Consider the following 144,179-nt stretch of genomic DNA (forward strand, 5'->3'; position numbering starts at 1 on the left):
GGAAAACAGAGGAAGGAGAGACAATTTGAGAATCATTGGTCTATCTAAAAAACCAGAAATAAACAGAAATCTTTACATCATAATATAAGAAATCATTCAAGAAACCTGCCCTGATGTTCTTGAAAAAGGGGACAAAATTGACATGGAAAGAGTTGATAGAACACCCTCTACACTAAATCCCCAAAGGACAACTCCCAGGAATGAAATTGCCAAATTCCAGAGCTTTCAAGCTAAGGAGAAAATTCTACAAGAAGCCAAAAAGAGACAATTCGGATACCAAGGATCACCAATCAGGATCACACAAGACCTGGCAGCTTCCACACCAAAGAACCACAAAGCCTGGAACAAGATATTCAGAAAGGCAAGATAATTGGGTCTTCAACCAAGAATCACCTATCCATCAAAACTGACTATATACTTCCAGGGGAATGTATGTATATTCAACAAAACAGAAGATTTCCAAGTATTTGTAAAGAAAAGACCAGATCTAAGTGGAAAGTTTGATGTCCAAACACAAAGATCAAGAGAAACATGAAAAGGTAAATATGAAAGAGAGGGAAAAGGAGAAAAAAAATTTTTTATTTAAACTCTCTTCTTTAAGGGCTACAATTAGCTCAAATTATATATATTAACATATGAGGAAATGTTATTTGTAACTCTCAAAAATTGTATTCATTATTATAGTAATTAGAAGAATCACTCATAGGAAAAGATTGGGGCATTAAGGGCTATAAGATGAAATCCAAAAAAAAAAAAAAAAAAGAAAAAGGGTTGGGAGGGGAATCAAATAGGGTACCAAGAGATAGTTGAAGAAACAAAATAAATAGGATAATCTTTATCACACAAAGATACACATGGATGGGAAGAATACCCTTATAAGAAGGAGAAGAAGAGAGTGCTAATAGGTAATACCTAAATCTTACTCTCAGTTAAATCAACTCTGAGAGGGAAGAGCATCTAGATCCATTGGGATCTTGAATTCTATCTTATCTTACAGGGTAAGGGAGAAGGGGAAACTAAGGGGGAGAGGGAGTAAGGAGTACAAAAAGGGAGGGAAGGAGAGGGGGGAGGGAACTTAACAGACCCTAAACAAAACAAGAAAGGAACAAAAAGGGAGGGACCAGAATGGGAAGCATATCAATGGAGGGGATTAGGGGGATTGATTCAAAGTAAACCATTGGTCTAAAAAGATATAGCAAAAGAAGAAAGGGCAGAACTAGGAGAGGATATCAAAATGCTAGGGAATTCACAAGTGACAATCATAACTTTGAAAGTGATTGGGATAAACTCACCCATAGTTTTGTAAATGAATAAGAGAATGGATTAGAATTCAAAATCCTACCATATGCTGTTTACAAGAAACACACCTGAAGCGGGTAGATACTCACAAAGTCAGAATTAAAGATTGGAGCAAGTCCTATTGGGCCTCAACTGATAGAAAGAAGGCAAGACTTAACATCATGATATCTGACAAAGCCAACATAAAAATAGACCTGATTAAAAGGGATAGGGAAGGTAAATGCATCCTGATAAAAGGGAGTATAGACAATGAGGAAATATCACTAATCAACATGTATGCACCAAATGGTGTAGGCACCAAAATTTCTAATGGATAAACTAGTAGAATTGAAGGAGGAAATAGATAGTAAAACTATACTAGTGGGAGACCTGAACCTACCTCTATCAAATTTAGATACATCAAATAAAAAAATAAATTAGAAAGAGGTAAAAGAGGTGAATGAAATCTTAGAAAAATTAGAGTTAATATTTATATGGAGAAAAATAAATAGGGACAAAAAAGGAATATACCTTCTTTTCAGCAGCAAATGGTACATTCACAAAGATTGACCATATACTATATGGTCATAAAATCATGGCATAAAAATGCAGAAAAGCAGAAATAATAAATGCAACCTTTTCAGATCATAAGGTAATAAAAATAATGATCAGTAAGGGTACTTGGAGAGCCAAAATCAAAAATTAATTGGAAATTAAATAATATGATTCTCCAAAAATCAGTTAGAGAACAAATCAAAGAAACAAATAATAATTTCATTGAAGAAAATAACAATGATGAGACATCCTTTCAAACATTATGGGATGCAGCCAAAACAGTACTCAGGGGAAAATTTATATCCTTGAGTTCATATATTAACAAATTTGGAAGGGCAGAAGTCATTGAATTGGACATGCAAATCAAAAAACTTGAAAGCAAACAAATTAAAAAACCCCAGAAGAAAACCAAATCAGAGATTCTAAAAATTAAGGGAGAAATTAATTAAATCAAAAGTGATAGAGCTATTGAACTAATAAATAAGAATAGAAGCTGGTATTTTGAAAAAACAAACTAAATAGAAAAAGTACTGGTCAATCTAATTAAAAAAAGGAAAGAAGAAAACCAAATTAACAGTATCATAGAAGAAAAGGGAGAACTCACCTCCAATGAAGAGGAAATTGGCAATTATTAAAAACTTTTTTGCCCCAATATATGGCAATAAATATGCAAATCTAGGTGATATGGATGAATATTTACAAAGATATAAATTGCCTAGATTAACAGAAGAAGAAATAGAATTCTTAAATAATCCCATATCAGAAAAAGATATTGAACAGACCATCAAAGAACTCCCTAAGAAAAAATCCCCAGGGCCTGATGGACTCACAAGTGAATTCTATCAAACATTCAAAAAACAGCTAATCCTAATACTATAAAAACTATTTGACATAATAAGCAAAGAGGGAGTTCTACCAAATTCCTTTTATGACAAAAATATGGTACTGATTTCAAAGCCAGGTAGGTCAAAAATGGAGAAAGAAAACTACAAACCAATCTGCTTAATGAATGTAGATGCAAAAATCTTAAATAGAATACTAGCAAAAAGACTCCAGCAAATTATCACGAGGGTTATTCACTATGATCAGGTGGGATTTATTCCAGGAATAAAAGGATGGTTCAATATTAGGAAAACCATCCACATAATTCACCATATCAACAAGCAAAACAACAAAAATCACATGAGTATCTCAATAGACACTGAATAAGCCTTTGAAAAAATACAACACTTATTTCTATTGACACTAGAAAGTATAGGAATAGAAGGATCTTTCCTAAAAATAATAAAACAGCATCTATCTAAAAACATCAGCCAACATCAACTGCAATGGGGATAAACTAGATATATTCCCAATAAGATCAGGAGTGAAACAAGGAGGTCCATTATCACCTCTATTATTTAACATTGTACATGATACACTAGCAATAGAAATTAGAGAAGAAAAAGAAATTGAAGGTATTAAAATTGGCAATGAAGAGACCAAGCTATCACTCTTTGCAGATGACATGATGGTCTAGTTAAAGAACCCCAGGGAATCAACCAAAAAGATAATCTAAACAATCAACAACTTTAGCAAAGTTGCAGGATACAAAATAAACCCACATAAGTCATCAGCATTTCTATGTATCTCCAACACATCTCAGCATCAGGAATTAGAAAGAGAAATTACATTCAAAATCACCTTAGACAATATAAAATACTTAGGAATCTATCTGCTGAGACAAATACAGGAACTATATGAACACAAATACAAAACACTCTCCACACAACTAAAACTAGATCTGAGCAATTGGAAAAACATTAACTGCTCATGGGTAGGATGAGCTAACATAATAAAAATGACCATCTTACCCAAACTTTTCTATTTATTTAGTGCCATACCCATTGAACTTCCAAAAAACAAAGTTCATTTGGAAGAACATAAGACCAAGGATATCCATGGAAATAATGAAAAAAAAATACAAGGGAAGGTGGCCCTGCGGTCCCAGATCTCAAACTATATTATAAAGCAGTTGTGATCAAAACAATTTGCTACTGGTTAAGAGACAGAAAGGAGGATCAATGGAATAGACTTGGGGTAAGTGACCTTAGCAAAACAGTCTATGACAAGCCCAAAGTCCCAGTTTTGGGGGCAAAAATCCACTATTCAAAAAAAATGCTAGAAAAATTGGAGGACAGTGTGGGAGAGATTAGGTTTGGATCAACACCTCACACCCTACACCAAGAATGGGTGTACTCAGAATGGGTGAATTACTTGAACATAAAGAAGGAAACTATAAGTAAATTAGGTGAACGCAGAATAGTATGCATGTCAGACCTGTGGGAAGGGAAAGGCTTTAAAACCAAACAAGATATATAAAGATTCACAAAATGAAAAATAAACAATTTTGATTACATCAAATTAAAAAGGTTTTGTAAAAACAAAACCAATGAAACCAAAATGAGAAGGGAAGCAACAAATTGGGAAACAATTTTCATAAGAAAAACCTCTGACAAAAGTCTAATTACTGAAATCTATAAAGAGCTAAATCAATTGTACAAAAAATCAAGCCATTCTCCAATTGATAAATGGGCAAGGGACATGAACAGGTAGTTTTCAGCCAAAGAAATCAAAACTATTAATAAGCACATGAAAAAGTGCTCTAAATCTCTTATAATCAGAGAGATACAAATCAAAATGACTCTGGGGTATCACCTCACACCTAGCAGATTGGCTAACATAACAGCAAAGGAAAGTGATGAATGCTGGAGGGGATGTGGCAAAGTGGGGACACTAATTCATTGCTGGTGGAGTTGTGAATTGATCCAACCATTCTGGAGGGCAATTTGGAACTGTGCCCAAAGGGCACTAAAAGACTGTCTGCCCTTTGATCCAGCCATAGCACTGCTGGGTTTGTACCTCAAAGAGATAATAAGGAAAAAGACTTGTACAAGAATATTCATAGCTGCGCTCTTTGTGGTGGCCAAAAATTGGAAAATGAGGGGATGCCTTTCAATTGGGGAATGGCTGAACAAATTGTGGTATCTGTTGGTGATGGAATACTATTGTGCTCAGAGGAATAATAAAGTGGAGGAATTCCATGGAGACTGGAACAACTGCTAGGAATGGATGCAGAGTGAGAGGAGCAGAAACAGGAGAACAATGTACACAGAGACTGTACACTGTGGTACAATCGAATGTAATGGACTTCTCCATTAGTGGTAATGCAGCGATCCTGAACAACCCGGAAGGATATACACCATCCACATTCAGAGGAAAACCTGTGGGAATAAAAACACCAAAGAAAAACAACTGCTTAATAACATGGGTTGAAGGGGATATGATTGGGGATGTAGACTCTAAATGATCAATCACTCTAGTGCAAATACCAACAACATTGAAATGGGTTTTGATCAAGGACACATGCAATACTCAGTGGAATTGGGCATTGTCTATGAGAGGTGTGGGGGGAGGGGAGGGAGGATTAGAAAATGATTTTTGTAACCAAGGAATAATGTTTGAAATTGACCAAATAAAAAAAATAATGCCAAAAATAAGATCCCTTTCTCTTCAAAACAAACAAACAAACAAACAAATAAATAGAAAGAACAATTGAAATGGAAAAATTATAATGGTCAAACTTGGTCCCCCAAAAGAGATATAAAAGCTAACATTTATATTATGCTTAGTGTGTGCCTGGCACTATACTAAAAGCTTTTCAGTTTTTATCTTGTTTGACCCTAACAGATAAGTGCTATTATTATCCACATTTTACAGATGAGGAAATTAAAGCATAAAAGTTACGTAGCTAATGAGCAGATCTTCCTGATTTCAGTGCTATCTATCACTCCTTTGTAGAAATTTGTGTGTGAAATAATGCACATAATGTCATATTTCTTGTTATATATTGGTTAGTTTTGCAGAACTTTTTTTCTTTAGTCTATTTAAAATTTTTATTAGAAAAATGGATGGTTCTTTGGGGTGGGAGAAAACTAGAAAGTGATACAGTAGAAAATCATTTTAATTACCAGAAAAAGAATGAATTGGCGGTGTTTAGCCTGAGGAAGAGAAGATTTAGGAGGAAAAAGAAAGCTGAATGGTGGTATTTGGAAGTGACTTGTCACTGTGTGACAAGATCACACAGATAGCAAGTCAAGTAAGGCAAGAAATATTTATGGAGTGCTTACTGTGTTTTAGGTACTGTGCTAAGCTCTAGGAATATAAGTGTAAACTGGAAAAAGATAATCCCTCTCCTAAAAGAGATTATATTCTAATGGAGGGATTCAATGCATTAAAAAAAAGTTAGAAGTGGCAGTGGAGGTGGGGGAAGAGATGAAGGTACCCTGCACAGGATCATGATAGAGGAAATCCCAGAATCAGAAGTTTAGCCTGTATTGGAACCAAGGCATGGTTGGAAGGAACCAACCAGCCAATGGGAGAGAACACAAAAGATGGAGGTATTTCCAGTGTAATAAGTAGTGCAAGAATGGAGTGAGCTTCTAGCATAAAGAGATGGAAAGTTCTATAGATATGAGTGAGGAATACAGCCTGGAGAAGAATAATTAACTGGCAAAGGAAGAATTGGGACTTAAGTCTCCTAATTCCAAAGGCAGTCTATTTCTCTATGATCTAAGCCAGTGTTTCTCAAATGATGCTGCAAGGAATCCTGAATCACACCAAGTTATGTCACTGTTAACAGGAATTAAAAATAATAAAAGGATTTTAATGCAAAGGTTATTCCAAAGTTTGTTATAAACTTAGTATAAATGTTAGAAAGATTCTACCATTGTGGAAAAGTTGGAGAACCATTTATTTAAAGTAAGTGAGGGCTGAATAATTATTAAATACTTAGTCCCATTTGTCTCTTGTTTTTTCCCAATAAATTATCTATATAACATCATTTATTGGTAGAACCATTGCCCCTTGCAAACTATAGGTACAAGTTTAGAGAGGAAATGGCAAAAATACCTCCAGTTCTGGATGCCACATTCTATGAAAGACATTGCTAATCTGGAGAGTGTTCTGAGTAAGGTATCCAGTATGATGAGGGGCCAATGAGACCATGCCATATGAGAGTCCTTTGAAGAAACTGGGAATATTCAACTTGGAGAACAGGCTTGGAGAAGGACATGATAGGCATCTAAAGAGTATCATGTCAAAGTGGGATTAGTCTTGGTCTTCCTGACCTCAAAAGGTACAACTAGAAGCAGAGAATGGGACTTTAAAAGACCAATGTGTACTTGATAAAGGAGAAACTTCTTACCAATCAGAGCTACCTAACATGTAAATGGGCTGCTCTGGGAGAGAGGGGTTCCTCCTAGCTAGAGATACTTAAGAAGAGGCTGAGAAACCATTATTTAGGAATGACATGAAGAAAATTCTTGGTCAATTACCAAAGTGTTTCTTAGGTTCCTTCCAATTCTTATATTTTTCCTAAGGAGTGAATCTAAAACTATCAGATTTTTTTTCTCAGATAATGAAGCAGAAAATGAAATGACACATATAAAAACATAAGAGTTTCCTCATTGTGGTAACTGGGAAGTCAAGAGTGACTTCTCTCAGTATGGCTGCCTTCAACCCACCCAACTTGATCAGGATGAAGGATATAAAGCTATTTCATAGATATTAACCCTCTAGCTTATTTGGCTGTGCTGTACTTTTCTTAAGAGAAATGATAAATGTATAAATGGAAAGTGTGGCTTAGGGAATATTTCTGGGCAGATTGGGTGAGTATAGAGTATGCTGCCAAGAAAGATGACTGTTCTGTGGGTAAAAAGTGGGCTTCATTCACTAAACAAACTTTTGGCTAGTGATATCAATCTCATAGCATTATAAGACTGAGAAATAGTCTTAAGTGGGAAGGGGAAAAGGATGGAGAAACAGTTATAGGAACTTATTTTAATATTATATAAATGCTAAGTATCTAGCACACGGGATTTTTTATCTGTTTTCAGGAACAGAAGAGTTTATTCAGTTTCTGTAACTGAAGAATCTAAAGCTTGTCTTTGTTCATTGTCTCATTCTAGCAACACCAGCCAGTCACAAAACATCTCTCTGTCCGCTTCCTTTTCAGGGGAGTCAGCTGGCAGAAAACTGCCCACAGAGCAAGTAAACTGTCTTATTAGTCTCAAAGGAGTCAGATGATCTGACATCTTGGGCATGGTTTTCAAGAACATATTTATTAGGTTTTTTTTTTCTTTCTAAAGCTTTGTTTCAAGGCAGAGAGGAAAGTCCAACTTCAGTTCCATTGAGTTGTAAGGCAATGCAGTTTTTATCTCACTTGAGTATATTTAATTTTTATGAAATAATCAAAAGAAGAAGTAAAGCAAACAGATGAAGACTGTATTTCTAGAAAGGGAAAGGATACATCACCAGGGGATGAAAAGTATTACACATTCACAACTACTCCATTGGAACATCTTTCAGCATTCCACATATTCTAGTCTTTCCTTTGTCTATTCCTTTTTTTTCTGACTCTTGAGACATCCATACATCCAGGTTTGTCTTCTGAGCCTCCAGTGGCATATTTTTCAACCTAATTCCTCACTGCCTTCTCTTCCAAGTTCCTTTTCTGATTAGGGTAAAGTAGTATGTGAAATTGTTGAATCTCTTCATCCACCTCTGCCCAATGGTGTCTAAGGCAGTTTCCTCATTTGTAAAGTGAGGGGAAGGTTAGTACTAAATGACCCTCAAGGTCCCCCCAGCTTTGAATTTGTTATCCTATAATATATGTACCTCTTGGTAATGGGTTTGCAATCTTTCCCCCACCAATACTGCCCTCCTTACAACATGTAGGTCTCCCAGATCCTCAGTCTTCTCAAAGCCTATGACCTTGGTCTCTAGTGCACCCCATCTATATACAGGAGTTGTTATATTCCAGATACCCCTACTCTTCCAATGATTTGCTGCAGGGATCAGAATTCCTAGTTTCAGTTCCCATACCATGCCTCCTTTCTCTGTTGTGCTTTGCTCTGGGCTCAGTCCCCCAACTGGGTAGATTTGACAGCTGCTACTTCTATGATAACATCTCTCCTCCTTATATCCCCTTACAAGAGCCATCTTCCACTAAAAAAAAAAGAGCAACTCTAGTGGAGCCTTGGAGCTGACCATTGCTCCTACCTACTTTTCTCCATTACTCTATATCTCCCTCTCTCTGGAGCTCCTAAGAATTCGTTCTTTCCCAAGGGAATAAACCAGTCAAAAGAAGAATTAAGGTTCACCCTTACAAGACTGTAGGCCATGACAGAAGGCTCTTGACAAGTAGTGTTGCAGTACAGGTTACTGTTCAACCTGCTCCTAACCTCCAGGTGGACATCAATAGGACAACTTCTGGCATTTGGACAACCAATAACTTCCTCAAGCATCTTCAAGTCCTTGAGATTAATAATACAAAATGGTAGAAAGACCAAAATGGTAGAAAGGAGATATATTCTTCAAATGCCTTTATTATTAATTTTTCATTGAAAATATTGGAATTTCTTCAGAACTCATGAGGAAAAATTTGAGTAAATCATACTATTCAATGCTACATAGTTTAGTGAATAGAGCAATGAACCTGAAATCATTGAACCATGAAGACTTAACTCTAAGCCCTCTAGCCTCAGATACTAACTAGCTGTATGACCTGGGCAAGTCACTTAACCTTTCCCTCTGATTCTTCATCCATTAAAAAGGGGAATCAATACCTACTTCACAGGGTTGTTGTGAGGGTAAAAGGATACAAAAATTATAAAGAGCTTTGTAAACCTTAAAGAACCATATGAAATCTTGCTATTATTAGTCATAGACTCTTGAGCAAGTCACTTATTCTCTAGACCTCAGTTTCCTCATATGTAAAATGGGGGAAATAATGACATCTACTTCACAGATGGTTATGAAGATCAGATAACAGATGTAAAGCACTCGATGATGTTAATAGTTGTGATGTTCAAATTATGTTCCTAGAAGAACAATGACACAATAAGATGGTTTTCTGAAAGTTGGAAAATAGTAGGTGCCAGATCCAATGATCATTACAATCACCTGGTTAGGAGATTTCACACCTGTTTTAAAAACTGATCTTTAAGGAATGAACTATGATAACATTGTACTTGCCTATTTCTCTGTTTCCTTGGCTACCCCCATTGGAGGCTAGGATGGGATCACAAATCTAATCTAAAGACCACAGATTATAGCTTGATCAAGCTTTCTTGTTATGTCCACTGCTTTTATTTCTCACTCAAGTTCTTACAAATATGGCTCATTTAGATGGGGTTTCTCAGCCTTCCTCTGGTTTTCTGTGTTTTCCTTGGCTCTCATATTTCTCTTTATCTTTACATTTCTAGTACAGAGAAGAAAGATAACTAACCACAGACTGTAAAATCCTTAAGGACAAAGACCATGTCCTGTCAACCAGCAGCTGTATATGGCACAAAGAATTTGGTGTCAGGAGACTTGGGTTCTAATCTTGGCTTTGGCAATTAATTGCTGTGTGATCTTGAGAAAGTCGCCTCAATTTTCTCATTCTTAACATGGGGGATTAGAAAGTTCTTTTAATGACCTCAACCTTCTCCCCAAAACAAAGACCCATCTTTTGAACACCAATATCTTTCCAGTGAGCTTGTATAGCTGTGAGTTCTGGAACCCTGAAGAATGGAAATTGAAGACCACCCAGATGGCAAGAGAGAGGGGAATGTCAGGCTTTAGCAGGTCAAAAGACATTCTGGAAAAGGAATTACATAAGAAAAATTGGGGCAAAAGTTATCATAAAAATGTATGACTGGAAAGTATATGTTCTAGTAGGAAGTAAGTTTTGTGTTGGTTGAAACAGCTTTATAACTGTCTTGTGTGTGTTTTTTGAATGATGAAAAGAAATGAAGATGAAAAGAAAAGAGAAAGGGGTTGGTAGAAATATGAGGGTCATGATTCAGATTGTTAAGGCAAATAATAGGGTAGGGAAAGACAATGCCCACTCTGTTCTGTGTTAATAATAATAATTATAGTTAACTCTTATTCTCTTTAAATTCTTCAAAGTGCTTTCAATATGTCAATTCATATAATAAACATCTTTGTAAGGTAGGTGCTATTATTATTATAATTTTACAGATCAGGAAATTGAGGCTGAGGACTCAAGTGACTTGACAGGGTTAAAAAAAAGTGTCTGAGTTTGGACTTGAACTCAGTTCTTCCTGACTCCACATCCTGGATACTATCTACTACACCACCTCACTATTCCTGTAGTAATAAAGTTGCATACTAAAAATGAAAAAAAATTAAGAATATATTGTATAATGAATTTTCAACCTCAGTTCCAAGGAATGGACAATGAAGTTATCAAAGTATTAGCAACATTTTAAAATCAATGATTACAAAGAATATGTAGCTTTTAAAAATCCATACATTTCATGAAGTAAATTGGCCTTTGCTTACCCAGATAAGCATTTTCGATTCAATAAAAATTTGGGAGAAATGTTGCAATTTTTTTTTCATGTCTCAACAAATATTCCAGTCCAACAGACATTTATTAAATGCTTACTGTATACAAAGCATTGTGCTAACTGCACAAAGGGAAAATAGTGGCACCTGCCTTCAAGAAGCTTATAGTCTATTGAGATGATGAAACAGGAACATGGCTAAGATTACAATCATAATTTGAGTAGGGAGGACTTCTGGGTAAACATGGCTACAATCTAGACACAATTCCATACTATAAGAAGGAGGAAAAGCTTGCACAAAAACGTGAACTGAGCTGCCCTCCCCACCTACAACTCCCCCACCAAACCAGAGTAGGGTATCAGAGCACTCACTGAGACAGCGATTGAGTGAGGAACGTCTCTGTCTGGGGGGGCACACCAGGGTCGTTGGGATCTAAAGACTGCTAGGAAACGACCTCTCAGGACAGTTTCCCGGAAGAACCCTGCAAACTGGAGAGCGCACAGATGGCAGGTCCCCTGCAAACTGGGAACAGTGAGGAGTCTCAAGAGTCTGTAAAAACTGCCTAAGGCCAAAGCATTGCCCCTCGCTGTGGGGGGGCGGGGCAAGCCAGGATCCCTGGAAACTGACAGGGAATACCAGAGTTCTACCCTTCAGAGCGGTTTTACAGGAGATTCCTGCGCCGGGGTGAGAAGAGATCACAGAACATGGGGGAGGGCAGGCTGAACACAGGGGCAGGCACACTGAGCACAGGGGCAGGCTCACTAAGAAACCTGAGAGGCTGGAAAGAACTAGGCTGAGGCAACCTAAATTCACAGAAAACCCACCCATATCACCCAGACCTCAGACCAAAAAGGAAAGGGGAATAAAACCACCAAAGGAATGGCTCACACGGCCCAAAATCAAGCCTCCAACGAGAAAGGGAAAAAAGTGACTATTGAAAACTTTTATGGTGGGAGTACCCAAGGAAAAGAAGAGAAAGAGTATGGAATCTAAACAAAATCAAAACATGCCTCCCAAAATGGAAATTATCCACAAGCTCTGGAAGAACTCAAATTGGAGCTTATTCAAAAGATGGAAACCTTCTGGAAAGAAAAATGGGAGAAAGAGATCAGCAGTCTGATAGACAAGACTTCACAATTGGAGAAAGAGCTGGAAATCTCTAACAAAAGGGTAGAACAAGCTGAAAAACAAAACCAGTCCCTAAAGACCAGAATTAAGCAACTGAAAGACAGTGAGCTTGCAAAACATCAAGAATTAATAAAGCAAAGCCAAAAAATCAATGAATTAGAAGAAAACATAAAATATCTCACTGACAAGGTCACAGACCAGGAAAACAGAGGAAGAAGAGACAACGTGAGAATTATTGGTCTGCCCAAAAAACCAGATATAAACAAAAATATCGATGCTATACTACAGGAGATTATAGAAGAAAATTGCCCACAATTAATTAAAATAGAAATAGAAAGGGTTCATAGAATATCATCTATACTAAATCCCCAAAAGACAACACCCTGGAATGTAATTACCAAATTCAAGAGCTTCCAAGCAAAGGAGAAAATCCTACAAGAAGCCAAGAAGAGGAGCTTCAGATATAGAGGGGCTCCCATAAAGATCACACATGACTTAGCGGCTAACACACTAAGAGATCACAAAGCATGGAACACGATATTTAGAAAGGCAAGGGAGCTGGGTCTCCAACCAAGAATCAACTACCCATCAAAACTGACTATATACTTCCAGGGGAAAGTATGGGCATTCAACAAAATAGAAGATTTCCAAGCATTTGCTAAGAAAAGACCAGAACTTAGTGGAAAATTTGATATCCAATCACAGAAAGCAAGAGAAACATGAAAAGGTAAATATGAAAGAAAGGGAAAAGGAGAAAAATCTTATCTTTTTTCTTTAAGTCAAACTCTCTTCTATAAGGACTACATTTACATCAAATTATATATATTAATATGTGGGGAAAATGTATTGTGTAACTCTCAAAAATTGTATGCATCCTAAGAGTAGTTAGAAGAATCATGCATAGGGAAAGATTGGGGAATCAAGAAGATTTGGTGAATGGGGGGGGGCAAAGAAAGAAAAAGGAAGGGGGGAACTGTCAATGATACTAAGATTTACTTCAAGAAATAGGGGGAGGGGACTAAATAGAATAATATTTCCCATACAAAGATACCCATGGGAAGGGGAGTGGAAGAACTCTCATATGAGAAGGAGAGGAAGAGAGCATGAAGTGGTATTACCTAAACCTTACTCTCAGTGAAATCAACTCTGAGAGGGAAGAACATCTAGATCCATTGGGATCCTGAATTCTATCTTATCCAACAGGGTAAGAGAGAAAGGAAAATTAAGGAGGGGAAGGGGGGACGGAGAATAAAAAGGGAGTGAAGGAGAGGGGGAGGGGAAGGGAGCAGAAAAAGGGAGGGGCTAGAAAGGGAAGCATATCAAGGGAGGGGACTATGGGGACTGACCTAAAGTAAATCACTGGTTCAAAATGTTATAGCTAAAGAAGAAAGGTCAGAACTAGGGGAAGTTATCAAAATGCCAGGGAATCCACAAGTGACAATCATAACTTTGAACATGAATGGGATGAACTCCCGTGAATGGGATAAAATGTAGACAAATAGAAGATTGGATTAGAACCCACAACCCTACCATATGTTGTCTTCAAGGAACACATATGAGGCGGGTTGATACTCACAAGGTTAGAATTAAAGGATGGAGTAAGACCTTTTGGGCATCAACTGATAGAAAGAAGGCAGGAGTTGCAATCATGATATCTGACAAAGCCAAAGCAAAAATAGACCTGATCAAAAGGGATAGGGAAGGTAATTATATTCTGTTAAAAGGGACTTTAGACAATGAGGAAATATCACTAATCAACATGTATGCACCAAATAGTATAGCATCCAAATTTCTAATGGAGAAACTAGGAGAATTGAAGGAGGAAATAGACAGGAAAAAAAAATGAGTGGGAGACTTGAACCAACCACTATCAAATTTAGATAAATCAAACCAAAAATTAAATAAGAAAGAGGTTAAAGAGGTGAATGAAATCTTAGAAAAATTAGAGTTAATAGACATATGGAGAAAAATAAATAGGGACAAAAAGGAATATACCTTCTTCTCAGCAACACATGGCACATTCACAAAAATAGATAATACACTAGGTCACAGAAACATGGCATTCAAATGCAGAAAAGCAGAAATAATAAATGCAATCTTTTCAGATCATAAGGCAATAAAAATATTGATCAGTAAGGGTACATGGAGAGCCAAATCAAAAATTAATTGGCAATTAAATAATATGATACTCCAAAATCGGTTAGTTAGAGGAGAAATCATGGAAACAATTAAAAATTTCATTGAGGAAAATGACAATGGTGAGACATCCTTTCAAACCTTATGGGATGAAGCCAAAGCAGCACTTAGGGGAAAATTCATATCCTTGAGTGCATATATTAACAATTTAGGGAGGGCAGAGATCAATGAATTGAAAATGCAAATCAAAAACCTTGAGAGTGAACAAATTAAAAACCCCCAGAAGAAAACCAAACTAGAGATCCTAAAAATTAAGGGAGAAATTAATAAAATTGAAAGTGTCAGAACTATTAAACTAATAATAAAGACTAGAAGCTGGTACTTTGAAATAAAAACAGACAAAATAGACAAAGTACTGGTCAATCTAATTGAAAAAAGGAAAGAAGAAAGGCAAATTAAGAGCATCAAGGATGAAAAGGAGAACCTCACCTCCAATGAAGTGAAAATTAACGCAATCATTAAAAGCTACTTTGCCCACTTATATGGCCATAAATATACCAATCTAGGCGATATGGATGAATATATACAAAAATACAAATTGCCTAGATTAACAGTAGAAGAAATAGATTTCTTAAATAATCCCATATCAGAAAAATAAATCCACCAAGCCATCAAAGAACTTCCTAAGGAAAAATCCCCAGGACCTGATGGATTCACAAGTGAATTCTATCAAACATTCAAAGAACAACTAATTCCAATACTATACAAACTATTTGACATAATGAGCAAAGAGGGAGTTCTACCAAATTCCTTTTATGACACAAACATGGTACTGATTCCAAAGCCAGGCAGGTAAAAAACAGAGAAAGAAAATTATAGACCAATCTCCCTAATGAATATAGATGCAAAAATCTTAGAATACTAGCAAAAAGATTCCAGCAAGTGATCAGAAGAGTCATTCACCATGATCAAGTAGGATTTATACCAGGGATGCAGGGCTGGTTCAATATTAGGAAAACCATCCACATAATTGACCACATCAACAAGCAAACCAACAAGAAACATGATTATTTCAATAGACACAGAAAAAGCCTTTGATAAAATACAACACCTATTCCTATTAAAAACACTAGAAAGTATAGGAATAGGAGGGTCATTCCTAAAAATAATAAACAGTATATATCTAAAACCATCAACTAATATCATCTGCAATGGGGATAAACTAGATGCATTCCCAATAAGATCAAGAGTGAAACAAGGACGCCCATTATCACCTCTACTATTTGACATTGTACTAGAAACACTAGCAGTAGCAATTAGAGAAGAAAAAGAAATTGAAGGCATTAAAATAGGCGGGGGGGGCAAGTTATCACTCTTTGCAGATGACATGATGGTTTACTTAAAAAATCCTAGTGATTCAACCAAAAATATAATCGAAATAATCAACAACTTTATCAAAGTTGCAGGATACAAAATAAACCCACAAAAGTCATCAGCATTTCTATACATCTCCAACATAGTTCAGCAGCAAAAACTAGAAAGAGAAATCCCATTCAAAATCACTTTTGACAAAATAAAATACTTAGGAATCTATCTGCCGAGACAAACACAGGATCTATATGAACACAACTACAAAACACTCTCCACACAACTAAAACTAGTCTTGATCAATTGGAAAAACATTAACTCCTCATGGGTAGGACGAGCCAATATAATAAAAATGACCATCCTACCCAAACTTATTATCTATTTAGTGCCATACCCATTGAACTTGCAAAAAAATTTTTTACTGATTTAGAAAAAAACATAACAAAGTTCATTTGGAAGAACAAAGGATGAAGGATATCCAGGGAAATAATGAAAAAAAAATACAAAGGAAGGTGGCCTTGCAGTCCCAGATCTCAGACTATATTATAAAGCAGCAGTCATCAAAACAATTTGGTACTGGATAAGAGACAGAAAGGAGGATCAGGGGAATAGACTCAGGGTAAGTGACCTCAGCAAGACAGTATATGACAAACCCAAAGATCCCAGCTTTTGGGACAAAAATCCACTATTTCATAAAAACTGCTGGGAAAATTGGAGGACAGTGTGGGAGAGATTAGGTTTAAATCAACACCTCACACCCTACACCAAGATAAATTCAAAATGGGTGAATGACTTGAACATAAAGAATGAAACTATAAGAAAATTAGGTGAACACAGAATAGTATACATGTCAGACCTTTGGGAAGGGAGAGGCTTTAAAACCAAGCAAGACTTAGAAAGAGTCACAAAATGCAAAATAAATAATTTGGAATACATCAAATTAAAAAGTTTTTGCACAAACAAAACCAATGTAACCAAAATCAGAAGGAAAGTAACAAATTGGGTAACAATCCTCATAAAAACCTTAGACAAAGTTTAATTACTCAAATTTACAAAGAGCTAAATCAATTGTACAAAAAAATCAAGCCATTCTCCAATTGACAAATGGGCAAGGGACATGAATAGGCAGTTTTAAGATAAAGAAATCAAAACTATTAATAGGCACATGAGAAAGTGTTCTCAATCTCTTATTAGAGAGATGCAAATCAAAACAACTCTGAGGTATCACCTCACACCTAGCAGATTGGCTAACATGACTGCAAAGGAAAGTAATGAATGCTGGAGGTGATGTGGCAAAGTAGGGACACTAATCCACTGCTGGTGGGGTTGTGAACTGATCCAACCATTCTGGAGGGCAATTTGGAACTATGCCCAAAGGGCAATAAAAGACTGTCTGCCCTTTGATCCAGCCATAGCACTGCTGGGTTTGTACCCCAAAGAGATAATAAGGAAAAAGACTTGTACAGGAATATTCATAGCTGCGCTCTTTGTGGTGGCCAAAAATTGGAAAATGAGGGGATGCCCTTCAGTTGGGGAATGGCTGAACAAATTGTGGTATCTGTTGGTGATGGAATACTATTGTGCTCAGAGGAATAATAAAGTGGAGGAATTTCATGGAGACTGGAACAACCTCCAGGAAGTGATGCAGAGCAAAAGGAGCAGAACCAGGAAAACATTGTACACAGAGACTGGCACACTGTGGTACAATCGAATGTAATGGAATTCTCCACTAGTGTCAATGCAATGTCCCTGAACAATCTGCAGGGATCTTGGAGAAAAATCACTCTCCACAAGCAGAGGACAAACTGTGGAAGTAAAAACACTGAGGAAAACCAGCTGCTAGACTACAGGGGTTGAGGAGATTTGACTGAGGAGATTAAATGAACACTCTGGTGCAAATGCCAAAAACATGGAAATGGGTTTGAATCAAGAACACTTTTGATACCCAGTGGAATTGCGCGTCAGCTATGGGATTGGTGGGGGGTTGGGGGAGAGAAAATGATCTTTGTCTCCAATGAATAATGCTCAGAAATGACGAAATAAAATGTTAAAAAAATAAATAAAAGTAAATAAATAAAAAGAGGTCTTCTGACTCCAATACCATAATAATAATAATAATAATAATAATAATAATAATAATAATAATCTGAGAAGGGAGACTGTACCAGTGACTTGAGGATTCTACAAGGTTTTACATAGATCAGAGGGAGCACCTAGAGATTCTTAGGGGCAGAGTTAGAGAGGGAGTCCATTCTGTACATGGGAATCAGCTTGCTCAAAGATGAAGGGGCTGGAAATTAAATTCAAGCAACTTATTAAATGTCAACTATGGAGGAGACACTATATCAGACAGCAGATCCAGCTCAAGAATGAGGTGTTAAGATACAGAAATGAATAATCTTCAGCAAGGACTCAAGTCTAGGCTTATTGCCTTTTTTTGGTTATAATAAGGATCTTAGTCAAGGTAGGAAGATTAATCTGGGAAGATGCACAGAACCTCAGTCCTGGAACTCCCCTCTATTGACTATAGATACAGTCTTTTATTTCATACCTTTCTTTTAAAATAGGCTGTTTAACAGAGATGCTTCTTTTCTGGCTGTACAATTGGGGGATAAGGGAGAGAAAGGACTTCCTGGAAATATTGCTCCATCTAGACCACCTTGGTACTGTCCATCACCGTTTATTTTCATTACTTCTTTGAACTATGTAAATTTCCATTTCTAATGTAATTTTTCCAAGTCTGTGCTAAGCCCATTCTTATATCATTGAAGAGTGAAGCTTCTGCTTCCAAACCTCACATAATCTATCCTCCTAATTGTATATGGATGTCCCTCTTTCCATCTGGTAATACCATTTATTTCTTTTTTTCTGGGAGTTCTCTAAGCAGTAGACCTGAGGATGGGTTGCTAGTGGTAACAGTGTGCTTCTGGACTGTGCCAGGGTCATAGAGACAATGTGTGTACTCTTTAGGACTATACAAATGATTTCATGTTTTGATATTAAAACTGACTATACTATATTTTCAAAGCCATGGTTTTATGGAGGTTGTTTCATAGCTAGGAAGCACTTTTTTCGTGGTCTCAAAAAAAGAAAAAAGCAAAATTCCTATGGGGAAGAAACCTGGTGAGAAATAAAAAGCAGAATAAACAATGTTTTCCTTGAAATGGCCATGGAATAAATTTTCTCATCCTTCAATATGGCCAAGACACCACATGGATCAGCTCCTAAGAGATAATATATTAAATGTTCCATACATAAGCTGTTTTCCTTGAGTGTAGACACTGGCCATATGCTATAACTTGTGCTGGCTTGACAGTTGTTGGCATACTTTTCCAAACATTTTTGAATTTTTCCAGATTATGGTAATTACTGGAATTAGTTATCATACAGAGAGGAAAAACTGATTCACATATGTTATTTGCTTTTTTCTTTAGCTAATGTCTGATGGTTTTTGTTTCTATGGAAAGTGGCTTGCTCATACCAGTGGTTTCCCTGGTTTTCTACCAGATATTTACCCCCTTTTTGAATTCTTGCAGAGGTTCTGTGCATAGATGTGAATCATGGAATACCCTGATCTCAGCAGAATCCAAACTGTAGATGACCCAACGGAAATGGGAAATACAATGGATGAATGTACAAAAAGTGGTGAAAAAGATATCATTGAAGACAGGTTTAGAAACAGATATAGACAAGTGGTAAGAGTGATGGAGGGCGGATGGACTTCTTCTATGGAGGACTTGTGGAAAGGGAGGGATGAGTAGCATCCCACAGGATAAGAAAGTATGGATAAGTTTTGATAAGTATCAATTGTAAAAGTTGAAGGGAAAGAGAGACAGACAGACAGAGAGAGAGACAGAAAGCCAGAGACAGAGAGACAGAGAGAGAGAGACAGAGACAAACAGAGAGAGAGGGGGAGAGAGAAAGAGAGAGAGACAGAGACAGACAGAGAGGGAGAGAGAGAGAGAAAGAGAGAGAGAGAGAATATATAGCTGTTGAGAGAATAAACTGAAATAATATATTATGTGATATTTGATATAACTAATATATATTATTTGAGAAAATAGACCAAGATAATATATGTATCACATATAACATTGGATATAGTTATTATGACAAAATATTAATATGTTACATTCATTATATTACTTTATTTATGTAATAATGTTATTCTCATATATGTAATTACATATTATGTATAATAGACATTTTTGGAGAATCTTATTAGACATATGTATACACATATATACATATACCTAAGAATGTATGTATATATATATAATTTTAATTCATACCCTCAACAAGTATGTACCAGTGAGATGGTTACGGACATATCTATGTATCTATCCACTTTCAAATTTTGCAAATCACTTTATATATATTATCTCAGTTGATCCTCTCAACCACCCAATGAGGTGGGTTCTGCTGGTATACTAACACTATTTAACAAATCAGGAAACTGAGACTCAGGGGAGTTAAATTGTAACATAACTAGCAAGTAGATGTATTTGTGTGTAGATATAGCTATACATATAATATATATTTATGTATAAATACATGCAAACACAGACACATGAATGACTTTGGGGATACCACATATGCATTTCTATGCATACACACATATTAACTATGATCATCATAGATTTAAAGCTGGAAACAGGGTGTGCTGATGAATGTTTACAGCTGCCAATCCAGGGCAGAGAAATGTGTAGACGATGTATAAAGTTTAATCTTTTTTAGGAACACTTTCTTTCTTCATCACTTTCTTCAGAATAGATAATCAATAAAACAATAACTCAGGCCATGATTTGTGGTGTTTACTGATTTCCACAGTGTAAATGCTCATGGTGAAACGTGAGAAATCAGCTCTTGAGCGCCGATAGAAGCTGGCAGGCTCCAACAGACACTGGCTGCTCAGCTAGTCCAAACCTCTCATTGTGTAGCTCATAGAATTGGACATCTAGAATTGGAAGGGACGGCAGAGGTCTCATAGCCCGACCTCCTTTATTTTAAAGATGAAGAAACTTTTTGTTTGTAAGTCTGTTACATTACCTGTTACATTACACAGAGAGTAAATGTCAGGGCTCCCATTTGAAGATTGCTTTTCTGATAATCTCCATTATAATGAGGATGATATTTGCCAAGGAAAACATCTCCTTCCACAAGTAACCAAACCCTCGTGAACATAGATAGTCTTATTTATGATAATAGACATCTCAGCAGAAAAAAGAAAATGAGTAAATAAAACACCCATACCAAGCCTACCTGGACAGATGCTTTTCCAATAAAATAAAATCATAAGGGGCAGCTGGGTGGCTCAGTGGATGGAGAGTCAAGCCTAGAGATGGGAGGTCCTGGTTCAAATATGGCCTGACACTTCCTGGTTGTGTGACCCTGGGCAAGTCACTTAACCCCCATTGCCTAGCCCTTATTTCTCTTCTCCCTTAGAACCAATACACAGTATTGATTATAAAACTGAAGATAAGTGTTTTTTAAAAATGTTTTAGATCTTTGGAAGTTCTGTCATACACAACTGTCAAGAATGTAATTTTTTTTGCATTTAGTATTTAAAATTTTTTAAAAATTGGATGATGCAGTCTTTAAGTTTGTCCTTTAGTATGTTAATATGCATAACAGAAGTCCATATTAAGGCATTTTAAGATTCCTTGTTAGATGAATACTCAGAGATTGCTTTGTTCAATTCTTCTGAGTATCAGTATCAAGCCAGGCAAAAAACAGGGAGGTGGATGCTTGCTAAACTTCATTCCTTGGGTATTTGGTGTATATCAGTGCTACCATCACGCTGCATTTGCTATTCTTTTCTTTAGCTGTGCTATATTATTGGTCTCTACACTCCTTTCAAATCATAGGTGTCAGATAATGTCTTTTACATCATTTCTCAAAAATGCACTACCTCCTGTTGACATGCATCGAGCTTGTTTCTGTGTGCATGAGCATGCACACACACACACACACACCAGTTTGGACAGGGCATTGAAGATGGGCAATGAGCCGAATTCCAAAACCAAACAGGAAGAAAGTAAATTGGATTCCATGTGGAAATTTGGGATCCCACACGATTCCTGACCTTGTCTTTGAACAGAAGAGTTTTTCTAGTCATTCATTAGATGGTTGTGAATCAGGGAACATTATGAACTAAGAAGAATTAGACTAGCAGGTCACTGCAATAAATAAATAAATATTCAATGAATGAATAAATAAATAAATAAATGAATGAATGAATAAATAAATAAATGAATGAATGAATGAATGAATGAATAAATAAATAAATAAATGAATGAATGAATAAATAAATAAATAAAACTACCCTTGTTTTGGGGTTCCAACTTACAACCCCCCTCCAACTGCCTGGAATGGATTCTGGCTTTTTCCTGGGATGCCATATAGTAATAGTGAGGGGAACTTAAAAGATGAAGGGATCAGTTCTTCTGTCTTCTCCTGAGTTAAGCAGTTACTAATGGAGTCAAGCAATTCAGACTAGAGGGTAAGACTACTCCCCATAGCTTTCCTTCTAAACTCTATGGATGGAAATTCCCCTTCTATTAAATAACTCTGAATCGATTCTGTTATAACTCAAAGTATCTAATTTATTTTGAAAGGAAGGGAAAGGGTAGAGGAAAGGAGGAAGGTCCCTACTATTTCTTTCCTAACTACAATTCTTGAAGGCTTGACCAAGGAAAATCTCTTTAAGGAATATGGCTCTCTGAGTTCCCCTAAGGGAAAAATATAGTCTTTATTCCAAGGGTTGTCTTTAACTGGGCAAGAAACTTCATTCAATTCAGTTCAGGCAAAAGGGTTTGAGAGGAGTATTTCTCCTATCCAGCTCTCTCAGAGTCCTAGATAAGGAGGCAGAAATTTCTCTCTGGGTCCAACTGTTTTGAACTTGGAACTCTCCAATCCCCCGCAGGCCCTCTGAATGTTCCATTTGCCCCTCCAGAAGCATCTTCTTCAAATTTCAAATTTCTTTTGCTTTTGGCCATCCCCTTATTCACATCACTACACATCAGGCAAAGGATTTATTGATAATAGAAAATAAAAATAATTTATTAAACACCAATAATGTTCCAGGCAATGTGCTAAGCTTTGGGGATAGGAAGAGAAGCTCATAGTCTCCTAAGGAAGACAACAATCAAACCAAGAAACATAAATAAAATATGTGCAGAATAAATCGAAGACAACTACAAAGGGAAGGTACTAGCATTAAGGAGAATCAGGAAAGAATTCGAGGAAGATCTCTCTATATGGGTAACATGGGAGATGGTGAAATTCAATAAAATCCTTGATGTTTTATCGACCAAAATTGGACTGAATGAGATAGCATGGATGGTATATGTATTGTTGGAGGGAATAGTCATATTAATGAGGTCATTGAATATAGCAAAATGCTGAAGTAAATAAAAGCTTAACAGAAAATATATTGTAGAGGAAAAAGAAAATTAAGTGAGACTAACATTCTGGATGATTCTAAAATTTACAAAATGGCATTATAAACTAAGTTAAAAAAAAGAAACAATTATTAAATATGTGGGACAAAAGCTTTAACAGCTTCCTTCTACAATCTCAGTTTAAAAGGGATAAAAAGTGATACAAAGTTGAATCAAACCTATAAAAAAAAGTTGGTTCCATTAAAGTTTGGAGGAGTTTTTGGAGCAGTTAAATCAGCATGGTAGCGAATCTGGTATATAGTGTTTCTAAGCCTTCATATGGGTCATACAGATGGAAGAGACCCCATCGGTCAGCCAGGATGATATTATTCATGTGGTGGACACTAGGGAGCTGCTTTCAGGAAACCTGTAAGGAGTAGAGCTTATGTGGACATTCTCCAACTGGCCTCCAACATTATTAGGAAAATCTTTTTTCCATTGATTGTAAAGCCAAAAGTGATGAGCCCAAGTCAGCACCAGCTATGGCTTTGGGCTAAAATTCTTCTGAGGGTGTGAGGTGACCCCTTGCTTAACCACTTTCTGTGAGAGAACTTGCTGTCCTTCATATTTGCAGAGGACTGAAATGACATTAGTGGTGATATCTTTGCTCTTATGTATAAATTGAATTTAAGTGGGGACAGAGCTGTACTACACCTTCAGGTTCACTCTCTCTAACAAACTTCAGTGGCAAAACAAGTCAGAACAGCTGGTGATGGACCTGGATGCAGCAAATAATCTGGGCTTCTTTGATGTCTAACCATGCTCTAAGCATGCCCTAGTACCATTGGAACAAATCCTTCTCATCCTTCCCCTCTGCTAGGGCAGACACCCATCTGACTCACCAGTGGGTTTGAGGGCTGCCAGTTACTCTCAGCTTGGTGAAGCCTGCCTGCACAAATAATTAATTTACTGGGGTATGGCCACTGTGCATGCTGCAGTTTCTTGGGACTACGGGTGAGAGCTGGATAGCAGGGTGGTTCCCAAAAATGGATAAGCAGCCCTGAAAAGGGTTCAAGTCTTCCCAATAGAGGTGCAAATCTTCCCTGAACACCCCTTAAGGCACACACACCTGTGGCAAAACTATACCTTAGGGGGAATTGCTGCAGGTCCTTCCCCTCCCAAGGTCATGGAGAAAAGCCACCCCACCCAGTTTTGGGCATTTTTGTTCTTTCTTCTTTGTGTTAGGTACAGGGAATGGAGTCTCCAATCTGGGCTAGGAATTTAAGGCATGGGGATCCAGGAGTCTAAGCTATGTTTCATAGCTAAACCATGAGTCTAATCCTCACTCCCCAATATACCAAGGTGATAATAGTTATTGAGGAAAAGTTTGTACTTTTTTTTGGTTATATTTTTATTTATTTTCCTTTAATGAGCATATAATTTATTTGAAGTGTTTATTTGACATATATATCTTTTTCATATAATTTTTCCAGTTACACATAAAAACTTTCAACATAATTTTTTTTTAAATCTTGAGTTCCAAACTCTTTCCCTCTCCTCCCTGCTCATTGAGAAAGCAAGCAATTTAATATAGGTTATATATGTAGTCATGCAAAACTTAGGGATCTCATCATATTTCCATGTTAGTCATGCTGTGAAAGAAAACAGACCAAAAAAAAACAAGAAAAATAAAGTTTAAAAAAGTAGGCTTCAGTCTGTATTCAGACCCCATCAGTTCCTTCTCTGGGGGTGGATAACATTTTTATCATGAGTCCTTCAGAATTGTCTTAGATCATTGTATTGCAGAGAATAGATAAGTTGATTCACAGTTGATTATCATATAATATTGTTATAACTGCACATATTGTTCTGGTTCTGTTCACTTTGTTTTACTTTTGTTTTATGAACTAACATATAAGTCTTTCTATATTTTTCTGAAATCATTCTGTTCAGCCATATTTTTCAAGTAAATATACCTTTGGAAAAGCTATTTAATTATAAATTTTTCAATGGAATTGGGTTGTGTAAAAATTAAAGTTTATACACAATAATTTTAAAATATTATATTTTAAGATTTATTAATGATCCTTAGAAATAAAGTAATAAAAAGGCAACAAAATAAAACCATGTGCCCATGGCTAATCAACCTTTTTAAAAGTCTGGCATACCACCACAGTTGCCAACAGGAAGCAAAGACAGCAAAACCAGGAACCCCATTGAATTTATCCCTCTGTCTACAGGAAGTACATAATGACAGGAAGTCAATGGGCTCCTGGGAAATGCAGTTTTTAGGGAAACAGATTTGCAATTACACAATTGCTATTCACTGAATTCCCAAAAATGCAAGAAGCATGGCTTATGGGGGCCAAGATGATGGCAGAGAAACCCAAACTCTTTCTGTGTATTTTGGAGTCCTGAAGGATGATGACCATAGGCTTGGCATGGGCAGAGGGAGACCCTAGTCAACTATGTTATCTAGAAAAATCTTAGCAAAGAATAAATTATGTTATCTTATCAGGTTTCAAAACGTGGAGGATCTAGAATTTCATTACCACAAGTATTCCTATTGCTGATATAAACTGCAACTCCCTAAAAATGCATCAGATGACCTTTGAAAGTTGGTGAGGAGCCACTAAACGCTTCACCAGGTTGTATGACCGACTCTGGGCCCATTACCAGACCCAAAATGTGAGACTTTCCATCTCGATGAGATCTATAGATTGAGGCCACTCTGTCCCAGAACCTCTTCCCCTGGTGGGGCCTCCCAGGACCCAAAATCATCTCTGTGCCATAGTGAGCCATTGGAATAGGATCTCAGAGGAGCCTTGGCTTGAGGCAGTAGAAGATGAAGCCCAGTGTAAGAAATGCTGGTTGAAGTTTCTGCTGAATAGCTATAGCTCGGAATTAGTTGTAAATCACAGTATGAACAACGCTTATATCCTTTCCTAAAATAAAGGCAGGAAAATAATGAGTACCTGACAGCTCGCCAAAGCCAGGGCTGTTGGCACAGGCCATGACAGGCCTAGGCTTGGGAGGGATTCCATAGGCAAGGAAAGGGAAAACCAGACAGGGTGAGGTGACTACCCATCAGGAACAGAGCAGCTATGAACCTGAGGCTTGCAGGTCAATAAATCCTCATTAATCACTGACAAGAGTAGTAGCTCTGCTGACGCATGACTTTTTTTTTTCTTTGGGGATGAAGAGTGGAGGCAAGGCCTGGGCTTATGATTTTTTTTCCCTGTAGAAAAACTCCCCACACAGATGCATACCAACAACTTGCTACCTGTAGTCAGAGAGTTGCCTGAGATGTTATATTTTAGAAGCAGAACTTGGGCTCAGGTTCCATTCTCTGCGGTCTCTCTTTCCTATTATTGATTATATAGTAGGGTGAATACACATAGCCTAGTTAGTTTTCATAAAGCTATGGTTTCCCTCAAATGGATGGATCAGGTCTCTTCTAGAAGGGGACTCATTATACAATGTAAACCAGATATAAAGGAAGGAAGAGGAATGAGCATTTATTAAATGCCTGCTATATGCTAGTCATTGTATTGAGTACTTTGCTAATAATATTTCATTGGATCTTCATAACAACCCTGGGAGGTAGTGTTATTATAATCCTCATTTTACAGTTGAGGAAACTGAGGCAGGTAAGTGACTTTCCCAAAGGGGTACAGTTCATAAGTGTCAGACCATTTAAACTCTGGTCTTCTGCCTTCAGATCTAAAGATCCTTCCATTGCACAATCTAGCTGCCTCATAGGACTGCTATTTATTTCCTTCACCATGAAAAAAATGCTTAAAACATTTTCATAAATGTATTGACATTGACAGATACTGTGTAATGGGCTTTGAAGCTCATAAAGCTGACATTTGAGTCTCCATGATAAGCCTGAGGGATATATTTGACTCAACTCTTTGGTGTGAGGGCACCTTAGTCCTTCCTCCCTGCAGCCAGCCAGTGAGTGTGATGGTGGCTGGTGGCAAGGAGGAAAAGGTTCTGCATAAATAAAGAAGAAAGCCCACATCAATGGAAGGATGTCTTCCTTTGGGTCTCCAATAGGCATCTCCTAACTGTGGGACTTACTCTGGGTATGAGGAAAGGGTGTCTTCCACCAGAACTGCATGGTGAGGGCTCCTACATGGCAGCTAGAAGAGGTGCTTGGTTGGGCTTTGACTCAAGTCTTTGATCCTCTGGCTGCCTGTTCTACCTTGTGTTTCCTTCTCTGCATGTAAGTCATTGAAGAGTAGTCCTGAGATGGACATGTCCAGTCTTAGAAGGAACCGGATGAGTCCAAAAGGTCAGATTCATTGGTGCCTGATGCACTGTGGGAGCTGTCCTCAACATTCACTTTGGCGCTTCTTGAAGGAGGCAATTGCCCACAGATGGCTAAGTCCAAGTCCTGACTTGTTTCTCCGTCCAATAGACATGGACCAAGAGTGAAATTGTTGGACAGAAAAGAACAGAAGTGATATGTAAAATGCTTTACTTACTCACCAATCCTGCAAATGGCATCAGGTACCAATGTTTTTTAAAATGCCAACCTCCACAAAGAATATATGAGTCATCATTTTACTTCTTCTGCTTAATGTGCCCTTGAGGTCTTGTGTGTTATCTCTGCCCCTCAATCTGTTGCTTGAATTTTCTCAAACTGACCCCTTCGATCTTGGATAAGTAGCTCTGCTGATAGATACTGATGGAGAAGAGAGAGAAGTCCATCCCCTCCCTCATTCCTTCTAAGAAGCTAGCTTCTTCCTCAATAGCTAGCTGCTCCCAAAATTGGCTAGAATGCTTGAAATCACTGTCCAATTGTTCTCAGGGCTTCTCTAAAGCCCCATTGGGCACGATAAACTTGTGTTCCTTCAATGACCAGGATAACTTTAATTCCCACAGAAAAAGGTCTTCACTCTATAAAGGGTTCACAAGGTGTTAATATCTTATGGCCACATTATCACCTCAGTATCTGGTATTCCATTCTATGACTATAAAAACTGTGTTGCGGGATAGAGAATGAGATCCAAATCTCCCACCCTTGCACTTAAAGCATGAATTCCTCAGAGACTGACACACGTACTGTCCCTGGAAACAATACTCTGAAGAGGAAATACTTGTAGAACATCTAGAAAGACATTTTATTTTCACCTGTCTTAGCACTTCATTCTGTTCTGCAATTCCCCCAAGGTCTCCATCTTTAATCAAGCAATAAACAATGATCAAGTGCCATCACCCAAGGGCCAGCCAGAAGCCTCTGCTTGGCCATATCTTTTATCAAGGGGGCTACAGGATAAGGCACATGTGTCACTAGAAGCTATCCTGGGCACATGGGATACTGGAAGGGGACTAACTCAAGATATGCTCCTCAGAAGCAATGGGTCCTATTACAAATACTTTACTCACCTTTATGTATATGTTGGTTGAATTAAAAGTGGCCTTCTGGCTGACTTTCACAGAGGACACTATCTCCCATCCCAGCATTTTTTTCATGTACTGAAATATTATCTCCCCCAATGGCATATAAACTCCTCAAGGGCAGAGACTATTCCTTTTTGCTCTCTAAATCCCTAGTGTCTGGCACATAGCAGGAAATTCATAAATACTTGTTGATTAAAAAAATAATGGTAATAATAAAACAATTACACTTAATGATAGCTAACATTTATATAGTGCTTACCATGTGCTATGCATTGCACTAAGCATTTTACAATTATCTCATTTCTTCACATCAATCCTGAGAGATAAGTAACTGTTTCAATATGGAGGAAAGAAGAAGTCTAGAGGAAACTATCTCACATAATCAGATCACAAAAGTAGACAGATATCTATAAAAACAAGGAGTTAGCAGGAGGGGAGAATCTCCATTTTACAGATGAGGAAACTGAGGCAGAGTGGTTAAATGACTTACCCAAGGTCACACAGCTAGTATCTGAGCTTGGATTTCAATTCAGGACTTTCTGACTTCACACCCATTGCTCTATTCACTGTTCTATCTAGTTTCCCCTTTGGTAAAATGCTTTGGCCTTAGTCCCTCCTTTTTATGTTTTCTATAGATCTTTGGAATTAATGAAGGTGGGAACTTGGAAGAGGGGACAAAGGCAAATTTCACTCCTTTCCCTCATTGCTCTCTTTCTGGAATAGTAGATATCTGGCATGAACATATTGCCAAAGATTCCTTTTTATTCTACTTTTTAAGCCAGATCTGGAAGTAGCCTTAATTTGGATCAAGCTCCTTATTTCCATTATAAAACATGATTGCTTACACTCCAAATCCCAATGACTTATTTTCTATAGCCTTTACCTTTCAAATTTTGTTAGTTTAATTTACACAACTAAATATCCTATGACTTTTAACTTTTGAAATCGATTTATACTTTGACCACATCATATTCTTGGTTACTGAAAGAAGCATAATTTAAGTACTCTGGAAAGTACTAGATTCCATTTTCCAAATTTACTGAAATGGAAATGCAATCTCATCTTCAGTGAATCAAATTGCATCTCACCCATTTTCCATTATTCTTTGGGATTCTTTGTTCATGTCTTCCCACAAATTCATGACATGGGTGTCTATCTACCCAATGTGCTCAGGACAGTACCTGGCACATAGTAGGAGCTTAATAAATGTTTATTGACTAGTGAATACAGATAAGCAGGGAAATAGTTGGGCCCAACGATGACAGTCCAAAAATATTAGGAGTTTTGTAGCATTGAAGGCTGTTACCTTCTCCTGTTGTCATCCTGAGGAAGTCAGTGATGAGTGAGTGACTGCCTACATGTTATGTCTCATCAGCATCTATTAGGTTTTTCTAATCAAATGTGTCTCTGACATTCTTTCAGGTTGTTTATTTGTTATGGGTTGGAACTTGCTTGCCATTATATTAGAAACTTCAGTCAGATTACCTTTCAGGTGTAACACTTTGCCACTTGGAAACATTTCTCCAACAGGCTTACACTAATTCCTCCACCATTATGACAGTACTGTGGGTAGGGGTGGATTTCAAGGCAGAGAATAGGAAGCCAGAATTATTAGAGCCGAGGCAGATCTGGAAGTTGATGCTAAAGATTCCAAGCTTTTTTTTAACACATTTATGAATATAGCAACTTGCTATGCTACTGATCATGTCACACCTGAAAGGTAATCTGACTATAGTTGGTCTCATATAGTGATTTCAATGTAGAAGGGAACTCAAAAATTAGAAAGAGTCCAAGTCATGGACAAAAGGTCAAGATAGTGGCCAAGTAGCAGATTAGAACCCAGGCAAGCAGTTTATTCAAACAGTAAACAGGTACCAGCAACAAGTAGGATTTGAATCTGAGGAAAGAGGAAACTTGCTTCTTGCTGGGACAAGAGCTAAATCTGAGTTTACAAGGAGAACTTACTTTAGGAAGATGATAAAAAGATTGGCCCTCCTTTAACAGGGAAGGTAAGCCACAAGATGGGGCAGATCCTGAGACCTACTTCCAAACTGATTAAGTCCTACAGTGCTTTGCAACATGCTTTTCCTCTGCATTAAAGAGAGGTTTTATTGCATGTTCTTCTCTCACAAATTATGACTCCTTCTACATTCACAAAATATCTATGGAACCCCTTCTAAGTGAATCTGGGGATATGATTATCTGTCCAGGAACTCTCTTGGTAGGAGCCTAGAACACAACTAACAAATGCATCCAGGAAAAAATGGGATTGATCACATTAAAATGAAGTTTTTTGCACAAACAAAACCAATGTAGCCAAGATTAGAAGGGAAGCAACAACCTGGGAAAATTTTTTATAGCATACTACTCTGACAAAGGCCTCATTTCTCAAATATATGGAGAACTGAGTCAAATTTATAAGAAAACAAAGTATGCCCAAATTGAAAAATAGTCAAAGGATAAGAAAATGCAGTTTTCAGATGAAGATATTAAATCTATCTTTTCATATGAAAAAAAATGCTTCAGGGACAGTTAGATCACTCAGTGGATAGAGAGCTGGCTGGAGTGAGAAAATGTGATATGGAATCCTATTACAGACATTCACTAGCTATATGATTTAAGGCAAAACCATTTAACCTCTGCCTCAGTTTCCTCATCAGTAAAATGAGGATAATAGCCCCTACCTCCCACATTGTTGGCTCAAATGGCATATCATATGTAAAAGCTCACATTTATATTGCACTTAAGGTTTATTAGCCCTGTTCCTCACAACACACCTGTGAGATTAGCAGTATTATCACTATTTTATAGATAAGGAAACAGCCAGTCAGTAAGACAACCAACATTTATTAAGCCTAACTACCTATTATGTGCCAGGATCTGAACTAGGTGCTGGGTATACAAAGAAAGGCAAAAGAGTCTATGACACCTTATCTTAAGGAACCCACAGTCTAAAGGAAAGAGACCAGGAGAAGTTGCCCTCAAGCCAGCAAGCATTAGAGCTTGAAGAATGGGTGCATAAAGCTAGTAAATACTGTAGCCAAGTATTTCTGTGGACATTAAAAACAGATTATCATATGTCTCACATCTGCTTTTTTATGCTTTTACTTTTTTTTTTGCCTTTTTATGCCTTTATTTGTTCTCCTATCAAACAATGTCTTGTAAAGAAGGCACAAGCTCCTCTTCAGTCCTTCGGGGCACTATAACTTAAGTCTGTGTGAGGTAACGGAATCATGGAACAAAGAATGCTTTATGTAAAATTTGGAACATTTTTGTGGAGAAAAAAATCAGTGTGTATATGCACATGTAATTAATAATATTCATAAACTTTGTGTGAAAGTAGGAGAAAAGTCCAAACAGACTGCAAATAAAGATTTCCCAGAAGTGTACATTCAGATGGGACCTCATAGGCCATTCCAAACAAAAATTTTGTGTGTGTGTGTGTGTGCGTGTGTACGTGCGCGCATGTGAGAAAAAGCTCATTTCTCTTCAGGATGGGTCTTGTTAGGAAATTTTTCCAGACATCCAACTTAAATTTCCTCCTTCTGGAATTTCTGTCTTCCCTCAGGGACAAAGCAGAACAAAGCTGTTATAATCCCTCGTCTGGGGGACAGTTAGCTCTTTTTGACAACCCAGATCCATTCTTTTAAATCGCACTCACATCTTCCTTCCTTCCTGGATTTTAAGATACACAATTTTCCTGCTAATTTTGTAACTTACAAAATCTTCTATTTGCTCTGCGTAGTTTTTTGTCTCTTGTTCATCATGTTGTTAGATATGATTTAAGTATCTTGTCCTTTAAGGCATAAAAGGGATTTTAGAGACCACTCAGTGCTGCATGTAAGAATCTCCTCTCTGAAACAAAAGGTCATCAGCCTTGCGCAAGATATTCAGTGAGATGGGAACCCATCCATCCATTACTTCCTGAAGCCAATTCATTTTTAAATATAGTTTTAAGGAAGTGTTAACTTACATAAAGCTCATATTTGCCTCTTTTCTCCTTGTACATGGTTCTACCCTCTAGGGTCAAACAGAATGTCTAGTTTGCACTAAGCCTTCTTTTGCTTCCCTGGATCCTTCCAGAACAATCTTATAAACTCTTCTTTTGGTTGCCTTTTTCTGAAAACTCTCCATTTTCATCAGTGTCGGTCTAAAAATGTGACACTCAAAATGCACACAGTATAATAGATGGGAAGAGATTAAAGTGAGAAATTGAACTCCCCTAATCCTGGATGCTGTCTCTCTTAAAGCAGCTTATGATACTTAAAAATTTTTTTAAATATTTTCCCACATTTATATGATTCATTTTCTTTCTCCCCCTCCTCCCAGAGCTGATAAGCAATTCACCTATTCCCATATTATTCATTTTTGTAATACTCTTTTAAAACCAAAACCCCAACTCATGTACCCATACAAACAAGTGATAAATCATATGCTTTCTTTCCCCCTTGCATTTCTATTCCTGAAGTTCTTTCTCTTAATGTGGAAAGCATTCTTTCTCATAAGTCCCTCAGGGTTGCCCTGGATCATTGCATTGCCATCAGTAGCAAAGTTGATTATATATGATCATCCTACAGTGTTTCACTTTCTGTGTACAACATTCTCCTGGTTCTGCTCATTTCACTCTGCATCAGTTCAAGGAGGTCTTTCCAGTTCATATAGAAATCCTCCATTTCATCATTCCTTACAGGACAATAATATTACATTACAAACCACAATTTGTTCAGCCATTCCCCAATCAAGGCATACCCCCTCATGGCCACCACAAAGAGCACGGCTATTAATATTTTTGTACAACCTCTTTTTATTATCTCTTTGGGGTACAAACCTAGCAGTGCTTTATCTGGATCAATGGGCAGGCAGTTTTTTTAAAGCCCTTTGTTCATAATTCCAAATTGCCTTCCAGAATGGTTGGATCAATTCACAATTCCAACAGCAATATATTAGTGTCCCAATTTTGCCACATCCACTCCAACATTTATTATTTGCCTTTACTGTCATATTGGTCAATCTGCTAGGTGTGAAGTGGTATTTCAGAGTTGTTCTAATTTGCATTTCTCTAATCAGGAGGGTTTTAGTACAATTTTTATGTGATTATTGATAGTTTTGATTTTGTCTGAAAACTGTCTATTCATGTCCCTTGACCATTTGTCAATTGTGGAATGGCTTAATTTCTTATACATTTGACTTAGTTCCTTATAAATTTGAGAAATTAGACCTTTGTCTGAGATTTTTGTTATAATTTTCCCCCACTTTATTGCTTCCATTCTAATTTTGATTGCATTGGTTTTGTTTGTACAAAAACTTTTTAATGTAATTAAAATTATTCATTTTACATTTTGTAATGTAATTATTCTCTCTCTCCTACTTGATCTTAAATGTTTTCCTTTCCTATAGATCTGACAGGTATACTATTCTATGTTCACCTAATTTACTTATAATTTCCCTCTTTTTATTTAAGTCGTTTATCCATTTTGAATTTATCTTGATACAGAGTGTGAGATGTTGATCTAAAGCTAATTTTTCCCATACTGTTTTCAAATTTTCCCAACAGTTTTTGTCAAGTATTGGGTTCTTGTCCTAAAAGCTGGGATCTTTGGATTTATAACATTAGGTTGCTGAGGTCATTTACCCAAGTCTATTCCATTGATCCACCCTCCTATCTCTTAACCAGTACCATATTGTTTTGATATTTTATTTTTTAAAAAACATTTTTCCATGGTTATATGATTTATGATCTCTCTCTTCTTTCTTTCCTCCCCACTCCCAGAGCTGACAAGCAAATCCACAGGATTATACATGTATTATCCCTTAAAACTTATTTATATATTATTCATTTTTTGTAATAGAACAAATCTTTTAAATTTGAAACCTCAAATCATATACCCATATAAACACATGACAAATCATATGTTTTTCTTCTGCATTTCTTTTCCAACCATTATTTCTCTAGATATGGATAGCATTCCTTCTCATAAGTGTGATGGGATATGAAATACATATTCATTTTCCTTACATCCCTTCATAACAGGTCTATATTTCAGAGTGATCACAGTTACCATTCTGTGGCTAAGGTTGCTTTGATTGGGTCCCTCATTTATATCCTTTTAAGATGTGTTCCCCAAGAGATGCCCCTGTCCTCCTCTCCTTGTTGGATTTGGATTTCTGTTGTCTTTAAAGTGTGTTATAAATATTGGTTTGGAAGGATTGTTAGAGATCGAGCTTTTGGTGCTTCTAAGCCACCATTTTGGCTCTGCCCTCCCTCCTCTGAGGAAAGAAGGAAGGCAAGAAGGAAGAAAGGAAGAGGAAGGAAGGAAGCCATATTATTCATTTTTACCAGGGAACCGAAACCCCAAATCATATATCTATATAAATAAGTGATAAGTCATAAATCATAAGTTTTTCTTTTGTGTTTCTACTCCCATAGTTCTTTCTCTCAATGTGGATAGTATTCTTTTTCATAAGTCCTTCAGGAATGTCCTGTATTATTTCATTGCTACTAGAAGTAAAGTCCATTACATTGGATAGTTCCACAGTGTTTCACTTTCTGTGTACAATTGTTCTCTTGGCTTTGCTCATTTCACTCTGCATCTTGGACGTCTTTCCAGTTCATACAGGACTCCTCCATCATTCCTTATGCAACAGTAGTATTCCATCGCCATTAGATACCACAATTTGTTCAGTCATTCCCCAGTTGAAGGACCCCTCATTTTCTATTTTTTTTTTTGCAAACAGAAAGAGCACAGCTTTGAATAATTTTGTACAAACATTTTTCCTTATTATCTCTTTGGATTACAAACCCAGCAATGGTATGGCTGGATCAAAAGGCATGCATTCTTTTAAAGCCCTTTGTGCATAATTCAAAATTGCCTTCCAGAATGGTTGGACTAATTTTCAACTCCACCAACAATGCATTAGTGTCCCTTATGATACTTCTCTGAACATATCTCATTGCTGAATACTCATGGTGAGCTATGCTGTCAAATCAGCTAGAGTCCCAGATCTTTTTCAGATTTGTGTATCTATATTGAGAAGTACCTGATGAACAAAAAGAGTACTGGACTTGGGAACATGACTTTTCCTTGCACTACAATTCTACTTCTATATGCAGTGTGATTCTGGGTAAGTCATTTAACATTTGGCCTAGAAATTTCATGCCTGTCAAATGGTGATAATACTGACAGTATTTATAAGATTGTTAGGAGGATCAGCTAAGATAATTTAAGTAACATCTTTTGCAAGTCTTATAGAACCATGTAAATTTGTTAACGTTTCTTGTGTCTTTGAATTTTTGAACCCAAATGTAACACTATATGCTCTCTTAAAATTCATCCTCTAAAAGTTCAAGCCTTTTATATACTAATCTAATTATAACTATAGCTAACAGATTTTTTTTTTCTTCCTATAACCCTTGGTATCATCTAATATAGTTGATTGTCCCTCTATATGTATATTTGATAAGGAGACATTCTCCACCTTTATCCAAATTAAAGATATTAAAACCAATCCTTGCACTTAGTTTTGATTAATTTAATCTAATTAATAAGCAACTACAATTGTACCATATTCTACCATAATGATTTACCTAAAAACTACTTAAAAAACTTTTAAGAAGCAGGAGGCCCTTTAAAGAAAAAATAGCCTCTTTCATAAGAGTGGCAAGACTGGTTTCCTTCCCTCAGTGTGGGAATAGGTCATCAGAACACATAAAATTATCTCTAAGTATAATCTAACACATTAAAGGCATCTCTATCAGTGTAGGGGCAAAGGCCTGGATACTTCTTGAAGACATTTGTAAGGATAATAATATTTGTAAAGTTTTGTTGTTGTTGTCCCCATGTAGACAAATTCTTCTTGGCAAAGATACTGGAGGGTTTGAGGAACAGAAGTAAACAGGATTAAATGACTTGCTCAGGGTCACACTGCTACTAACTGTCCAAGGGCTTTGCAAACCTTAAATTAGTGCTAGCTATATAACTTTGATAGTGATGATCTCTTAAGCATATCATTTGTTTCCTTATTGTAAAATGAGGATGGGTGGGGCTGACCTAGTCAGCTTCTAAACCTAAGATGCCAATTTACTCATGAAGGCTGCTTACCAAAGGTATTTGTCATCTTAGATTGAGGCATTAAAAAAAAAAAGCCTTCTTCACTCTCTCTCTCTCTCCTAATTAGTGCTATCCATAATTTCTCTATGCCCTGTAACTTTTAAATCCAACACTGTCTCTTCCCAGGTCATCCTTGCACTTCGCCAGTGGTTTGTCATTAGCTAAGCCTATTGAGGATTGTGTGAAAATTTATCACACCAATACATAACTCCAAGCTAAATAGGTTTATTGAGGGGGGGGGCAATCTCACAATAAAGCCAGGCTCTGGTCAAGATCAGGACCAAAGACCCCAAGCCTTAGGAGATAGCCTTTTTTTATGGAGAGAAATCTTATGACAGTGACAAAGTGATACAATAAAAAATTAAAATAGAATAGATGTACAAATCTTTCACATAGACATGTCCTAATCAATAACACAAGTGCTGAATGAGCTGTAGAGTACAAAAATAATCACTATGGGTGATAGCTAATGTTTGATATTATGGTTGACCTTTTCAAGGCCTCTGCAATAAGGGTTTGGGGTCTAATTGTTTTTCTGCTGACAATTATTATAAAATATTGGGAGTCAGCAGTTGAATGACTGATATTTGAACCCAAGAGCAGCTTTCCACTTCCCTTCTATCTTGAGCTTACTCCCAAAGCAGGCCTCCACCATCTTCCTGACTGTCCTGAGCTCACACCCAGCAGGGTGTGGTTGGCTTAGCAGAAACTTTTGGGTTACAGCTTAGGGTCAAAGTGTTTGTCCATAAGATTTAATATCGCCCTAAGCTATATATTTTCTTAGCAAACTATATCATTTGACTATTTAACTCAAAAACTAATGACTATGTTATAAAAATAATCATAAAGGCTAATACCATAATAATCATGAAAATGGGGTAGGGGTTTTACACTCACAGGACAGGGACCATTTTTGCTTTTCTACCATATTGTACCTCCAGCTCTTGGTGCCCTGCTGGCACAGAAAACTAGTCAGTGCAATTTCATTAATCATGGTCACTCAGAAGCTTGCAGTACTGGGTCAGGCTAGTTTTTCTGGAATATGAGCTAATTTTTCCTATCAATAATCATAAAGGATAGTTCTAAGAGAAATTGGCTAGCACACATAAAGGGTAAAGCAAAAGTCTTACTGAACTAAAAGACTTTGGGGACATCCTGAAATACTTATGGAAGTACTTTAGTTTCTAGTAGCATTGTCAAAGTATGGACAATTGGGCATGTGCATATTTTTCACAGGTGCCTACCTAATCAATATTACAATCAATGTGCACTTAGTATGTGCTACTGGTGTTAATGTACCTTTTTTTTTCAAAAAAAATTTTTTTTCTACTTCTCCTACTTCCCCTTCTCATCATTTCAAGGAGAGGGCAAAGGCTAAAAAAGAAACCAGAGAACCCATAGTTAAAAGGGGATTTGTAAAAATTAGTTCTTGACTTGCTTTCACCTAAATTATTTTCACAATTCTTGTAAGAAGGCAAAATGATATCTCCATTTTTACAAGGAAGGAAAACTAGAGTGTCAAGAGGCTAATGAACTTAACACAAAGTTGTAATCTTAGGTAGAGGACCAATTCCAACAAGGCCTTCCAATTAACTTATAATAATAATATGCTATTTTTTCACTAATTTTAATATTCTTTCCCTAACATACTCTCAATACAATTTTTAAAAAAAGAGCAGACATCACCACTAAAAAACTGTTTAAATGCTACATAGCCTCATGTAAATAGGGTTGGTTTTCCTGTAAAATTCTTCCAGAGTTTGGACTTCCAGCAAATTATAAAGCTGCACTTGCAGCTAAAAATTAAACCGATTTGTAATTTTATAGTACCTTCCTCAATTGCGGGTCCCTTTGAGAAATAATTTCCCAAAAGACCCAACGTAAGATCAATGGATCTCCATCTACTTCTTGGAATTAGAATCAGGAAAACTTCAAATCCCACCTTAAGACACTTGCTAGTTGTATGTCCCTGAGCAAATCACTTAACTACTCTTCTGTGCTGAGCTCCATTTTGTCTTTGGCTAATGAGAGGCACTGATCTTGAAGATTAATGATATAGAAATTTATTACAGATATATCTATATTTACATCTATGTCTGGCTGCTAGGTGGCAGAATGGATAGAATTAAGCTTGGAATCAGGAAGATTCATGTTCCCAAGTTCAAATCTGACCTCAGGCACTTACCAGCTGAGTGACTCTGGGCAAGTCACTTGACTGTATTTGTCTGTTTTCTTATCTGTAAAGTGAAAAGAAAATAGCAAACCACTTCAATATATATGCCAAGAAAATCCTAAATGGGTCACAGACTTGGGTATAACTGAAATAATTTAACAACAATATATCTATATATTTAACATAGAGCCTATATTACAATTACTGCCTTTATTAAAAGTCATATAATTCCTGAAGAAACGTATTTTCTCTATCACCACTGGTACTTATTTCCTTTTTGATGATATGCATTTTGCAAGAAACTAATTGCCTCAAAAGTCCATTATGAGAAAAATTCAAAATTATCTAGAGATGAATACCTACAACACAGGAAAAAGCAGGTACCACTTGTGCGGCAGAAAATGCATTACCTCTGGAGCCAGAGGGCCTGGTACCTGGTCAAATCTTGTCTCTTGAGATAATATACTTCATAAAAAGTTTAGCACAATGTCAGGCACTGAGTAAGCACAAATAAATACGTGTCCCCTTTCCTATGCTTTTAACCTAGGATAAATCACTTATTTTCTAAGGATATGAGTTTTCTCATCTCATAAATGAATGGAATTTGGATTCCATTACCCCTTATTGACTTCTGGTCCTATTCAAATCCCTTAAGTGCCATTTATATCCATGATCTTCCTGTTCTATTAGGTCACCTCTCTGAGTTTCAGTTTATCTTAAAGTAAGAGTTAGGATAAGATCCAGGGAGGAGTTTTTACATTTTTAATCCTTTGAAGTCTGGAATCAACAACAGGAGTCAGTTAAACCAGAAACTGGCACACCCAAAAAGAAGCCACATAGGCGCGACTTTAATACCTAGCCTTTGGGCAGGGTTCCAGCAAACCCCAAGTTAAAAACAGTAAGGAGTTAGGTTTTTATTGGGATGAGCTTAGGGAACTCAAGCCTTTCTTATCGAGGGCTTTACAGGTCAGACTCTTTGGAGAAGCAGTAGGAAACTCAAGCTCATCTGCCCCTAATCACATGATGGTTTCATTTTTTCCCAATCTTTTGTCTAGCCTTCCTGCCCCTAAGAAGCAATAGCAGCGCCCTCCTAGGTTGATACTTCGTTTCTGTCTTCACGCTGAGTTTGCTTAGTTACCAGGGCGGGCTTGTCCCCTAGAAATACTCTACCACCAAGAAGATTATACTTGACCGACAATAGGCTTTTCCCAGGCCCACCCCATTCCAAGGACACCAATAGCACGTGGGCGCCGGGAACCCGCCCTCTCCTGGAGCGAACCAATGAGCTCAGGCAGCTGCAGGTAGAACGGAAGAGGAGGGGCTCAGAAGGTGCCAAAGAAGCCGCTTGCGTTCGTCCTACTTTGTCCGGTAACTGCGACTTTTCCGCTAGCAAACCCAAGGAACACGCTTTTTTTCCGTCAGGCAACCCATCAACCCTTCCCAGCCCCATTTCTCGCTCGTTTCCTCCTTGCCCGCTGAGATAGCAACGGTACAGTAAACAGCACCCCACACCGGGCGGAGGAGCGGCTTCCTCTGCCGCCGCTCGAATCCGCCGTTTCCTTTATACCCGCGCCACTCGACGTTCTGACGCTGGCGCGGTGACATCAGAGGCGCCATCGTAGTCGGGTACCGTGATGGAAGCTCGCGAGTCACTTGCTTCTGTTTCTCCTTTTTTTTCCGCCTTCTGCGGTCGGGGAGAAAAATGCTCCAACGCTTTCATGAGGTCGCAGCCCTACCTTCGTGTTATTTCCTTTTTTCTCCGTCCGCGTTGACCTCTAGGGTAGTCCCAAGCAGGCCCTTAGAGTCCAGAGGCGGTCTCATGCAGGGGCCTCCGGGGCAGCGCTCGCCTCTCCTCGGTGGCGCCGGGGCCGCCGCCATCTCTTCCCAGAGCTTCCTGGCCTACGAAGCCTTCCTCAAAATTGACTCGTGGACTAGGGTAGGGGCTCGGCGGGAACTGTCCGTGAGAGGCCACCGGGGCCAACTGCCCCAACTACCCCGAGGGAAACTGAGGCCCCCAGGGAGCGTCCCCGAAAGCAAGGCAGGCCCAGCCTGAGGGCAAATCCAGTCTCTGAGGTAGCTTTTGTTACTTTGAGCACATCAGCTTCTGCCTCAGTTTATTCATCTGTAAAGTGAGCATAATAACAGTACAAGCCTCCCCAAATCGTGACTTGTAAATGAAATAATAATTGTAAATTGCCTTGCACAGTGCTTAGCACATTGTAGGCGCTATGATAACTTATTGTTCTTGAACCTACTCTCCCAAGGTCAGTTTGGTATTCCTGGTTGCTACAAGTCTACCCATCCAGGGGAGGGGGCTATCTTAACATTACCATTGTATCCCAGGATGACAGAACTTTCAAGTGAGGAATCCACACTAATGCACATTTCCATCTTCTCTGTGTCTTAGGGTTACATAGAAGACTTGCTCATCATAGTCACACAACTAGATGGGAATTTGGGTTCTTTCTCAGTCCAAGCCTTCCATCCCTTATGCTTCATTAGGTTCAGTCATAAAGATGACCAGAGTAGGATCTATTCTTTGGTATGAATAAGGGAACCAATAATAAACATGCACCAAAGAGCTTTGAACTTTTTTTTAAAATTTGCTAGATAATGATTCTTTTTCTCTAGCTTGTATTTGAAGTAAAAAAGACATTTTTCTAGGTTATTCCTTCAGTCCACAAAATATATAAAGACTTACTATGGGTGTGTATGCAACACTTTCCAGATACTTTGCTTTGCTTTAGATTTTTGATCCTTAAAGCACTACTGTGCTGGGAATTGTGTTAAAAAAACACTTGAAATTCAAAGGAAGGAGCACAGAGGATTCTCTCTGGGAGCTTACATCCTAAGAAAACATTCAAGTAATTATGAACATAAGGCATACCTAGATGGTACAATCTTGGGTGCACTTAGCACTTCTAGGGATAGGAAGAAAGGTAAAAGACTCAATTAGGAGAATTCTTAGTCAGGTTTATCGGAGAGTAGACTTATGCAAAGGCATATGAGTTGAACTAGATGATATTTAAGATTTTCCTACCTGAGCTTGAGGTTTAGTATGACTATTTGGTTTCATTGGTATAGGAAATTCTTGCAGAGGAAAGTTCCTCTACTAATACAGATGGGCTGACAAGTACTTACCAAATTATCCCCAAGTAGGGACAAGGGAAATGAGAGAAAATAAGAGAACAAAGTGGGATTGGAAGGGCCAAGAAAGCTGATGACTTTCAAAGCAAGGTTTATTGATTATGGATTCTTTTTTTATAGAGAGTCTGAGAGCTTAGGTAAGCTTTCACATACACAATGAAAATGTAATGATTTACAGGGTGGTACAATTGATCTGGTTTGCCTTACCAAATCTAGACAGAGTTTTCTATAGGCTGATAAATCAATATATCAATACATAACCATCTAACCCAGATTTCCAGAGAATGCATACATCAGTGGTTCTTAGTCCGAACATCCAGTTTTAGCAATGAAGGAGGAGAGGGAGAAGTTGAAGCCTCAGGTGAGGAATAAATGACTATTAGTACAGCAGAGTCTTTGCTACTGGGGGATTTTTTCCAGAGCTTTCCAGAGCTTTGCTCTATGGAAGCTCCTGCTGTTCTCACACTGTCCCCACAATGGGCAGCTGTTCTTCAACTTTTATTCTTTCAGAGTTGCTGAGGACACTTGTAAGTCAGATGACTTGTCCAGAGTTACACATTCATTATCTATCAGAGAATGACTTGAACCCATGTGTTTTTGAAACCCTGGTCAGCTCCCCTATGTCATGCTAGTAATATTTTTTAACCTGTTATAGATTAGTATTTATCATTTATAATGAGCAATAAAATAATAGATTTAATTTTGATGTTTTAATTTTTATACTCTGGAGAGCCAATGTGGTGTAATAAGACTATTAATATTTTAATCAAATAATCCTGGTTTGGGGCCCCTGATTTTTTGCCTTCATGCTCTATGTCTATAGTATGACCCATCTAACCTCTGAACATATTTCCTTATCTGTAGGATAAAGATAATGGTACACTATTTAACATCTTCAATTATTTTGAGGATTGTAGGGTCATAGATTTAAAGATGGGACAGATCTTAAGAGTTCCTCTAGCCTACCCAACTCATGAACACATAAAGAAATCTAGACCTAGACAAGTTAAATGATTTGCCAGAAGATAAGCTAGGATTCAATCTTATGTCTCCCAGATTTCAGTATGTAGACACTTCTTAACTAAAATGCCACATGAAAGAAAGATACTGTTATCAGTCAATCCCATGCAAAATGTATGTCACCAATTCTGGAAGTACAATACTTAAATCTATTGTCCGTGCCCTCCCTTAACCACATTAATTAGAATTCTAAGAAACTTATTTTCTTGGTATTGTTGCTCATAGCCTATAAGAAGCCTATGGTTAGGAAGAATGTTCAAGAGAGGGGGGCCTGATTGCTCCAGGTTTATTGATAGTAACAAGAAGTAACAGCTTAGTAGATAAGCATTAGGAAAGCTTTACAAAAGTGTGGTCTGGGGCCACCTAGTATATAGGCCATCAGTCTACATTAAACCTTATGAGTCTCAATCCTCATACCTAACTCAGCCATATTTTCCTGGCCGGTGATATCTAAGCTGGAAACTAAAACAAGCAGTTTTATTGCTTATTATAGTGTTTTTTCTACTGTACCACATTTGACTGAGTTATCAAGGAGAGATTCAATTAGGGGAGGGAAAGCTATCGTATATTTTAAAAATTTCTATCCAGGAGTATGAAATAGAGCTTTAGTTTTGATATCACCTTTTACTTCTGACATTCTCTGGTTTCCTCATCTAGACTTTTTATGAGTGGTGCAAAAAACAATAGTGAAGTTCCTTCCAAATTTTCTGCAGGAGGAAAGTATTGGAATGCCAGTACCTCTCTTTCAACCTGAGAAGAGTGATCCATCTTGTTTCAAAAATCAAGGACAGACATTTCATCCTGACTTTTTTCAGGTAAGTTTGTGAATTGTTTTTTTTTTGAGAGGAAGAAGAATAATTAAAAGTTTTATCAAGTTTAACCAGAATTTTGAAAATTTTAAAGTTACAAGGGTTGTCGAGGCTTAATCTTTAGCTGGGCATCCTGTTGTGAAACTGGACTATTATCTTCCAAATTGTTGATTTATCAATTCAGACAATGAATACTCACTATAGATCCAACAATGCAATCAATCATCAGAAATTTATTAAATGTCTACTGTGGGGGGCAGCTGGGTAGCTCAGTGGATTGAGAGCCAGGCCTAGAGATGGGAGGTCCTAGGTTCAAATCCGGCCTCAGCCACTTCCTAGCTGTGTGACCCTGGGCAAGTCACTTGACCCCCATTGCCTACCCTTACCACTCTTCTGCCTTGGAGCCAATACACAGTATTGACTCCAAGATGGAAGGTAAGGGTTTAAAAATAAATAAATAAATAAAAATAAAAAAATGTCTACTGTGTTCCAAGTACTTTGTACTGTGAATAGAAGGGCATAAACAAAATAATCTCTGCCCTTCAGGAACTTAGAGGTGGAGAAATAAATATATTTAAATGGTTTAGTTTCTGTAATAATTATACAGTATTTTGGGTATACCTTTCTCTGTTCATACTTGGAATCACTGGTATCAAATATAGTGTTCCACATTCTTAACAAGGTATCAGATGCATCAGTCTCTCATTGAGTCTGTATTTGCTTCATTATAGGAGAGAGGATGAAATTCTAGACCAAAAACAAATTGTCAATTAGGGTTTTTGCTTTCATTTTTATTTATAACTTTTGTTTTTACATCATCATTTCAAATATATTTCCCTAATCCATCACCCTCCCTGAACCATTTCTTAGAACAAAGACTAAAAGAGAAAAAAGAGGGAAAAAGCAGTTTAACAAAACTAACCAGTACATTAACAATGTCCAACCTTATTCAACACTCATATGAAGAAGGGAGGGAAATACATTCTTATAAATCCTATTTGGGGCCAAACTTGGTCATAATTACAGAGTTCAATTTTGATTTTGATGTTTTAATTTACATTGTTGTAATCATAATGTATATTGTTTTCCTGCTTATGTCCTTCTGCATCACTCCATGTAAAATTTGCTGTGTCTCTGTATTCTACAGTATAATAGTATTCTGATGTTTTTACCTCATTTTGGAAAGTATATTTTTTAAAATTTCACTGATGCAGCTTTTAGCTGTATTTCAACCTACTTAAAGTTATTGAATGTTGGGCAGCAATAACAGAATGCCTTAGTCACAAATCTGGGAGAGAAAGTACAGATATCCCAGTTTATAGATAAGCAAATTGAGACATAGAAAAGATAAATGGCTTATACAAACTTTCACAGCTAGTAAGTGTATTTGCCTCTCAATTCTCTTCTCTTTATACTTTTCCACATTCCCATAAGGGGTTGTTTAGGATGATAATTGCTTTGATCTAATTAGGTTAGTGATGGAAGTCAAAAGTTCATCCAGAAATGCGGAGGAAAGGCTAAAATTTAAAAAAATAAACTGTTTCCAAGTTTTCAGCGTGCCTGGAAAAGGAACTCCCAGCACCAGATCCAGATTCTTTTATTGGATTTATGGATAAGCCAGAAAAACATGAAAATCTTTCTGAAGAATTGTCATCACATCATTCAAGTAAAACACAAGAAAATCATCAGCCATGGAGTTCAAGTGAAAATGAAGTGAACTGGTACGCTAATTAATACGGAATTAATTTTAAATGTCTGTAATTTAGATAAGTTGTTATATAAATTATACTACATATAAAGATAATTTATATAACTTGGGTTTGAATAAAATTTTTTACAATTATTTCCTTCTACATTTCCAGCAAAATATCTTAATTGTATTCTAGCAGTCATTCATTCATATCATCAGACTACATGTGTTTCATTTTTTTAAGAATTGGATTAATCTTTGAGGAAACAACAATAAAAACCTTACATAAAATATTTACATAGCAAAGGCTTTTGGCCTTTGTAAATATAAGCATGAATACTTTGGATAAATGGAATTTTACAATTCATAAAGAATAATTAATGATTCCTTCTACTAAGGTCTTTTTTCACATGACTTATTTTGGCAGGGAGATGACTCTTGAAAGGCTAGTACAAATTCTGGCTACTTCTTCCATGTTAAAATATCATCATGTGTGGAATGTAATCTCAGGACCAGCCTAATTAAGTTGAGAGACTTGTAGAGAACAGGATGAATTTTTTACATAGCAATTCAGAGGAACCTCTGAGGTTGATAGTATACATTATTTGAAGGAAAAACTATAACAATGAAATGACATATCATGAAGGTTTGCAGTTATGTGGGATTCACTTGGATTTTTAGAAGGATGAATGTACATATTAATTAGGATATTGGGCAAAAAATATTAAAATTGTAAGGTTTGGTCGACAGCTTCTTAAGTCTGTGTTGAAAGGAATTGCTGAAGTGGAGATGATGAAATCCAGCCCAAGACTTCCCTCTCCAGGACAAGTAGTTGTCCAGCCCACTTGCTTGTCAAGGCAACTTGTTCCACTCTTTCAGAGCTCTAATTATTAGGTAGTGTTTATTTATATCAAAAAGTTTTAAATCTGCTTCCTATTGTATGACACAGATTCATGTGACTTTCCCAGAGAAAGCATTTGGTTTGTTTCAATAATGTTAAATTCACAAAGAACATTTGGTCATTTATCTAAAAAAAGAATCCAAGAACCAGTATGGGAGGAGGTGATTGATAACGGGACAAACAAGCCCGAGAAAAATACAGAGACTCAAGGATGAATGGCACAGCTCAGTTTTTTTAGTTTGGGGGTATGTAACTCTTGTTGGGGGGGGGGGATGAAATTCTTTTGTATATTGAAACTTAGATCACATGCTCAAGATTGTACCTCGTAACTCCCCTTCCCAACAAAGGGGACTGGACAGAAATGGTGGGGTGGGGCAGGAATCTTGTGTCAGGATTACTATAAAAAATCTGCCAGGCTTTGGCATTTGCCATTTAGGGCATTTGCCATTTATTGTGGATTGTCATTAGGGCAGTCAACCACCTTTCTGAAAGGAGAATGAAAAACTGCCGCTTTATCAGGCTGCCTCTCTCTGATTCTAGTTTGTTTAAAGTGGAAAATTTTTGAACTGTTTTCATTTCATCCCACACACTATATTGTCTTTCACCAGTTGCTCTAGGTTCTGCCATACAAGCCTAATACTCCCAAATGACAGATATTAATGGATTGATTATTAGGTTTTACTTTGATTAGTAGACATAAGTTTGTTGTAGCCAAATAGGAAAGATTTTTAGATAGCATTCAATTAGTTGGTATGATTGAGCAGCTAACAGGCCCGGACTTAGGAAGAATCTTCTTCATGAATTCAAATCTCACCTAAGACACTAGCTGTATGACCTCATAAGTCTCATAACCCTGCCTTAGTTTCCTCATCTGTCAAATGAGCTGGAGAAAGAAAACGGCAAACTCCTCAGGTATCTTTGCCAAGAAAACTCCAGATAGGATCATTAAAATCTTGAACATGATTTGTTCTTGAAATGATTAAAAATACCTCCTAAATTGATGTGTTGGACAGAAATCTACCAGTCTTCTGAAGATGAGCTCTAGATAACCAGGCTGGTCCTCAGATAATGGATATAGCCATTATTTATCTCAGAGTCCATACCCATACTTTTTATAGCTTCTTTGTACCTTCTCTGATAGCCCATTCTCACTAGGAGGCAGTAATCCATATGGGCCTGTAATTCTGCTCTTCTTCAAAATAGCAACAGTTTGAGGATAGATGATTTATTTACTTGACCTGTTCCTGGTAGAGGTCAAGACTCTATGATGTAGCAATAAGTAAAAATATATTGCTTCAAGACTTTCAGAACATTTTCTCTTTTTCAGTTTGGGGGTGGGGGAGATTTTCATTCTTATCTTCCTTTTCCATATGAACAAATGGGTTTTGAGGAGATAAGAGATTTGTCCCTGGTTACACGAGCAATAAGTGATCAAGACAAGTGTTTGAATCCAGTCCTGTTCTGAGACCTGAGTTCTTGGGAATATGCATGCTGCCTCTACTGAGTGCAGTGCCCAAAAATTTCACACTGTGGATAACCAAGTGATGAGCCTTTCAGGCTCATTCAGGTTGCTTCTTGGATGACAGACACACCCAGCTTATATGCAGAGTTCTTCTATTTGGGAAATGTGTTTCACTGACATAATCTTTGAAAATCCAGGGTCTCTCCATGTCCCAATGAAGTGTTAATGCAAGGCTTTATTTCTGTCCATTGAAGGTATAATGAGAAAAGCAAATTTAACTTCAAATCTTTTTTTTTTTTTTTTTGGTGTGTGTGTGGGGGTATAGGCTGAAACAAGATGCCCTTAATGAAGAGACTGAACTTGAGAAAAAACTTGAGGAAGCTGAGCTTGCTGCTAATTCTGTAGTATCACTAATACCATTATTTAAAGACTCCCTTGCTGGATTTAATGAAAATGTGAGTAATTTGAATTGTATTTCTAAAAGTTCAAATTCTTATGAATATTAACTATTTAAATAGGATGAAAAGCTAATTTGGTAATAATTTTGGAATGCATAAAGACTTCCTTTGGTCATTTAAGCTAGCTACTGAAAAGCAAAAAAAAAAGTAATTATTTCCCATGTTACATGTGGGTACAGTCTGGGTTCATACATCCTCTTGATTTATACTAGCTATTAAAGTTCCTCATTGATAGAAATGCAAGAGAACTAAGGACATAGATCTTATGTTTTATCTTACCCTTTTGGGTCTAGCTCAACTAACATTTGACATGTAACACTTAAAATTTTAAATTTCTTCTAGGGAAAACTTGATTTTCCAGAGGGATGACATTTATTCATACTTGGAATGATTTTCATCCTTAGAATTATATATCCTCAAATTTTTAATATTTCCTAATGCTTGAGTGGGGGCAAGGGGTGTTAAGATTATAGTCTATTATCTCTCTTTATTTTTTAACTTTAGCATTGCAACTCTTATATTCAATTATTAGGTTAAGTTTTTCCTCATGGTTTTTGCTCTTTGATGACTTATACAGGGAAAAAAGGCTTTTCTGATAGAATTTGAACAAAGAGGAAGAAACCCAACATAAATAGGCTCAGGTAGTAGTAGTAATAGTAGTAGTGGTAATGTATTTGAGTAAAAACTATAGTTAATTACACAATTTAAAATTCTATTTTGGTTTTATATTTTTTCAGCTAATAACCTTGTCACATATAAACATGATGATTCCTAAACAGAAGCCTATATTGACAAATTGTCCAGAATATTTTTAAAATGCAAAATGAATTTTAGACCACTTATTTAGAAAGACTCAGTATAAACAATTAAGATAACTCCAAACATAGATGGCTAGTCTGAAGGTAAGGAATAATATAGGAGATTTTATTTTTGGTTTGTGTTTAAAGAGTAATATAAATTTTCATCATACTCATGACTGGGGGATTTCAAACTAGAGACCAGAGATTTTTATAGTTCACTTATATGGGACATGTGATTATTAGCATGGTAGCAAATATTTGAATTAGAGAGCATTTATTATTAAACTTTTAATATCAAATCAAAGTGTATGAAAATGTAATGGGCTCTAAGGGAATTATATTTAATAGAAATGTTGTCATTGTCATTTTCAAATGAAAAGAGAATAAAGAACTAGTTTTATAACAATCTCATAACTAGTAGTCAGTGGCCATACACTGAAATTATTCATTTTTAAAGTTTGGGATGATGATCACTTCCTAGGAATCTGTGAGTAAAAGAACATTAGAGAATATTAAAGACAAAAATAAAAACGTCCAGTCCTTTGCTAGTAAAACCATCCCAGTGATAGTTCCTTAGAATTTTACATATTATCTGAGTTTCTATGAAACATACTATAGTTCTAAAATTAGGGATAGTGACTGGATGTGTGATTTCATTTGTGTAGGTAATTCTCAGAGGAGAAAACTTCCTCTAACAATTGTTTGTCTGGTACTTCTCTGCAACCTAGAGTTTCCTGTGACATAACTAGGATAAATGTCTTGACCAGGTTCATTAACCATTCTGTGCCAGAGGTAGAATTTCAACCTCAGTCTTCTATGGATTTATACATAAATGCATGTATATATCTTTGTACAGTACATTTGTGTATTTATATTATGCTTGTGCATATACATTTATGCATGCATGATTATACATAGGTGTATGTGTTTTGTATATGTATATATCTACATATACTTGTCAGTTAATATATTTACCATTCACATATATCTCATTCACTTATCAGATATATGATCATGTCAGTTATATGCTAGATACTTTAAAATATTAATATGTAAATATGTCACATTTTGGATATAGCAGGATGGTTTGGAAACAAGATATAACTATTTAGAAAATTTAGGCAAAAATAGATTTATTGATGAATAAACATTTAAAAACAACCAAATTGTCTTAATAGATTTTATGATAATTCATTGAATTAATTGTTTAACTTTTCACTAATGCTTGTGTGTATTCTTCTTTATCTTTACATATATTTGCCTTGAATTTGTAGATGAGCAGTTCAGTTGAGATATTAATGGCCAAGTTAGCTGATAATGAATCTGAAAATAATGTAAGTTCTTTTAATAGTAAGTTCCCCATTATTTTGCTGCATTGTTTATCATTAAATTTTGTAAATTTATATAGTACTACCTCATTTGTGATATTTCTGATTTTATAATTTTAATTGCTTTAGGCTCTTAAAAAGAAAGTCCTAGAAAAGGAGGACTATATCCAGGAACTTTCTTCTTTTATTCAGAAAGAAAAAGTAAGTGCATTTTGGTATAAAACTCAAGTTATTTACAGATTTTTCTGTAAGCCGATTAAAAAAAATTCTCCCCCACATAACATTGCTCTGAACATAAATACTCAAATAGTCTTAGAAAGAAATAAAGGCACATCTATTCAACTCTGGTTATTTGAAAATTTTAAGAGATTATTTATGCTATCTAGTTGCCATTGCCCCTAATTTTAGGGGGGAAATACTTCAGGTACTATGTAAAAACAAAATTTTATGGTTTTCATATAAAGTATTATAAATTATGAATATAAATTTTCCTCCCACAAAATTGAAAGCTTAATTGAGCAATGAAATAATTTTGTAGTTTTCCAACTGCATGCCAGCCCAGGATTATATTCCAGATTTTGTACAGATAAGGTAAGTATTTGAAGTCAGACACTAAATTGTTTTTTTATTTTTTTTTTTAAATATATTTTATTTGATCATTTCCAAGCATTATTCGTTAAAGACATAGATCATTTTCTTTTCCTCCCCCCCACCCCCCATAGCCGACGCGTAAGTCCACTGGGCATTAGATGTTTTCTTGATTTGAACCCATTGCTTTGTTGATAGTATTTGCATTAGAGTGTTCATTTAAAGTCTATCCTCTGTCATGTCCCCTCAACCTCTGTATTCAGGCAGTTGCTTTTTCTCGGTGTTTCCACTCCCATAGTTTATCCTTTGCTTATGAATGGTGTTTTTTTTCTCCTGGATCCCTGAAAGTTGTTCAGGGACATTACACCGCCCCTAATGGAGAAGTCCATTACGTTCGATTATACCACAGTGTATTAGTCTCTGTGTACAATGTTCTCCTGGTTCTGCTCCTCTCGCTCTGCATCACTTCCTGGAGGTTGTTCCAGTCTCCATGGAACTTCTCCACTTTATTATTCTTTTGAGCACAATAGTATTCCATCACCAACATATACCACAGTTTGTTCAGCCATTCCCCAATTGATGGGCATCCCCTCGTTTTCCAGTTTTGGGCCACCACAAAGAGCGCAGCTATGAATATTTTTGTACAAGTCTTTTTGTCCATTATCTCTTTGGGGTACAGACCCAGCAGTGCTATGGCTGGGTCAAAGGGTAGATATTCTTTTGTCGCCCTTTGGGCATAGTTCCAAATTGCCCTCCAGAATGGTTGGATCAGTTCACAACTCCACCAGCAATGAATTAATGTCCCTACTTTGCCACATCCCCTCCAGCATTCATTACTTTCCTTTGCTGTTATGTTAGCCAATCTGCTAGGTGTGAGGTGATACCTCAGAGTTGTTTTGATTTGCATCTCTCTGATTATAAGAGATGTAGAACACTTCTTCATGTGCTTGTTAATAGTTTTGATTTCTTTATCTGAGAACTGCCTATCCATTTCCCTTGCCCATTTATCAATTGGAGAATGGCTTGATTTTTTGTACAATTGATTTAGCTCATTATAAATATGAGTAATTAAACCTTTGTCAGAGGTTTCTATGAAGATTTTTTCCCAATTTGTTGTTTCCCTTCTGATTTTAGTTATATTGGTTTTGTTTGTACACAGGAACTATATGAACACAACTACAAAACACTCGCCACACAACTAAAACTAGACTTGAACAATTGGAAAAACATTAACTGCTCATGGATAGGACGAGCCAATATAATAAAAATGACCATCCTACCCAAACTTATTTATCTATTTAGTGCCATACCCATTGAACTACCAAAATACTTCTTCACTGATTTAGAAAAAACCATAACAAAGTTCATTTGGAAGAACAAAGATCAAGGATATCCAGGGAAATAATGAAAAAAAACACATATGATGGGGGCCTTGCAGTCCCAGACCTCAAACTATATTACAAAGCAGCAGTCATCAAAACAATTTGGTACTGGCTAAGAAACAGAAAGGAAGATCAGTGGAATAGACTGGGGAAAAACGACCTCAGCAAGACAGTATACGATAAACCCAAAGATCCCAGCTTTTGGGACAAAAATCCACTATTCGATAAAAACTGCTGGGAAAATTGGAAGACAGTGTGGGAGAGACTAGGAATAGATCAACACCTCACACCCTACACCAAGATAAATTCAAAATGGGTGAGTGACTTAAACATAAAGAAGGAAACCATAAGTAAATTGGGTAAACACAGAATAGTATACATGTCAGACCTTTGGGAGGGGAAAGGCTTTAAAACCAAGCAAGATATAGAAAGAATCACAAAATGTAAAATAAATAATTTTGACTACATCAAACTAAAAAGCTTTTGTACAAACAGACACTAAATTGTTATAAGCATCATATAGGGAACATTTAGTTACTGTGAATAAAAAATTATATAGTCTGACATGATGTTTTTACTACATTTAAAAAAATTATAGTTGAATAAAGATTATAGAGAAAAATATGCTTCATGTTTTCCATTCTTTCTTAGGCAAATACCTTAAAGACAACTCAGCTTTCACATTCAGTGAAATCAGTGCAATCTCATTTGCAACTACAGATTCAAAAAAAAGAAGCTGAGAATGACCAGTTGAAATCACATATAAAGGTAAACATGTACTTATTTTTTAACTATTGATGTGGTCAATTAAATAAAAGACATTTCTTCATATTGGCACTTTTTACAAGAATTGAAATTGAGAAATTTGATTAAACAAGTAATGAGTAGTTTCAGTAAGCAACACACTAAAATTTCTAACTAAATTTTCAGTTGGAGATGGTCTATCTTATAGTGCTTTCCATTCAGCATGCATTTATTAAGTCTAGTACTTTCCAAGGACTGGGATATATATTGGTAGCTGTAGCACCATCTTCTTGTGAAGAAACTTAGTCAGTCTGGTGGAGGGGAAGTCTGAAACTCACTCTCCTTTGTGTCAAATTTCAATGTTACATAGAAACTCAATCAAAATTCTATGAGAAATTTGGTGAAGGAGAGTTTACAATAAGGCATCAGGGTAACTAATATTTAGGGAATTTGATTTTGGTGGAAGAGTGGGACTTCAACCAAAAAAAAATTGGAAGTAAAGAAACTGACTTATTTTTTTAATTGAAACATTTCATTTAATTAATTATTTTAGAATATTTTTCATGGTTACATGATTTATGTTATTTTCCTTCCCCCCTATCCCCATAGCTGACATGCAATTCCACTGGATATTATATGTGTCATTGATCAAGACTGATTTCCATATTATTGATAATTGCACTAAGGTGATCGTTTCCAGTCTACATTCCTCACCATATCCCATCAACTCATGTGATCAAGCATTTGTTTTTCTTCTGTGTTTCTACTCCCACAGTTCTTCCTCTGAATGTGGATAGTGTTCTTAATAAGTTCCTCAGAATTGTCCTGGGACATTGCATTGCTGCTAGTAGAGAAGTCCATTACAATGGATTGTACCACAGTGTATCAGTCTCTATGTATAATGTTCTCCTGATTCTGCTCCTTTCACTCTGCCTCAATTTCTGGAGGTCATTCCAGGTCACATGGAATTCCTCCAGTTCATTATTTCTTTGAGCACAATAGTATTCCATTACCAACATATACCACAATTTGTTCAGCCATTCCTCAATTGAAGGGCATCACCTCATTTTACAATTTTTTGCCACCACGAAAGGTATAGCTATAAATATTCTTGTACAAGTCTTTTTCCTTATTATCTCTTTGAGGTACAAACCCAGCAGTGCTATGACTTGGTCAAAGGGCAGGAAAGAAAGCGCCCTTTGGGCATAGTTCCAAATTGCCATCCAGAATGGTTGGATCAATCCACAACTCCACCAACAATGTATTAATGTCCTAACTTTGCCACATCCCCACCAATATTAATTATTTTCCTTTGCTACATATTATCCATTCTGCTAGGTGTGAGGTGTTACCTCAGAGTTGTTTTGATTAGGCAGTTGGCTTTTAGCCATAGTGATGAGGGACCAAAGAAACAGAAGAAAGCTGGATTGTAACAAAATGAGCAGTAATTCAGTTTGACTGAAATTTAGAGTATGTGGAACAAGGAAGTATGTGGTCATAATAATTTTTGGCATTTGTAAAGTACTTTACATATGAATCAAGGAACTGATCTAGAATCCTTGATTTCCTGAACCTCACCATCTCACTCCACCTAATGAATTTGAAATTATAGGATGTTAGAGGCAGATGAGCAACAAATAGTTGTAAGGGCATGGCACTTTCACATCTTGGTTAGTCATTGGCATATATTGAAACGGATCCTGGTTTAGAATAGGGTGGTGTAACAGTTAAAATTTTGGGAAACTGAGGCAGAATAGAAATTAGTTTCTCTCTGCAAGGAGTACTATATTTTTAGAGGTTTATTTAAGATTAAGAACTTAAGAATATACAAGTAAGAAAAGCACATGTCTAGGCCAGAGAGAGAGAGAGAGAGAGAGGCCTAGACAACCTCACCTACATCATGAAAGACCCATCTGCTTGCAAGTGGAAACAGGAAAGAAAAAAGAGACCCAGAAGCCTTTCCAGTCAGGTTAAATACTCCATCTTGATCTCGGCCCAGGTGAGAATTCAGTGATATTACAAAGCATTCTGGGGATTGAAGTCCTGGATTCAAGTCTCCATTTTTACAATCCCCCATTTGATCCTCTGGGAAGAAGGACTTCCCCAAAGGATCATAAAAACATAATCAATTTAAAGATTACAATAATTTGAGGATGAGAGAAAAAAAAAGAACAAAACCAATAATTGCTGGACGTGTTGACAAAAAGTCAGTTGGGGGCAGTCCCCTTTGGCATGAAAGTATACATACAAATAAATGTTCAGTCAACCACATTTTTGTGCAGCTTGTGGTCTGGAGGCTTCTTCATGGTGTCTTCTCCAACAGTTCAGTTTCGGGATTCAGAAAGGTATCATCTTTCTTTACCTAAAAATTCTTCTAAAAAGGAATTTAAACTTTGCAATTTAAAATAATGATATTTTTACATTCCCCCTTTAAGAAGGTAATTGAAAAATACAGGATCACTTAGGGATGCATGGCTGAGGTATGAGGTATATGAATCAATTGGCAAGAGAAATTAAAAAGATATCAGAAAAATCCAAAAGAAAATAAAATACTGGATGAAAATATAGAGTATCAAAGTCTCATGTGTAAAAATTCTTAGTAAAAGAAAAATAAATCTATAACAGGTCCTTGAATCAGGGCCCAATTAAAATGATCTAAGCAATGATGCATTTACCAAGTCAGTAGCCAGGACTACAGAAAGATACCACACTATGAAAGACAGAAAAAGGGACCAGATTATTGGAGCCAAGGTTTGGGGAAACTCATCTGTGAGTATTTTCAGAGTGTGTATGACACAAGGAAAGCCTATGTCTAACAAAGTTAAACACAGTAACCTCGAGTCTTCACACTAGGTTCAAAACCTTTGCAGTGGCCCAGAAGTGCACCAATCCATCCTGGATTGGGTTTTCTTTGGCCCTGTGCAATGGCTCTTTTGTGTATATCTTGTCCTGGAAATCAGACAGAATCATTAAGCAAAGTCCCATAACTTATTAAATAATTAGTGGCATCATTTTTATAGTCTCTAGCTTTTTGTGCATGCATTGACATTATAGCAATTTTAAACTTATATTACTGAAAAGTCAAAAAGTTAAAGAAAATCTAAATGCTGGTGACGTGCTTCAAATATAAAAAGGAGAGAAAAAAATAACCCCCCCCCCCGAAATCGTATATTGCACATGCAAGAAAAATATAATAATAAAAGAGTTTTTAAAAATTCAAAAATATAGCTTATAATCATTGACACACTGGGTCAGCTAAGAAAATACAGAATACAAGTCTTTCTCATCAAAAATGAGATCCACTTCCTCTTCATATCTGGGCATGATCCACTATAAGTATGAGCAAATGAATTGAGCAAGGTAACATTTTTCATTTTTAAAGAACAGTAGTTCAAATATGTAGTTATCAATATCCCCAAAATTCTCAATAGCCCAATTAATTATAATAGCAAACAAACACACAATAATTTTTATAGGAGTTGCTGTATGGCATTTAAAAGCCTATGAATTGATGGATATTTGTCACAATTTTTACAAACATAGCAGTCTTTCAACCTTGGTAATAAACATATTTTTAAACAAAGTAAAACTCATTTTGGGTTTAGAACCATAATCAAGAAATCTAGATATCATTCTGGTGGAAGTAAAGTAGTGAGCTGAAGAGTATAAATGAGGGGTGCTCCTTTTTTGGAGGCTTTTTAGGGGTACAAATGCCCTGAGATTAACTGCCCCATCTTCCACTCACATATTTAGAAATGCAGGAAGGTTTCGGGTTTTAAAATGTATTTCACTTCAGCTACTAGAATGGGCCTTACCTCGTGTTAGGGGCAGGCAAAATGACCAGAGACTGTTAAAAATTTTTTCTAAAAATCATGTTTTAAAAAAAAAAAAAACAACTTAAAATCAGTTGAGATATTTAGCCCATTAAAATTTCCAAAGGTTGTTATAGTAATTCTAACTAGTTCTGATGAAGTCCATCTATCCTCTATGTGACAATTTACAAAGGCAAAAATAGAAAAGCTGTTTTTTCATATATGGGCTTAATTACAATGATATTTATTCAATATGGTTATAGGGGAAAAGCAACAGAATATAACAGTTAAACTCAGTACATTAAAATGATTCAGTATAACAGAATAATATTGAATGCAGTAATATATGAATTTAAAATCACAGTTAAACCTTAAACAAAGCAAACAGTAAAATGCAATAGAATACAGAGATTTGTATAAACCATTGGAGTCTGAAATGCCTTAATATATATAACCTCCAGTCTTTTTAAAGTTTCTTAGGTTTTTTTTTTAAAATTATCCATTTAGATGTCTATTGTCTGAAGGCAAAGTGGTAAGGGGTAGGCAATGGGGGTTAAGGGACCCATCCAGGGCCACGCAGCCAGATTTCAACCCAGGACCTCCCATCTCTAGGCCTGGATCTCAGTCCACTGAGACACCCAACTGCCTCCCCAAATTTAGCTAAAGGGTTACAGGAAGCTGAATTTTCTTCAGGTGAAGTCAATAAAAGGATCAATGTAATTAAAAGATATCCTTGTATAATAGCCATGTTTTTAAGCTGTTTGTAAGTCTCTTCTCTCCTTTTTTCTCTCTCCCCTCCTCCGATACCTCTTCCTGCCCCAATCCATGTGGCTAATCTTAGCCTAAAGGAAAATTACCCCCATCTTTACCAGCTGGTAGAAATGAGTCCTGAGCGATCTGCTCCAAGGATCTGGTTTGAACAGGGACCGGGTGAGCAAGAGAGAGCACCGGGATGGGCAGGGCTGGGACAGGAACACAGGCAAGCAGGGCTGGGAGCCAGAGCGGGCAGCCGGGGAGAGGTTGGCAGGTGAGCTGCAATCTGGGTCAAACAGCAAACTGGTCTGGAGCAGATGGCTGCATGCAGGCAGGGAGAAGGGGCCGAGCCAGGTGGGGTGAGCTATCTAATGGCTGGAACAAGCAGCAGCTTTGTGAGGGTAAAAAAACCTTGACCAGAGAAACATGGCTTAAAAAAAAATTCTAGGCTAAAAAATTTGAGAAGTTCTCATCTAATCTAGTGGTCGCCATAACTGTAAAGATTAAAATTTGGGGGAAACTGAGGCAGGGTAGAAATTAGTTTCTCTCTGCAAGGAGTGTTATATTTTTAGAGGTTTATTTAAGATTAAGAAATTAAGAATATACAAGTAAGAAAAGCACATGCCTAGACAATCTCACCCACATCATGAAAGACCTATCTGCTTGCAAGTGGAAACAGGAAAGAAAAAAGAGACCCAGAACCTTTTCAAATCGGGTTAAATACCCCATCTCTATCTAGGCCCAGGTGAAAATTCAGTGATATTACAAAGCATTCTGGGGAAGTGGAGCAAGGCCTTCTGGGGATTGAAGTCCTGGATTCAAGTCTCCATTTTTACAGTGGGCTTGACCCAGGTTTTTTTCTGTACCCATTCCTAGGCACAGGCACATAAGAGGGACTAGGAAAGTGTAGAAAATGGGGTTTTATTTGGGACTTAAAATCAGGCAAGTTAACAGACAGAATTGAGGAGAGAGAGGGTAACTATGGCCATACATCAAAACCATAACCTAGCCCAGAAGATGGTGAAAAAAGTTCCAGAAGAGCAATTTGCCCTGTAGAGATGCTGTGACTCTTAAGGAAGGGATGGAAAGAAGGGAAGGAATAATAATTTATATAGTACTTAACTATGTGCCAGGCTTAGTGCAGAATGCTTTTATTAATATCTCATTTGATCCTCAAAAATACTCTGGGATACGGGCTATTATACCCATTATATTGAAAAGGAAACTGAGGCAAACAAGGCAAGTGACTTGCCCAGGGTCACAAAATACATGCCTAAAGGCATATTTGAACTCAGATCTTCTTGACTCCTTGCCTAGTACTCTATCCACCATACCACCACCGGCTGTGTCTAAAAGAGTAGAACCATTGTGAGGATATCATGAGAAGATATCACTAAAAATGAATAGTAGATCATTAATTCTGATGGATCTTAAGGTTCCTTGTCTTTTATTTAAGAATAGCTTTTTCTCCCTAATGGAACATTTAGTTTTTTCCTTTATCTTGTCTATAAAAAGAAAAAAAAAAGCAAAACAAAACAGCCTTTGTGCAAGTAAGCATCATCAAGCAAAACAAACCTTGATGTTTTGTTTTTTTTTCACATCCCAAATATGTGACTTTGAAAGACAGAAGGGCCTCTCCTTAATTATCAGCTACTTAATATCTAGTCCCTTCTCTTAATGGTCCAAATGGAGGGTTTCAGAATAGAAACATAGGTCTGACAACTTTGAGAAACCTCCAGTGTCTACTCATTGTAGTCTGCATAAAAGAGAAATTTCTTTGCTCAGTATGAAAAACTCCTAAATCAGACTCCAGCCTCTTCCTCCAACTTAATTTCATACTACTATCCTTCCTATACTCTCTGCTCCTACCAAATTGACAAATGGAAGTACTCAGTTTTCAGTCATCTTTTGTAGTAGCCCTTTTCTACTTTTGTGTTTTTATTCATTTTCCCTAATTTGTAGTGACTGTCCTAGTCCTTTTTTTTCTCCTCCCTCTCACAATCCAACTCACTGTTCCATTCTTCATGGAGTTTTGAGGAAGAATGAATGGGAGTTGGTAAAATGAAGTATTTTTCATATAGATATACTCTTCAATTTGTCTCTATGTAATCAGTGTCTACCACAGTGCCTGATGCACACTAAGAATTTAGTTGATGCTTACTGATTAATTAACAAACTATTTACCAAGACTTGGAATAAAACATTTTTTTCCTCATTTAAAACATTAACTTTAGCCTAAAGCTTACCAAAAAACATATTGATTATTGATATGGAAGTCATGAGAGGTAGAAAACACACAAGACATTAGGTACAGATTTTATGGTGTTAAATGAATCTCTAAGCTTCTACCAAAAGGAAATTGAACATACCATAGGGTAATTGTCCTTTACTAGAGTTCTGTAACTGCCATTATTTGTGGAGTAGTACTGACATCCTGTGGTTTAGTAAGGGAATAACAACTTTATATATCATAGATTCTCCAAACAGCTGCAAAATATATTGAATACATTAAACATATTTTTGTTTGTTTGTTTCTGACTCTTTGTAATACCTTTTGGGGTTTTCTTCGCAAAGATGCTAGAGGAGTTTGCCATTTCATTTTCTAGCTCATTTAACAGATGATGAAACTAAAACAGGGTTAAGTGAAACTTGCCCGGGGTCACGTAGCTAGTGAGTATCTGAGGGCAAATTTGAAGTCATATCTCCCAAATTCTAAACCTATGCTTCATGCATTGCATGTCTGCCCCATGTTAACATATGCTATGCTCATTTTTTATTTTTCCCGATTTCAATTTTTTGAAGTGCTAGAGAGTATAGTGCCAAGCATTGCTAAAGGACAATTTAGTGGTTATTTGCTTCTACACACTGATCATGTAGATAAGTTGCAAATCTTGTTCTTGAGACCCTTTCTCAAAATTATTTGCAATTTTGAATACATTTACATGTACGTGCAAGTTCAGAGCAAGTGCCATCCCCCACCAGATATAAACTCCATGAAGTCTGGAACTGCCTTAATTATGTCTGTTTCCTCTAGCACCAAGGATAGTGCTCTTTACAAGCCTTCCCCCCCAATAAATAATTTAGATCAAAGGGTTTGTTTTTTGATAATGGAGTAGTTGTGAATTATTTAAAACCCAAACCTTATTTGAGAGGAATTTAGAAACCACCTTAATAATATTATAGTTTGGCAGTAAGAGTCCAGGTTTTTGTATAACATCTTTGGAGAATTATTCTAAAAGAATTATTTGAGAAATGAGATGTTAACATCTAATATTTTTAAGGTTTTTATATAAATTCTCTTGTACCATTTAAAGAAAAGAAAAAGTAAGTGATTAGATAAGGCACTTTCATGCCTTAATAAGATGAGAACATATTTTGATTATATACTGCTGTAAGCATGGCCTGGATAACTTTTGAGTCAATCAGTCAATCATAGACTTTAGACAAAGCTTGAAATGTATTTAATCATTTTAGGTATCATTGAAAGGCATTTGATGAACCTGGAGTGATGGTTGCACAGGAAGGAAGTGGAGTAAGGAGAGAATTGAGCATCAGGAATCTTAGGACTGAAGCCTTCCAGCACCTAACTGCTTGTGGAGGGAGGGGAAAAGGGGAGGAAAGCTGGCCCCAGCTTCAGTCTACACTATTGGTCCTTTGTTGGAGGATTCCATCAGCTTTGCAGCCTCTCTGGGGATAGCAGCTTGTGGTAGAAGTGTCTGTTGAGGACAGTGTAGAATTGATAAAGGCAGGTTTAGGACTCTGGAAGGAGCTTTTGCTATTTCTAAAGGGAGCTGCTTGAAGACTATGACCAAAGAACTTCTATGAACTGTTACTCCTTGCTACATGTTCCTTCTAAGCTTAATCTCTCTCCCCTGGACTCTGTGTACTGTTGGGAGAGTAAACCACAGCATTTGGGGGGGTGGGAGGTTACTTTTATATCAACTATATAATATCTACTTCTAAAAGCTAAAGTCTACCTGACTGGCACACCTGTTGGAACTCTTTAATGACAGCACTAGAAAAATTACCCCTGAGTGGCCCCTACAGCCCTGAAGGGAAATGTGGCAGGGACGCTGGTCAAATGGGGTTTGGGAGAACAAGTTCAGAGCATGCTCCATGTGTCCCTTATCAGTTATAAACTCCACGAAAGGTTGAAAATGCCTTAATTATCTCTCAGTTTCCTCTAGCACCTAGCTTAGTGCTCTTTCTATCTCTCAGTTTCCTCTAGCACCTATCTTAGTGCTCTTTCTCTAAATTAGACTAAATCCATAATGTTCCTTGTGAAGATTGGATTTTTGTTATTTTTTCTAGCTCTAAATAATCATTTGATAGCTTGATATGACAATAAATAATATGGGTCTTTAGTTTAACTTAGGTAGTATTGTTTATATATTGTAAAATTATATTGGCCTAGACTAATTATAAGCAACTATTATTTCTTCAGTTTTTTAAGTATGTCTTTATTTCTGTATTTTGAAGTTTTCTTAATCTTTACTTGTCTACATACAGGGTTTTGTTGGTAATATTTAGAAAGCTACTGATTTGTATGGGTTTATGTTATATCCTACAATTTTGCTGAAGTTACTACAGTTCTTTTTTACTTGACTCCAGGGTTTTCCATGTTGACTAGGTGCAAAAAAGACGTAATTTTATTTTCACTTTGTCTATGCTCATTCTCTGGGCATATATATTTTTTGATTTATTGCTATAACTGCCATTTCTAGAATTATGTTAAATAATAGTGGTGATAATGGGCATCCTTGTATTTCTCCTAAAATTTTTAGAAAGTCTTCTAGTTAACATATAATGTTGGCTCTTTTAAATATTATTTATCATGTTAAGGAAAAGTTTGTTTATCTCTTGTGTTTTTTACATTTTAGTGTTGATATCAGAAATAGGTATTATGTCTCATCAAAAGCCATTTTTTTATCTGTTGATATTATCATTTGATTTTTTTTGAGGGAGGGGATTTTTTTTTGGGAGGAGGGGATATAATATGGTCTACAATTTACTTGATATAGAACCAACCTTCCATTCCTGGTTTAAATTCCTGGTTGTAATGGATAAATTTTTTTGGTGGTTGCTTTATCCCCTTTGCTAATATTTTATTGTGTCTATATTTTTTTGTGTCCATATTGCTTAGGAATATGGGTCTTTAGTTTTATTCCTCTTATTTCTCTCTCTACAGTTTAAATATCAAGACCACATTTGAACCACGAAGAGAATTTATTGTTGTGGTTTACTCATTTCAGTTGTGTCCCACTCTTGCCCCCATTTGGAATTTTCTTGGTAAAGATACTTGAGTGGTTTGTCATTTCCCTTTCCAGGTCATTTTATAAATGAGGAAACTAAGGTGGAGAGTTAAAGGACTTGTTCAGGATCACATAGTTACTTGGTGTCTGAGAACAAATTTGAGCCTGTTAAGAAGAGTCTTCCTGACTCAGGGCCTTAAACTGTATTCATTGTGCCATTTTTTTATTCTTTTAATTTTTTATTGTTTCTTCTTTTTTTAAATTAATTTATTTAGTCAATTTTTAGAACATTATTCCTTGGTTACAAGAATCACATTATTTCCCTCCTTCCCCCCTCCCTACTCTTTGTGCAGCCGATGGGCAATTTCTTTGGGTATTACATGTGTCTTTGATCAGAACCTATTTCCATGTTGTTGGTGTTTACATTAGGATGTTCATTTAGAGTCTACCTCCCCAGCCATATCCCCTCAATCCGTGTATTCAAGCAGTTGTTTTTCTTCTGTGTTTCTACTCCCACAGTTTTTCCTCTGAATGTGGATAATGTTTTATCTCGTAGATTCCTCCAAGTTGTTCAGGATCACTGCATTGCCACTAATGGAGAAGTTCATTACATTCGATTCTACCACACTGTATTAGTCTCTGTGTACAATGTTCTCCTGGTTCTGATCCTTTCGCTCTGCATCAATTCCTGGAGGTCATTCCAGTTCCCTTTGAATTCCTCCATTTTATTATTCCTTTGAGCACAGTAGTATTCCATCACCAACATATACCACAATTTGTTCAGCCATTCCCCAATTGAAGGGCATCCCCTCATTTTCCAATTTTTTTGCCACCACAAAGAGCACAGCTATGAATATTCTTGAACATGTCTTTTTCCTTATTATCTCTTTGGGGTATAAACCCAGCAGTGCTATGGCTGGATCAAAGGGCAGACAGTCTTTTAGCACTCTTTGGGCACAGTTCCAAATTGCCTTCCAGAATGGTTGGATCAATTCACAACTCCACCAGCAATGCCTTCATGTCCCAACTTTGCCACATCCCCTCCAGCATTTATTGCTTTCCATTGCTATCATGTTAGCCAATATGCTAGGTGTGAGATGGTACATCAGAGTTGTTTTGATTTGCATCTCTCTGATTATCAGAGATTTAGAACACTTTTTCATGTGCTTCTTAATAGTTTTGGTTTCTTTGACTAAAAATTGCCTATTCATGTCCCTTGCCCATTTGTCAATTGGTGAATGGCTTAATTTTTTGTACAATTCGTTTAGTTCTTTATAAATTTGAGTAATTAGACCTTTGTCAGAGGTTTTTGTTAGGAAGATTATTTCCCAATTTGTTGCTTCCCTTCTAACTTTGGTTGCATTGTTTTTATTTCTACAAAACCTTTTTAATTTGATGTAGTCAAAATTATTTATTTTGCATTTTGTGATTTTTTTTCTAGCTCTTGCTTGGTTTTAAAGTCTTTCCTTTCCCAAAGATCTGACATGTATACTATTCTGTGTTCACCTAATTTGCTTATAGTTTCCTTTTTTATATTCAAGTCATTCACCCATTCTGAGTTTTTCTTGGTGTAGGGTGTGAGATGTTGATCCAAACCTAATCTCTCCCATATTGTCTTCCAATTTTCCCAGCAGTTTTTATCAAATAGTGGGTTTTGGTTCCAAAAGCTAGGATCTTTGGGCTTGTCTTGCTGAGGCCACTTACCCCTAGTCTATTCCACTGATCCTCCTTTCTGTCTCTTAGCCAGTACCATATTGTTTTGATGACCACTGCTTTATAGTATAGTTTGAGATCTGGGACTGCAAGTCTTCCTCCCTTCGCATTTTTTTCATTATTTCCCTGGATATCCTTGATCTTTTGTTCTTCCAAATGAACTTTTATTTTTTTTCTAATTCAGTAAAAAAGTTTTTTGGTAGTTCAATGGGTATGGCACTAAATAAATAAATTAATTTAGGTAGGATGGTCATTTTTATTATGTTAGCTCATCCTACCCATGAGCAGTCGATGTTTTTCCAATTCTTTAGATCTAGTTTTAATTGTGTGGAGAGTGTTTTTTAGTTGTGTTCATATAGTTCTTATGTTTGTCTCAGCAGATAGACTCCTAAGTATTTTATATTGTCTAGGGTGATTTTAAATGGATTTTCTCTCTCTAATTCTCACTGCTGAAATGGGTTGGAGATATATAGAAATGCTGATGACTTATATGGGTTTATTTTGTATCCTGCAACTTTGCTAAAGTTGTTGACTATTTTGACTAGCTTTTTCGTTGATTCCCTGGGGTTCTTTAACTAAACCATCATATCATCCACGAAGAGTGATAGCTTGGTCTCCTCATTGCCAATTTTAATACCTTCAATTTCTTTTCTCTGATTGCTATTGCTAGTGTTTCTAGTACAATGTAAAATAATACAGGTGATAATGGGCATCCTTGTTGCACTCCTTGTGAATTTTAAAAGTCTCCATCTTGGTCTAGCACCCAAAAATTGTGCACACCCACCTACACGGGCATGCGCTAGTCAATGACTAATCAGAAATAATTAACTGCCCACCTGGGCTGTCCTAAGCCAAGCTAGAGCCAACCATTGGATTTGTGAGACACAGGAAGTGAGGTAGGGAACAGCCTCTGGAATTCGCGGAACTTCCTGTGGAGAGAGCTAGAGGGGAGTGGGTGTTAGGAGCTTGGAGAGAGAGGACGCCCGCAGACAGCTTTCCTTCAGATCGGTCACGTGAGTTAAGGACTGATTCTTCCACCTGGGCCTTTGGGCCTAAAACTCCCCCTGCCTTGGTCAGAGGTTGAGTAGCCTCTTTCCCTTTTCTCTTCTCTCCTTCTCTCCCTAACCTTTTCCCTACTCCCAGTGTGATTAAACCTTCATAAACCTCATTCTGACTTGAGTGTTTCATTTTAGGAATTTCATAAGTAAATTCCTTGGCGGCCATTGTTAAATATTATATAAATCTTGTAGCCACATTTGTAACCATTACTATATTATAACCTTCTCCCAGAGACCTAAATTTCCCCATTACAGTTTTGGCGACCACGAAGGGAAAAAGAACCTTATCAGTCTTCTGATCTCCTTACTATCACCTGGGAGAAATCCCACCCCGGCTACCCCCTCTGGCTCTTGGCCCTGCCTTAGTGCTTGGAAGGTTTCTAGAACCTCAATAAATTTCCTGAATTTTCTTGCCTTTTCAACCCACTTATTGCTCACTCCCTCAGTCCTGTTACCAAATACCTTGGCTTAAAGACACAGCTGCCAGAACAGGTGAGTATAAAACACCTTTTCTCTTTTCCCTTTACCCCTTAAGTTAAATTGGGGTCAACAGGATTTTTTTCCTTCTCCTCTTTGTCTCTCATTTCCATCTCCTTTTACTTTAAGGAGGTGGCTCAGTAGAGAGAGGCAGGCCAGGCTTACCTAATCAACTAAGCAAGGAGGAACCTCAGGAGAAGGAGCTCTTAGGAGCTCCTAGCCCGCAAAAAACAGCTGAATACAGCTAGGGAGCTAACTTAAAACCCATTTTTTTTTCTGTTTCCTGGCCTTTCTAGTCTTAAAAATTTAAGTGGGCTTTGCTCAAGGAAGATAGCACATGGTCATAGCGGCTTTAGCCTGAGGGCCAAAGAAGATTGCTGGGACCCACCCACATACACTTTGTAAAGAAGGAGAATTTACAATACAATAGGCCCTTAGCCTGTATAGGGTTGTAGACTCAGAGCCACCTATTGTAAAAAGAAAAAGCCTGTGGAAAGTTTGCTGCTTTGCCCTGCTCCCCACTTGCTTTGTGAAATTACAAAATATACATATAAAAATGAGTACTATATCCTTTGACAATTATAAGGCAGCTGAAGAAGTAGGGGCATTGAGGAATGAAGGATACCTCCAAATTTTTATATTAATAGGTACTGTCATTTTTGTACTCCTCAATACTATATTTAGAGATGAAAAAATAAAACAAATTGAGGATAAAATAAAACAAAATGAGGAGAAAATAAAACAAAATGAGGAGAAAATAAAACAAAATGAGGAGGAAATAAAGCAAAATGAGGATAAAATAGAAAATATTGAGGATAAAATAGAAAATGTTGAGGATAAAATAGAAAAAATTGAGGATACAATAGAAAAAATTGAGGATAAAATAGGAAATATTGAGAATAAAATAGAAAAAATTGAGGATAAAATAGGAAATATTGAGAATAAAGTAGGAAATATTGAGGATAAAATGGGAAATATGGAAGATAAAATAGGAAAAATTGAGGATAAAATGCAAGCCCAATTAGAAGATCTAAAAAGTTTCTTACAGGATCAATTGACAAACAACCACTCTACCAGAAATAGACCTGTTTCTGAACCTTTGAATGAGGAAATTTCCTTCCCTGAAATAGAGATGGAAAATACCTTTCCTATAGCCAAGTTAACAGACTGCTTCTCTCGTGTAGTGCAAATCTTGTCTGAATTTAATCCCCAAAACCCTTCCCCGGCAATCCCAGATTCTCATGTTCCTTCTCCTACAGAAAACCAAATTCCAATGCAAGAGAGATCTTGTCCCCCTAGAAAAACCTGTCCTTGTCAAACTGACCCACAGGTGCAAAATCCAACTAGAGGCCTGTTTCCTCTAAGAGAAGTACCTGAAATAGGACGAAATGGGGATGTGGTGACTTTAAGACATAGGATACCGTTTACTCCCCAAGAAATAAATGAATTTACACGAAATATTCCCACATATGAACAAGATCCTTTTCTAGTAACAAAAAAGATGGGAGACATATTTTTTCAGTATAATCCGTCTTACAAGGACGTTGAGAGCTTACTCCAGGCTTTTTTAAGTGAACGTGAAAAAAATAAAATAATTGCTCATGTCAACAAAACCAGGGGGCGTAATGCAGCACATTGGCCATCTCAGGATCCCGAATGGGACTATAACAATCCTGAGGATTATCTACAACTATACCGTTGTAGAGAGGCCATCCTCACGTCCATGAAGGAATGTGCGGACAGTACAGATAAGTGGATGGAACTGGAAAAAATTAAGCAAAAGGAAAATGAAACACCCTCCAGATTTATGGACAGAATTATCGAGTTTGGGGACAGATACTTAGATTGGGACTTAACTAAAGAGAGTAGTATAAGACAAGCTAGAAGAATCTTTGTAAACAATTCTTGCAAAGCAATTAAAAATTATTTCAAAACACAATGCCCAAGATGGTCAGATATGGACCTTGAAGAATTGCGAAAAACAGCTATATATGTTTTAAAGGGAAACGAAGAAAAGGAGAAAGAAAATGATGATGACATGGAGGAAATGAAGAAAAAAATGAGATATTTAATAGATAGGATAACTAAATTAGAAAGTGGGCAGGGTAATGAACCAACGACAATTGCCCCTCTCCAGAAATCCAATTATCAATCCATTACTTGCCACTTCTGTGAGAAGAAGGGCCACAAAATGATGGAATGTAGAACCTTTCTTAAGATGTTTGGAAGGAATACACAGTTTAATAATAGTTTTAGAAATAATAACTATAATGAATATAGAAATAAGAACTTTAGAAACCAGAATTATAGAAATAGGAATTGGGAAATTAATGACAATGCTCAAATTGAAGAAAATTTTAATGATAATACTCAACAATATATGAGAAATGGCGCTCGTCCAAAAATTACTCGAGGTACTAATGACTCTCAGAGAGGTGCCCTTCAGGGGGGTGCCCAAGGAATATCCCAAACACAATGATGGTGCCCGGGGGGGGCTAGGGCACAGGAATCAGAGGATACAACCTTTGATTTCCCGGACCCTGATGTCCTACTACCCGTTGTCCCTATCCACTGCCCTCCCCATACTAATGAACCCCATGTTACCTTAAAGGTGGGTAACACCTATTATGATTGTCTATTAGACACCGGAGCTTCCTGGTCTGTATTGAAGAGAAAACCTGATTTACAATGTTATTCTATTGGCTCAGAGAATGTAATGGGAGTATCAGGAATAACCCAAAGAGTTAAAAGACTTCCTCCTAGAATGGTGTCTGTAGGACCCCTAGAGGTACAACACTCTTTCCTTTTGATGCCTGACTCCCCTTTAAATTTGCTGGGGAGGGACCTTCTATGCAAACTCAGAGCCACAATAACCTGCTCCCCAGATGGCTCATTATCATTAGAAGTACCAGAGGAATCTTTAAAATTACTCCCTGTACTTCTCTCGGAAAACCAGGACGCAAAAGAGCCTTCCATTTTCGAAATACCTAAAGATATACCTGAGTCTCTTTGGGCCACATCTTCTTCTGATGTAGGCTTGCTTAAATCTGCTGTTCCTGTGCAGATAAAAACTAAATCTAGCCCACCTCCTTCTATCCCTCAGTATCCCCTCTCAAAGGAGGCAATTGAGGGTATTACACCAGTTATTAACTCATTAATAGAACAGGGAATAATAATCCCTTGCAAATCTGAATACAACACGCCCATCCTACCAATTAAAAAACCAAAAAAAGGGCCCGATGGCAAGCACATCTATAGATTTATACAGGATCTAAGGGCAGTAAATAATCACGTTATAAAGAGACACTCCGTAGTTTCTAACATACATACTATTATTTCATCTATTCCTAGCACAGCTACATACTTTACAGTAGTAGACTTGTGTTCAGCCTTTTTTTCAATACCAATACATGAAAACTCCAGACATATTTTTGCTTTCACCTGGAAGGGCTCACAATATACCTGGTGTCGGCTGCCACAGGGTTATGTCGAAAGTCCGAGCTTATTTGAGCAAATTTTGAGCCAAGACACAGACAATATAACATTTAAAAATAGCAAATTAATCAAATATGTAGATGATCTACTCTTGGCTTCAACAGATGCAAAAACATGTCAAGAAGATAGCAAACACCTTCTTTTGGAATTGCACAAAAGAGGTCATAAGATCTCGAAGGACAAAGTTCAGTGGTGTCTCCCCAAAGTAGAATATTTGGGGTTCATTCTGACAGCTGGTGCCCGCTCTATTTCTCCCAAGCGAATTGAGAATATTCAAAAATTGAGTGCTCCTACCACTAAAAAACAGTTAAGAGCAATTCTGGGAGCAACAGGGTTTTGCAGACAATGGATTCCTTGTTATGGGGAAATTACTAAACCTCTTATAGCACTAACAAGGGATGTAGTCCCTGAACCCCTCAAATTAGAGCCTGAACACCTGTCAGCTCTATCAGAGCTAAAAAAGGCTATCTTATCTGCCCCTGCTCTAGGCATCCCAAATTACAACAAGCCATTTACTTTATATGTACATGAGAGAAGAGGAGTAGCCTCAGGCGTTTTAACTCAGACTTTGGGACCTTCTCAGCGCCCAATTGCCTATTATTCTGCCCAATTAGACCCAGTAGCAGCAGGAGCACCACCATGCCTTAGAGGAGTAGCTGCTACAGCCTTACTAGTAACAAAAACCGTTGATTTAGTATTGGGATGTCCATTAACAATAATGTGCCCACATGAGATTGAAGCATTATTGGTAAAACATAGAACACAGGCATTCTCGGATCAGAGAATTACAAGGTATGAAATAACCTTATTAAATAGTGAAAATATTACCTTGAAACGCTGTTCAACTCTTAACCCTGCCACCTTGCTTCCAGATTTACCTACTTCAGGAGAACCACTACATAACTGTGAAACATTAGTGTCCATGGCAGAAAAGCCTCGAGATAATCTCTTGGACACTCCCTTAGACAATGCAGATCTGATTTTATTTACCGATGGTTCCTCTTTTATGAGGGATGGCATACGTTACACTGGAGCTGCCGTAGTCTCAGAATTTGCCACTGAATGGTCAGCTTCACTACCTTCTAACATTAGCGCTCAAGGAGCAGAGCTCACAGCTCTGAAACATGCCTGTATAATTGCCAAGGATAAAAAGGCAACAATTTATACGGATTCTAGATATGCTTTTGGCATTTGTCACTCAGTCGGGATGCTATGGCTCCAGAGAGGATTTTTAACCTCAGCTGGAAAATCCATAGCTAATGCAGAAATTATTAATGAAGTTCTTTCTGCTCTCAAACTGCCTAAAGCCCTAGCTGTAGTTCATTGCTCTGCCCATACAGGAGGCTCAGACCCTGTCTCTAGAGGAAATGACCGAGCAGATGCCGCTGCAAAACTAGCAGCCATAGAAGGACCTGGATTAATTTTAACATTAACAACCACTGATAATTTAAATTTATCACTCTCCTATAATGAAAAGGAAGTGGAAAAATGGAAACAAAAATTTAAAGCAAAACAAATTAATGGAGTATGGGTGTCATCTGAAGGAAAACCCCTGCTCCCTAGAAGTTTCTATAACCAAATTTGCCAATCTATTCATAAAAATGGTCACTTTGGTACCCAGGGCATCGTGGACTCTGTTAAGAGAGTATGGATAGCCCCTGGCATAACTACCATAGCCTCTAAAGTGTGTTCATCCTGCTCTACCTGCCAGGCATATAACCAACATGCCTTTCGTGGTAAAGCCTTTGGTGGACGTCCTCTGGCTTACACACCTTTTGAGCACCTGCAGATAGATTTTATAACGATGCCAAAGGCTGGACAATATAAATTTTGTTTGGTCATAGTAGACCAACTGACCAGATGGCCGGAAGCATTTCCTACAGCCCGAGCCACAGCAGCTTTTGTTGCTAAGGTGCTTTTAAAAGAAATTATTCCTCGCTTTGGCCTACCAGCACGTATTGACTCTGATAGAGGGAGTCATTTTACCGATTCTGTCTTAAACCAGATATATTCTTGCTTGGGGATAACTCCCAAATTCCATGTTCCATATCATCCCCAGAGTTCAGGCCAAGTTGAGAGGATGAACAAAGAACTTAAAACTATGATTGGAAAATTATGCACTGAGACCCATTTAAAATGGCCTGAAATTCTCCCTTTGGCCCTATTTTATCTTAGAAGCAGGCCTAGAGGAGACTTACATATTTCACCATTTGAGATGCTTTTTGGACATCCGCCTATACAGGCTAAGCCTTTCTCCCCGGCTTATACATCGTTATTAGGGGGAGATACTACTATTGCTTCCTATATACAGGAATTACAGCACAAACTGCGTGAGCTACATGAATCCGGAGCTGCAGTACAAGCTGGACCACTAGACTTCTCACTTCACGACCTGAACCCAGGAGACAACGTGTATATAAAGAATTTCAAGCGTACTGGAGCAACTGAACCTTCATGGGAAGGACCATTCCAAATATTGTTAACTACTCCAACATCTATAAAGGTTGGAGAAAAGGACTCTTGGATTCACTGTTCTCATGTAAAGAGAGCATCTTCTGTTGAGACTGATTGACTGTATCCTATACATGCATTGGAGATAACTATACATTGACAAGTGGAACTGTTTTATTCTGCTTTTGACACATTGAATTCCTAAATTTAATTTTTTTCCTTTTTTCCTTTTTTTTTCTCTTTTCCTTATTTTATTATTATTATTATTTTTACATTATTTTATTTTTTTCCCTTTTTCTCATTTCTATGTACTTTAGGTACATATGATCAATATTAATTTTTATTCTACAATATTAGTTTAAATATATATACTTGTTGTTATTATTAATACACACCCAAACAGCTTTAGACTATGGGAACCTGCCATTTATTGATAATTGTTGTGGGACTATGATTAATGTTTGTGTCTGATTCTAGATATGAGATCAAACAAGGAGCACAGATATAACCTGGATAATGCCAAAAGAGCTCACAGGTCTAAAAATCAAAAGACCAATCCAGGTAGGATTAATGCATTTCTAAGCCAATACTAAGGACTTGAACCTAGTGTGAGACTCGGGGTTGCGACACTTGACAGACGTTAAGATGTAGGCCTTCCCTGTATCCACACTCTTCGTGAAAATACCTACAGACAAGTACCTAAGGTTGGCTACCATCCTGGCTCCATCCATCCCTGAGAACGAAGGTAAAAATCAGACGAGGGAATGACACTTCCCTAGATATAAAATAAGAATCTGGTCCTTTTTTTTTCTCTCCTATAGTATGGCAACTTCCTGTAGCCTTGGCTGCAAATGGGGAAGTAAAATATACTGCATTCTGTCCTACAGACTTGTGGGATTAGAAATTACTTAACTGGACCCTAATACAGAGGCCTGTAAAAAAAAAAAAATTTTTTTTTTATTCTTGCTTTCTCAAATTTTGTATACATAGATTTTTTGATTTTGATACTGATTTTGAATTCTTCTTTAATATAGATATGCATATATAAAGGGTTTATATTTTTTCCCTTAATTTTTTCCCTTTTTTTCTTCTTCTGATTTTGAATTTTTATTTTATTTTCATTTTGTTTTGTTTTTCTTTTGAATTAACTCACACACCCCCACAACTAAAACTTGAATCCTCAGCTGGACTCAGTGTTTTTTCAACACTTTCTTCAGGGGGGATTGTATTTCATCAATTCCAAGATTTAAATTTTGTTCGAGAGAGAAATCTCCAGAGAAGAAGCTTGCTAACTAACTGAATCCAGAGAATGAACTGTTTGCAGAAAGATATCTAAACCTTTTCACTACAGGAAGATCCAGAATGAACCTTGGGGTGTGGTTGATTGAACATTCTTTGAATGTACACTCTTATGCCAAAGGGGACTGCCCCCTAATTGGCTTTTGTCAATGCGCCCAGCAAAACATTGGTTTGCTGTCTTTCTCTCTCCTCTATTTCCCCATATTTACAACTATTATAATTTTCCTCTTAGTGGGTAAAAAAATTTTTGTATACACATATAGTTAGAAATTTTTGGGGTGCAATATGCTTATGTTTAGTGATCAATTGGGGAGACTAGTCTCCCAATCATCATCAGGGGGGATTGTGAATTTTAAAAGTCTCCATCTTGGTCTAGCACCCAAAAATTGTGCACACCCACCTACACGGGCATGCGCTAGTCAATGACTAATCAGAAATAATTAACTGCCCACCTGGGCTGTCCTAAGCCAAGCTAGAGCCAACCATTGGATTTGTGAGACACAGGAAGTGAGGTAGGGAACAGCCTCTGGAATTCGCGGAACTTCCTGTGGAGAGAGCTAGAGGGGAGTGGGTGTTAGGAGCTTGGAGAGAGAGGACGCCCGCAGACAGCTTTCCTTCAGATCGGTCACGTGAGTTAAGGACTGATTCTTCCACCTGGGCCTTTGGGCCTAAAACTCCCCCTGCCTTGGTCAGAGGTTGAGTAGCCTCTTTCCCTTTTCTCTTCTCTCCTTCTCTCCCTAACCTTTTCCCTACTCCCAGTGTGATTAAACCTTCATAAACCTCATTCTGACTTGAGTGTTTCATTTTAGGAATTTCATAAGTAAATTCCTTGGCGGCCATTGTTAAATATTATATAAATCTTGTAGCCACATTTGTAACCATTACTATATTATAACCTTCTCCCAGAGACCTAAATTTCCCCATTACATCCTGATATTATTGGGAAGACTTCTAGTTTGTCCCCATTGTAGGTGATGTTTGCTGATGGTTTTAGATAGATACTGTTTATTATTTCTAGGAACATTCCTTCTATTTCTATGCTTTCTGGTGTTTTTAATAGGAAAGTGTTGTATTTTGTCAAAGACTTTTTCTGCATCTATTGAAATAATCATGTGATTTTTGTTGGTTTGCTTGTTAATATGGTCAATTATGTGAATGGTTTTCCTAATATTGAACCATCCTTGCATTCCTGGTATGAATCCTACCTGGTCACAGTGAATTACCCTCGTGATGACTTGCTGGAGTCTTTTTGCTAGTATCCTGTTTAAGATTTTTGCATCTATGTTCATTAAGGAGATTGGTCTATAGTTTTCTTTCTCTTTTTTTATCTGCCTGACTTTGGAATTAGTACCATATTTGTGTCCTAAAAGGAATTTGGTAGAACTCCTTCTTTGCTTATTCTGTCAAATAGTTTGTATAATATTGGAATTAGTTGTTCTTTGAATGTTTTATAGAATTCATTTGTGAAACCATTTGGACCTGGGCATTTTTTCTTAGAGAGTTCTTTGATGGCTTGTTCATTTTCTTTTTCTGATATGGTGTAGTTCAGGTAATCTATTTCTTCCTCTGTTAGTCCAGGCAATTCATATTTTTGTAAATATGCATTCATATCACCTAGATTGCCATATTGCCGTATAATTGGGCATAATAGTTTTTAATGATTGCCTTAATTTCCTCTTCATTAGAGGTGAGGCCTCCCTTTTCATCTTGGATAGTATCAATTTGGTTTTCTTCTTTCCTTTTTTTAATTAGATTGACCAGTACTTTGTCTTTTTTATTTGTTTTTTCAAAGTACCAGCTTCTAGTCTTATTTATTAAATCAATAGTTCTTTGACTTTCAATTTTATTAATTTCTCCTTTGATGTTTAGGATCTTTAATTTTGTCTTCATCTCAGGATTTTTAATTTGTTCACTTTCTAGTTTTTTTATTTTGCATGACCAACTCATTGACTTCTTCCCTCTTTGGTTTGTTGATATCTGCAATCAGGAATATAAATTTTCTGCTGAGTACTGCTTTGACTGCATCCTATATCCCTCATTGTCATTCTCTTCAATGAAAGGATTAGTTGTTTCTATGATTTATTCTTTAACCAACCAATTTTGGAGAATCATATTATTTAATTTTCAATTAATTTTTATTTGCCTCTCCATGTACCTCTACTAATAATACTTTTTATTGCATTTTGATTTGAAGAGGTTGCATTTGTTATTTCTGTTTTTTTTTCATTTGTTTGCAATGTTTTTATGCCCTATTACATGGTTAATTTTTGTGAATGTACCATGTGCTGCTAAAAAGAAGGTGTATTCCTTTTTGTCCTGTAGCTGTCCTGCAGCTGCAAGATATTCTTGCAAGGATTGAGCACCTGAAAGGGAAGCTGGGAACTGAGGTAATATGGGTGAAATGGTTAAAGATTAAGGTAGTAAGGACATAGAGAGAGAAAAGAGACACAGACACAGTATTCTTTAGCTTCACGTTCAAGCTCGTTAGCCCAATAATGAGGGAGTGAGTGACTGACCCCAATTGAGGGAGCTGATCTGTTTATTAAGGGTAGTTGCACAAGGAGGGGGTGACAGGGTGTCCATCCCCCATTCAGTACATCAAAAGTTTTAACAGTTTAATGATAAATCCAAAAGAATGGATAACACAGTAGGTCACCAGGTATCTGGGCCAGGACTCTTCTTCTCAGAAATCTGGCACCAGTCCTATCTTTGGAATGCATGTGTGGATCTTTGATATTCCAGAGGACCCTGAAACCTGTCTGTGAGCTTATATACAAGAGATAACAGCACAGGTTTGGCTTTTAAGGTCAACCAAATTTAACCCCTTCCAAATTGAAGGATTCAGAAATGAATCATGTGAAATACTAGAAATATGTCTAGAAGTCTGGTCCATGAGCACTTTGCTCATTGGAGTCAGCTTTTGAATACATCTTTAATACTTTCATGATTCATTCATACCTGGAACCCTTCATATCCCTATTTATTTTTTCTCCATATATCTATTAGCTCTAATTTATCTAGCATTTCATTCACTTCTCTTACCTCTTTCTTATTTATTTTTTGGTTTGACTTATCTAGCTCTAATATAGAGGAAGTTTCAGGTCCCCCATGAGTATAGTTTTACTATCTATTTCTTCCTTTAGCTCCAATATTTTCTCCTTTGAAAATCTGGATGGTATACCATTTGGTGCATGTTGAGTATTGCTATTTCTTCATTGTCTATACAGCCTTTTATCAGGATGCAATTACCTTCCCTATCTCTTGTAATCAGATCTGCTTTTACTTTGGCTTTATTAGATATTGTGATTGCAACTCCTGCCTTCTTTTTCTCAGTTGATGTCCAATACATTTTGCTCCAGCCTCTTACCTTTACTCTATATGTGTCTACCTGCCTCATGTATGTTTCTTGTAAACAACATATAGTAGAATGTTGCTTTCTAATCCCTCTGATATCTGCTTCCATTTTATGGGTGAGTTCATCTCATTCACATTCAGAGTTATGATTGTCACTTATGTATTCCCCATCATTTTAATTTCCTCCCCTAGTCTTGCCCTTTCTTCTTTCACTATTTCTTTCTACATCAGTGTTATGCTTTTAATCAGTCTCCCTAATCCTCACCCTTATTTTACTTTCCTTGCCACTCCCTCCTTTCTTATTTCCCTCTTTATTTTTCTTTAAGGTCTATTAAATTACCTCCTCCCTCTTTTTCCCTCCCTTTTGGTACTCCTTGTCCCTCTCCCCCACTTGATTTTTCCCTCTCAACTTCCCAGTAGGGTAAGATAGAATTCTATACTTCAGTGGATCTAGGTGCTCTTCCCTCTCAGAACTGATTACACTGAGAGTAAGATTTAAGTATTGCCACTCTCTTCTTCTCCTTCTTTTAATAGTATTCTTCCCCTCCCCCCCATGCACCTCTTTATGTGATATAAATTATCCTATTTTTCTTCTTCCTTCAAGTTTCTCTTGGTGTCATCTTCTATTCCCACCCACTCCTTTTTTTTTTTTACATATAACCTTAAACCACTTAGTACCCCAACTTCTGGTTTTGAATAATTATTTTATCTACTATTAGAGTGAAAATAGTTTTTGAGAGTTATAAATACCCTTTTTTCCATATAGGAGTATAAGCAATTTCACCTTATTGAAGTCCTTAAAAAATAATTTTTCCCCCTGTTTTTTGTTTACCTTTTCACATTTCTCTAAAATTTCGATTTGGACATCAAATTTTCCATTTAGTTCTGGTCTTTTCTTTAGGAATACTTAGAAATCCTCTATTTTGTTAAATACCCTGGAAGTGTGTAGTCATTACTTGACAGAGAGAATACCCCAAGACCTGAGAGAAGAACAGCTCTAATCGGTAAAGAACTGGCGCGATATAATATTGACATCGCAGCCTTAAGCGAAACACACTTACCAGAAGAGGGATCACGATACACCTTCTTCTGGAAAGGCAGAGCCTCAAATGAAGACAGAATCCACAATGTTGGCCTGGCCATCAAGACCAGTTTGCTCAAGCAGCTGCCAGACTTGCCTGTGGGCATCAGCGAGAGGCTCATGAAGATCCGTTTGCCTCTCAGCAAAGACTGGTATGCCACAATCATCAGCTCATATGCCCCTACACTGACCAGCACAGAGGAGACCATCGAGCAGTTCTACTCTGACCTGAGTGCTGTCCTGCACTCAGTGCCCACAAATGACAAGCTGATACTACTGGGAGACTTCAAAGCCCACGTTGGACAGGACCATGAAAGATGGAAAGGAGTACTCGGCAAACACGGCGTGGGCAAAATGAACAACAACAGCCTACTGCTACTCAGCAAATGCTCAGAGTTCGAACTCACCATCACAAACACTGTGTTCAGAATGGCAAACAAATATAAAACAACGTGGATGCACCGAAGATCAAAACAGTGGCATCTCATTGACTACATCATTGTACGCCGGCGAGACATCCAAGATGTAAAGATCACCAGAGCCATGAGAGGAGCTGAATGCTGGACAGACCACCGATTGGTTAGAGCGACTCTTCAAATGCGCATTGTGCCTCACTATCCAAAACGTGCCCAGACAGTTCGCGCATTTTACAACATGAGTCGTCTTAGAGATCCATCTTATTTGCAAACATTCCAGTCCTGCCTGGACGACAAGCTGTCTGCCAAGGGACCACTCACTGGAAACTCAACCGAGAAGTGGAACCAGTTCAGAGACGCAGTGAAGGAAACATCAAAGGCAGTCCTAGGCCCAAAACAACGCAACCCCCCAGGACTGGTTCGACGAGAACAATGCTGCTATTGAAGACCTATTGAGCAAGAAGAACAAAGCCTTTATGGAGTGGCAAAATAACCCAAACTCTGCTCCTAAAAAGGACAGATTCAAGTCTCTCCAAGCCACAGCACAGTGTGAGATCAGGAAGATGCAAGACCGATGGTGGGAAAAAAAGGCAGAAGAAATCCAGCGGTTTGCTGATACGAAAAACTACAAACAATTTTTCAGTGCCCTCAAGACTGTCTATGGGCCATTAAAACCCACCACCACTCCCTTGCTATCCTCTGACTGTGACACTCTCATAAAAGATAAAAAAGGCATCAGCAACAGGTGGAAAGAACACTTCAGTCAGCTTCTCAACCGACCCTCTTCAGTCGACCAAAGCGCCCTTGACCAGATCCCCCCAAACCGCACCATTGAACAACTTAATGTCCCTCCTTCAATAGAGGAAGTCCAAAAAACCATTAAACAAATGAGTACAGGCAAGGCACCCGGTAAAGACGGGATCCCAACCAAGGTGTACAAGGCCTTAAATGGAAAGGCGCTCCAGGCATTCCACTTAGTGCTGACCAGCATATGGGAAGAGGAAGACATGCCCCCAGAACTCAGAGATGCCTCCATCGTAGCCCTATACAAGAACAAAGGATCATGAGCAGCCTGTGACAACTACAGAGGCATCTCACTACTTTCCACTGCCGGTAAGATCCTCGCCTGTGTTATACTCAACAGACTCCTGTCATCTATTTCAGAGCAGAACCTGCCTGAATCACAACGTGGCTTCCGACCAGATCGCAGCACCATCGACATGGTCTTCACGGTGAGGCAAATGCAGGAAAAATGCCTTGAGCAGAACCTAAGTCTCTACATTGTCTTGACATAGACCTGACAAAGGCGTTCGACACAGTGAACAGGGACGCATTGTGGGTGATCCTCAGCAAGCTCGGTTGCCCAGCAAAATCTGTTAAACTGATCCAGCTCTTTCCTGTCGACATGACAGGGGAAGTCCTATCTGGTGGAGAGACTTCCGATCGCTTCAACATCTCCAATGGTGTGAAACAAGGCTGTGTCCTCGCTCCGGTACTATTCAACCTATTTTTCACCCAAGTATTAAGACATGCTGTGATGGATCTAGACATGGGCATCTACATCAAATACCAACTGGATGGCTCAGTATTTGACCTTCGCCGCCTGACTGCAAAAACAAAGACAACAGAGAGACTCATCCTGGAAGCTCTCTTCGCAGATGACTGTGCTCTCATGGCCCACCAAGAAAATCATCTCCAAACCATTGTGGACAGGTTCTCCACCACAACAAAACTGTTTGGCCTGACTATCAGCCTCAGCAAAACAGAGGTGCTGTTCCAAGCCGCACCAGGGCGGCCAACAAACCAGCCGTGCTTTACAATCGATGGCATGCAGCTTTCTAAGGTCAACACTTTCAAGTACCTGGGCAGCACCATCGCCAACGACAGGTCCCTAGACCACGAGATTAATGCCAGGATCCAAAAGGCCAGCCAGGCACTTGGGCGGCTGTGCTGCAAAGTCCTCCAACACAGAGGTGTAAGCACTGCGACGAAGCTCAAAGTGTACAACGCAGTGGTCCTCAGCTCACTCCTGTACGGTTGCGAGACATGGACACTGTACTGGAAGCACATGAAACAGCTGGAGCAATTCCACCAACGTTCCCTCCGGTCAATCATGAGGATCCGATGGCAGGATCGAATCACCAATCAGGAAGTCCTCGACAGAGCCAACTCCACCAGCATCGAAGTCATGGTCCTCAAAACCCAGCTACGATGGTCTGGACACGTCATCCACCTGGACCCACAGCGAATACCAAGACAGGTATTCAATGGTGAACTGTCAGCTGGACTCAGGAAACAAGGCCGACCAAAGAAAAGATTCAAGGATCAGCTAAAGTCCAACTTGAAGTGGGCTGGCATTACACCAAAACAACTAGAACTCTCTGCCTCTGTCAGAAGCAGCTGGCAAACCCACATTCACCAGGCCGCCACCACCTTTGAAGATGAGCGACGTCGACGTCTTGCTGCTGCACGTGAACGCCGACACCAGGCCACAGCCGCACCTCCCGTAACAACTGGCGTCCCATGCCCCGTGTGCCACAAACTTTGCGCCTCAGCCTTTGGACTTCAAAGCCACATGAGGGTACACCGTAGATGAAACTGCACAAAGACAATAGTCATACTCGATCACCGAGAGACTACCACTAGTACTACTACTATGTAGTCATTTTTATGGGTAAGGTAATCTTTGGTTGTAGACCCAATTCTCTTGTCCTTCTGAATATCATATTCCAAGCCTTAAGGTCCTTTAGTGTCAAGGCTGCCAGATCCTGTGTAATCCTGATTGGTGTTGCATGGTGAATTCTATTTTTGTTTCATTCTTTAGTCCAAATATCTGAGCAGTTTTCATTCATGATGAAAATGATATCTTTATGGTCAAGGTTTTCAGGTTGTCTAATGATTCTTAATTCTTTCTCTTTGATCTATTTCCTGGGTCATTTGTTTTTGATAGCAGATGTCTTACATTTTCTAGCTTTTTTTTCTCACTCTTTTGGTTTTATTCTGTTATTTCTTGTTTCCTTGACTCTGTAATCTCATTTTCATGTTTTAATTTTCAATGAGGTTTTTACTAGAGCTTATATCAAAAGACTAAAAAAAGCAACTTTTTCTATTTTCTTATAAGATTTCCAAGTAGATCTTGTGGCAAATTATTGACTTTCTTTGAGGCTTTTCTTATCAGTGATGTGGATATTTTTTTTTTCCTAATGGGCTTTTGTCATGATCATCCCTAGTTCTCTAAAATTTCATTATCATTAATATTTTCTTAAGTTTGAAAAATTTTCAGTCTTACTTCCTGAATTGGGGTTTCATACCAGAGCCAGACCCTGCATTTCCAGCAGAACAAGTAAAGCCTACTTTGCTAATTATTTGTGTTGTTTGGGGCCCAATTAATGAGTGCTATGTTCAAGGACCTCAGGAATGGCTGTAGTCAGCAGACTGCACATAGATCATCACTTCAGGTCCTTGTGTGGATGCAGGTATCTTGCACTTTATGTCTATTCTATGAGCTGCTTGGGGGCAGTCTGAGAGAAATCTGTGTACTCTGGGACAGTCTGATCCAGGACCCTCTGTAATCTTTGCTTTCCCAGGCCCAGCCTTATAAGTTTTATAATCCTGGCTTGGGGTTAGTTGAACACTCTTCTTCCTGACAACTTCAGGATAAAGGCTTCCTTGTAAGAAGATTCAGGATAGAGCCGGGGTAGGGGAGTACCCATTGTTAATAGGAGTGAAAAGGATAAAGATCCAGCAAAAGAGATGGAGGAGGATCTGTAAAAGTAGAAGGAAAACCAGGAGAAAGCAATAACATGAGAACCTAGAGAAGAGTATCAAGGTCAAGAGAGTGTCAAGTTTTAGGCTGTAGAGAGGTCAAGAAGGATAACCATTGGGAAAAGGCCATTAGATTTGACTATTAGGACATAGTAACTTTGGGGGAATAAATATACCTTTGTTAACTTTGTTTTACTTGATCGATCCAACTAATTATTAGTATAAAGCAAAGCAACAAAGCAGTGCTTGCCATAGGCAGTTTTCTCTGTCACGAAAGATTTCTAACCTGGGGCCCAAATGGAATAGGGAGTCCCTAAAGATGGAGAAATCCTCCAGGCATTTTTGTTTGCAGATGATATTGTTTTGTTCCTGTCATTTCCCATAATAACTGCAGAGCTTCTACATGATTCTTTACATAATTATTCAAATTACAGAATATTCATTCAAAAATATACAATAATTCTTCTACATAATTATTTAAAAGATTTTAGCCTGTCTACATAGTAGAAAACAAGTAACTAAAGAATGCCTGTTGCCCAGACTACTTTGTGCAGATGGAAACACTGTAAGACTCATTCATCAGAATTGTTGGATGACCACACAAATGGAACTGGAAGAAGCCGTGCTATAGATTGCTTTTGAGAAATCTCATTTTTTTTGGGATCTCCATTAAGTAGAAGGTCTTCTTTTATCATTATCTGTCACATCATGATATAAGTCTGCAGTCATGGAATGCCACAATTTCCTACCATTGAAAGTTCTGGGTTATCTCATGCATAATATAGTAGGCATTTAATAGATCCCCATTGAATGATAATGGACATGAGCATGCAATCACATACTACAAGCAAAGCACACAGCAGAAAAAAGCTACCTGAAGCATGGTACCCAAAATGAGGTGCTCTAGACTTCAAATATAAGAAAGGAGTGACACATGGATTGCTTCTTGCTCTAGTAGACCAAGAGTCTAGAGAACTAGTTGTGGGGAAACATGCATGAAAGACACACTGTGAGAAAGCATGGATCATTCTTGGCTGAAAACGTCAATATTGATGAGCTCAAAGACTATTCATAGTATTAGAATGCCATGCATTATTTCCTCTATCTTTTTAATGTTCTTTACTTTTGCTTATCTTAAACTTTAATCTCCAAGTGCCTTTAAAATTCCCTTTCTTCCTGCACACATTTCTTATACATATTTCTGATAAGGTTAGTTTTTCAACTTAATCTTTATAAGATTGTAAGATTTAAAGTGGGAAAGGAACTTAGTGGTCACTTTAGTCAAACCCCCTCATTTTGAAAATGAAGAAACTAAGGCTCAGAGACATGAAATTTCCTGCCCAAGGTTATACAGATAGTGAAAGAACTAGGATCTGAACTCAGTTCTTTGAATACTTCCCCTATCTGGATTCAGCTTCTTTCACTTGGGATATCTTACCTTTCTCCCTATTCCAAAGAGAAGAGAAATTAACCAAGAGTTCCTCAGAAGGATCCCCCAGCCTCTTGAAGAAACATCTTCTTAGTGATGAAGTTCTGTCATTGTGGTGATGGCCAGTGATGTCTCATTGTCTTATCTACACAGTCTTGATACTCTCCCTAATGTAGGGAATACTATTCAGTCCCTTAAACCCTAGTTTAACCCTAGTTAAACTAGTTAAACCCTAGTTCTAGCAGCCTACAAGCCAAGATGTTTCCTGAACTGCCATCTATTTTCACAAATAGGTTTTATCATATAGTTGTGCCAGAAGTAAAATGTGAAAAATGAAAGGAGATGCTAGAAATGAAGAAGGCAGACTCTGCCTTGGGACTCAGTCCCCTCTCAGGTGAGGAGACTACACTGAGCACCATTAAACATTAGTTCCCATGTAAGTCCAAGATTTAGAACTGATGACTGTTGTAGTTGGAACTGTAGTGTTGACTTTTCTGGGTCTTTGAGTAGTTCTCCCCTGAAGGAGAGGGGAAATCATGATTGTGAAAAATTCAGGTGGGGAACCATTTTTTCCACACACATCAAGGTCTTGGTTTGAAGTGGTAGGAGTAAAAGACACCTCTGAGACACAAAGCCATCACCACAATGTTATTGTTAGGAAGGATGCCATTTGTAGGTTAGTGTTAAGTGGACATAAAGATGAAAATATTTTAAATATAGGTCTGAGACTTGGTGGGGAAAAGCAGCAAGGCATAGTGAGAGAATGGGCACCATTGCCATTATCTTCCTTCACACATCAGGGATTAAGATGAGAGAATCCAAGTTTAGTAATCCCAGTATTGTTAAGAGGAATAGATTGTTAATGAAATGCTAGCAGATTTATCCCAACTGATACCACATATTATTCTTCCCCTTCAAGTTTAACCAACAAATAATTTTGGTTCTCTGCAGCCTTATGAAGTATCTTCTGTTGCTAAATTTTTTTTGCAATTTAAAATTAATTTACCTGCCTTTATTATCTGTCTTTAAACCTTCTACTCCTCATTTGAACAATAAAAGTAAAATAAAAACAAAACCTTCATAATATTCACAGTTCAGCAAAACAGATTTTCATATTGTGTATTTCCTAAAATGTTTATCTTATTCTACATTTTAAACACTAATATTAATATTTTCCCCTAAAGAATTTGCTGTTTATTGTTTCTTTTATAATTGCCAATGATTTCACTATAAAGTCATTAACATTTGTTAACTTTATGTAGAGTTGTTTCTTTATACTGTAAGCTAGTTTATAAATATAAGTAAAATCACATTCCATTTAATGTGACTTGTGAAACTTTTAAATTAAAATATGGATATATTTTTCTTCATACCTTAATTACTCAATTGCAAAATATTTGCATTTTGTGTATTAATTATTGATCAACTGTTTTTGCAGAGCTTAAAAGCTAAGATAGTTGAATGGAAGCTACAATTGAAAACATATGAGCAGCAACTTGTTACACTGAAGCAAACAAATGAGCAAAAGAAAATAGCCCTGAAAAAAGCCACTAAAGTTTGCAAAGAAAGAGCTGACTCTTATATGGCAAGTATTGAAGGCCTAACTTCTCAAATTACAGATCGGGTGAGTGACAGTAATTTATAAAATCTTCAGTTTTACTTCTGAAATAGACTATGTTGAAATTGCTTTGAGGTGACACTTCACTTTTTAAAAGCTGGTTGTATTTGATCACCTTCAAGCCTTGGAACAGTTTGCATTTATGGAAATACAAACCGTCATCTGACTTTTATTTCACCATTTCTTGACAATGTGAAAAAACATAATACTTGAGTATTTTCCTTCAAATTTTCTTAGTCTTTTTTTCTTTTTAAAACTTGCATAAAATGATAATACATGTATAACTTAGATCAGATTGCTTATCAGCTCAGAGAAGGGGGTGGGAAGGGAGAGAGGGAGTCAGTTTGAATCATATAAGTTTAGAAAGATTGTGCGGGAAATTATTACATGTAAGTGATAAAATATCTTTACAAACAAACAAAAAAATACTTGCATAAAAATCCAAGCCAATTATTGAGCAAGCTTTTTAGACTATTTCATATTGAGTAATTCACTCAACTTAGTGTCTGGCGTACCATAATATTATGCAGACATTAAAAACACCACAATAAGAAAGGTGTTTGAAAAAATGGACTTGGTGCTGAGCAATTTTTTGTTAGTTTAAGTATCAATTTATTACTTAATATTACTTGAGACATACTTTTTTTTCAGTGATTATCAGTGGTAAAATTATGTTTCATGAAAATTTGATGTAGTGGGAAAAGCCCTGGGACTTTAGCCAGCAAACCTGGATTCTAATGATTCTACTGTTTACCAAGTGTGTGGACTTAAGAAAGTCCTTTTACCTCCTTGGGATTCTGTTTTCTCCATCTATAAAATAAAGCAAATTGATCATCTCTTAGGTCCCACATATGCACTTACATATCTGTTAAGATTGTAAGAATAATGAGATAATGCATGACGATCCTAATCAGTGTCATTCTTTATGTTATGGTTAACCTAAGGGATAAACCACCTCCTTTGAAGTGGACAAAGAGGTCATCATTGGTTAGCTTTTAATTGAGATTTCTTCTATTATTGCCACAACAAACCAGACGGGAAGCCAAGTGGCCTGGGCTACTGCCTGGCCTCTTGAGAAATGCAGTCATAGAACCACATTGGTGTAGTGTCAGGAAAATGAGAGATAAGTCTACAAATGGTTCCAACTACTGATTTTTCCCCAAGTGGCAGCATTAGTAATTGTAAACTATTAGGATAGATAGACAACAAGGTGCCACTGGGACAACAGGTGAAAAAGAAAAGCTAGAGGATATGTTATCAGATGGACAGAATTCTCTTCTGCCCCATCTTCCCTTAGTGGGTTCCTGATAATTAAAATAAAGAGATCTACTTAATTATCTATTATTTAGTATAAAAGATAACATTTATATAGCTCTTTAAGGTTTGCAAAGTGCTTTACATTTATCATCTCAGTTGATCCTTATAACTATTTATTATCCCTATTTTACAGAGGAGGAGCCTGAAAATAGGAGAGCCTCAGGGTCAGTTGGCATGTCTGAGGCAGTATTCTAACATTTTAAAATGGTGATTTATTATTTGTGTTATAGTATTAATATAAATAAATCTTGTGAGTTTTTAAATGCTAGGTCTATAATCAGAGGAGAATTCCAGGGTATATTAACTGTTATATGGTGTTTCTATTAAAGTTAATTCTAAAATTTTAAAACTTGCTTCCAAAGATGATGTATACTAAAATGGATATTTTTACATTCTTAAGTTTGATACTTCATAGAATGAATTGATTTCCTTAAATTATAGGAACCTGAACAAAACACATAGTTCTTAAGTTACATAATGAGTACTTTGTGCATTTTTTAGGAAGCCAGATTGTCTGAAGCACTTTCAGCTTCCCTAGCCTGGAAAAGTCATTATGAGAAAGCTGTAGAAGAAAAGACAGATCTGGAGGTCCAGGTTGAGACTCTGAAAAAGTATGAAAAATGTGCTACGTAATGAGAAATATTTTCAGTTCTTAACCATTTTTAAAAATTTGCAACTGATTTTTTGTGGTCGCATGGGAGAAAGATTTTTTAAAATCTTTTCCCTGAATCATGTATTAACCTGAGAAAATTCAACAAATGATTAAGTGAATTAGCAATTGCATTTGTTTTCATACTTTCAGGTTAAACAGTATTTACATTTGGATATTATAATGGTAAATAAATGTATTTGTGTTCATATCTTGTTTTATAGGACTGGAATAATTTTTTCCCTTTATACAATAATATCAGCATATCATAATTTTTAATTAAATTACGAAGCACATTCTCTTCATATAAAAATGAATCACATTAAAATAGTTGAATGAAACAACATAAAAATGCATGATGGTTATTTTATAACTTTGGAGGGTTATAAAATTAATAAACTAATAGAAATTAAGACTAAACATTAGATTTTGCAATTAGAAATTTCTTCTCTTTGTTGCTCTTTTTCATATCATTGAAATTAATATCTTTTTTTGTTTATTTTCTTTTAAACATTATTTTATTTGGTTATTTTCAAACATTATTCATTAGAAACAAAGATCATTTTCTTTTCATTTTCCCCCTCCCACCACCCCTCCCATAGGTGATGCGTGATTCCTCTGAGTATCACATGTGTCCTCAATCCGAACTCATTTCCATGTTATTGGTTTTTGCATTAGGGTGTTCATTTAGAGTCTTTCCTCAAACATATCCCCTCCCTCCCTGTAGTCAAGCTGTTGCCCATATTGTTTTTTATGGACTGTAGTGATCAGTTGTTATATCATTGTTTTATATATTTAAATTAATCAAATAGTGATGGGGGAGAAAACCCCCAAACTTTATTTTATGTATAAAGATTAGTGCATTTAGGTATGGAGGCCGTCTAGATACTTTTTATCAAATAGAAAAGGGAGTATAGCATATATTAATTTTGAAATCATCTAGGATTTGTATTCTCTAGTTCCAGAGTGACACTAGTTGGGTTAATCTATGTTTTGAGGTATTTTTGATAAGTTTATGGCATAGTCAGGAAAGAAGGAAAATGGGCAAAGGAAAAAGGAAGGAAGCCGGAAAAAAGAGAATGGAAGAAAAGTGATATTTAAGGTAGATAAAAGAGGTACATATGGTTGGGTATAATCACACATTGTCAGAATTTATTTTAGGTGGCTCATTGACTCCTGATGTAGTCATTTCTTATGTCTCCTATTTAGTCCTTTCTGTTTTGGCTATCTTGGCACAGAGTCTGGAGAACCCTATTGGCAAGGGCAGGGCTGGGAATGGGGTAGGGGTAGCAAGAGAGCTGGGGGTGGAGTCAGGAAGGCCTTCAAGCCCAGCCTGGCAGTGACTTTGCAGATCACTTAATTTTTTGTGCCCAACTCACTCTGTAAGACTTGGAAGTTTCAGGGTTAGTGCTAATCTCTTTTTTTACGAAGAGAGTTTCCATACTAAGAGTTCCCTACAATAATAAAACTACACTGATTAAAATATAAAATTTTCAGTGTTCAAGATTGCTATAACTCCTATATGTTTTTTTTTTCTTTTTAAAAACCCTTATCTTCCATCTTAGAATTTATACTGTACATTATTAGTTACAAGGCAGAAGAGCAGTAAGGGCTAGGCAATGGGGATTAAGTGACTTATGCTGGATCACACAGCTAGGAGGTGTCTGAGGCCATATTCGAATCTAGGACCTCCCATTTCCAGATCTGGCTCTCAGTCCACTGAGCCACCCAGCTCTTGGACTCTTTTAATATTTTCACCTTTTAAAGCAACACAATTTATTGAATTGATTTTAATTAGCTAATTTAAACTTTTGTTATCTAAATACCTCTAATAATTTGTACAAAATTGATCATTTTTTGAAGGAAAATCATGAATCTTTTGGAAGAACAAAACAAGAAGGAAGATCCTGGAAGAAACTCAAGTAAAGATTTTCTTAAAAAACTTCACTCCAGTGAGTTGGAAAATGAAAACATTCTTCTTGAGAATGAAAAACTAAAGGTACAATACCATCCTTATCTAGAGCCAGCTCATATATAGAGAAATAATCTTATCACCTTTTTCCTTTCTGAGTGCACATCAACAAAAAACACTGATAAATGAAATATGTTTTTAGTTTAAGAAACATGAATGTAGTTTTACACATGTATATGAATATAAGGCTGTGGTGTAGTGGAAAGACACTAATTTGTAATCAGAAGAGAACTGAATTTGAGTCCTGTTTCTGTCACTATTTGTGTCACCTTGGGTGGGTCAGCCTTCATGCACCCCTATATTCTCATTTATAAAATGGGATAATGGGATTTATAAAATAGGATAATAATAATATCTCATGACTTATTGTGAGGATCAGATAAAATAATGCATATAAAGTTCTTTGCAAACCATAAAGCACAATATAAAGTTAATTCTTGGAGATCCTCAAGAGAGATCCGTCATTGGTTATATACAACAACCTACTTAACTATACATGTTTTTCCATTGCCCTCTGGACAGCTTGCAATTCAGAATTTTTAAGAGCCTATTTCATGATTTGTAGCAACATAATATTATTGAGAAAAAAGAAATTAGATTTGGTGCTAGAAAAATCCCAAATAAAACACTTTAAATATGTTTTGAAGCCAACTTTTTAGAGTAGTTTTCTTTTGACTAAGGATGTCTTTTTGTTGTTCTAAAAAAATAGTAACACCTAACTTTATCATGAAATTAAAATAATATCTTTTTTTTTAACCCTTAGTTTCTGTCTTAGAATCAATACTAAGTATTGGTTCCAAAGTGCAGAAGAGTGGTAAAGACTAGGCAATAGGAGTTAAGTGACTTGCCCAGGGTCACACATCTAGGAAATGTTTGAGACCAGATTTGAACCTAGGACCTTCTGTCTTGAGGTCTGGCTCTCTGTCTATTGAGTCATCTAGGTGCCCTTCAATATCTTGTCAAAGCATTATATTAATATCAGCTAGTATTATTAAATTTTCACCTTTTAATTTTTTGTGGTTTATGTTTTTTTCTCAAAGATGTCTCTGATGGGAAACTATTCACTACTTAAATATTTAATTGGCTGTTTTATAATCTTATATTACTAGCTTGAATTGTTGCTATATTTGTTAATCGGGGATAGGCAATGATGGACACATTCATATTCATTTCTGCTATCAAAGACACTCAAAAATATAATCCCTTTTTACTTCTTTTTTCCTATAACATCAACCGGTTCTACCTTAGCTTTATATTTCAAGCACTTCTACTCAGCAAGTGAAGATTTGTAGAATCTCAGAATCATTTTTAGAAAACCATTAATGAGTGCTATCCTTTTATTTTATATTATCCCACATTAAACTAGTAGAAACCTTCTTAGTCATTTATAAGACATATGTATTCCTTGGTAGATCATGCTTGCTGCTTTGGAGGAAAAAGTTATTTCAGTTGAAAACGAACGCTTGGAATTACAAGACGTGGAGAAAAAGCAGAAAGCCCTTGTTGAAGTGTATAAAGCTCAGGTGATTATTCTGTGTATTTTAATGTTGTTGAAATTGTCTCTCTGATATGTCACTTTACACTAAATAGCCAGGTCTATCATTAAGAAATGAAAAAAAAAAGAGAATATTTTATTAGTTACCTATTTTATTTAAATATTTTTCCAAATGAATATTAACTTTCCTATTATCTAACATTCAAGATTATCATCTAAATTAATCTAACAATACTCAATACCCATGGAAGAAAGAGATATTAAAGATACAGATTTATTAGCATAGGGATCAGAGTTAAAGACATGAGAACTGGTGGACTTTCCTGAGGGAAATCATGGTGGGTAAAGAGCTTAATGTTGGAGGAAGAACCACGTATTAGAGGAGTCTGCTCATTGGCGTTGGCATAGGAGATAGGTTCCCATAGAGAAGTCCAAGGGAGGTTATGAACGAAAGATGATTTATCACATGACTAAAATTAGGACTTATGATGATGGTTCTGATATTATTCAGGTAATTATCAAAATTATGGTTCAGAAAAGATGGGACAGTGCTGGTGGCATAACTAATATAGTGTGTCTTTAGGTACAAAAGTTACAAAAAGCAGTTGAAGACGTGAAAAACAGATATGAAAAACTAGTTTCTGAAAAAAAGCTAATAACGCAAACCAAAAAGTCAACATTGGAGGAGGTAAGCTTACCCCTCTTAAATAAAAACACTGCATTTGTGGGTGGCATGTGGATCAGTGGCATATAAAATCACCTCTTCACTTATTAGCCTTTTCTTCAACCTATATTAGAAATGATCTATTACTAAAATTTGTACACAGACTTTTTCCTTGAATGAATGCTTAAATCCTAAATTCCATCAGTGATTATTTTTTCCATTGGTAAGAGCATGTCATATGGTATGGAGAGCTGTCATTTGATGACTGGCCTGGTTAACTTGCAGACAGAGGCTTGTCACCAGATTTGCTACTCCTGAGTCCTGGCCACTATGTATGAGCTACCACATGCCCCTGGAAGGATGAATACCAAAGGAAAATAAAGTCACTGAGGGGACTCATGGTATAGCTACCCAGGAGGAATCCCAGACCTCTGAAGTGCAAAAACCATCAAGTCTAATTCTAAGCTTTCTTTTGCTAATGAGACCTCAAAAATGAGAGTTGATGATTTGAGGAAAACAGCATTTTTTGGTTGCTTGAGACATCATATCTGAAGATAAGAATTTTGTAAATGACCTCTTGTTGATGTCAGTCAGACTGGTTAGTAATGAATAGATGATGGACTTATTTAGCACCTCTGATGGTTGGCATTATGTAAGATAATGTTGCTTTAGTGACATTTTCCCAGTCTTTACCTCTGTGGCTCTAACACTAGTAATGAAAGTAAGTGAAGCCACTTGGAATTCTTGTAGATGAGGAATGCTATGAATCTGCATTTGAAAAGCTGAACTTAATCCTCATATTCAAACATGTTTTCATAGGGAATATGCTGTACCCTTTTCTTTTAGCCATACAATCTACTAGGGGACTTGAGAGTTGAGTTGGGAGGACCTGGGTTTGGGTTTAAATATGGCCTCAGACCCTGGGTATGTGATGCTAAGCAAATTGCTTGAAGACTCAGTATCCTCATCTGCAAAATGGGAATGAGAAAAGTAGATTGGACGAGTCCCTGCGGCTCTGGATGTGTGAACCTGTGGTCTTGTGTAGCCAGAGAAGGAACTACATGACAAAGAGTGATTTGGGGGAAGGAGCGCTAACCATGGGGCAGTAGGGAAAGTCCCCTTGTGGGAGGCGACTGACCCACTGGCTGTAAGGAGAGGCAGGCTGGCCTGTTGTTACAGCCTCTGTGAGGTGGAGTGAGAGGCAGAGGCCAGAGGGAGGCCCCGAGGATGCTGGGAGAAGAGGGCAGGGGCGGCCAGGATGGTGGGAGCAGTGCCCAGACCCTGCTTCTGACTCCCTGGGGCCTCTACCTCTGGGGCCTCACCAGGTTCCTCTCTAGTCTGAGGCTGTGGTGGAGAATGGAGAGTGCCGAGAGAGGGGAGGCGAGGACACTGCCTGACAAAGGCCAGGATGAGTGAGGAGGTGAAGGCTGCTGGGTGAAGCTAGAAATGACTCTAGGCTTATGCACCAAGGGGCCTGGGAGGACAAAGCTTCAAAAGAAACAAGGGAGTCTGGAGCACATCAAGCCACAGAGGGAAAGTGCCGAGTTCTCTCGTTCTCCGTTGGATATGTTGTTTGTGTGTCATCCAGAGGGACAGTCCAGCCACAGCTTGGGGTGTGGGATGACCTGGGGGGGGGGTGGGACACGAATGGGAATCTGGAGGCGTTGAGGCCATGGAAGTCCAGGGCAGAGCCTGGGATGCAGGGTGGGAGCTGGACGGGGGTCACAGCAAACTGACAAGAGGGCCCGGCCTGCCCAGAGAGCCTGGGTTAGACAGGGACATTGGAGGGGTTGAACAGAGGAGGGTCGCGAAAATGGATGAGATAAGGATTGGTGGCTCCAAAGTGAGCTGTTTCCGTTGTTAGTGATGTTAGAAGCCAGAGAAGTGGGCAGGAGGCAGGAGGGGAGAAGGTAACCGGTTAAGGTGGCTTTTCCATGAGTTTAGGTGACAGGGGCATGAGGGCATCTAAGGGTGCAGGAGATCTAGAGGTCTGGGAACACTTGTAGTTGTCCAGAAGAGGCGAGAGCCCCAGGGGAAAAGGGGCCTTGGGGAAAGAAGCTGGTGCTCCCTGGGGCCTTTTGGACCAGATTCCAGAGCTTGTGCTGGGCAGAGAGGACCTTGCTGTCCACCCTTCTGTCTATGCATGTCCCCAGGGCTGCAGCCCTGGCCTCCTTGCTGGGTCCAGGTCTGTGCTCTGTGCCCCTGTCTCAGCTCCCCCCAGGGTAGGAATGTTGGCCCTCTGCCCTCTGCTCCATTTATATGGACACACATTCCCTCTGACCCTTGGACAGATTCCCTCCTCGCTCTCCCACCCCCGCCTTACTATTGATTTTAGATCCATAGTGATGTCACTGATAACTCGTAGCCTATTGTCCCAGGTGGATGGAAGCTCTTTCCCTAGTGCCTAGCCTGATGCCAGCTCGTTTATGCTATTGATGGATGACCTTGATTTCTTCAGGAAGTTGCCAGAAGCAGGGCCTTTTCTGAGGGGGGGGGGGGAGGAGAAGGAAACATGTTTGAAAACACGGGAGGGAATGAAAGGCTTGGAGAATCCCCTCTAATAAGTACTTCCTCATGAAGGACACCATTGTCCACATCTGGAGGAGAGAAGAGAGTTCAGGAGTGCTTGCAGGAAGCACTCCACATTAGAAATCAGCTGTTTAGTTACCTTTGGACTGTGTCATGTGGGCAGAAGGGCCTGTAGAAACCACACATGGTCTCCTGAGCTGCTTCTTCCTCTGCCCCTGCCAGCTTGGATTCTCCCTAGACCCTTGCCATGAATTTCTCCTAAGTGGTTTGAGCAGGAAGATCTTTGCAAACCACCTAGATTTCCTAAGGCTTGGGAGCCCAGATATGCTATAATATGCCTTTAACAAATATTAATGGGCATTTATTGTACTGATTCCAGCTTTATTCTTCTTGATAAACAATACTAAGTGTTTTATAGTGGTTGTGTGTATTGCAGAAACATCTTATCCTTAGATTAATGAGGTTTTCCCCTCCTACCCTTGATGTGTGTTAGAGAAAAGAGACCCCCCCTGTCCTTTTTGCTTTTTGATTCTAATTACCACATAGAGGCATTTTCTCTTTTCCTTTAAAAAACAGTATTATAAGCACTGACTTTCCAGGGCTACTCTTGATGCCTCTTGATATCACTATCCTCATTGCACACATAAGTGTTGAAATTAAGAACCATAACAACCTTCACAACATATGGCAACAGGTATTTTGTGGTAACCAAAATGGTGAAATGGACCCTGGTAAAGGTTACTGTAAACCAGTGACAGCAAATGTAAAACTGTATTTACATATCTGAGTTAAGACTGGTTGAATTTAATAGAAAGTTTAAATAATAGGATATTTTCTAGAAATGCAATTTTATTTTAATAGTTTACAAATAAAGGTATAACAGGCAATCGATATAATGAATAAAGATGTTTTGTAATGATCATTTTAGCTCCAAATGTAAAATAGGAGACATTTCTTAAATCCTTGCTAGATACAACAGGTGCTAGCGAATGCCACTGTGAATATCCCTGTATCTTGGTTTTGTGATTTATAAAATATGAGTAGTAATATCAACATCACAAAGTGGCTTATAAAGGCTCCATGAACTTTAAAATCTATATAATTTATTTATCATTATTATTGTTAAAAGCACTTTGTAAATGTAAAGACCACATAGAAACATGGGAATGAATGGGAATAATATGGAGAAGCCTGCTCTAAATCTTTAAAACAGTATTGTTGAGGTCAAATGAGATAATATATTTGAAAGTATATTGAAAAACTATACAGCATTATACCAATTCTTATTTAATGGAATTCAAATGAATAAGTTTATTGAATTTGTATTTCTATGCTTGTTTCTTTTAAAAATGACATGCTATAACAAAAATTATGTAATCATTTATAATCCACATTTTGAGGAAGATAGTAAGAATATTAATGCACAAGGTATTTTCTTGCACTTAATTTTCTCAATACTACTGCCTAGGTGAGGGACCAGATGGAGTCACATTCGAAAGAATTAGAACATGTTCACAGTTTACTGGAGGGAGCCGAGCTGGAGCTGCGGGACTGTCAGGAGAGGCTCATCTACTGCAAAGGGAAATTCACAGACCAGTCCCAAACTGTCCAAGACCTCCAAAGTCAGGTGCTTAGTAAAATCCTCTTGTCTCTGAGAACAAGGGTAAAGAAAGTTTGGGAATTATTTCACCAGTTGAGGGCACTCACATCAGGACCTTTGAAGACTTTTGAACATGCCACCCTCTAAGAATCTATTTGTTCTGCTGTGGGCTCTTTACTCTCTTTTGAATAAGGAAACAAGTTGGTATCATTTAGTCATTATAGCTCAGGGGTCCCCAAACTTTTTACACAGGTGGCCAGTTTACTGTCCCTCAGACTGTTGGAGGGCCAGACTATTAAAAAAAAACAAAACTAGGAACAATTTTGCATACTGCTCTCTGGGATAGTGGAGGCTGTAGTGATGGGCCTGTTACACCATGTACAGACCCATAACTGCCACCACTATACCAGGAAGCAGTATACACAGTGCAGAATCCCCTCCCCCAGATCACCGCTCACCATGCTGAAGTCTTCCATTGTTTAGCCCCATAATCCTTTGTGCAGCACTTAGTTCTAGGTCAGTTACTCTCAGAACAAGGTGTCATGCAAAGGATCACGTCACTGGAAGTAGTCCTGTACGTGAGCAATGCCAGGCTTTCTGATGTCACCATATGCAATGCTCCTCTCACTAACCACCAATGAAAGAGGTGCCCCTTCCGGAAGTGCGGTCGGGGCCAGATAAATGGCCTTGGGGGGTTGCATGTAGCCCATGGGCCATAGTTTGGGGATCCCCTTATAGTTCTTAAGATGTTTTAACTAGTAAATTGACAGGGTTAGGAAAGTTGTGAGGGTATATAGGAGTAGAACTTTGATCCTGATCTAAACTTTTATTAGAATTACTAAAGTATTAGTCTAAATTCAGCAAATAAGTATTACTATATCTCAAAGTATTTCTCAAAAATAGGCTGTAGTAAAAGCCCATCTTTACTAAATGTTAATGACATTATTTGAAAGTCATATAATTAAAATTACATAAATATATATATATATAACATATATATAGTTATATATAGCCGCTTCTTTAAAAACACCCACACAAACTTGTTTATTAGAATTAATTTTTTTTTTGTTTAAAACAAACTACATTTGTTTTAAAATTAATCTGGAATCTAATGGTGGGAATATGTCAGATAAATCATTGTAAGCACAGCCCAAAGTATTTAAATTTGTTTTGGTAAATAATCTGAGAAATATAGAATATTGTTGCTATCGTTTTCCAGAGGGTGTGAAGAGGGGAAGGCAGCTTGAGGGTCGGTTAATCTTGGTAATGTTGTTGAGTTGTTTTCAGTTATGTCTGACTCTTTGTGACCTCATTTGGGGTTTTCTTAGCAAATATACTAGAATGGTTGGCTGGTTCCTTCTCTAGTTCATGTTACAGATGAGAAAATGGAGGCAAGAAGTTTAAGTGATTTGCTCATTAAATGTTTGAGATCAGATTTGAACTCAGGTCTTCTTTATTCCAGACCCAGCACCAACTAGCTGTCCTACAGTAATACTGACTAATAATTGAATTGTTTGGGATTTATCCTTTTAAACCATAAGAAAAAAGGGTGATAGGATTAGTAAGAAATGTCCATTTAAAACAATAAAATATTTTTAGTTCCTTATTCTAATGAAGCACCAGAAAGGCAATATTATATAGCAGACAGAGCATTGGGCTGAGAGTTGGGAAAGATCTGACATTGGGCACCAAGCTTCCTCATTTGTCATAAGGAGTATTTACATTTTCACTGCATGCCTCAGGCGGTGCCCATGGGGAAAGTGTCCTGGAGACTATGAGACACTATACACCAGAGCTGTTGTTTCCTGGCTGAGGCACAAGAGTGGGGAAGGGAAGGAGCTTTTAGAGAATGTCTGCTGTGCACCAGGCACTGCCCTAAGCGCTTTACAAATGTCCTTTCATTTGATCTCTACCTGAGGGGCAGGTGCCATCCCTGTTTGTAGCTGAGGAATCTGGAGATGAGAGCCTTAGCTGTGAGGGATCTCAGGCTCCACTTGCGGCCTCTTGACAGCAAAGTATGGGGGCTCATCATGTCTTCCTTTGTGGATGGTGTTTGGCCAGCACAGCCCACGCATTAGTGTTTTGGGCAGCACAGCATCTGGCTAATTTAGGCCTTCCTCAGGCCCAGCACGGTCCCGCTGCACTTACCAGGGGCCTTGGAGAACTGAATTGGAGAGCAGCAATTTCACAAACTGCACCATCTTTTTCTCAGAAGTGTTAGATTTCCTGATCTGTGGAGGTGGGATAATAATACCATCTACAAATAGATATTTTGAAACTTTTTGTGAAATGAGTTAAATTCACAAAAAAGTTGATAAAAAACAAAGGTTAACAGTAGGTTTCCCTTTTTTTGTAGATTGATGATAATCAGAGCCTTTTGAAAACATTCTCTCTAGAAGAGGAAAATAGTCCCAAATCAAAATGTGAAAACCTTAAACAGTAAGTATGGAATTGATTTGTAATCAGTTTTAATTTTTAATCAATTTTATTTATACTTCAATTTCATAAATGTGTTTCTTTAAAAAGAAAATTAGAAATGATGGATGCAGAAAATGAAAAGCTTGAAAGGAAGGTGGCAAGCCAAGAAGAGTACCTGAAGAAGAACAAATTCAAATTTAAAGAGAAATCTGCAGAATACAATGCCTTGGCACGGCAGCTGGAAGTTGCTTTAGAAGAAGGAAAACAAAAGGTACAGAAGAAACAAAGTCTTCCCCTTTATGCATATTCTTGTCTTGTCAAGGTGATGGACACATTCTATTTTGGTGTTCTACTGCCCGCACAGCTGGCCACTTGGGGGTTTAGGTCAGGCTTGTAGCTGAAGAAGCGTTAGAGGGGCTGCCAGCAGGAGAAGGTAAAGAGAAGAAGCCAGTGTCTGGGCCCCCTCAACGAAGCTCCTCCTAGAACCAGGCACTGAACCCACTGGGGGACTAACTAGGGAGATCCTAACTTCTCTGTCAAGGAAGCCCAATGGTGTTAGCTCTTGGGGCGTCCATATCACCCACTAATTCGTTACGGCTCTATCTTAGTGACAGATCATGTACATGTTCAGATGCTTCTTAAAAAAGCTTTGCCAGTGATTGAAAACTGTGCAGCTAGTTACCTAGTCATTTGGCCTCTAAAAAGAATGTTCCCCAACACCTAGTGTGCCAGCATTGCCATCTGGTGGTAGCCTACCTAAGTACAGTCATAAACTTTGCATGGAATGCAGTTTCTTATTGGGGCTGGCTAATTCAATAATAACAACAACCTGCATTTATAGAATGCTTGAAGGTTTTAACAGCACTTTTTAAGTGTTATTTAATTTTATCCTTAAAATAATTCTGCTAGGTAGATGCTATTATTATTCCTATTTAAGTGACTTGCTCAAGATAATAGATCTGGGAAGAATCTAAAGGAGAACTTGAACTTCAAGTCTTCCAGACTCCAGGTCCAGTGCCCCATCCTCTGTGCCATCTCACCAACTCTAACTCTTCATGAAAAGATGTCATAATATGAGCTCTAAAAAGCAACTGCCAGTATCAAATTAACTTGGTAGTATTAGAGTTATGTTTCCATTTTTAATTTCTTTAAATTTATTATTTTAACACTCATTTAAATTTTTTTTGAGTTCTCTATTCCCTCCCCCACAATGAGAAGGCAATGTGGTATTAATTATACTTGTGAAATAATGCAAAACAAATTTCCATATTAGCCACCATAACTCTAGTCATGCCCTGATTTCATTGATTCGGGAATTCTTTCTAGCAGTGCCAATCACAGCTCATCCACAGCTGTATCCATGTCCTCTCAAAAGATCTACACTGTTTGTCCCCACGGTGAGCCAGAGGCCCTTCTTGATTTCTCCTGACATTCAGAGGGTACTATTGTCGCTTCCTCATCAGCTCATCTTTTCTGTCTGGCATTGAGGTCCTAGATGAAAAGTCCTAGTTAGTGCAAATGAAGAATCCTATGAAGTGGTCACATTATTCAGACTTAACTTGTGTACTTCCAATGGCATGGAACCAACCACCATATTTCATAGTGTGAATTTGAGTAATGCAAATACTTCATGAGCTTTGTTATTTGTACTAATTAGACATCATAAAATGCCCCCCAAAAGACAGAAAATTAGCATTTGAACATATAGTTCATAATATTCAGAAAACAATTGTTAGTAGAAAACCATATCATTGGAACTGATTAGATTTACTTGATTATAGAAGTTCATCTATTCCCCACAAGTTCAACTTTATCAAATTATAGAATTAGATAAGTTTTCTTGAATAGATGTTTCAAAAAAATTATTGAAGGGAAACAAAGTATTTTTTTAGTACCTATTATGTATCTAGTTTATAAAAAATACTTTAGGGTACAAAAGTTATTTGACATATCCTTGCCCACAGGTAGGTAAAAACTCAAAGTAATAGCAATACACATTTAAATCATAACTCAAGGAAAATTAATACATTTATCTGACTGGTTAGCTAATACTGCTTTATAATTATGCAATGATGTTTTCCCCACCAAGATAAATTATTTAGCTTCAGCATAATGTTGGAGTCTAATGAATAGCAATTAAAGCAACAATATTTTTAAATTGTTAGTAAATAAACATAAATATATATGTATAGTTATTTTGTTATCAAAATTTCAGGTTTCAGAAGAAATAGAGAAAATGACATCCAGAGAGCAGGCTTTACAAATAAAAATATTAGATCTGGAAAGTGAGCTTAGAAAAAAAAATGAGGAACAAAACCAGCTTGTTTCTATATTCAGTACTGTGAGTATCACATGTTTTGTTTTATTATAGAAAATCAATAAGCTTTTCAAATACCTTCATACGGTTTACTTAAACATTTAGCAAAATAATGTATTTCTAAGTAATGAAAACATTACAGGATAACAGTATGATAATTTAAAACAATATCTTAATTCCTCTAATAAAGTAGCATGGACTATCAAGGTCTTGCCTAAATGACTGCTGCATTTTCTTCTATTCTGCTTTTTCAGTAATACTAAATATACTTTTCACATTTCTATTCTAGACTTTGCCCAGATATTGCTTTTTTATTAATCATAGCCACTTCATGGTATTTAAAAGCCTAATGTAATTAATTTCATATTATTAGCTTTTTAAAAACAATGCTAAGTTGAGAATATTTAATTACTATATGAACAAAATAGCCTAAAATACTTCCAGTATGCATGTTTCATTTTGGACATTTTTTCTTGTTTTTGTTTCAAACAGATATCTATATTATATAACCACATGAGTTGCCTTGGCTTTGCCATGGAACAATAATATCATAGTATTTTTGACCAATCGGTTTTTTTCTCTTTGAAATAATGTTGAAACAGTTATAAGAATTAATTAGTTCATGTGAGACTTTTTTTATACCCAGCATTTTGCATTATTATCTTAACTAATAACAAGTTATTTAGAGATGACATAGAGAATGCTATTGCATTATTTTTTCTAGGAACCAGGGAATTTATGAAGTAACAGTTTTAGACGTGTAAAGTACCTCATCAGCTATCTAGTCCAACTAGTACTCCAAAAGGAATCATCATCACAATGTGCTAACAAGTCATTATCCAGTCTCTGCTTGAAGACTTTGAATGGTAGAATCCCACAGTCTCTTAAGAGCAATCTAGTCCACTTTTGAATGCCTCTAATCTTTAGCTAGTTTGTTTTTTGTTTGTTTGTTTGTTTGTTTTGTTTTGTTTTTCTGATAGCCAAAATGTATCTCTTTTCAACTTCTTCTCCTTGGTTCTGCCTTCTGGAACTAACCAGAAGAAGTCTGTTTCCTCTTCCATATGATAACCCTTCAAACACTTGAAAACATGTCATGTTTCTCCTATGATTTCTGTAGGCTAAATATCCCATTTCCTCCAACTGATCCTCCTGTGGCTTGGATCCCAAGCCCTTCACCATCATGGTTGCTCTCTTCTAGGTACTTTATGACTTCTCGTTGACCCTCCCACGCTGGAATATTTATATTTAAACACAGTACTTTGTATGTAGTCTGACCATAGTCCAGAGGGATCAGCTCTACTGGCTGTCGTATCATGTTACTACCTCATATTGAGCTTGTAGACCTCTTTAACTACAAAATCTTTTTTTAGATAAATTACTGTAGCCTTTCCTTTCCGTTTTCTTTGTATGCTTATTTAGTTGAAACCAAATGTGAGATTTCACACTTATCCCTATGTAATTGCATCTTCTTCAATTCACTTCAATGTTTTAGCCTCCCAAGATAATGCCTCTATATGTATCATCTGCAGATTTATTTAGAATGTCCTTTCTGTCTTTATCCAAGACACTGATAAATAAAAGTGTTAAATAGCATTGAGCCAGATGCAAAACCATGCAATTAGGGAGCCCTCTTTTAAGCCAATATAGAACCATCACTGAGTATTTTTTGGGTCTGGTCATTCAACCAGCTTGGCATCCATCTAATTTTGTTATCATTTAGCTTGCTACTTTCCATCTTTCACACATAAAATTCTGTGCTAAGATCTAGGGAAATAATATCTACAGCATATAGTGGGCATTTAATAAAGGTGTATTGATTAATTTCATGATCCTCCTATTTTGCAGCCTGTGAAAAAAAGAAAATAATAGTCTGTTCTTGATGAAGACGTACTGATTTTTATAATAACCATTGCCTTTCCTAGAAGATTACTAAACATCTGTTTAATGAACTATTCTAGTACTTTATTAAAAATAAAGTTGAAATTCTTTGATTTACATTTTGTAGACTCTAATGTCTACCCTTTTTTGAAAACTGAGATATTCATCCTTTTCCAGTTCCATGGTGCTCAGATATCATTGGCAGTGCTTTCTTCACAGTTATACCTGAGGATATGGTTGAACTGGGCCATTTTATTTAACTCATCTTCAATACCAACTCTTTGTATTTTACTTTTGTTTGGACATTTAGTCATCTAGGCCAATGATGGCGAACCTTCCAGAAGAACGGGTGATGTGAGAAATGACTTCAGGTGCATGGAGATGGGGAGGGGAGCAGCTGGGCCATGCATCCCTCTGACTTTCTAATAATGAACTCTGCTTGAGCGACAGCTCTTCCCGCTCTGAGAGGGCCCTGAGTGCCCCCTCTGGCACATATACCATAAGTTTGCCACCATGGCCCTAGGCCAATCAAACATCAAATGATGGTTGGATTGCTTTGTTTTCTTAATATCTACTCTTCAAAGGACAGTCTGGTCCCTTCTTTAATTGCCCTACACATCCCTTTTGTCTTTGTTTTTGTCTTCAGCTCTTCTTTCTTATTCTGAACCATACTAATACTGGAAGAATAATATTGCTCTTTCCCTTCCCCTTTCCCTGCAGAGTGAAGAGATGAAAAATTGAAAAGTTCAGAAGTTAAATGCTTTTTCCATTACTTGAATCAAATCATCAATAAAAATATTAATAACATTTTCATCATGACTAAGTTTAAATCATTTTTGATCATTTTGAAGTTCTGAATTTTTAAACTTTTAAAATTGCTATTAATTCCATTTTCTAGTTACTATAAAATAAAAATTATTTTGTATAAATCACAAATTATTATTAATTTTGTATAAAGTTACTAAATAAAGTAGAATATATACTGAGATTAACAAAATGAGTTTTTCTAGACTAGGTAAATATGATGCTAAAACATCTTATGTTTATTATTTGATCTGTCTAAAATTTGATGTAAAGATTATCCATGTCTCTTATTTCTTGCTCTAAGAAGCACTTAGTTGACCATCAATAATTACATATTTGATATTTTCACATATATTTCCTATCTCAAAACTTTATGAAGGTAGAGATTCGTTCTGATACTTATTCATGTAGATATCGCCTGTTCCCAGTGCTCTTTGCACACAATAATGATTTGATCATTACTACATTAAAGTAATGAAGTATCTTTGATGTTAACCAAAGTTATGGACACAGAGCAATGGAGCTGTGAGGATTAGAAGATGGCATTCTCTTCTCATAGCACTAACAGGGACATGAACCCCTGTGAGCTTTCTTTGAGCCTTCTTGCAGTCAGGAGATTACAACAGACGAGCCTAGGACTTCTTGGCCTGGTGTTCCTAAACTGGCCACTCTTACTGTGACCACAGAACTGGCTGCCCAGGAAAGAGCCTAAGTACCAATAGAGACCCTGGGCACATGAATGACTTTCTTTTTTGTTTTATGTGGAAAGGATTTTTCCCTTAGCTATGATTCCATAAATATTTGTTGATTGCCTGCTAGGTTCTAGAAGCTGTAGCATTTATGTTCCCACTGTCATAGGTAGCACTTGAAGTTTGGTAGCTGCTTCTATCACCCTCATTTTACAGATGAGACTGAGCCTAGAGAAGTTAGAAGTTACTTGCCCAGAGTCACACAACTTGTGAGCTCGTAAGTGTGAGGGTAGGATTTGAACATAGAAACTTAAGATCTCCTTGAATCTTGTTCTTGCTCTGAAGTATGTTCTATTGTCACACCTACTAAATCTATGGTCTAATCTGCTCAAGAAGGAAGGTTAACTTTCATTTTCAATTTTCTCTAATAATATGAGGATACTAAAAAGAAAATAGTCTTATTTTTTAAAAATAGGTAATTAGATCTCTCTACTATAAATATGAAATACATGGAAATAGGTTTTGAACAATGATACATGTATAATCCAGTGGAAATGCTTGTCAACTCAGGGAGCAGGGAGGGAAGAGAGGAGGGAAAGAACATGAGTCATATAACCATGGAAAAATATTCTAAATAAGTAAATTAAAAAAAAGAATAGATAAGTAACAAATATATAGTTTTATTATACATATATGATATATATAATATATGTAATATATAATATATAATACATGATATATATTATTTATTATTAAATATATATGGTTTTATTAATTTACTCTTACAGTAAAAAATACAACCTTTGAAGTAAAAGCAAATAGACAAGTTTTGAAACTGTATAAATTGTGTTAAATGTTAATAATGGGACTTCAGGGTAAACATGGCGGCAGTCTAGACTCGTCCTCTCCTTATTACCCACCGATATAGACTACCTCAAAAGACCAAAAAAACCAAATTCATAAGAACGAAGGGACTCTACAAGGGCACAGAATTGAAGGGATTTGGGATTTGGACATTTCCACACTATAAGGTGGTGAAAAAGCTCCCACCAAAAACATAAACTGATCTGCCCTGCCCCATCCTACCTACAAAGCCAGAGCCAGAGTCAGAGCCAGCGCGTGCCAGAATCAGCAAGTGAGCATGGGGGGCACCTCTAGAGTGAGTAAGGGGCACCTCTAGGTCCTTGGGAGCTGAATAAGATCACCAAAGACTTACCCCTGAGAGCAGCTACACCTGAAACCCCAGTAGGCTGAAGAGCGCAGACTGTGGGTGCTCATGGGAAGATAGCACAGAGAAGGGCAGCAAACAGCAGAAGCTGTTGAGAGCTTGCCTCAGTCACTATCCTTGCTCCTTAACTGCATACACAGAGAGCCTTCCCATCTCAGATTTCTGACTAAAAAGGGAAGGAAAAACCTCCACAGTGCTGGCAAATTGTACCCAGGAACAACAACCTTCCTCTACCAAGAAAAACAAAAAGAAGGGGTTGACCCTGGAAAATTTTTACGGAGGAAAAACCCAGGCTACAGAGGAAATACAGGAGGAAATTCAAATAAATGCACCAAAACCTTCCCCCCAAAATGGCAATTGTCCACAAGCTCTTGAAGAATTTAAATTGGAGCTTATCAAAAAAGATGGAAGCCTTCTGGCCAGAAAAGTGGGAAATAGTTCAAAGAGAAAATGATAGTTTAAAGGACAAGAACTCCCAATTGGAGAAACAGCTGGGAGCCATGAAAAGCAGGATAGACCAACCCGAAAAGGAAAACCAGTCTTTAAAAACCAGAATTAGGCAACTGGAAGACAGTGATCTTGCAAAACAGCAAGAATTAATAAAGCAAAGTCAGAAGACTGACAAAATAGAAGAAAACATAGAATACCTCACTGAGAAGATAACAGATCAGGAAAACAGAGCAAGGAGGGACAATTTGAGAATCATTGGTATACCTGAAAAGCCAGAAATAAACAGAAATCTTGATGTCATACTACAAAAAAAAATCCAAGAAAACTACCCTGAGGTTCTTGAACAAGGAGGCAAAATAGACGTTGAAAGAGTTCATAGAACACCTTCTACACTAAATCCCCAAAAGACAATTCCTAGGAATGTAATTGCCAAATTCCAGAGCTTTCAAGCTAAGGAGAAAATTCTACAAGAATCCAAAAAGAGAAAATTTAGATACCAAGGAGCACCAATTAGGATCACACAAGACCTGGCAGCTTCCACACTAAAGGACCACAAGGCCTGGAAAATGATATTCAGAAAGGCAAGAGAACTGGGTCTTCAACCAAGAATCACTTATCCATCAAAACTGACTATATACATCCAGGGGAAAGTATGGGCATTTAACAAAATAGGAGATTTCCAAGTATTTGTAAAGACCAGAACTAACTTGAAAGTTTGTAATCCAAACACAAAGATCAAGAGAAACATGAAAAGGTAAATAAGAAAGACAGGGAAAAGGGGAAAAATGTTTTTTTTTTTATTCAAACTTTCTTCTTTAAGGGCTACAATTAGATCAAATTATATATATATTGGGGAAATGTTATTTGTAGCTCTCAAAAATTATATTCACTATTATAGTAATTAGAAGAATCATTCACAGGAAGAGATTGGGGTAATAAGTGCTATAAGCTGATATGCAAAAAAAGAAAAGGGAGGGGGGAATCCAAGATGGCACTAAGAGATACTTGAAGAAACAAAATAAATAGGATAATCTTTATCACACCAAGATACGCATGGGAAGGGGAGGGGAAGAATACTCTTATATAGTGAAATTAATTCTGAGAGGAAAGAGCATCTAGATCCATTGGGGTCTTGAATTCTATCTTATCCTACAGGGAAAGGGAAAAGGGAAAAGGGAAAACTAAGGAGGGAAAAACAGGAGGGAGGGAACTTAACAGACCCTAAAAAAACAAGAAGGGTACAAAAAGGGAGGGGCCAGAAAGGGAAGCATATTAAGGGTGGTGATTAGGGGGACTGATTAAAAGCAAACCACTGGTTTAAAGAGATATAGCAAAAGAAGAAAGGAGAGAAATAGGAGAAGGTATAAAAATGCTGGGGAATACACAAGTGACAATCATAATTTTGAACGTGAATGGGATGAACTCACCCATAAAATGAAAACAGAGTGGATTAGAATTCAAAATCCTACCATATGTTGTCTACAAGAAACACACCTGAGGTGGGTAGATACAAGGTTAGAACTGAAGGTTGGAGCAAAACCTATTGGACCTCAACTGATAGAAAAAGGCAGGAGTTGCAATCATGGTATCTGACAAAGCCAAAGTAAAAATAGATCTGATTAAAAGGGATAAGGAAGTTAAATACATCCTGATAAAAGGGAGTATAGACAATGAGGAAATATCAGTAATCAACATGTATGCACCAAATGGTATAGCATCCAAATTTCTAAAGGAGAAACTAGTGGAATTGAAGGAGGAAATAGATAGTAAAACTATACTAGTGGGAAACCTGAACCTACCTCTATCAAATTTAGATAAATCAAAAAATAAGAAAGAGGTAAAAGATGTGAATTAAATCTCAGAAAAATTAGAATTACTAGATATATGGAGAGAAATAAATAGGGACAAAAAGGAATACACCTTTTTAGCAGCACATCGTAAATTCACAAAGATTGACCATGTACTAGGTCATAAAAACATGGCAAACAAATGCAGAAAAGCAGAAGTAATAAGTGCAAGCTTTTCAGATCATATACATAATAAAAATAATGATCATAAAGGGACATGGAGAGCCAAATCAAAAATTAATTGGAAATTAAATAATATGATTCTCCAAAATTGGTTAGAGAACAAATCATAAAAACAATAATTTCACTGAAGCAAATGACAATGATGAGATATTATTTCAAACTCTATGGGATGCAGACAAAATAGTACTAGGGAAAATTTATATCCTTGAGTTCATATATTATCAAATTAGGGAGGACAGAGGTCAATGAATTGGACATGCAAATCAAAAAACTTGAAAGCGAACAAATTAAAAATATCCAGAAGAAAACTAAATCAGAGATCCTAAAAATTAAGGGAGAAATTAATACAATCAAAAGTGAAAGAACTGTTGAACTAATTAAATAAGACTAGAAGTTGGTATTTTGAAAAAAAAATAGAGACAATATTGTTCAATCTAATAAAAAAAAAAGGAAGAAAGAAAACATAATTAATAGTATCATAGATGAAAAGGGAGACCTCACTTCCAATGAAGAGGAAATTAAGGCAATCATTAAAAATTATTTTGCCCAATTATATGGCAATAAATATAACAATCTATGTGATATGGATGAATATTTACAAAAATATAAATTGCCTAGACTAACAGAGGAAGAAATAGATCACCTAAACAACCCCATATCAGAAAAAGAAATTGAACAAGCCATCAAAGAACTGTAAGAAAAAATCCCCAGGGCTTGATGGATTCACAAGTGAATTCTATCAAACATTCAAAGAATAGCTAATCCCAATACTATACAAAGTATTTGACATAATAAGCAAAGAGGGAGTTTTACCAAATTCCTTTTATGACACATATATGGGACTGATTCCAAAGCCAGGCAGATAAAAAAGAAAGAAAACTATAGACCAATCTCCTTAATGAACATAGATGCAAAAATCTTAAACAGGATGCTAGCAAAAAAGACTCCAGCAAGTCATCATGAGGGTTATTCACTATGATCAAGTGGGATTTATGCCAGGAAACCAAGGATGGTTCAATATTAGGAAAACCATCCACATAATTGACCATATCAACAAGCAAAACAACCAAAATCACAAGATTATCTCAATAGATGCAGAAAAAGCCTTTGACAAAATATAACACTCATTCCTATTGAAAACACTAGAAAGTATAGGAATAGAAGGGTCTTTCCTAAAATTAATAAATAGTATTTATCTAAAACCATCAGCCAACATCATCTGCAATAGGGATAAACTAGATGCATTTCTAATATGATCAGGAGTGAAACAAGGAGGCCCATTATCACTGCTATTATTTAACATTGTAATAGAAACACTAGCAGTAGCAATTAGAGAAGAAGAAATTGAAGATATTAAAATTGGCAATGAGGAGACCAAGCTATCACTCTTTGCAGATGATATGATGGTTTACTTTAAGAGTCCTAGAGAATCCACTAAAAAGCTAGTGAAAATAATCAACAACTTTAGCAAGGTTGCAGGATACAAAACAAACCCGCACAAATCAACATTTCTATATATCTCCAACACATCTCAGCAGTGAGAATTAGAAAGAGAAATTCCATTTAAAATTATCCTAGACAATGTAAAATACTTAGGAATCTATCTGCCAAGACAAACACAGGAACTATATGAACACAACTACAAAACATTTTCCATACAACTAAAACTAGATCTGAGGAATTGGAAAAACATTAACTGCTCATAGGAAGGACGAGCTAACATAATAAAAATGACAATGCTATCCAAACTTATTTAATGCCATACCCATTGAACTACCAAAAAACTTTTTTACTGAATTAGGAAAAAAACATTATTAAGTTCATTTGGAAGAACAAAAGATCAAGGCTATCCAGGGAAATAATGAAAAAAAAAAATGTGAGGGAAGGTGGCCTTGCAGTACCAGATGTCAAACTATACTATAAAGCAGTGGTCATCAAAACAATATGGTACTGGCTAAGAGACAGAAAGGAGGATCAGTGGAATAGACTTGGGCTAAGTGACTTCAGCAGGATGGTCTATGACAAGCCCAAAGATCCCAGCTTTTTGGACAAAAATCCACTATTTGATAAAAACTGCTTGGAAAATTAGAAGACAGTGTGGGAGAGTTTAGGTTTGGATCAACATCTCACATCGTATACCAAGATTAACTCAGAATGGGTGAATGACTTGAACATAAAGAAGGAAATTATAAGTAAATTATGTGAACTTAGAATAGTATGCATGCCAGACCTTTGGGAAAGGAAAGATTTAAAAACCAAGGAAGACTTAAAAAAAAGTAACAAAATGTAAAATAAATAATTTTAATTACATCAAATTAAAAAGTTTTCATACAAATACAATCAATGTAACTAAAATTAGAAGGGAAGCAACAAATTGGGAAACAATTTTCATAACAAAAACCTCTGACAAAGATTAATTTCTCAAAATTACAAAGAGCTAAATCAATTGTACAAAAAAAAAATCAAGCCATTCTCCAATTGATAAATGGGCAAGGGACATGAATAGGCAATTTTCAGTCAAAGATATCAAAATTATTAATAAACACATGAAAAAGTGTTCTAAATCTCTTATAATCAGAGAGATGCAAATCAAAATAACTCTGACACACCCCCCCCCCTCATACCTAGCAGATTGGCTCACATGACAGCAAAGGAAAGTAATGAATGCTGGGAGGGATATGGCAAAGTTGGGACCCTAATGCATTGCTGGTGGAGTTGTGAATTAATCCAACCATTCTGGAGGGCAATTTGGAACTATGCCCAAAGGGTGCTAAAGGACTGTCTGCCCTTTGATCCAGCCATAGCACTGCTGGGTTTGTACCCCAAAGAGATAATAAGAAAAAGACTTGTACAAGAATATTCATAGCTGCACTCTTTGTGGTGGCAAAAAAATTGGAAAATGAGGGGATTCCTCTTCAATTGTGGAATGGCTGAACAAATCGTGGTATCTGTTGGTGATGGAATACTATTGTGATCAAAGGAATAATAAAGTGGAGGAATTTCATGGGAACTGGAACGGTCCCCAGGAAGAGATGCAGAGTGAGAGGAGCAGAACCAGAACATTGTACACAGAGACTGATACACTGTGGTACAATCGAATGTAATGGACTTCTCCATTAGTGGCAATGCAGTGATCCTGAACAACTTGGAGGGATCTACGAGAAAAAACACTATCCACATTCAGAGGAAAAACTGTTGGAGTAGAAACACAGAAGAAAAACAACTGCTTGATTACATGGGTCGAAGGGATATGGTTGGGGATAGAGACTAAATGAACATTCTAGTGCAAATATCAACAGTATGGAAATGGGTTTTGATCAAGGACACATGTAATACCCAATGGAATTGCGCGTTGGTTACGGGAAGGGCAGGGGGAGGGGAGGAAGGAATATAAAATGACTTTTGTAACCAAGGAATAATGTTTGAAATGACCAAATATAATAAACAATTTTTAAAAATGTTAATAATGCAGTGACAAGTATTTAGTGGGCCACATTTATTATGTCATTGTCAAGAGTGCAGGAATTAAACCCTTTTTTACATTCAGATGATATCCAATCTATCTCTGTCTAATTTCATTGGAGAATGTAACTATAACCCAGATATAACTGAATCTTATTTATAATGAATCCTATTACAGTGGGATTTTATGAGTATAAGCTATATTAAGTTTAATAGGAAATAAGGCAGATTTGAAAGTGTCTTCTCTCTCTTTTCACCCCACTACCCCACCAAAAAAGTTACATGTTGCTCATGTAAACCTTGTTACCTTGTGTTTTTGGTATCAGTTACATCACTAATGCATCTTTCACTTTTTTATTTAGAGGGAACAGCACCAGGAAATATGTTTGAAAGAAATACAACATAACCTTGAAAAGACAGAAAATCAGAATGACGGTATACTGAATTATGTACAGTTTCTTAAAAACTCTTACGTAAGCATATTTGGATGAAATAATTTCTATTTTATTCTGTTCCAGTGTATCTTTTAATTTTTACCATAGATCCAAAAAGTGATGGGGTTAAAAAAAACCATTCACTAATAACATTAGTATGTTATGAGTTTGTGGCGAGACTCTGAACATAGTATCGAAGGATCATTTAGCTAAAACTGAATAAAATGAGATTAATATTGTCATTCTTCATTATTGGAGAATACCTGTTGAGGCACTTGTGACTTCAGATATCTTGGTTATATTAAAAAAGAAACCTCAATCATTATTTCATGAGTGTATAGCTTCATTCTCTTTCTGGCTATTAAAAAAATTAATGATTCTAGGCCTAATGTGTTCAGACATATTGAAAATACATAAGTGTTACAAATTATATTGCTAAATACATTAATAATAAGAAAGCAAAGTTTTTTTTGGTTTTTAGTTTTCAGTGGTTGTTATACAATACACTTTTCAGGTAATTGAAAATGTTTGAACCAGTTCAGTTTAATTCTTTTTTTTTATAGATGTGTTAAAAATATTATTATCTACATTTTATATAAAAACTTTGAATCGTCACTAAATAGCAACCAGTGGTAACAAATGACACATTTTGTATTGGAGTCAGTTCTTTATGAAGATTAGATATTAGTGCAAGCATGATCATACTTGTTTTTTTAGGTGAAGAAGAAAACCTCCCCACGAGAGAGGTAAAATGGGCTAGTTGGGATATGGCCAAAGTAGAATGTTAGGCCATGTCTTCTAACTTGAAAATTCAGTGTTCTTCCTGCTAGAGAATGCTGTCTTCTATTTAGTAAGTGTCTATACATCACGTTATACATGAGGACTTGTTTTTCTCATAATTGCTTTTGATTCCCTTTCCCCCTGTGAACAATAGAACTCTCAGAGTCTGGCTCGTTGGAACTAATGTTGCTGTTTGTTACAGTGGGAACAGTTCACTTATTCAGCTGAGGGATTAAACACCATAGTAGTAATTTTAACCATTTGGGTAACAAAGAAATCTATATTCTTGAGTAGAAGGTGGAATGAGGATGCTTTTCCTTAGACCATTAGGACAAGGGGTTCCAACCCATTTCCTCACTGCCAAAATAGATTCATGATCCACCACAGAATTATGGAGATGATTCTAATTCCATCATGATTAATGAATGAGACCTGACTAAACACTACTTTCTCCAAATGACCTTCCCTATCTTTTTATAAGATGTTTTGCCTATTTTTTCTCATAGCCCAAGAACTCATGGGCTATGCAAAGATATGTTGCTTGAAGAAAATTTGTTACAGAGCATCTTTGCAAAAGCAAAGAAGATAATCTTCAATCCCAATCTTAGTACCCCTTCATTGGGCAAATAGAAAGTCTAAATCTTTTTGTACACAGGAAAAAAAGTGATTTCTTACATCTGCTTGTTTCAGATTATAAAAAAAAAACAAACCCAAAGGCTTTAATGAAAATCATTTCTTAGAAGAAAAAAATTAACAAAAATTCCATGTGTCTATTTGGAATAAGAAATATTCTCCTTTTAGGCTATTCTTGCTGAGAAAATAGAAATTTCTATCCAAAATGTAACTTAATATTTCTAGCTCATTATCCAAACTAGTTGTGGTAATTTCAAATGACAGTGCCAGAAAGAAAAAAAAAAGTACGTTATTAAAAAGCCTTCCATATTTTTTCCTTAGGACTTCAACAAATATTTTATTTGTAACATTTGAAAACAAGTTTCTTCTTTCTTTTGAGAATGCATTGGTGTGCATTTAGTCCAAATCCATGCTGATGTCAGCATACTAGAGTAAGTAAGCATTTAGACTGCAAAGAGATATGGGGTTTTGTGTCCTATAATGGACATTTACTAGCTACATGACTTTGGGCGAGTCACTAAACTCTGAAGTCTCTTTCCTCATATAACAAAGATAATTAATTGTATTATGTTACTCATAGGATTTTTGTAAGAAAAGTACTCTGTGAACTGTTAAAGGCAATAATTATGAATCATTTGTATGTACCTCATTGTCATTTAGCTTTGGAAAATAGATACTTTGGTAGTCCTCTCTTAAAATTGCATGGGAACTATGATAACATAAGATTACCCTATCTATTGTGGCTGTTACTGATTACTTTTGTTTCATGACCAACCACCCTTTTTCTTTCTTCCAATCCAGAATCTCTTGCTTGCAGGTTTATGCCTCTTTTATGCTTATGCCTATAAGTTATAACTCTTAAGTAAACTGTACACCAAAGTTTGGTAGATCAAGGTGGAAGGATGAAATTAAAACTCCTCAGTCTCTACTCTGGAGCCACCAGTTGGTGCCCAATGAAAATTAGGTTTGTTAAGTCAGAGGGAATGAAAGGCCCAGAATTTTATTTTAAATGCCTATTTTTGGTAATTTATAACTAAATGAAACATTGGAAATGACTCACATGCCATTAGAGGCAGATTCTCTAAAAATGGATCAGAGATTGGGATGTGTGTCATAGTCCTGATGAAGAAAAATCCTTGTTAGTGTCCTCCTGAATGGCTAAAATGACCAGGGCTGGTGTGACACTCAGACATTGAACAAGACACAAGAAAGTGCATGTCTAAGTTGATCAGAGAAACTGAGGAACAAAATTCAGTAAAAAATACACTTTTTAACAGAGCAAAGGCACAAATTCAGCAACAACCCAGCTGAAGTGGGATGGGTAGAAGAATACAGTAATAAATTCCTCTGTGTTCCCCGCAATATACCTGCTTTTTCTAGCTTCCCTGGGACTTTCAGATGAGTAGCCATAATAAAAAAAATCAACCCCCTGATACTTGTTCCCTTAGTTTTCATTTTTCTTCCTGAGCCCGGGAGGGGAACCCATATCTTTTTTTTGGGGGGGGAACCCATATCTTAAGACTCTTTTCATGGGCTCTGCTTCTACCACCACCTGTTTCATATTTTTAGCCTGCGTCCATTCAATCTCATGCCTGTCCCCAAAGTGTTATATTTCCTTGTCTTTGGGAATAAAAAGTCAAAGTTACAAAAGTCTATGCAAAACCAAACCTCCTACCCAGAGAGGAGGCAGAGTCAACCTCCTTACCCAAAAAAGCTGTGGATAAATGTTTCTGTTACTCTTTGGGTCATTTACAGTTGGCTTCTTTAAAGAGTATACAATGCTTTTTACTCTTTTTTTTTTAGTAAAAATAAGATATTCTTACCTGAAATTTCATGACTCACAGTTATTATATACATATTTGTTTCTATCACTTTTTCTGTTTCTTCTCTCCAAAAGAATATCTTGACACTATGATGGATCTTTGATTTTGTCCTGATGGGTGCTTCTTCCCAGTGAGGGAAAGCCCTGCATCAAGCCCCCAACATCCTATGCATTTCTCTTCCAGGACCTCTCAAAATATTTTCACAGAGGGTTTATCTCCGTGTTGGCGAAACTATGCCATCCATGCCAAAGGGTCCTGCTCCCTTCCCACTCTTCACACACACCTGCAGACATTTCTCTCATGACCCAACCCTCTGCCCAACAGCCCACTGAGAGAGCTTCCTCCCTCTCCTGTCTGGGTAAGGTGGGTAGCTCACAGGAAGTGTAAGGGTGCACTCTGGGCACTTGGTCTCTAAAAGGTTTGCCATCACTGGTCTACCCTATGTGGAAAAGGCCCCCTGCTAGACCTCTTGACAGTTCATGCAGTGTGCCTGTTATATATCCCTCTTTGTTACATGGTCAACCCACATTGATTTTGGGTGATGATAACATCCTATACTCTCCTTTGTTAGTAATGCTTTGGGGTTCCTTGAATCTACAGTTCACCTTTCTGTTGCCTTCCCAATAATAACAACAACTTTTAAATCTTCAGAGGTGGTTGTGTTCCATGGCATAGTCATAAGATTTGAGATAATATTTGTAAAATGCTTATTACAGTGCCTGGCACAGTCTTGGTGTCTAATATATGCCTATTTTTTCCTCCTCATACAGCATCACCAGAAGAATTTTGAGATTAAAAAAATTAGTTTTTGTTTTAAGGAAAAGTGTAGCTACTATGTGACTTCCAGAAGATAATCTAATCTGCTTTCTTCTGTCTCTTCAGTTCTGGTCTAGCCATTGTCTTCATCTTACTCTTCCTCATTAATTCACGTAGTGTTTTTGCCTGCATCTATATAATAATAGACTAATTCTATGGGTGATCCATTCAAGTGCATGTCATAATCTGGGTCACAGGAATTATTTATATACTTTATTTTTCCTGTATGGATAATTTGGCCAAACTTTAAAATGATTTTGAACTTCATTTAGGGGACTGATGATCTCATTTGCAAACAGATTGATCTGATGGATCTTATCATCTTAAGAAAATCCCAATTTCAGTTGTACTTGTTTGGCATGTCTCCTTATTTTCTGACTGCAAGATTTTTATAACCAGAGGGTTGTCAGTTATCTCTGCTGATAAATTTTTCAAGGAATCTCATAAACATAATCATAGAAGATAAGGCAGATTCCTACTGAATCAAATAATTTTTAAATTATAAACACTAAGAACAGTGAGATCTTATATTTTCCCAATTTCACAGTCAGTTCTTTCAATGTATTTGATGTAATCTCCTATTAAGAACTGTTTGTGAAAGACTGAATGTTCCCTTCTCATTTTTTCCTCTATGCATATGTAGAATCACATAATAGTTTTGTGGAGATGAGAAAATATAAATAATTTTTTTAAAAATGAGAAGGTAGATAAAAAGGTCAATAATAAATGGTAATTCTTCTTTGTTGTTTTTTCTGCAATAATAATATTCATGATTTTTTCCTATCCATCCTTCTCTTTCCCTCTTTCAGCTGTCTTGAAAATTGATGTTTCAATACCCTCAAAATTGTGTGACCTTCAGAAGAAGCCTCTGTATCAGGCACAGCTGTTCTTGCCATATTTTTTTTAAAACCCTTAACATCTGTCTTAGTATCAGCTCTAAGGCAGATAGAGGGCAGCAAGAGCTGGGCAATGGGAATTGTGATCTGCTAGGGTTACACAGCTAGGAAGTAAGGACAGATTTTAACACTGGCCTTCCCAATTCCAAGCTTGCTGCTCTATCAACTCTTTTATTTAGCTGCCTCTCTCCCTGCCATATATTTTTTTTTCAAGAATTAGCTTCTGCTTCCTCATGCAATACATCAAGAACTCAACTGTTCTATTCTAACAGTGGTGGCTCCATTGCCATTGATGGTGAAAATTTATTAGAAATTCTGACAGTTTCTATACATTTTTTGTTTGTTGTTATCTCCCAGTATTCATAAACAATCTTAGAATCACCCACAATGCATCTCCCATTAACTTTTTTACTCTCTTCTTGCTGTTTAATGCCACAGGGTTGGTAATTGGCTTGTCCCATTGCCTTCCATGAGGTTTTGCAAACTTTTTTGGTTCTAATCTAGTTTCACCTTATCTGCTTTTCCATCTGTCAAAGAGATAAAAGTTTTACTTTATGCATTTGGGGAGATTTTTTGGGCTTCTTATGGTGGTAATTCTTTTATATCAGTTAACCTTAACCCCCCTTGAGGGCAGGGACTAATTCACATTTGTTTTCACATCTCTAGTGTCTAAAACAGTGCTGCCTATTAAATGCTTCTTGACTGATTGACTAGAAATATCAATGTCCCTTGTGACCAATATAAGTAAAATCAGCAAACAATAGAAATCAGTACAAAACATCCACATCAATATAAAAATACAATACAATGTAAATAGGGATAATGTAAAGCTATACCAGCCCACAGTGAAAGGAAGTAGAAACAAGAGAGATGGGCAGTGAGGTAAGAAGGGGATATAAAAGGCCAGCAAGGACTGAGAGGGGCTTTTTAACCTTTTTGGGGATGGGAGGTGGTTGGGAGGTGGTTGGGAGCTGGTACTTGATCATTGATATTTGGGGATTGGTTGCTGGAGGTGTGGGTTGGTGATTAGTTGGTGGTTGGGAGATATCGATAGATGAATACACAGACAGACAGACACAGACAGATAGATAGATAGATAGATAGATAGATAGATAGATAGATAGATTCTGCCTGGTGAGCTGAGCTGAACGGTGATCAGCTGAACTTTCTTTAATGGCAGCTCTAAGCAGATATATGTAGTTATAGGGTAGCTAGTTAAACAATTTCTCTTTCTATCTCTTTCCTATATTTCCCCCCTTTAACTATATTTTCATTAAAACTAAAACTGTTAAAAGCTGCCCTCTTATTTTATCAAACTCCTATTTTAACCATTACAACAAAAACAATACAAATCAACAAAACAATACAAAAAATGTTGATTGTTTCCATGATTGTTTAGACTTTCAAAAGTGACAGAAATATTAATAATTCAGAATAAAAAGAATAATTTATTATGAAATGAGTCCTGGTTATATTTTCTTTTCTTCCAGAGGTCTGGTTGTTAAATACCAGCATACCACTTGATCTAGGTTAAGTTGAATGAAATAGAGAACCCAAGCTAAGGTATCTGATTAGGAGAAGCCTCAGTAGTTAAAAAAGTAAAATGCTCTTTTGTTTGTGTGCATCATCTGTTGTTTAAGCTGTTTGTATTTTCCTCTCTGGAATTTTCTGTCTGACTGAAATTTGAGGAAGAAATTAAAGAGACTAATTGAAAAGAATTGAGTACATTTAAACATGGAGTTGTTCTTTCCCGTAGACATCTTGTGATGCTGACATTTAAGGGGGAGAAAGGCTTAGTCTCTTCATAAAAAAATAAGTTGGGAGAGCTGTCCCCTCCATATAGAGTACTTCTGTGGTCTTCAAGATCTTTCTTGATCTTGGTCTAGGGATGATCATCTTCAGTTTGTGCTAGTATCAATTGTGTTTTATGACCTTATGTATGTGGCATTCTAAGAGGCTATAAGAGAGCAGATGTGCTTGATGGAGAGAGAGCTGGGCTCAAAGCCAGGAAAACCTGGGTTCAGAGCCTTTCCTGTGACACATATTAGCTGTGTGACCCTGGGGTGGTCCATCAATCACATGCAGGGCTCTAAATAAGTTGAAGAGAAGGTCTCCACTTGCATTGTTGCTCAATCTAGAATTTCCTGTATTGATAAAATGGTAGATTCAGTCGCTATCCCTATGTGGAATTAACCATTTGTCAAATTTCAGAAAGTCACCTCTTTATTCCCCCCATTTATTCACTCTTAATTTCATGTATTAACCTACTTAGTTTAGGAGTTACAGTGTCTTCACTTATTCATTTTTTCATTCATCCGTTCACTCATTTGTATGGATGCATTTTTTCAGTCAGTCAATTAGTTATTTGAGGAAGAGGGAGTTTTTCATATTTCTATAAATCAAACTATCATGGGTGACTAGATACTAGATAGAAGAGGAAATGTTTAAAGATAATACTAATCAAAGTGGGATTATATAGCACCTTGATTCCTGTAAAAATATATATCTTTGTTGCTTCATTTATTACTTAATAAAGAATAAGGTACCTTAAGTAAAGTTTTCTTTCATCTGTTTCTAACAAATCTTGCAAGTTTTGCCATTCATTAAACATCTCCATATCAATTTAGTGGGTCAAGTTCTAACTAAAGCATAATGTATTAGGAGTATTTTAGATGTTTAATTTTAATGCAGCTCTTTTATGGTCAAACATTCCATCTAATCTTTAGAGTAGTTTTTATTCACCCAGCAACCAAGACCATAATGTTAATCATTTCTTCACCAAAACCTCCATTATACCAAGCACTTTTTAATTATCCTCCAACCCACAAGTCTATTCTTAGCAGAAAGTTTGACTTCAGGAAAGGCAGTGTATTCCACTGTGGCAGAAAGGGACTCACCACTTTGCAGCCTCACCCACCAAGAAGCCTCTGTGAATTAAAAGCTACCAAATTCAATGTGTATTTTTAACTTCAATTAAATTCATGTTTGGCAGAAAAATGGAAGATTTTTTTTGGAGCACAAAAAAATGCTAGGTTGGGATTACATGTTATTTTCAGAATTTGGTTCATTCCTTGTATTGTCTTTTTTGAATTTCCGGGAAATCTATGTCACCTATCAGTTATTTTGTTCTAAAGAAGGGAACATTTAGGCCACTTTGCTTTCTTTTTTGTTTTCACATTGGTTGTATTTAAAGTAGATTATACTATTAGGTATTCTCTACCATGACATCCAGATTGCTTTATATTTAATATAGATCTAATCTACAATTATTTGCCTGTGTAATTATTTGCCCCAAGAACCACCCAACCTCCAAGAGAATATGAGCTCCTTGAGTTTTATTTCAGTCCTGTATCCTCAAGGACTCACACTAAGCCTAAAATATAATAGAGTCTCACCAAATGCTTGTTGGATTGAATTGAATTTGAAAGTAAACGTTTTGAAAATAAAGATGGGGAAAGGATATGGTCAAAAAACCACAGAAGTAAAATGTGACTGAACCTAATCTCTTATCCAGGCAGAAACAAGAATGTAAATGCCTACTTCAAGAGAAAAAAATAAACTTTCCACAATCACTTTGTGGTTTTATAAACTATTTGTATTTACCAGTGACTGATAAAGATAGTATATTAAATGGTTTTAAGAGATATTGAGTAAAGTTTACTCATAAAAACTAACAAAAACTTTGCACCCTAATGCAGAGGGGGTCCCTCCCACTGGTACTATTGTAGTATTTAATTCAATTCAAGAAACATTCTAAGTGTCTCTATTTGCAAGTCACTGTGCCATGAATTGACTTTATTTTAGTTTGTAGAATAATCAAAATAAATTATTCCAGATTCCATGTGAGAAAAAAGCTCTGATCTTCTTAATGCCCCCCAAAAGGCAACCAAGAAAACAACAACAACAAAACACTACCAATCTATATACCTACTCTCCCATCTGTTCACACTTTTTATGAGAAGCATCTACATACAAGTAGAAGACATCCCTCAGTGAGTGTATTAGTGGGGAACAAGATTTTCCCAAGCAATAGTCCATCTTTATCATTTTGCCCAAGAATAAAAGATCACATTGTGTTTATTTGTTAAGAAACATTCAATAGAGTATTACAGTCCTTTTATCCAGGTGCAGTGTTGGATTTGGGGAGTCAGAAGGATCTGGGTTCATATCCTTCCTCAGAATTTACCAGCTGTGTGATTGTGCAAATCTCTTAACCTCTTTAGATCTCAGTTTCCTCTTCAGTAAAAATGAAGGTGCTTCACTTGATGACTTCTATGTGCTCTTTTAGAGTTCAAAATATATGATCCCATGATCTTTGGGAAGGAGCCTAAATTGATGAAGAGCCTTAGAAATGTATATCTTCCCCCAATAGGAAAAGAGGAAGCTACTGGAGGATCAAAACTGGCAGGCAGAATTTTCCTCTCCAGTAGTAGTTTAAAAAATTGAGCTTCATATGTTTTTTTTTTTCATCACCTATATTTTCCCCTGTATTGTTCCCCATCCTGAGAAGTGGTGAAAGGTGTCTATTCATATCTTTTATTTGGGGCCAAACTTGTTCATTAAGCTTTGTAACCTTTTTTGTAGATAAGAAAAACTATGTCTTAAAAAGGCTATATGGCCTTTTTCTGTCCTTAATTCACAATTGGGATCCTTAAGAGACTAGATCAAAAAATTACTGAGTTATGGAAGAATTTCTGGAATAATGGTGAATTTATGTCATTCTGTTTCATTGCTCTCTGAAATGGCTAGCATTGAAAAAATGTATTTTCTTTATTTAAAATTTTACTATTTAAATTTCCTATTTAATAATATTTAATTTTATATATAATATAATACATATTATATAATATAATAATATAGTATATATAATAAAATATATAATTTTAATAATATTTAATAAATAAAAATAAAATTTCCTATTTAAAATTTTACTAACTGGTTATTTGAATTTTTAAGCAATGGTTTACTAAATTAAGGTAATATAATTTTGATTGTTTATGAAGCTGAGGTTTTGCCACAGAAAGCATAGTGGTAGTAGGGAAAAACCTGAAGATAATTGATTATACCAAATTCAACTGGCTAGAAGACCACCATTCCAGCCTGGGAAAGAACAGATTGCCCAGGGCCATAGAGCATTTCATAATTTTCATTTACAAACTGTAGTTTAGAGTTTTTTAATTTTATAAAGAATGGAAGGCGTATGAAATTGGGATCTTTGTTTAGGAATAAGAGTTCTTAATGTTTTTGTGTGACAGCAATCTTTTGGGCAGTTTGGAGACTTTTGAGAAAATAGTTCTAGGACTCCAACTATCTTCTCAAAAGTCACCAAACTGCCCAACTGCCCAGAAGCATCTTCATATGGAAACTGGATAAGAGGAGGATATCCATGTAGAAAAGCTAAATGTCATTTTAATCTTGTTGCCCAGCCTTGTTGTTAGGGCAAAGTAAACTTGTTAACTGTTCTTGTGAGTGCCTCATTTTGTCCCAATATCAAACTTGATCCAACAGGGTGCTTGGGTTCGCACCAACCCTTAATAATGCCTATTGTTTGTCCATAGAGTCTTCTCTTCTCCAGGCTAAACATCCTCCAAGTGGAGCTTATATGATATGGACTGCAGGTCTTTCACCATCCTGGTTTCCCTCCTTTGGAGAGTCTTTAGCAGTTCTTAAAACCTGGCACTCAGAAGCAAAGGCAGCTCTGCAGAAGAGATCTGATGAGGACAGAGCACTGAGTCTCTTCCTGAAAGTTGCCCTTCTTAAGGGAGTCCAAGATTGCATATTGATTATCTCAGGTTTTCAAGAGGAAATGGACATTCCAAGAGATGAGGTGGCTTGCACAGAATCAAACAATTAGGAAGTGTCTGAGATAGATTAGAATCTAGACCAGTATGCTATAAAGGATGCCACATCACTTACAGATATTATCTTTAGGGAGTAATCAGGTTTGGGTCTGAATTAGAAGATAACACTTGAATTGAAGGGAGTTTATTTATACCAGATTGGGCATTCCAAAGGGCACAGTGGAAAGCCCGGGCTAGGTGGGGGAAGATTTGACCTGGTAAGGAATAGATCTGAGGTGGAAAGGGATGAGTATAGGAATAGCTATCAGGCTGAGGGTTTTTTTTTTCTTTTTGCCTACAACAATAATTCAGGGTTGACTATTGAATAAGCAAAGCTTACTGAATTAATTGGCTCAAGCTTCCAATTAGAATATTGGCCAGTCAGGATGTTGGTGTCTGGGTCCTGACAAATAAGAGGTTTTTTTTTCTTTCACTATTGTCTACAATCCAACAAACTTGGACTTTGTCAGAGCAAGAGAATTCACTTCTCCAAACAGAAATTATGAGTTGGACTCAGGGCGATGCGCTTGGCCTGTCCTTGGCTATTTAGATGGACCTAGGAATGTTTGTTGTTAATGAAGAGAAAAACAATCCTTGAATGTTTCCCAATGACAGTTTTTAAGAACATTCACCATATGAGGCAGACACTCTAGAAAGAAGGAATATTCTATCCCAAAAGTTTTGTTGTAGCTTGTTTATGCCAGTCTTGCACTATTGGAATTTCCCACCTGCCAGCCTCAATATCAGGCTAAATTTAAGGGGCAATATGGCCCAAGGAAAGTTTTATATTTTGATTTGAATCCACAGAATGCTCAAATCCTTCCCTTTGGGAACAGATTTAGGGGATTATTTCGGCTCCAGCTCATGGGAGGTAAGGGTCACTTTTGGAAATAGCTCCATTTCCTAGCCTTACTTTTTAATAATAATTTTCAGCCTTATTTCACACTGCCTTCATTGTCCCATTCTATCTTTCAACAAACCGAACTACTCATTGGTGTCTGATCTTGCCCTATATTCTCTTGTTTCTGTGTAATCCTGCTGGTTATTATTCCTCATGCCTGGAAAGCATTCCCTCCTTACATTGATGCCTTCTGCCCACCCATCAAGGTTCAGTTTAGGTATAACATTCTATTGAAAAAGTGTTTCTTTACCCCCAAAGCTGAAATTGTTCTCCCCTGCCATGGATTTATGGAGATACCCTGCTTTCCTCCATATCTCTTGCCACATCATCTTCTTGTCCTTTATATGATGTTGTCTTTGTATGTGTATGTCACATTTATTCCTCAAAACCCACCCCTCCTTCTTAGCCTCCCTATTTCTGTTGAAGACCCCCATCCTCCTGGTCACCCAAATTTGTACCCTCTGGGTCACCCTTAATTCCTCACTCAATCTGTATTTCCAGTCAATTGCCCAATCTTTTTTTTTTTTTTTTAATAAAAAGACTAACTCATTTAGAGCTAGAGTAACCCAGTGGACAGTTATTTTCATGGAGGGCAAACCTGCCAAAATAGGTTTCTAACTTAACAACATCTCTTATACATGTTTTCTTGTCTCCATTCACATAACCAACAGCCTCTTTCAGGCTCTTTTCATCTCTTGTGTGGACTACTACTGCAGCCTGACTCTGTCCCTCCCCAGTCCAGCCTGCAAGTAATTGTCATAAAGCATAGATCCCATTATGTCACCCTTGTACTCCATAAACTCGACTGGCTCCTAATAACCTCTAGGATCAAATAAAAAGCATTTTATTGGGTATTTAAAGCACTCATGATATACTGTTTAATTGAGAGATTATAATCTCTATTAATAATTCCATTTATCCAAATATTATATATATTTATATGGTATTCCAATAATACCATTTTTCATCTTGTAATCTACCCTGGAGAAAAGACATCCAGTCTTAGAGTTAGGAAGATCTGAGTTCCAGGCTTTCCCCTGACATGTACTGATTTTGTGATCATGAACAAATCACTCAACCTTTTAGCATCCTGGGCAATTCTTTTAAGACTTCAAGTTACACGCAAGCTATTTTATTGATGGAGAGTTTCCTTGCCAGATTTCTTCTCTAGGGATGATATCCCAGATGCCGATATACACACATCAAGCATCTCTTTACCCCAACAACAGGGCCCTGCAAAGAGCATCTATTTTCCAAAGTTTGCTGAACTATGTTGGACCAGGGTAAAATGAGATGTGATGTGGCGTGGCCCTATGGGGGAAAAAAGGCTACTCTTGTTGATTATTTTTATTGCATTCATTTTTGTAGATACCATCTTTCCCATTGTAGCTTCTCATTATTAGTGTATGAGCACAAATATTAAGAGAGATTCTGAAGGGAGACACATTTTTAAGATGTAAATATCCCACACATGGCTTCAAATTAAGAAGAGATGAGTTCAAGTCCTGCTTCTGACATGTACTGGATGTGTGTTTTTGTTGCTAGTCGTTTCAGCTGTGTCTAACTCTTTATGACCCCATTTCAGGGTTTTCTTGGCAAAGATATTGAGGTGGTTTGGTATTTTCTTCTCCAACTCACTTTATAGGTAAGGAAAATGAGGCAAATAGGGTTAAATGACTTGTGCAGGGTCACATGGCTAGCAAGAGTCTAAAGCCAGGTTTGAACTCAGGAAGATGACTTTTCCGGATTCCAGGTTCACACATCCTATATTTTGTGTTACTTAGCTGCCCAATGACTGTGTAACCCTGAGCAAGTTACTTAAATTCTTAGTGTTCTAGGCAACTCTTTGTGGCTCTCAGTTTCTTTATAGGTGCCCATATGTATTAACAGAAGGATTTCCTCACCAGCAACTCTCTATACAAATGAAACAACAAATCCTGTTTAAAAAAAAAGGTGACAAAGTTTTGTCCAGTTCTATGAGCATAAAGAGAGAGGTTTCAACTAGAGTTCATCTTCTCATTAATAACCTAGATGGAGGCAGTATAAAAATGATTATGCCTGTAGATGAGTTCCACATAGTGAAACAGGGTCCATGACTAATAAAGTTTGGTACCACATGTCCACTGAATTAAGTGAATTAAATCGGTAGCTCTGCCAGTATCAACACATTTGTTACGTGTATATGCCACAGAAACCACCAATATGAAAACACATTTTTACTAGTCTGCACCTTTAAAATTTCACAAACTGGAATTAATTTCAGAAGGAAGAAAGACATCTGGTTGAAATGTCTTAAAAACTGGGTAAGCCACAAACTATTCCGTGAAAAAGGTAGTCTGATTGGAAACAGGGACAACCTGAGCTGAATCCAACCTATTTTCAGTTTTACTTTTCTCCAAAGAGACGATGGATAGTGTAATAAAAAAGAGTGTGGGATCTGGAATCAGGAATGTCTTCACATTCAACATTCTTTACCCTTCTTCCTCCCCACTCTACCAAGCAGTGTGACCAAGGGATAGCCACCTAACATTACTGAAACTTCTCTTTCTTCAATCACAAAATGTTTATAAGAATTATAGTACCTTCTTGCTTGCTACTATGTCAAAATGACATTTTGTTACTTGGCTCAAGATTGAAATACTGTGGAGTTTCTTAAAAATATCCATAAGCACCTAAAATAATTCAGCTCAATCATCTAAATTTAAAAAAATAGTGATAATGGTGAAATAACCATTTTCCAAGCTGAAGTATTCAGTTGGATGGACATCTTGGAAAAGTATCTTGGATGGACACTGTGGGAGCCAAACAGGAGAAAGAGTAAGCTAGATTGCATTTGGAAAACGGTACAGAGTTTTAATGATCCCAAGCTTCTCTCTAAAGCAACGACCCATCTCTTTGACATCAGCACTCGATTGGTGGTGTTATTAGACTGTGAGTCATGGAATATTATGGTCCATAAAGAATTAAAGGCAACAATCACCTTGAAGGACAATGGAGGAGTGAGTAGCCAGGAACATATTACCAATAAAGAATTATGTTGGAGTAATTCAAAGAGAAATGAATTACTGAAGAAGAGGTGAGTCTTTCTTGTAGCAAGAGAGATTTGACCAGTAGACAGCTTTGGTGCTCCATTGGTTTCCCCCAAATGTAACAAGATTTAGAGGAAGATCCTCAGCATGTTGAATATCCCCTCACTCCCATGGAAGATTTAAAGGAGGTTATGAACCAGAGGCATAAAAGATAAGTTTACAATTTGCATTTTTGGAGGGGGTACCTCATACATCCATCAAATTATTAAAGATATGTCTTTCTCATTGAACAAGATAGCACATACCTCTGATCCTGCCATTGGGGAAGTTGAGGCAATAGTTAGTTTAAGCTTAGGAGTTATGGGTTGCAGAAAGGCAAGAGCTGATAGGGTAGGTATTCTCACTAAATCTGGCATCAATGTGGGGGACCATAAATTTGTCTAAGGAGGGATAAAGTATTCAAGATCAGAAAGGGTTTGTAAATGATCAGCCTATGAGTGGTTGTTACACTTCCAGCCTGGGAGGCATAGACAGACCAAGGCTAAAAAGAAAATCCATTTCATATAGTTGTTGAGAGGACCAAATGTGATAATATTATAGAAAATACAATAATAATGCCAGCTATTATCTTCCTACAGCTGTGTTAGGTTAGCTGTGTTCAAGTTTCATGTCTTTAAAAACATTTTAAATTGTGTCTTCTTTTTTTTAATAGCACAAGAACATAAAGACAGAAGTCTTACCTTTGGGCTTAAAGAGACTAACTCCCTTGGGTATATGATTTGACTAAATCCTTAGATATCTGCTTGGGAAGTGGAGTCTTACCTGCCAAAGGAGGCTGGAGTTGCACTTTCCCTAAATGCCAGATAGTTACTCAAAAAACATCAGGTGTATTAGTTGTATTAGCTAGGTGGTACAGTGGATAGAGTAAAGCATCTGGAGACAGCAAGACCTCTGACACAATCTGTGTGAACCTGGGCAAATTACAGCATCACTTTCCTCAACTATAACATGGAGAAGATAACACTCACTTATCAAGGTTGTTATGAGAATCAAATGATTTTTGGCACATTGCTTGGTGCATAGTAGGTGCCACATAAATGATAAGTATTATCATTATCAAACCATTTTATCCATTAGCACTCACTATGGGTTACCTCCCCAACTTGACATTCTTTGGAGTGCAGATCTGGTCTCCAGTGGGGGTGACTATTTCCAATTCCAGTTCAAAGGTAGGTATGTAGTTCTAAAACTACAGCTCATGAGCCCCCATCACAATACTTGCTTTGAATATTCAGCCAGGTGACACAGTTCAAAGCCAAAATATCTAGAAAGATTACATAAGAACTGTAATTACAAAACATTTTTCCTCCAGAAATACTCCCTAATCCCTGACCATCTTTGTACCATGCCACGGAAGTTTTAAGCCTTTCATTTATTGAACTTGTTCCCTGAGGCATTCTGTCTAGATTCAATTACTTGGTCTAATTTCAGACAGATCCCATCCATGCTTCATTGCATTCTACTCTCTGGTTATCATTCATCAGTTCTCTTCATGTTCTCCATATCTGGAACCATGATCAAGTCCACTCTGTTATTGTTCTTGGAAGTGGTGTATGTGTCAGTCTCTTTCCTTATGGCCATAGACACTAATCCTACCATTTCCAGAACAAAGTGCAATATAAATGCACTCAAATCATGTGGAAGTTTAAGGAAGTTATTTAGATAAGCCAACCTTTGCATCCTTCATTTTCCCTGAAGGAAGAGGAGTAATAATAAATAACTATGAGAGTAATCATAACAACTACTACTGTCATAATAATAGTTATATTAATTATTATATTAGTTATAGCATCAATTATAAAAATAATAACTATTATTGAACCATTATTAATTGATGCAGCTGGGTGACCCAGTGGATAGATTGCTGTGCCTACAGTTGATGAGTTCAAATTTAACCTCCAATGCTTAATAGCTATGGGACCCAGGGCAAGTCACTTAACTTCTGTCTGCCTTGGTTTTCTCAACTATCTTATGGGGGTTATAACAGCATCTTCTCAGGGTTGTTATGAGGGCTAAATGAGATAATATTTATAAAGTGCTTACACTATGCTTGGCACATAGTAGGCAATATATAGATGCTTATTCTTATTTCCTTCCCAACCCCTATCATAGTAATAACAGCTATTTATGGGGTGTTTAAAGTTTTTGAGGTCCTTTATAAGTATTTTATGGCAAAAAGCATTGAGTGTGTTGATTGTAGGACACTCATGGGGAGAATACATAGAGCCAAGGCAACTCAGATCTTTAGTACTGCAGAGAACCTCATTATTGATGCTATCTGCAAAGCTAGTGGTGAAGGGGCTAGAATTGCCCACATTGTATTCTAAAAGATATTTCCATTTCAGTGGATGAAATGGGTGGATGTGGACTATTTTCCTAGCTTAATGGAACATTTTCCTAATTGAGACATAGGATCCAACCCCACATAATTCAGACTAAATCAATAGCCCTCAGGGAATCCACTGAAATAAATTTGTTTTTATATCAAGGCACAATCTAGTCCTGTTCCCAAAGTAGGAGAAAAGGCACCCATTCATTCAGCGATGCACCTAATGTATTGACTTGTACCTAATTGAATAAATGTAGAATAACCCAACTACAAGAAGCAGCATGACTAGAATTGGAATTGGAAAGACCAGGATTCAAATCTTGCCTTAGATATTTAATAACTTTGGGGGCAAGACACTTAACCCCAGTTTCCTCCTTGTAAAGTGAGGAGACCAGTATCTGACACTTTATAGGATAGCTGTGAGGACCAGATGGTAAGTCAGTAAGATGGTAATAATACCTAATGTGTCTGCAACAAAGAAAAAAAAAAGCCCTTTAGTATAGAACCTTTAAAAGCTTGTGTATCTTGATTAATGTACTTTTATTGCATGGTATGAACTAAGTTATTGCTACATAAATTTGTAATATATTCCATTTGTATTTTTTTCCAAGTGTATGTTGGTGTGAAGTTTTCATGACTTAATATACACATTTTGTAAATTTGTACTTTTTTCAAATATTGAATGCCTTATTTTTGAATTCTTTAGATTTTTAAATTGGATAAAAGCACTTAAAAGTTTTTTATATATAAACATTACATGTAAAATTGTTAAATACAAAAAACTGGAGCTATAATTATATATATATATATATATATACACACATAATGTTTCTGGAAAAGTTTAAGCACTCTATTATCCTATTACATCAGGCAAAAGAAAGGAAGGTTTACAAGAGTAAGAGTAAGAAAGATTATTTTATCTAACTTCCTTAGACCTCCACATTAAATGAGTGTATTTATATAGTCCTTTACATTTGCAAAATACCAATGTAATTTAATTTCATCCTCAAAACAGTCTTATTATCCATATCTTATAGATGAAGAAACTGAGGCTTAGATAGATTATCTTCACCTTGTAGGTGAGGAGACTGAGGATAAAAGAAAAATTATTTGACTGTGGCACATTAAATGTCTGAAACAGGTTTTTAACCCAGATCTTCCTAAGCTCAAGTCTAACACTCTAGATACTATACTATACCTCATAATCCTACCATTAGTATGGTGATCTAAAATTTCCCAGACTTTTTTTTGAGATGCTGGAATTAAATTTATTATGTATATTCTAAGAAATTAGGAATTCCAGTCATGTTATTAGACAAACAAAAACATTCACAACATATGAAAGGATAAATAAGGAAATTATGTTATGCTGAAAGAATCATAGAAAAACATATTAAATATTATTAATTAAATACTAAATTAAAAGTGCATTATATATTTATGTACTACATGTAACTTACATGATTATGTAAACAACTTAATATTTACATTAATAATTAAATATTAAACATTTATTCTCCAAATGATTTAGCATCTAAATTCACAAAGAGAAAATGTGCTGAATTACAAGAAAAATAGGCAATAGCACAAGGATATCATGAGATTTTAATGATCCTCTCAGTTACAAATGGGAAAATATAGAACTGAAAAAATTTCTGGAGCAACAAGAGCTAAAAAACTTGGCATTTTCTAAAAGGTACTGCTAAAGAATACATATATTTCTCAGCATCACATGGAACTTTTATAAAAACTGGCCATGTGTAAGAAGACAAATATATAACATGTAAATTTTCTAATGTTTGCTATAATATCGATATTTTAATATGGAGACAAGTATGTGGTTTGCAAATCAATGGAAAATGCAGAACTTTCTCTGCAGATCCTCAGATGTTTACACATGAAACTGAAAATCCATCTTTCTGACTCTGCATATCTGTAGGATATACTTTGTTCTGCTGATGGGAATCTGTAGCTTCATATCTATGAATGATACACTTTTATTAAGTATTGAGTTATTTATACTTTTAATATCATACAAGGGCCTCTGCCCTAACTGTTAATGTTTCTTTTACATAAAAAACATGATAACTTAAAATCCAATAAAACTTTCTATATTTTTAAACCCTTGCCATCCATCTTAGAATCAATATCATAAATTAATCCCAATGGGGAATAGCAGTAAGGGCTAGGCAATGGGAGTTAATTGACTTACCCAGGGTCACACAGCTTGGAAGTGTCTGAGGCCAGATTTGAAATCAAGACTTTCCATTTATAGGCCTGGCTCTCAATCCACTGAGCCACCTAGCTGCCCCCCCCAACCCCAAAAAATTCCCTCTATATTTGTTTTAACTTTTTTCTCATTGGGAATTTTTTTTTTCCGATTCAACTTTTGCTCATTGGGAAATTTGATTTTGTGAACAAGCCATTACTTTTAAAATTAATTTCTTATGGGTTTTAATGTGAGATCACCCTTTAAAAAATTCCCATAAACCCCAGACTGGAAAGAACAATTCTCCTGGAAATATTTGGATATTCAGCATCCATCCTGATCTTACTTTTAAAGAAAGTCCTTGTGGACCTTGTAAAATCACATTCCCATATAGTATATATATATATATATATATACAGTTGGGGAGGGATTGGGGGCTAGCTTCTTGAAAACGAGTGTTACCATTTGGGAACTTTAGAACAACAAAATTTTCTGCTATAAAAGATTCAGAAGGCTAACTTAAATATAGAATCCACTGAAATCTCAATGTGTCAAATTTCAGCTTATTTCCATTGTGGTTGTTTTGTGTGTGATTAAACTTCCTGAATTATTATAGCACTGCATGTTTTTGATCAGCCATGTGGAAGCTATAAGGCCTTGGGTTTAGAATCCAAGTTTCTGTAATGAATCATCCTTGTTGAAATTTTATCATTCTGGGATAGATTGGTCATGCCTTGCCCCAGATTACTTTCATGTTAATTCCATTCAAATCTACAAAGATTTGTTAAGAACAGTAGGTACAGGGCATTAGCAGATAATTTGGTACAAGTCATCTGGTGTTTCAGAGCCACTTGATTATTGAACTGATGAATGAGAATTTAAATAGAAAACAGTAATATCAATATTTAAAGATGTCTTTTTTATATGAAACATGTAAAACCCAGTGGAATTATGCATTGGTTATGGGAAGGGGGTGAGAAGAGGAGAGGGGAAGAACATGAATCATGTAAGCATGGAAAAATTTTCTTAATCAATAAAATTAAATTAAAAATAATTGAGAAATTTTAAAAAAGATGTCTCTTTTAGACATAACATTTTAAAATAAAATATGATAAGATGGAACTGGGACTACAGGGTTTGGGCAGGAAATGTAACAAATAAAAGAAATGAGCATAAGTCAGTGATTGTCCATGAATCCCCAGATGTAGAGCTAGAATGTAGATACCTTGGAAAGATGAAGTAATCAAAGCATAGACAGAGGTAGGAAGGACCTTAGAAAATAATTTCATCCCTTTTATAGTGATTTCATCCATTTCATGTCATAAATAGTGATATAGATGTCTAGAGAGAGGGAATGACTTGCTTAGGAACACTTAAGAAGCAGGCTGTAGAATTGGGAATCCTTTGACTCCAAAATAAACAACTTTTGACTCCAGAGCTAATGTCTTTTCTGTTGTGCCCTGTATATGGATGTTTGAAAGGAAATTTGATCACCAAGATAGAAATGAATGAAGGAATTAATAAATGAATAATAGAATATTATTTGAATAGAATAATAGAAATAAAAGAAAGAAAGAGCAGTCATGAAGCAACACATCAGCCATTGCTCTAGGCATTGGGGAGGCAAATATGAAAGTAAAGTCAGTTTTCTTTCTTAAGAAAATTGTGCTCTGTATAGGGGAGTGGTAGTCAGGGATGGATATTTTGGATTGGAAAGTTAGGGGCTAGGTTGTTACTGGCTCTTAAGAGCTGATTGTCAAATTTTAAGTGTGAACATTTATAACATGTACAAATTGTGCATATCCTCCCCCCCTCCAGAGGATCAGATGTTAAACATTTACCGGTACACCCTGGGGGTATTTTGGATGGTGAGTAGTAGAGTTATAGAACAGTGTATTTATTGGCACACCTTTTCCTGTATCAGTGGCAGGACTGATTCTGATTATTATTCCAGAACTGAAAAGACAGGGCATATGAATGGCAAAAAAAAAAATGCCTGGAGAAATGTCCCAAGAATAAAGTGAAGCATAGTATATAGATGGAGCTGCCGTAAGTATATTGGGTCATGCAAGGAACTTACCAATCAGAATGGGGGCAGAGAGAGAGAGAGAGTTCAGGAGCTGAGAGGGCTGTGATCTCAGATCAGGGTTTCTGGTGAGAAAATGACCACAAAGCAAGGCAGAGAACTAAACCCACACAAACTGAGATGATGTTGGCAGTTACTCCTCAGACATTAAGAGTTTACTTTGTCTCAGGCAATGTGCTAAATACAAGGAATTCAAAACAGGGCAAAAATACAGTCCTTTTCCCCAAGGAACTCACATTCAAATATGGAAGAGAACATGCAAGTAACTTGATCATATAAGACATACCGTGTAAATTAGAGATAATCTTTTTTTTTTAAACCCTTACCTTCCATCTTGGAGTCAATACTGTGTATTGGCTCCAAGGCAGAAGAGTGGTAAGGGCTAGGCAATGGGGGTCAAGTGACTTGCCCAGGGTCACACAGCTGGGAAGTGTCTGAGGCCAGATTTGAACCTAGGACCTCTCGTCTCTAGGACTGGTTCTCAATCCACTGAGCTACCCAGCTGCCCCCAAATTAGAGATAATCTTAAAGGGAAAGATCCATGCTGGAGGAAACAAGGAAAATCCTCCTACAGAATGTGAGACTTGAGCAGAAACTTGAAGGAAGTCAGGAAGAAGAGATGTAGAAGGAATAACCAAGTGAAAAAGGGAGGAGTGGGCAGTATATCAATATGGCTAGCTTATAGCCTGAGTACAGAGGAATAAAATGTAAGAATGGAAACATAGAAAGGGTCTTAAATGCCAAATAACACATTTTATATTTTATCCTAGAAGTAATAAGGAGCCACTGGAATTTATTGATAATGTATATGAGGGCAACATAGCAGACCTGTGCTTTAGGAAAGACTTTGACAACTGAGTAAAGGCTGGATTGAAGTTGGAAGATATTTGACAAAGGGTAATCAATTAGGATGTCCAGGAGTAAAGTGATGAAGGCCTGTATTAGGGCAGGGCTGTGTGAATGAATAGCCAAAAATGGATAAATAAGAGATATTGCAGAAGTAAAAATAAGATTTGACAACAGACTGGCTATGTAAGAGTAAGGGATCTAGAATGGCACCAACATTGAGGGTCTGGATGAAGAAAAATGGTCATACCCTCAATAGTAAGAATAAAGTTTAGAAATAGGAAGGGTTTGGGTGTGTGTAATGAGTTCTACTTTATACATGTTGAGCTTGAGAATACCTACATAACACCAAGTTTAAGATGTCCAAGAGACAGGCGATGATGAAGGACTGGAGGTCAGAACAGTCCTTTGTTTAGCTATCTGTCAACTTATCTATTTGATTTGGTTTTTTTAATCATATTTTATATGGGTCATAACATATCAAAGAATTTCAGAAGGAATTGAAGAGGCTACCATCTCCCTCTACCCACATCTGTCCTCTACAACATGCCGAGCCAGTGATTATCCAAGTTTTGTTTGAAGATCTTCAATAAAGAGGGAGACCAACTATCTCCCAAGGTGGTTCATTGTCCTTTGGGATAACTCTCTTCCTTAAGTTTTGTCCTATATTGATCTACAACCAATTTTCCCCTCTAGAACGGAACAAAATAAATCTAATCTTTCTTCCATTTGACAAATGAGGCCAAGATTTGAATATAGAACCCTCCCCCCCCCTTTATCACATAAATTTCTTCTTTAGGCTAACCATTCTAGTTGGTTCTATGAACCAGTCTTGACATGCCATCTTCTGTCATCTCACCGTTCTAGTAGCCATCTTCCAGTTGCATTCCATATTGCCAATCATTTTAGAGTTTGTAAGCCCAGAGAACAAATGCTGAGTATGTCAGATCTAAAAACCACACTAGAAAAGTAGATTTCTGAGTCAAAGAGAAGTATGATCTTTATATTTTATATGGGTCCTAACATATCATACCATCTCCCTCTCTGAAATTCTAAAAGGGAAGAGAGATTTAGATAGATAATTATGGAAGATTCTAAAGAAGAGGGCCTGAGTGTTCACTTTGAGAATTAGCAGAAAGGGACAAACAGGCAAAGTTGATTGGTTGGGGGCTAGGTAGGGGAGGGGGAGAAATAGAATTATAGCTCAGATTTTAAAGAAAGAAAATGTTCACTCTTTTACAGGCTTAACTTTCTACTTTCTTAGACTTTGTCAACACAGAAACCTGTTCACCCTGGAAACTCACTTCACCTTTGGACCTCATCTACTGGAAGTACACTCTACTCCTGTGATCTCTTCATATGATTAGATAGAACCTCTATTTTAAAGAGGATGCCCAGGATAGCTATGTTTTCATTTCTATCAAGGCTACACTTCTGATTTTCTCTTCTAAACCTCCCTTGCCAATTATCACTCTTCCCCTGCTTTTCAGCTTCCTTTTTTATGTTCTCTTCCCCCTACTAGAATGTAAGCTCCTTACAAGCAGGGACTGTCTCTTTCTGCTTGTTTTTGTATTCTGAACACCTAGCATAGTGTGGCATGTAATTAAAAAAAAAACTTTTACATTCCATATTGATTTCAAGGCAGAAGAGTTGTAAGGTCTAGGAAATGGGAGTTAAGTGACTTGTCCAGGGTCACAATGCTAAGAAATCTGAGGACATATTGGAAATTAATTCCTCCTAATTCCAGACTGGGTTCTCAATCCACTGAGCCATCTAGCTGCTTCCTGTATAAAAATAATCTAATAAATGTTTGTTGCCTTGATTAAAGACGGAGTGTACAAGAAAGATGGTAGCACAGGACACACAATCAAGTGCAAATCAAAAAAGATTAACCTGGACTCGTAAGACTAGATTCTGGAAAACTAAAACCCAGGATAAGCTACAGTACTCTTACCTGACTCTGAGGAATCAATGAAACACTAAGAAGCAGGAAAATATCAAGGAATAATTGAGAGAAGATGCTTTACAGGTATGTGCAGAGAGGAATGACATTAGCTTTTAAAATACATGGGAAAAAGGAAGCACTTCTGAGGGTTAATTTCAATAAGTCCTGATTACTACTTGATTGCAATTAACTTGGCCACTGCTTAGTAAGAAGCAGAATCTCAAATTTGGAAAAAGACTCGTGAGATCATCCAGTCTAGCTCACATCTACCTATATAAGAGAAGTGAGTCCATTAAGAAGATAGGTAATTTTTCTCTGGGGAATTATAGATAGTTAATATCTGTTTTCATGATAAAATCATGATATCATGTGGATTCAATGCAGCCTCAGTCAAGAACTACTTAAGAAAATAGAGGAGCAACATAATTGGTTGGAGATGAGATTTCCAAGGAACCTCAAGTCTCTATAACATAGCAAGAGAACTGAAACTCAGATATATGCACCTGAGAGAGCTGTCCCAAGTCTGTGTACCATATTCTGCAGGAGAGACCCTCAGCCACTCACTGAGAACCTGTTTAATTTAATATGACACTTTGGGCCAATTCTGAAGCCAGTTATGGAGAATCTATGACCAGCCTATTGCCCCATTGGAACCCATAATGATGTCAAGTTTTTAGCACAGATCTTGGCATATGGAACACATTTAATAAAAGTTTATTGATATAAAGAAAGGTCTCTTACTATTAGGTGAGCTCCTTAGAGAAGGACCTAGACATGAGTCAACCATGGTGAGATGTGTCTGGGTTAAGATCCTAGAGCTATTAAAGCTTGGAATATCATTCTTAACAAGCCTGATGAACTCACAGTCCCCAAATTTCAGCCAGTATCTATATAGCTACTGATTTTGTTATTATATCTTATCTTTTTTCTCTTACAGCAACCCTAGGAGGTAGGTTCTATTATCTCTATTTTACAGATGAGAGAACTAAGGTTGAGAAATGACCTGCCCAGGGTCATGAAGCTATGTCTGACATCTTCAAGCAAAGACTAAGGCATTCTTATTTGGTATGTTTTATAGGGGATTCTTTTTCAGATATGGATTGGAATAGATAACCACTGAGATCTGTGGCAACTCTAAAATGCTCTGATTTAGACTAGACATAAAAGGGAAGTGAGAGGTAAGAGTCAAAGCTGGGTTGAGGTTTTTGAATACAGGAAACAGGGAGAATGATGATGTCATTGACATAAATGGGGGAAGTAATGAGGGGTATGATACCAAACCTAGTCTTTACTAGTGGTAGTGAGTATTTATCTGTTTCTAATTACTAAGGGTAAGGGGAACAAGATGGTGAGGTCATCCAAGAGAAATCTTGTGTCCCTGACTGGGGGGATGATAATTCCACTGTACTTTATTCTGTTCTCTACTCCCTTGTGTTCATTTCTGGGCATTAGGTTTTAGGAAAGGCATTGGCAGGTCAGATTGCATTTTTAAAAAAGTTTCTAACGAGACTATTCGAAGTTATGTCATGAGAGAATGGGTTGGAATTATCTATTATATAAGGCTTTGGGGGTAAATGTCAGTTCAAAAGAATTGGCTGATACAGTGTGTCCCATGGACAGTGTAGTTTCTTTACTCTTCCTTGGACAGGATGAGACTCCGTGCATTTTCACTAGCTGTCCTTTATGCCTAGAATACTCTCCTTCTGCATCTCTGCCTCCTGGCTTACCTGGATTTCTTTAAGTCTCATCAAAAATCTCACCTTCCACAGGAAGCTTTTTCCAATTTTTCTTACATTCATTGTCTTCCTTCTGTACTCATTTCCAATTTATCTGTCTGTAACTTGTTTGTACATAGTGCTTGGCAAGTTGTCTCCATTAGACTATGAGATCTTCAAGAGCAGAGGCTGTCTTTTCCTTTTTTTGCATCCCCAGTTCTTAGCACAGATTCTGGCACATAGTAGGCATTTAGTAAATGTGTGTTGACTTACTAACTGACATATCTGTGACTGTCCCTTCTCTGCTTGACATTTTTGTCATGACTTAGATAAAGGCAGAAATAATATGCTTGTCAAAGCTTCAGATAACAGAAAGGTGGGAGGGATTACTAATGTGCTGGAGAGATAAAAGAATCAGAATCTAAAAGGTCTTGAGGAACTAGAATGTTGGATTAAATCTTAAAAGAAGAAATTTAGTAGGGTTAAATGTTAATTCATATTCTTAGATATGAAAATATAGCTTTACGAGGAAAAGGTGGGTAGTCATTACCAATCAAAACTATATTTTAAAAAGGTCTGGTATTCTTCATGTACTATAAGCTTAATAGGAAGCAAGAATCTAATTTTCCAATCCCCCAAATATACTATCCTTTAAAGTATATTGAGAGAGGATGGTGTCAGGAGGTGAAAATTCTGCTGTATTATGTCCTGGTCAAGTCATATTTGGAGTAATGTGCTCATGTCTGTGTGCCTATTTTAGATATTAGTAGTATATTATTAGAAATATATTAGTACACTGGACAAAATCCAAGGAAAGACATCAACACTCTCAGAGGATAATGAATTTAGAACTAGAAGAGATGGAAAGATCATCCAGTCCAACCCTACCTTTTTATCGGTGAGGAAACTGAAATAGAGGTAGAGTAACTAACTTCCTCAAGATCACAAGGTACTGTAGTAACATAGTTCCTACTTCACTTAAATGAATGAAGAAATATGAAGAAGTAGTGTTAAAATGTTACCAAAGAAATATAAGATGAAAAAGAATACTGATTGGACATGTAACTCATCTCTTAGTCAGTCAGCACACATTTATTAAATGCCTACTATGTGTCAGAATCTGTGCTAAGTGCTGGAAATACAAAGAAAAGCAAAACATCACCTCTGCTCTCAAGGAACTCATGGTCTAATGGAAAAGACAATTTGCAAACTACTATGTACATACAAGTTACAGACAGATAAATGGGAGATCATTACAGAAAGAAAACACTAAAATGGAAAACTGATGGATAGCCTGAATACTTGATTGGCACATTCTTGACTTCAAGAGAAAGCAAGGAAGGCTCCCAATATTCACACCCAAGATGGGTCAGCATGGATGGATCACAATATGTGTGGTTAGAGAGAATAGTCACATGGATGGGATCCAAGGTGCATTTGATTATTTTGAGATTAAGGAAACACTTCCTCACAACCAGAGATATCTTCAAATAAAATGATCTGCTCTGGGAAGTAGCAGGTTCCCCTTCTTTGGCTAGCTTGAAGCAAAGTCTCTGAGCACTTGCTTCTCTGATAGAAGTGATGCTTGTTCTCTTATGGCCAATTCTTATGGTTGCCATGTCTCGTCTCACTATAATGAGCATCTGTGATTCTTTGATTTAGAGATGTTCAGTCTGAGGAAGAGTTGACTCAGAGGAACTTAAATATTTTTCTTCAATATTTGGAGGGTTATCACATTCAAGAAAGATTACCTTTTTTTGCTTGGTTCTGAAAAGAATCAGGTTTTGGCTCACCCTAAAGAATCACTTTCTCAAAGAGAAATCTAGAAGTAGAATTGCCTGCCAAGGGAGATAGTAAATTTCCTGTCACTAGCTTATTTTCCATTTTAAAATCAATATCGTGTATTGGTTCCAAGGCAGAAGAACAAAAAGGTCTAGACAATGGTGGTTAAGTGAATCAGAGGTTAAGTCACACAGCTAGGAAGTGTCTGAGTCCAAATTCAAACCCAGGACCTCCTGTCTCTAGTCCTGTCTCCCAATCCACTGAGTCATCTAGCTTTCCCCTAGGTATTTTTAACTAGAGGCTGGGCAACAAGAACTATCCAGGGATATTTGAGGCAAACAGATGGGAAATTGGGGGAGGATTTACGCATCAGATAAATTTTAATAGTTAGCATTTATATAATACTTTAAGGTATTTTTGTAAATTGTTAATTTCATTTGAGCCTCACAGGAACTCAAGAAAATAGGTGCTATTATTATCTCCATTGCACAGATGCTGAGACTGAGGCTGAAAGAGCTTAAATGATTTATTCAGTTATTAGATACCTAATAAGTATCTGAGGTAGGATTTGTACTGAAATCTTCATGACTCCAACTTCAGCACTCTATCAGTTGCAAAATGCTCCCTTCCAACTCTGAGACTGATTCTTGTACGGTTTCTTTTTATTGAAATTATCATTAGTTTTGAAATAAGTAGACTCTGTTTAAGAAGAGCAGAAGTATATGGTACATTTTTAGAAATATTTCCATTCCCAAATGGATAAAATAAATACAGTTTTGACACTTGTACTGAAAAAGCTTCAGTTACCTGGAAAATTCACTTTTGTGTGTTCTCATTCCCAGGAGATGTAGATCAATGAGGTGTTACTGTAATTCAGATTACAAAAAGTTTGGAAAGAGAGAAGGCATTGGCTCAGAAAATGAATGAAGTGCTGGAAAGAATGTGAAAAAATATCCCTGAACTAATAATGGGATGAACTAGTTGATTAGCTCAAAATAATTTTATGACTCTTTGGTTTCTAAGGCATTTTTTGGAGTTTGAATCGATGAAGAAAAAAATAGATGACCCAAGGATTTAGTTATGAATATATAGAGTCTATAACTACTTTCCAGCCCATAGTTCAAAAGAGTTTAGCCCATTTGTGACTAAAAATGTATATTCTTTGGTCATTTTTAGTGCCCTTGAGGTTAAATATTATAATTTCAATGAATTACATCAGCAAGTATTAATTAACTAAATGCCAATAGGAATTTGTTAAATGTTTATTATGTGTCAAGCACTGTGCTAAATACCAGGGATACCAAGGGGGAAATATAGTCGTTGTTTTAAAGGACCTGCAAATGGAGGAAAGAAACATGTGAATAATTATATACATATATATATGTATATATAAATACATATGTATACATATATAGGCAAGATAGATTTCATTTCAGAGAGAAGGCACTGAAGGAGAGGAAGGAGTACCTACACAATCTCCTGTGTAAGATGATATTGAACCATACCTTGAAGGAAGCCAGAGAAGCCTGGAAGTAGGAATGAGGAAACAGAACATTCTAGACTTGGAGAATAGACATTATTATCTTGAAAATGACATGGAACATGAAATTGGGCTCAAAATGAAGAGGGGTTGATCCTTCTCTTCCTTTGGTGGAAGTGATTTGCTATTTTTACATTTTTTAAAAGAAGTCATAGAATATTAATGAATAATTGAAGATGAGGCTCACCCAGGTGATAATACAGAGGCATGTGGTAGGCATAAGCAGCCTGAAATACAGTACAAATGGAAAGTTATCCAAATAAGCTGACATGAAGGATGTTATCAGAGAAATGTACAGTTGGAAAATAATGTGGGCTGGTCACATAGGAAACGCAAGATGTAACCAATGGACAGCACTTGTGTTCCATTGGTAACCCGGCAGTGTCAAAAGAGATTGAAGAAAGCTGCCAGGTGAATTCATGTTGATTAATTTATGAAATCATTTGGAAGAGAATTGCACATGATGAGCATGCCTGGATAGGCTAAAATCTATTCTTCTGGAAAGAATAGTTATATCAATGAGATAACAAATTAATTTTGATATTTTTACTTTATGCCTAAATGTGTTTTTCTTATTATTGTAGGATAGTTTTGGCATCTCTCTCCTGGGGGAAATCTGAGACTTTAAAAAGAACTCCAGGAAGTGAGTGGAGTTGATAACCTGAACCAGCAAGACTCCACCATTCAATGAATTCAGGACATCTCATTAATCTGTAATTTGCAAATGAGCTGAGAATTTTAGGTTGTTTTTCAAGTAAGAACCTAAAGGAGACTCAAGGGATCAGTGAGGGTTTTTAAACATGAAGAGAAATAGAGTCTGTTTATAAGAATTGGAGAAGCCATTGTGATGAAGATAGTCATAAAGAAAGATAGCATATTATAGTGAATCCAAACAACCATGATGATAGTATTAACTGGTAGTTGGAGCCATTTGTCAAGACTTGCAGGTTTAAAGTGAAAAGATAAAATTATCTGTCAGATCTATTGATAAAGAAAAAGTTTATGGCCATACAAAAGGTGAACAAAATCATGAGTTATAAAATGGAAAATTTTGATCACATTATATAAAAAAAGATTTTGGACAAATAAAAGTAATACAGCCAAAATTAGAAGAAAAAATAAAAGTGCTGAAGGGGGAGAGGATTTACAGCAAATTTCCCTGATAAAGGCCTCATTCCATAAGTATTCAAGGGACTGAACCAAATTTATAAAATAAGAACCATTTACCAAATGATGAATGGTCAAAGGATATTGTTAAATTTTATCATTGGACTGGAATATTTAAATTGGTGTTCACCAGGGATTTAATTTCTAAATCCCAAAATGAATTACTAAAGTAAAATGGAATTTATGGTAGTTTATTTTTACAATGAAGGGAAGATATTAAGGAAGAAAAAAAAGGGGAGAGAGAGAGAGAGCTCCAGCTTCCTCTGTTCCAGGTAGAAATTCTAAGGCCCCAGCCAGGGGAAAGAAGTCTCAAGAGGATGGGCCTTTCTAGGAGATTCACACCTCCAGAAAGGGCAAGGAAAGAAGTCAGCCTTTACACTCACCATGATGACCATCTAAAAGGAAAGCAGTCTGAGGTCTCCTGCACAAGCTCCTCCAGGGGTCCAGTTCCACAGCCAAGGGTCTTCCCTCCAAGTCTGAGCATCTGTCTTCCAGTCTCTCCTCAAGTGTCTGTCTTCCCTCCTCTCCAAGTGACTGTCTTCCATTCCAACTCTGAGTGACTGTTCTCCAGTCTCTCCTCAAGTGTCTGATTGATCTTCACTACAAGCCCAAGTGACTGATTGCTTCCTGTCTCTGTTTTCCGCTATTTAAAGACCTTTTTCTCTTGTGTCACCTCCCCTAAATTTTATGACTACCATCACAGCAGACTCTTTTCTCCAGGACTGCCCACTCTTTCACACGTGGGTCACCGACCTCCCACTTAATGTATGAAATAGGTGTTCATACCTTTTTGTGATTAGTTCATTCCTTTTTGTAGTTAGTTTATACCTTTTTGTGGTTAAAATGGGTAAATCTACTTTAAATACTGGGTTTACACTTTGGGGATTAAAATCTAAAAATAGGCAGGGGATTACAATTTAATCTTCACAATAAAGGAAGAGCTAAGTACCTTTATTGTTACAGTCAGAGGAGAGCCAAATCCAATCTTCTCAATATGAACAAGCAGTTTTCAAAAAAGAAATCAAAGCTATTACATGAAAAATGCTCTTCACTAATAATTAGAGAAATTCACATTAAAACAACTATGAGGTCTTACTTTATGCCCTTTCGATTGGCTAACATGGAACAAAAGAAACATAACAAATGCTGGGGGGATGTGGAAAAGTAGTTATGCTAAAGCAATCTTGGTGGAATTGTGAACTGGTCCAACCATTCTGGAGAACAATTTGAAACTATTCCCAAACACCCCTCCTAGGACTATATCCTAAAGAAGTCAAAGAAAAAGCAAAAGAACCTATATACACAATAATATTTATAGCAGATCTTTTTGTGGTGGCAAAGGATTGGAAATCGAGCTGATGCCCATCAGTTGGAGAATACTAAACAAGTTGTGGTACATGATTGTGATGGACTACTATTGTGCCATAAGAAATAATGAAGAGGACAGTTTCAGAAAAAGCATAGAAAGACTTTTATGAACAGATTTAAAGTGAAATGAGCAGAACAAGAAAGGAGACAGAAAGGAGAGAAATGAGAGAAGGGGGGGAGAGTTTTCTTGGTTCTGTTCATTTCACTTTGCATCAATTCATATGTTTTCCTATGTTTTTTTCTGTATTAATCATATTCACCATTTTATAGTGTGGTAATACTTCATTGGAATCATTTACTATGATCCATTTAGCTCTTTCCCAATCAATGGGCATCAATTTTGAAACCTTGAATCTCATCCACTTTTCTGACATATACAAATGGCCAGACTGTAGTCTAAGGGAAAATGAAATATATCAATTGTACAAACAGTCCAATAATTTATCAAGAAACCTACAAATGCAAAGTTCCCTTCAGAGTTAAGATTCTCCCAATACATTGAACTAAACATACTATCTATTGTTTTAATTTAGTTTTTATACTGATATTGTGGACTTTCATCACATTCCTCTTGACAATTCTGGAAAGATTCAAATCTGAATAAGTTTCTATTTAACAAATGTGCATCTGTAGATCAAATGGTAACTAGCAAACCTCACCCTTACATTGTCACCCTCATTGGTCTTTTTTATTTGCACAATTCTCTGAATTTTGAGCTTCTACTGTAACTGGATATGGGACATGATTGAGTTATAACTCCTAGTGAGTGATGGCATCCCTCAGATATTCATCTTGCCCACAGACATGCTGAACTTGGGATAATGCCTAAAATACAAAGTACATAAAGGGAAATCGGTCCAAGCTGGAGCCTGCTTAAATCTGTATTCATTCTTTCTAATAGATTCCATAGCTCTGGTAATGCATTACTTCAGGTGGAGAGAAACCCATAGAAACCTGGTTTCTTGAAGATTGGAGGATGCCCTAGGGTTGTAAGACCAAGTTTGCAACTCATACCATCCTGGTTATCCATTCATCCATTCATCAATCTTGGTTAGACCATTTCTGCTGTCTCTAAATGGAAGGGAATCTCACCAGAAAAAATTTCAGTCTTGATTATCTTATTGAGTTCAAATCCAGCTTCAGACACTTCCTTACTGTGTGATTCTGGGCAAGTCACTCAAACTGTTTGCCTCAGTTTTTCCTCATCTGTAGAATAAGCTGAACAAGGAAATGGCAAACC

The 144,179-nt window shown here is 36.8% G+C and overlaps 1 protein-coding gene across 15 annotated transcripts; it reads left to right on the top strand.

Annotated features, from left to right (window-relative positions):
- Nucleotides 1-40,200: 40,200 nt before the first annotated feature.
- Nucleotides 40,201-111,499, top strand: ODF2L (outer dense fiber of sperm tails 2 like). 15 transcript variants are annotated; one of them, XM_056815399.1, is made up of 17 exons: nt 40,201-40,304; nt 43,761-43,918; nt 45,461-45,633; nt 48,291-48,420; nt 50,498-50,557; nt 50,681-50,752; nt 53,173-53,289; nt 85,059-85,244; nt 87,057-87,166; nt 89,068-89,203; nt 90,589-90,699; nt 91,255-91,359; nt 95,333-95,491; nt 97,821-97,903; nt 97,991-98,153; nt 100,098-100,223; nt 111,103-111,499. In XM_056815399.1, exons 2-17 carry the CDS (start codon nt 43,832-43,834, stop codon nt 111,229-111,231), a joined length of 1,947 nt encoding a protein of 648 aa, XP_056671377.1. In that variant the 5' UTR covers nt 40,201-40,304; nt 43,761-43,831; the 3' UTR covers nt 111,232-111,499. The 15 variants fall into 15 exon arrangements, with proteins under 15 accessions (XP_056671377.1, XP_007480648.2, XP_007480640.2 ...); XM_007480586.3 differs by having other exon boundaries at nt 43,817-43,918; XM_007480578.3 differs by having other exon boundaries at nt 40,245-40,872; nt 43,817-43,918.
- Nucleotides 111,500-144,179: the final 32,680 nt, after the last annotated feature.

The sequence above is a fragment of the Monodelphis domestica genome, chromosome 2, assembly GCF_027887165.1.
Source record: "Monodelphis domestica isolate mMonDom1 chromosome 2, mMonDom1.pri, whole genome shotgun sequence".
Lineage (NCBI taxonomy): Eukaryota > Metazoa > Chordata > Mammalia > Didelphimorphia > Didelphidae > Monodelphis > Monodelphis domestica.

Excerpts from the sequence above, each read along its gene's own strand:
- ODF2L (XM_007480578.3), top strand. The coding sequence starts at position 40,639 with ATGCTCCAACGCTTTCATGAGGTCGCAGCCCTACCTTCGTGTTATTTC. Across the intron at positions 40,873-43,816 it reads AAATTGACTCGTGGACTAGG|GAGGAAAGTATTGGAATGCC; the intron begins GTAGGGGCTCGG and ends AATTTTCTGCAG. Across the intron at positions 50,753-53,172 it reads CTTTTATTCAGAAAGAAAAA|GCAAATACCTTAAAGACAAC; the intron begins GTAAGTGCATTT and ends ATTCTTTCTTAG.